The 139,750-nt window shown below is 44.4% G+C and overlaps 10 protein-coding genes and 1 pseudogene across 12 annotated transcripts; 9 read left to right on the top strand and 2 right to left on the bottom strand.

Annotated features, from left to right (window-relative positions):
• Window positions 1-4,108: 4,108 nt before the first annotated feature.
• LOC143322078 (troponin I, fast skeletal muscle-like) lies at window positions 4,109-5,837 on the top strand. Its single transcript, XM_076732978.1, has 6 exons — window positions 4,109-4,116; window positions 4,429-4,465; window positions 4,619-4,747; window positions 4,857-4,946; window positions 5,420-5,596; window positions 5,748-5,837. The coding sequence occupies exons 1-6, from the start codon at window positions 4,109-4,111 to the stop codon at window positions 5,835-5,837; spliced, it is 531 nt and encodes a 176-aa protein (XP_076589093.1).
• A 2,959-nt stretch (window positions 5,838-8,796) lies between these two features.
• On the top strand, window positions 8,797-16,670 carry LOC143322076 (troponin I, fast skeletal muscle-like). Of its 2 annotated transcripts, none has more exons than XM_076732975.1 (7): window positions 8,797-8,867; window positions 12,925-12,960; window positions 13,230-13,266; window positions 13,355-13,483; window positions 13,641-13,730; window positions 14,615-14,791; window positions 14,987-16,670. In XM_076732975.1, exons 2-7 carry the CDS (start codon window positions 12,950-12,952, stop codon window positions 15,065-15,067), a joined length of 525 nt encoding a protein of 174 aa, XP_076589090.1. In that variant the 5' UTR covers window positions 8,797-8,867; window positions 12,925-12,949; the 3' UTR covers window positions 15,068-16,670. The 2 variants fall into 2 exon arrangements, with proteins under 2 accessions (XP_076589090.1, XP_076589091.1); XM_076732976.1 differs by lacking the exon at window positions 8,797-8,867 and adding an exon at window positions 12,759-12,820.
• An 8,300-nt stretch (window positions 16,671-24,970) lies between these two features.
• On the top strand, window positions 24,971-29,818 carry LOC143322077 (troponin I, fast skeletal muscle-like). Its single transcript, XM_076732977.1, has 7 exons — window positions 24,971-25,038; window positions 26,431-26,463; window positions 26,844-26,880; window positions 27,965-28,093; window positions 28,994-29,083; window positions 29,399-29,572; window positions 29,656-29,818. The coding sequence occupies exons 2-7, from the start codon at window positions 26,456-26,458 to the stop codon at window positions 29,731-29,733; spliced, it is 516 nt and encodes a 171-aa protein (XP_076589092.1). The 5' UTR covers window positions 24,971-25,038; window positions 26,431-26,455; the 3' UTR covers window positions 29,734-29,818.
• Window positions 29,819-33,480: 3,662 nt separating this feature from the next.
• Window positions 33,481-34,932, top strand: LOC143322079 (troponin I, fast skeletal muscle-like). The gene is made up of 6 exons (XM_076732979.1): window positions 33,481-33,488; window positions 33,599-33,638; window positions 33,800-33,928; window positions 34,006-34,095; window positions 34,592-34,765; window positions 34,855-34,932. The coding sequence occupies exons 1-6, from the start codon at window positions 33,481-33,483 to the stop codon at window positions 34,930-34,932; spliced, it is 519 nt and encodes a 172-aa protein (XP_076589094.1).
• A 1,627-nt stretch (window positions 34,933-36,559) lies between these two features.
• Window positions 36,560-41,603, top strand: LOC143321993 (troponin I, fast skeletal muscle-like). Its single transcript, XM_076732815.1, has 7 exons — window positions 36,560-36,589; window positions 37,729-37,761; window positions 39,763-39,802; window positions 39,916-40,044; window positions 40,207-40,296; window positions 41,076-41,249; window positions 41,526-41,603. The coding sequence occupies exons 2-7, from the start codon at window positions 37,754-37,756 to the stop codon at window positions 41,601-41,603; spliced, it is 519 nt and encodes a 172-aa protein (XP_076588930.1). The 5' UTR covers window positions 36,560-36,589; window positions 37,729-37,753.
• A 1,507-nt stretch (window positions 41,604-43,110) lies between these two features.
• On the top strand, window positions 43,111-46,957 carry LOC143321992 (troponin I, fast skeletal muscle-like). Its single transcript, XM_076732814.1, has 7 exons — window positions 43,111-43,174; window positions 44,388-44,420; window positions 44,670-44,706; window positions 45,060-45,188; window positions 46,088-46,177; window positions 46,260-46,433; window positions 46,621-46,957. Exons 2-7 carry the CDS (start codon window positions 44,413-44,415, stop codon window positions 46,696-46,698), a joined length of 516 nt encoding a protein of 171 aa, XP_076588929.1. The 5' UTR covers window positions 43,111-43,174; window positions 44,388-44,412; the 3' UTR covers window positions 46,699-46,957.
• A 15,363-nt stretch (window positions 46,958-62,320) lies between these two features.
• lsp1a (lymphocyte specific protein 1 a) lies at window positions 62,321-92,554 on the top strand. Of its 2 annotated transcripts, none has more exons than XM_076733903.1 (14): window positions 62,321-62,387; window positions 62,605-62,706; window positions 72,702-72,848; window positions 77,026-77,425; window positions 77,686-77,822; window positions 77,922-78,162; window positions 78,713-78,850; window positions 80,362-80,405; window positions 82,250-82,331; window positions 83,707-83,838; window positions 84,007-84,102; window positions 85,298-85,384; window positions 85,702-85,810; window positions 91,750-92,554. In XM_076733903.1, exons 2-14 carry the CDS (start codon window positions 62,648-62,650, stop codon window positions 91,767-91,769), a joined length of 1,692 nt encoding a protein of 563 aa, XP_076590018.1. In that variant the 5' UTR covers window positions 62,321-62,387; window positions 62,605-62,647; the 3' UTR covers window positions 91,770-92,554. The 2 variants fall into 2 exon arrangements, with proteins under 2 accessions (XP_076590018.1, XP_076590019.1); XM_076733904.1 differs by having other exon boundaries at window positions 62,358-62,405.
• On the top strand, window positions 87,870-88,664 carry LOC143321759 (uncharacterized; annotated as a pseudogene).
• Window positions 92,555-100,804: 8,250 nt separating the features above from the next.
• tnnt3a (troponin T type 3a (skeletal, fast)) lies at window positions 100,805-109,482 on the top strand. Its single transcript, XM_076732410.1, has 12 exons — window positions 100,805-100,808; window positions 101,378-101,530; window positions 103,390-103,407; window positions 104,252-104,270; window positions 104,419-104,464; window positions 104,559-104,675; window positions 104,828-104,905; window positions 105,010-105,123; window positions 105,913-106,025; window positions 106,150-106,240; window positions 107,129-107,169; window positions 109,348-109,482. Exons 1-12 carry the CDS (start codon window positions 100,805-100,807, stop codon window positions 109,379-109,381), a joined length of 828 nt encoding a protein of 275 aa, XP_076588525.1. The 3' UTR covers window positions 109,382-109,482.
• Window positions 109,483-111,796: 2,314 nt separating this feature from the next.
• On the bottom strand, window positions 111,797-115,512 carry myod1 (myogenic differentiation 1). Its single transcript, XM_076733764.1, has 3 exons — window positions 114,724-115,512; window positions 113,720-113,801; window positions 111,797-113,136 (listed from the first exon to the last, which is right to left on the bottom strand). The coding sequence occupies exons 1-3, from the start codon at window positions 115,312-115,314 to the stop codon at window positions 112,916-112,918; spliced, it is 894 nt and encodes a 297-aa protein (XP_076589879.1). The 5' UTR covers window positions 115,315-115,512; the 3' UTR covers window positions 111,797-112,915.
• A 1,757-nt stretch (window positions 115,513-117,269) lies between these two features.
• LOC143322522 (ferritin light chain) lies at window positions 117,270-122,873 on the bottom strand. The gene is made up of 3 exons (XM_076733763.1): window positions 122,561-122,873; window positions 121,554-121,700; window positions 117,270-119,163 (listed from the first exon to the last, which is right to left on the bottom strand). The coding sequence occupies exons 1-3, from the start codon at window positions 122,726-122,728 to the stop codon at window positions 118,873-118,875; spliced, it is 606 nt and encodes a 201-aa protein (XP_076589878.1). The 5' UTR covers window positions 122,729-122,873; the 3' UTR covers window positions 117,270-118,872.
• Between the last annotated feature and the right edge of the window lie 16,877 nt (window positions 122,874-139,750).

Below are 139,750 nucleotides of genomic sequence, written 5' to 3'. Positions count from 1 at the left end.
CTGTGCTGATAGATTTTAAGTAACAGCTACAAGCAACACGACCAACACTTGTTAAATCAGCGTTAACGATTTCACATCAGACAGCTGAACGTAAATAACGTACTCTGTCTGGTTTAGAGACGATCCTCGTCTTTAGTGGTGTTTCAGTGGACCTTTGCGAACGATTAACCGAGCAAACAACTGTAACGTAAACATCAACGTTGAGCACCGCAGCGCTGAACGTTTGCTGCTGGTTAATCCTCAGGACAATAAAAGCTACGACAGTCATCCAGAGGTCGTGGACCAACCGCTAACAGAAAAGTTGTTTGCATCCAAACTTTTATCTACTTTCATTTGTTCTCCAACCTTCTTTACCTTTCAGGCCTGAATTTTAGTTCTTTTCCAAATCAGACGATGAAGCCACGTCACGCAGTGATTGGTCAGACGCTGGCAGGGCTGGAAACGAGCTCCTCTTTCTACTTCAATCTCATTTTGTGCAGAACGAGCTTCACGAATGCCTTTGAACACAGACCGTCAGTGTGTTCAGACCGACACGTAAAGAGCGGGAAACAGCCGCGGTCACATGACTTTGCAGGTGAAGGTGTTGAGTGCGGTGACGTTGGAGCAGCTGCTTGTTCGGTAAGTAAGAAAAGTTTGAACTGTGTGTTTGCACTGTGAGGCCAGCTGGTAAAAACAGGTTTTTTATTTTCATTAGACAGAGAAATTCTAACATAGTTTAAAGGATTTTTCAATGATTAATTGTTTCTGTTTCTCTTTGTTCCTTTATGGGAACAGTACCATCATGGTAAGGACTGAAAAAAGCGCAGTTTTTAGAATTAAAGTAACTTTTTTTTTTACATTTCTCGTGGACAATATTCAGCTTAAAGTTAGAAAACATTAAAAATGAGAAAGTTTGTGTGTGAACCGTCAGACTGTACCGAGTGGAGAGCGTGAACAGACTTCAGCAGACTTTCCATCATCAGGCGATGGAACCAAAGAAGAAGAAGAGAGTCAGCGTTTGACCGTTTGTTTCCTTTAAGTGCTTCTTCCTGGTTTATGTGTCTTCCACCTGCGCCTGTTCCTCCACCCAAACACACCGCCGATCAGCGCCGTCCTGACGCTCAGGTGTGCAACGGCAGTGTGACACCAGAAAGTGTCATGGAGAGACTTCCTGAAGGTGTGGCTTCACGTCAAGGCAGCATTTTCCTTCACCTGAAGACCTCGAGTGTAAATACTGACGTCCAATCAGGACGAGGAGTCCCTGACCTACCTGTCTGAGCGACGTCCCACCTGTGCTGCTGTGTTTTCTGATTTATTGTCGTGTTGCTGCTGCGTCATGTGAAGACTCAGCGATCAAATGTCCCGCAGTCATCAGATGTATTTCTGCTCTCAGTGTGTAAACAGATCTTCAGCATCTCTCCAGTCTTTTCACTTTATGACCATTTTAAGTTTCCTCCACCTCGTCGCTCCTCTCACTTTCCTTCCCCGGCCGGCCGTCTCGTCTTAGCGGCTTAAAAGCGTCCATTGGGCTTGTCTTAAATGACCGTGTTGAAACTCCACTCTGACTGTTTGTGCCCCCCCCCCACCTGCCGCCCCCCCACCTTTCATCACTGCTGCTCCTCTGAGCCCAGAGCTGCTCTGTCGTGTTCACATATTATCATAATCTGTTTGTCGAGTCATATCTGAATGATTTGTCAGCTTTCTCCACTCCACCTCCAGACATCTTGAGTACCTTCCTCGTGGGGGTGTGTGGGGGGGGGTTATAATGCAATCAGTGAAAGAATCTAGAAGGAAGGAGTTATTTATATTGGTCAGATAGGGAGGAGATTTAAGTGGCAAAGAGGGCTCAGATATAATGTTTCAGGTGCCGCTGAGCCCATTGGTCTGTGAGAAAATCGCCTTCCATAAAGAGAACGATGGGTTTCCTTTGCCTTCAGGGAATGCAATATATACCAACTAATGATGGCAAAAGTCAGCTGCTTCCAAAGCCGTCGCTCCGTCCTGTTTCCATCGTCCACTGAAAGGTGAGAAATCTTCTTTTCTCTGCTGCTGCTGATGTTTCTCTGCAGATCTTTGACTCACGAGCGTCTGCGCTCGTTCATGCTGTTCAGTCAAAGTTTGGTTGTTTTCTTTGAGCTCTTGTCAAAACAAGTCGTTTAGGCTCTTTTGGGGAAGCGAAGCGGCTCGTTAGGACTCTGTTGCTGCAGGATGATCCGAGCTGCTGCTCAGTTTGGGGTAGTTTTGGGATGACGCGGTGACGTGCAGTGTGATGAGGTGTGTTGGTGTAAATGGACTCTGGAGTTGGAAAGTGATAGTCCCAGTGTTTCACCGTGTCATCACAGACTGTTGTTGGTGAGCTGGCTGTGGTCTCGTGCTTCCTTTGATAAAATGGTCTTTGGCTTTGTGTTGGATTCAGTTCTAATCGCAACATTCTGCAGGTCTGAAGTCAAGAGATGAAGAGAGAGGGTAAAAACCGTGGAGCAGCCTGCATGATGTTCAAATACAGTTGCTTTCCAAATACATGTGTACACGGGTCATTATGCAGGTTTACTTCCACCATTTTACTGCAAACCTGTGAAACGGCTGAACAAGATTCAGTTTGAGGATTGAGGTTTATTTTCTGGAGCTTCTAGTCATTCCAGGCCCTTCACAGCACACTCAATGCGTGTATTACTGGTCATATTATCTTCAGGCCTGGTGATGCCACCGAGCTGTGAGATGCTCTTCAGAACGTCAGACGTCTGTGTGGTGGCTGTGGTCAGGACAGAACACTGAGCCTGGCTGCTGTTTGCTCTGTTATAAAAGGCCAAAGTTCAGTAAACTGATTCATTGCTCAGTTTGTTGCCATGAAAAAGTTCTCATTATGTTTATGGCCAAAGAATTGTGAGAAGATCAGCGAGATTAACACAGAGTTCAGATTTCAAGCTTTGAAAAGTTATTAAGTTAACTTGCGTTACACAAATGTTACATTTTAACAGATGACGAAGATGAAGACGTCCTGATGCCGATGATCCTAAAAACATTGTGATCAGGTGTTTAAACGTACGTGCTGCTCATTTGTTTGTCTCTACTGTTCTGAGATCTGTTTGACGTCCCGTCACGTCTTCGTTGTTTGTGACCCGTCAGCATTTTTTGTGGACGATGCAGCTTTTTGTTTCTGTTTAAAGAGCCACGCTCTGCTTTCGTCACAGGGCCCCAAATACCCCAAATTTCACTGCTCACTTTTTGAAATCATCGTGATCTTGAGTGTCAAAACGTCGACGTCATTCAGGGAGTTTTGGATTTGGATTCTTTAGTGAAATTCAGGGAGTGTTTCTTTAACTTTAAGTGTAACCGATCACATCAGATCCAGGTCTGATCCTGATCCTGTTCTGCATTCTGTTAAAACATAGATCCACTCAGAATGTTGGATCAGACTCCAGGTTGTTACTGGGACATGTGTCAAAGCTTTGGGTGGAGTTTTGGAGCAGACACCATAATCTGGACACCCCTGGTTTTTACCGACTCTTCAGTCCTTTGACCCAGTGTTGGGACATCTTTCAGATGTCTTGTCAAAGACTGCGGAGACATTAGTTCTCTGTTCTCCGTTTGGACTCAGTGGTGGTTGATGGGGATTGTTCTGCTGCTCTGCACCGTCTCTATTTTCAGAGGATGGACGTCGTCTCAGTCGTGTCAGAGATGTTTGTACCAACAGAGGACGTATCAAGTGTGTCCTGATAATCTTCCAGAAGACAGACCTTTCATAAGAGGGATGCCCGGGGTGGGGGGGGGGTGGGGGGCAACTGGACCCCAGATCCTTCTCCTAATTTAGACTTGAGGTTTTTCCTCAAGGCAAACTGCTGTTGGTCCCTGCTGGTGTCACGTTTCCTCTAAGTGGAGTCATTATTTTGGAAGGAAGCATTCCAGCCGTGCTCCTCCTCAGCCTGAACCCTCCTTCACCTCCCTCGCCTCCTTTTCACTCCCTTCTCTTTGTGTTAGCTGACACCACCCAGTTCATGACTCTTTATGTTTCACACATTCATTTCTGATTATTTTAAGAATTTGACATCCATAACGTCTGCGTGCCTCTTCATTATGTCAAACTGGAGAATTATGTTTTCTGCAGGTTTGAAGCCAAACAAACGCCACGATGTCAGAGTGAGTACTTCTGGTTCATCCACATGTTCATCTATATTTTATTTTGGACTTTAAAACACTAAAGTACCACTTCAAACTCGTACTGCTGTAACAGTAAGTCCAAGTTTAACCGTTGCTGCTGTTAGAACTGTGACCTGTGTGTTGAACAGGACTTAAAAAGAGCGACCAGGGGTTTGTTTCCCAGAAACATTCACTGATTTCAGGACTTTTCTAGAATGAAGTCACATTTCTTTGCATATTGGTTCAGTTATGAATATGAAATAAGTGTTTTTTAAAATGTCCTAACAAACCGATGTTTTCTCAACCCTTCAGGAAAAAGATGTCTTCGAGTCGGAAGCATCAGCTGAAGGTAAAAGATTTGATTTTTTTACAGTGTGAATAAAAGAAAAGGAGCTGCTCCTGCACAAAAACCTCCTCACACTCCTTCAGTCATGAGATTAAGGAGTAGAGAAAACCTTGACTGTGCGTCACCGTCTGACGTTTTCTGGCTGCTGTCTGGCAGAGTTTGATGCTGTCCATCGCCAAAGGTTTACTGGAGGAGGAGGAGAAGCAGCGAGAGGAGGACAGGAGGAGGTACATGGCTGAGAACTGTCCTCCGGTGTCCATGCCCAGGGGCATGCAGGAGCTGCAGGTACAGTCCAGTAAAAACTGTTTTTTCTTCAGATGTAGTCGACACTGTGATGAATATTTTGGGTCCTCAATCCATCATTTTGTGGCTTATTGCCGGCGTTTGTGTTCAGGAGCTGTGCAAGGAGATCCACCAAAAGATTGACAAGATCGACGAGGAGCGATACGACCTGGAGATGAAAGTCAGCAAGTGCAACAAGGAGGTAGATGATGTGAAACTACTTAACGACCCAACTCCGGCAGAACCTTCAGAGGGTCCATCGAGTGGATGTCTAGTGACATCTAGTGGAGATTCCAAAGGAACCAAAGATGTCAATCTTGAAAATGTGTCTAAAATGACTAAAAATACACTCAGCACAAGGGGAGCCCTTTGGATTTTAATTATCCCATAATATTCCTCTGCTGCCACCCTCAGGACAAACTTTTAGCCTCTTTTCTGCTCAGACATGAAGAAATGGGATATTTTTCGTTCTGTCCATTTTATAGTGTACTGAAGCCCTCAGTGGTTCCCTTCATGTGCTGAAAGTCTAAATGAGCGAACGTTTGAAACTTTAAATTCAGGACCTGAAATCAAGCTCCTGGTCTAAAGGAGGCTGAGACGCTGAAAATCTGACTTTCCTGATGACTGAAGCGTCGTGTTTAAGCTGTTTGCTGTAATTCAGACTTCATTTTCCAGATTGACGACCTGAAGATCAAAGTTCAGGACCTGATGGGCAAGTTCAAGAAACCCGTCCTCAAGAAAGTGCGTATGTCCGCTGACGCCATGCTGAAAGCTCTGCTGGGCTCCAAACACACAGTCAACCTGGACCTGAGGGCCAACCTGAAGCAGGTCAAGAAGGAGGTGAAGGAGGAGGTGAGGAGCCGCCAGCCTCGCTCGTTTTATGAACCTGTTTTTTGTCCTGACAGAAACGGCTAAAGTGAAGTCAGTCTAAACCAACAGGCTCAAACCTCCTTTGTCATTAGCTTCTCGTCCAGCTCTGACTTCGCTCCTCTTGGTGTTTCAGGAACTGCGTGACGTTGGCGACTGGCGTAAAAACATCGAAGACAAAGCCGGCATGGATGGCAGGAAGAAGATGTTTGAGGCCGAGGCTTAAATCCAAAAACTGCAGCTGCTCTGAACAAACCTGCCGGATTTGTAGTTCCTGTTTTTCACTGACTGAAAACCGCTTAGATAGCACTAATAATTTTTTAAATTACCTTCAAAGCTGTAGAAACTGTGACAGAATAAACAAGCAACACCTGCTGAAGGAGCCGTTTGTCCTGCTTGCTTGGATTTCTACATATCTGTTGTTAAAACAGCTGAAATCAGAGCCTTCAAAGGTTATGAGAGAAATAAGTGTTATTAACTTAACTCCGTGCAAACAGTCAAAAGCTGCTGCCTACAGCTCGCCTCTGTATGTCCATCAACAGCTAGCTTAACGTTAGCTCCTGTGAACAGAACCAGGACGTTCCTGGAGGAAGGCTAACCTGTGGCTAACGTTAGCCAGCTGAGATGACGCAACATGTAAATCAGACAACTTGTAGTCACTTAAAAGACATTTCTCCTCCTTTTCTGGAGGCTAACTGCCTCTGCACAGCTTTAGCTTTAGCTGTGCAGAGGCAGTTAGCTAACACGCTTACACGCAGTAAGCTAACACGTCGTGGACCAGTCTGTCCAGAGGGACTAAACTGACTTTAACCCTTCATTTAAGAGACAGCGTTCATTTTAGTTCGAAGAATTTTACATCAAAATCCTAAAATAATTATGAAAAATGACGTCATCCCTAATAACTTGCATATTTAAAGTGTGACTGTTGAAGGTGAGGACGCGTTCGACAGGTGGATGGGAGTCAGTGTGTCTTCTCTTTAGCTTGTGGGAATGTTAAAAAGCAGCAAGGTAATCAGACGCCAAGTCTTCTTCCTTCGTCGTCGCTGTTTTATGACGTGAAAAGCCTCTAATGGTGTGAGAGAGACACGCCGTCCTCAACACGTTATGGAAGGTTTAACTTTATGGTGAGAAATATGACGCCATATTTGTCCCCTCGAATGAACTCTGAGTATATTTATCTTCCTCAAACATACAAACTGCGTCACAAACAGTCAATTTTTCCACTTCAGCCACAAACTGATCTGAGGTAAGACAAGTCTCTGTTTTATTTATCGCTGTTATGGTTGATTATGGATATACAAGCCTTCTACAAACGTTGGTAACACTCGACAGATTCTGAATGCTAATATAGTAAAACACAGTTGAAATAATAGAAAATATGTCTTTGTTGGAGAAAATATGTCCCTATTTGTTGAAGTTATACCTGTTGACACATGCTGTTCATTGATGAACATTTAAAGTGTCCTCATGTTTGCTAACAGTGTGTGATAAAGCAGGTATCAAACCTTTGCTAAATGCTAAATGCTAAATCTGAGGGTCAAAATAAAATGAGCATTTATGCTCAAAGTTCAGTGACTGTCCAGATTCATGTGATTTTGATTTACACTTTTCTTTTTTTATATTCCAGGTGTTTGACTGAGTCTCCTTCAGAGCAGCAGCGACGCACCGTGAGTTCAGCTTCCTTCAATTAAAGACACAATCTGTAATCAATGCGACGCGGAGAAAAGAGGTTTCCCCATGACCAAGTCTACAAGTCTGGAATCAAATCTAAGCTCTTTTGTCCTGCTGAAGGTTTGTTTTACACCAGAAAGGACAAGAATATTCAGTTATGATCAGCTGTGATCTGTTAAAACACTGCTGTCATGTTAAAGTATCAGTAATAATATTCAAATAACACGATATGTGTAACTATAACTATCTGAAAAGTACTTTTACTGTTATCACTTTTTTACTTCAAGATCCTGTCCAGCTGCTGATTGAAGTAAAAGCTCCTCTCTGCTCATCAGAGTTACATATTTAGACGTTTATTCCATGAAAAACTCTCCTCATGCCTGACATTGGCTCAGATCTGACCTCTGATCAGCAGCGTCACTTTCTGACAAAGTGCTCTGAGGAACATTTGTTTTAACTTTCTTCATCAGCACCGTGAAGCCATATGAGATGTCCTGTCAGCGTCTGACATTAATCACGGTGTAACTTGGCAGGCTGGCGTGAGCTAACATTATCTGCAGGTCCGTTTGGCTCGTACTGGCTGTGGGTGATGAATGGACGAGCGTCGGGCTTCAGCAGCAGTTTGGCTCTGAGCTTCAGGTCCGTCGGTCAAACGTGAAGCTCAAAGTTTCTCCTTTCGCAACTTTGCAAACGGAAACAGAACACGTCTCTGCCATCATGTAAAAGTAACTTAGTATAGATTTGTAGCTGCACCTGTCTTCACCTGGTGTTAGCCCCGCCCCACAGGTTGATGGGATTGGTATCTGAGATGTTGTAAGAAAGTGTGGCCGTCCGGGTCCCTGTCGTTGGTCCACTGCAGTTCAAACATGGAAAGCTCAGCCGCGGCGTTGACGGCTCCTCATGACTTTGTCTTGCAGCACATAAAAACGTCATATGAACATGTCAGCGAGGCTAACAGCCTGATTTTCATCGCAGGGAGTCTTTAAATCAATTGAACGAACGAATCAACGAATTGAAAATAAAATCTGAAAATTCATCATCGTATTGAGACCAAACTAAAAGTGTTTACTGGGTGAAGAATCACGAACTCTGACCCTTTAAAAAGCTTGAATTAAACATTGAATCTGGTATAAAACTCTATGAAATATTCAAATTTTCTCTCCATGAATTAAACTCATTGGTTTCGGTCCAGCAGCACGTCGGTGAATGTTTTCCAACCGTAAATCAAATCTCTGAATGATTTCTGTCTATAAATATTTGAAGCGTTGACTCTCGCATGCCTCTGTGGTTTAATCACTTTGCTGCATTCTGTCTGTTAGAGGCTCAGCGACACGAGATAATACAGATAACAATCTTAAAGGGCGGTTATTTATAATGAGGCGAGCCGAGGAAGGGGGCAGATGACACTGTACTGTATTTCATGACCTTGCCAGCTCATTGGTTTGACCAGTAATCCACTTCCATAAAGAGAAAGTGGAGGATTTAGAGGGCTATCAGAGATTGCAATATATACCTTCTTAACACTTGGACCGACTGAGACTCAGTCTGCATCTCTGTGACTCCGACAAGCTGACAGCTCGGCTCGGTAAGAACTCTTTTCTGCCCGTTTGATGCTGTTTGAGGTGGAAGTCCGAGTTTTTTGCCCGTTTCGAGCAGATTCTTTGCATGACAGCAGCCGTGGAGACTCGAAGGGACGGATGTTTTGTTCAGGTCAAAGCTCGTCAGAGGAAGGTTGTCGAAAAAGGTTTCGGTCTCTTTCGAGCTTTTGCTGAATATTTGGGTCACGTGGTCGAGAGTGTGACCAGCTGCTGTTGGCTTTCAACCAAGTTTTTTTTAGCGAGGCGTGCCTCGGTTTGTAGCGGCGGTAAAATGCCAAAAGTTCACGGCTGTTTGACGCTTTTGGGGAATTCTTGAAGAAGAACGAAGTCTTACTTTAAGATACTTTCAGTGTTACGTTAGGTGAAATCTGTGGATCGTTTCTTCATTATTAAACTCTTACTCTTGTGTCCTGAGTGTTTTTTCTGGATTTCAAAGGTCAACGCGAGTCGTTTTTTGTGGAAACGCTCAGACGTGCTCGGCCTGCTGTGAGGCAAACCGGTGATGTATGGTCTGCTGATGTGGCGCGCTGAAAAGCAACACGGCTACAAGGCATGAACTTGTAAATCGATCTGTCGGTGTTTATCCTCCTGTCAGCGCCGAGGTCTTCAGAGGAAAACCTCGTCTAATCTGCCACGGCTGCCAAAGTCCGTCTCTGTCACCACTTTAATCCCCTCTCACCAAATTTAGCCTGTTTTCTTCACACGCAGTAACGTTAGAGGTTTATTTGGGGCTTTTACTTAAAGTGTTTGTTTCTGTGTTTCAGCTCAGTTTGTTGTGAAAACGAGGTTTCTGAAGAGATGAGCTTTAAAAACAGATTTCGTCGCTTTGCGTTCGTTTCCTGTGGGTCTCCTTGCGTTGGACAGAGCTGTGTTTGTGCCTCCTCGTCTGGGTTTCCTCAGCGTGAAGCAGATGAACTGTACATGCGTGTGAGGTCAGCCCGACAGCCGGTTATTTTTGTGATATGCTTTAACATCTTGTCCATCTGAGGGATGTTCTGTGGTGTTCGGTTACGGCAAACCCTTCCACCCCCCCCACCCCCCCCCTCCAGAGACAATCCCTGTACCCACAACATACACACACACTTACTACAAAAATCAGGGCCCAAATTAAACCCTGCAGATTTTATTCCATCTCTGGAGCAAAAGCAAAATGTTGTCGCGTCGAGTTTCCAGTGTCAGCCCTGGAGATGACCCTCTCACCTATTATTGGTTTACAGATGCCGGCCATTTGCTCCTGGGTCAGTTATGTGTTTAAGGATGCCTGCAGTGGTTTCAGACATCTTTTCTTTCAAGACAAGCCCGCTGTCATTTTTTTTCAGCATAATGAAGACGTTAGGAACAGCTGTGGCTCCAGGAATAGAGTCTTAATCCGCCGCTCCATCACAGCTCCTAAACAAACAGCTCCGGCAGCGACGGTCTGGACTCCGAGTACCTCTGGAAGTGGCCTCAGAGTCCTCCAGCGGGTCCTGAAACAGCCTGGTGGTGTCTATTCATCCCAATGGAAGTGGTGGAAAGTAACCAAGTACATTTACTAAGTACTGTGTGTCCATTTTATGCTACTTTATACTTCCACTCCTACGTTTTAAAGGGAATTATTGTACTTTCTACTCCAAAAATTGTCTAGTTCACATGTTTGAGTTGTTTCACCAAAGAGACCAAATGTCTTCTCTAAACTTCTCACACGGTTTCATTTAAATAACTTTCAGCCTCTAAAAGATCCAACAAGAGAAAATCTAAAAGAACGCAGTATGAACTTGTGTATCAGCACTTCGTTTTTCTCTAATTAATCATGTGACGACCCCTTAGATTGATCTGGTGACCCTTTAGAGGGGCCCGACCCTGAGGTTGGGCACCACTGGACTAAACTCGCTAACTGTACGTGACGTAGCTGAAAGTAGCTCCACCTGCAGCAGCTCCAACAGTAAAGTGCTGCTTTAACATTGACGCTCAGTCACAGGAGGCATTTTACTGAACGACTTTTACGTTGAAGTACAGTTAGCTGATAATACTTCTGTACTTTCAGCTGACATTGTTGTATTGGTACTTTTACTTCAGTGAAAGAGTGTTTCTGTCACCACAGACAGATAGTTTAGGTTTTATTTGACTCTTCGTCTCGGCTATCAGAGATTTCTGCCTGCTTCCCACTGCAGTGGTGGTGAGTGGAATTTCCTCTGCGGTGCATTCAAAGACGTATTGGACACTGAACCATAACATGAATCAGTTTTTCTTCTGCGTGTTGGAAGGTCGACCTGATTTGTTCAGGTTGGAGGACGTTTTATGAGTGAAATGCTGGTTGATGTCAGACGCACGTCTTCATTTTCTCTCAGAACTCGTAGACTCGTATTTGTGCAGCGATTGTTGCGAAGAGTGTTTCAGTGATGTGACAGAGGCTAATCTTTGCTCTCAGGAATCTGAAATGGGTATTTGTTCAGTTTTTCTTATTCAGACGTATTCACTGCTGGCTGCTGGCATGAGGACAGGACTGTGTGTGAATGACAGTTAGCCCACATCATGAACTGCTCGTCATTCGTACTACATCACTGTTTTAGAGGGATGGATGTGTCCCCACCATCCTGTTAAAACTGAAACTGAGATCTGGTTTATTTCATCCATCACAGTGAACATGTCTGCCATTTTTAAAATGATGTAATTATTGTGTGATGATGCAGCACAGACTTATAGAATCAATTAGTCAAATACCTGACAACAGTAGAAGACACAACGTTTACCTATCAAACAAGTGTCAAGTCGGAGTTTAATACTGAATACTGAAGGACATCAAAAGCTACAAGAGGCAACAAGTCAAAAATTACTCCTGTATGAAGCAGTGGAGCAATAATGCTAATTATACATCAGAACACAAGGCTCTAACAGTGCAGAGATACTAGCATTTTGCATGTTGATATGCCTTTGCTAATGTAGCATGTTAGCTTGTTAGCATGCTAAAAAGGCTAATACCAGGCTAATTTAGACTTGCTAGAATTTTCCATGCTAACACTGAAAATATTAGCATGCTAATGTTAGCATGTTTTGTTAGCATCAGGCTTAAAGTACATAAGACTGACCGGACCGTTTTAGAGGTGTCCTGTCATGTAAAATGTAAATTTTGACCTGCTAATAGCATGCTACACTGACATGCTAACATCAGCTTGCTATAATGCTATTTTTTGAGCATTTAACATCTTACTATCATTTAGCATGGTGCTAAGATTCAGGGTATATATTTATTTATTTAGTTATGCCAACGTGCAAAATTTAGCACGTGTAACATGTTTGCAAATAGCATGCTAGCATGTCACTGTTGTCATGTTACCATTAGCCTCCAAGCTCATCTTAGGCTGAAAGTTAAGTCATCAGATTCAGAAGTATCCTGTCATGAAGTGATGCCGGACACATCTAAATTGACCTGCTGGTGGCGCTAAAAGAACAGCCAGAGGATCATCAAAGCCAACATGAGGGCCGTAAATGTCTGAACTGAATTTCAAGGCACTCTGTCCGGGAGCTGTCGAGATATGTATCTGCACCGCCGTGTTGGACCACCGTCCCCAGAGCCACGCTGTTAAAAATAGTGCTGTGGTCCTTTGTGGCATTAACACGGCCTGGGTTACATGTTCAGCTCCGTGAAATTTCCTGGAATTAACATGATGTCTTAAGATAGAATTAACAGGAGGCCAAACATGAAATGTGAGAGAGGTGAGTTTCTACAGCTGGAAGGAAGTAGGAGGAGGAGGAGGAGGAGACATGACTTCAAACATGAAGTAGTTTGATGTAGAAACAGATGAGCCCAAAGTAAAGATGTGGACTTTAACTTTCACCGTTTAGACCAGATATGAACTCATCCCTGGAGGTTTTGTTTCATACGTGACCTGTGCTGATAGCAGGTCGCATTAAGCCGATGGGTCGTGTGTGTGTCTGTCACTTCGAGCTGCATCTACATTTGGTGTTTGTCAAACTTCTAAAATGCTGCAGAAACACCTGAATTTTATCACTCGTCAAAGGTCCAAAGGTAATTTTAATGCACTCTTTTCTTTTTTTTTCTACCAGGTAAAATCCGGATCCTGCAGCTAAGATGGCCACTGAGTGAGTTTTTTTAAATATACCTGCTGTATCTGCTGCTTTTTGTTCTGTTGGCAGGATGTCTCATATACTCATAAACACATTTCAGGGCCGAGGATCATTTTGAAGGATAAAATATCACACTTTTTAGACTAGATGCAAATCCAGATGCAGACTACAGTTTCAGAAGATTGGCAGATGTGTGCGCTCTTTGAGTGATGTCAGTCCTTACTGATGTTGTCCGCTAACACAACATGATGATGATGATGCATATTTTCTGTTTTCCCCTGCAGAAAAAGTCTGTCTGCGAGGCGTAAGCATACTCTGAAAGTAAGAAATGAGAACCTTTTTATTCCCTCTGAAGAAGAGCTGCTTTGACATTTCAGCTGAAAATGCTTGATGACGATGTCGTCCACAGAGCTGTATGCTGGTGGTGGCGAATAATCTGCTGGAGGCTGAATCAAACATGAAGGCCGGGGAGAGGGAGAAGTTCCTGGCGGAGAAGTGTCCTCCTCTGGAGCTGCCGTACTCCAAGGAAGAGCTCATGGTGAGACACAAACAGGACGGGCTGTCCCGCTCGGTCCAGGATGTTACATGATGGGTTCAAGAGTAGATGGAAACATTTCAGCCATATTAAGGTCAAATTAATTAACCCAAAGCTTGTAATCGCATAGCAAAGTCACCAAAAACTGCTTTCTCTTCAGGAACTTTGCCAGAAACTTCATTCGGAGATCAACATCAGTGAGGAGGAGCGATACTGCATAGAGTTCAAACTGGGCATGGTTCTGAACGAGGTGAGACACGGCTCCAGGTCTGCTCACGGTGCTGATTGGACCCGTTTGAGGGCCCAGACATTATGGACTGTTAGCGCTGTGTTAGAGCAATGCTGCAGTCAAAAAGTGCATCAGTCCACGCGGAACCCGGCATCCCAGCCTCGGTTTAAGGGATGCTGGCGCACAAACTGATTGGTCTTCCTCACCGCCAGTCAACTTATCATAACCTTCGCCGTTCAATGCAAAACGAGCCATCATGCTTGCTTGTTATTGGTTATGATGGTTTTTGGGATGGAAAGGGTTAAACAAAGGTCACCTGCACATCTGCCAGAAGTGGTTGGAGATCACACTGAGAGGAACTGTGTACTCAAATGTGTCGTATAGACTGTTGTATTGAGGACAGAATGAATAACAATAATATAATAATAATGAACTTTATTTGTAGAACACCTTTCATACAGGAACAGCAGCTCAAAGTGCTTTACAAGAAAAAAAAATCACAGGCACCACGTGAGTGTTTCACATAAAAATGACAGAATGGACGTAAAAACAGATAAAAAAAAAAATCTAAAATAAGATGGAGAATAAAACCCTGTTGATAATGATCAAAATGATGAAAATAAAGATAATGCATAAAACCACCACATTAAATAATAAAGGTGAAATAGATTAAACATAACACAAAAAACCAAGAAAAATACAACATTTTAAAATAAGTGCAGCAGTGCATCAGCGCGAGGCAAAGCTCAAAAGTTTCAGACCTGAATCAGGACGTCAGAGCTAGTTAGTTAAATGCTAACGTTTTTAGCTCATCAAGGTCACATTAGGAAAAACATGCTGCTCCTCATTCATGACTGATGATTTGACCTTTTATACGTCTGTACATGTCATTGTTCCTCCTGAAGGTCAGAGACCTCAACATAAAGATTGTGGATCTGAGGGGAAAGTTCAAGAGACCCCGACTGAAGAAAGTGCGTATGTCTGCTGACGCCATGCTGAAAGCTCTGCTGGGCTCCAAGCACACGGTCAACATGGACCTGAGGGCCAACCTGAAGCAGGTCAAGAAGGAGGTGAAAGAGGAGGTGAGCTGCCATCGATATATTTGTCTTTGTCGATGGTCACCGTGTCGGATCGAATGATCACAGACAAACTTTTCGTGTAGACGCCCGATTGTTGTTCATAAGCCGTCACGTTGCTGATAATTCATCAGCCGTATTTGTGTTTAATCATTTTCTGGTCTTTATGTAAACTGAATGAAACATTGTCTGTGTCCACAGGACAAGCAGCTGCGCGACGTTGGCGACTGGCGTAAGAACATTGAAGACAAGTCCGATAGGAAGAAGATGTTTGACAGTTAAATGTGATCTGCCGCTGATTGTTGGGCTTTTCAGGACAGAATTCAGGTCTAATGTCTTTGTGGCTGAAGAGTTTTATTCCAGAATGCTGCATATCCACCGTAAACGTACCTTTAGCTGAAGGAACAGATCCGACGTGACTGTGGTGGAGTTGTTAAGCTCATGGTGTGGTACAGTAGGTGATGAATGGCCGTAATCTTGTGATGTGCAAACATATAAACATAAATTCATATTCAGCCAATATCCTTGTTTTGTTTTGTTTTTTTTTTTAACAAATGCATCAATTGAAACGAGTTGAATTCTTCAGTGTTTATTTTCCAAATGTAGGAAATCTGTAATGTGCGCTGCGGCAGAGTTCAGGTACTTCTTGGATATCTGACTTTGGAACAAAACTCTTCAGTTGAATCTAAGCTTCCTTCTGCTTTTGCCTGTGTTGACACTGTACTGTGATGTATTTGTACTGTGTGTACTGATGTCAGTTAGTACATGAGTGATGAATCAAGCCTGCTTTTGTTCTGAAGAGGTTGACCTATGCTTCTGCATCAAAATACTGCTGTACAAGTTCAAGGCCACTGTTAACGGATCTCTATCAAAAAGTGAATTCATTCTAATGGGGTTAATGTAAAATCCATGAAAATCACCTGAATCTCACCTTCTTTTACTTTGGTGTGTTGACTGAGCAGATTTTTTTTATTATTATTAAAACTGGTACGTCCTCAGAATAGTGACATAGATTTTGATTTTTAAGTTTATATCGTAGTATTTTTATTCATATTGTACTTTTACTGCAGAAAAAACTTCATGCACGCTTGTCTTGATGAGTGTCTTACAAAACCTCGTCTCCTAGAAATGACATCTCTGTACAAACAACTTGCATTCATGATTACGTTGTGCTGACAAAATGTACATTTTAATGTACGGCGCTGGAGTCACAGGGAGGCGGTCGGGTGGATGGCAGGTGTACAAAGGGCAGGTTGGGCAAAACAAGCATCCCAGTTAAGGTTAGGGAAGGATCATGATATGAGTGCTCTCAGTGCCTAAACATAACCATTAAAAAGTCTGTAGTCACTATTAGTGGATGGTGCATTGAGAGACTGCCTATTTTGGCAGAAAACCAATGAAATACGTCAGTAAACATACGTTCAATATCAACATTTTTTCCGAATTTTGTTAAAAGAAAGCATAATTCAGTCAGCGTTACATTTCCCTCAAAACGTATTTGCTGTTGCTAATTAGTTTTATATGAATATCATTCCTAGGAGACATTACTTCTGCATTAAAAGGTATAAATAAAGCTAATATCACATGAATGTAATGTAATACTTTTTTCAGGAAGATAAAACGAATGAATAATCCCCTCTAGAGCTCTGTTGCCTACCCGACATGCAGCCACAGTGTAGCCCTGTGTTGCGTTAGCCTGGCGAGCTAATGGTCAGTAATAGATGAAATAATGCAATGCAAAGTCACGTTTCTAGCAGGAGCGACTCCTCTATCGCAGAAGTATAGTTCAGCCGAATATGCTAAACAACATCATGTTGTCTTTTCTAAACTGTTCAAATAGAAATGTGATGTACTTTTCTCCTCATGTTGGTGTCACATTAAATACAAAAAGCTTCACGCTCATCTGTTCATAGTCTTGTTGAATTTGTAAACACTTAGCTCCATAGCGCACTCAAGTTCATGCTTAAATCTTGTAAATTTGGACCTTAAATGAATCTTAAATTGTCTGTGTTCAGTCAAAGAGCTGCTCCGACCTTTTCAGCATGTGGTCCGTCCCTCAGCTGTCCGACAGAAGCAGAGGATTGTGCAGTAGGTGACATTAGCATGATGCTAAAAATGAGAAAATGAGAACTTGTCACAGCTGCAAGACATTAAACTGGCAGGTTTCTATGAGGTGACTGGTAGAGGAGATATTGTTCTGAAAAAGTTAGCTTTTCTCTCATCTGCACAACTTCAACCCCAACTGCTCAAGCGCTAATGCTACGCTCTTTATGCTAATGTTAACTTTAAGCTCATCTCTTGCTAATGAGACTTTCTATGATGAAGATTTAAAAGACTTTTCACAATGTCCTAATTCTCAGGTCACAGAATATAAAATCAAATCTGATAGGGGATTTTTTGGAAAGGTTTACATACTTGAGCTAACACTCACTGACTACAGTTAAACTGTAATCGATAACTGATCGCTAGCTAACATTGCTGGTAAAGGTTAGCATGAACAGCCGACAGCGCTGTCTAAAGACAGACATTATTTTGGTGCCAAAATTCAAGCCTTTTTCTGTTAATATCTGCTGTTGGTTCAAAGTTACAAATAGAAACATCTCAGCCTTTTTTCCAGTTGGAGCAGGTGAGTTATTGAGTTTTATTATTTGGATCTTGAAGTATTGTTGTCATTTTTTTTCTAAATAATTACTCGATTCTCTTTTTTTTCTTTTTTCCCGCAGATTGAACGTGTCTTGATGTGGTTTACTGTAGAGGTATGTTCATTCAGTTTCCTGTTGCTTCCTGATCCTGTGCTGACATTGGAGCATAAATCTGATACCCATCTTTCGGTTTGAGCATCAGTAAAATATGTGGGTCTTACGCTATGAAGACGAGCGATTTTTCAACTGAACTGAAATATTTGCTGCTGTTGAGGCAGCAGATAAAACAACTAGCTGCTCATTCAGACGTCGTACTGCTCTAGAAGCCAAATGAAAGCAGACAAGAGTCTGGAGGTAAACAACTTTTCTGTTCGCGGTTGGTCCACGAGCTCAGTACCAAAGTGCTCTGGGATGATGACTGTCGTTTTTTTTAAGGGTTCATAGGTTTTACTGTCCTGTGGGTTCACCGAGCAGCAAACGTTCAGCGTTGTGGTGCTCAGTGTTGACGTTTTTGTTACGATTGTTTGCAAGGTTAGGTCCAGTGGAACGTCACTAAAGACGAGGATCATCGCTAAACAAGACATTACGTTATTTACGTTCAGCTGTCTGATGTGAAACCGTTAACACTAATTTGTTAGTCGAGTTGCTTGTATCACTTCTGGACCTCCATCCGCAGTTAGCACCGCAATAAAAGAGTAATTTGATGCCATCTAGTGGTGAGGTTGCAGATTGCAACCAACTGAGTAGGTTGGTTGGCAATTTGCAACCTCTAAATCACACACACTGGTCCTTTAAGTCTCATGGTAATCCTGATCACGTCAGCCTCTGATCTGCACTGACATGATTTCTTGTGAAAACGAGATTCTGTTGTGGGTGGTTGAATTTTGTCAATGTGATGTTGACAATCTGCATAGTTTACTGGTCACATTCTGCACATCTCTCTAAAACCCTGCACCAACACTTGACAGCCTCAACAATGTCTTGTGTTTGGCATCTCATTCCTCAGAGTTACTGCAGGTTATATTTGACCTCAGCTGACAGCTGTATCATATCATCTAGTAACAGCTGCTTGTTCACTTAGACTTAGACACCAGCCAGAATTAGAATGGTGCAAACAGAGCAGGAGAGCTGCAACAGTTTTTGTTTTTTTTTTAACAAATATCTGTGGTGCTGACTTTGGAAGAATACTGCACTCAGTGATTCTGTTTCACAAAAACATCCTTCATCTGCTCAATGATGCCATCTTCAGATATTCTCCTTTCAGGTGAGCTGTTATCTCTGTCCTGCTCAGAGCCCTGAACATGAATGAAAACTGCCTTCAGGACTTTCAGGTAAGAACCAGCTGACAGTGGGAGGGTCCCTTTCCACAAAATAAATAATAAATAAAATAAAACTCAGAAGAGGAGAGCTTAAGTTTAAGAGGTTTAAGAACTACAGAAGTGAGTTGAGAACATCTTTGTTTAGCTCTCCAGTAGCTTTGCACAGATGCATCATGTTGGCTTATATAGTATGACACGCTGTAAGAAATAAGAAACCACACCTGCATTGCATAGTTGTTTAAGCGCAGTACATATACGTATAAGTATCAGGAAAGATTGCATCTGGCACAGCTGTCATTTCATTGGCTGTGCATTGAAAGGTCAATAACAAACAAGGTCAAAGTTCGGCTCTCCTGGTGACCGAGAGGTCCCGGGTTACGGTCTGGGGTCTTTGTTGCATGTTGTTCCCCATCTCTGTTTCCTGTCACCTTTCAACTATTGGTTCTCCAGTAAAGGCATAAGATGCCTCCAAAAAGTTCCTTTTTCTATTTGACTTTTTCTAAATGTCTCAGGACCCTTGAGCTTCCTGAGGCTCAGCTGTAATATACAGTATATGAGATTATTTTACAGTATTATATGAGCGTTGTTCATTTGTTCAGGTTCAGTCCAGCCTGCAGGTTTCTGTTTCTATCAAACTCTGCAGCGTTTCACTGATTAGTTCTTCCTCTCTAAATGAAGGTTGTTAATCAGTGAAATCAGCTGTTCTCAGTGTCTTTTAGCACTTCTAAATAAAACAAGAAGTTGCAACGAGCATTGGCGTCAAAGCGTTACATTGCAGTTATTGGATGACACTTTTGATCACAGTCAAATGTGAGACATGCTCGTCCAAGTGCTGTGTGACACTTACAGACTCTTTACCAGAGCCAATGTCACCGAGACATTATGGACACTGTTTGACCATTTTGACTGCAGACACTTCATTTCATTTATTTCCATGTCAGAAATTTGTTTCAGTGTGAATTACAGTATTTCATCCATGAATTGGATTGTAAGTTCATGCTTTTAAATCACAGCTGATGTCTGAAGGTCATGTCCATGACACTGTGTTGTTTTCACATTGAATCTTCTGCTGCAGCTTGTTGGCTGGCAGCATTAACCTTATGAAGGCCAACCTGGAGTGAGAAAAGAAGGAGGTTAAGGAGGAGGTGAGTCTCATCTATTGACGGTGGAAACTGACACCAGAAGCATGTTGAGACACTCTCACAGCATCTGCTCAGTGAATTTCTTCCCAGTCCAATCTAAGTATCATGTTTGTCTGCTGAGACGGGTGTTAGGAGGACGCTGGTGTCATTTAGTGTTACAGCTCCTGCGCGTCTATCCATCGCTTTCCCTCAGTTTGAGCTGTAAAATTTGAAAATTGTACTTTACAGAATTACGTCTGGGGATGAGCCAGCAGACAAACAGAGCAGCCAACAACGCTGAAGTGTAAACACAGCAGCAGCCATCAGAGCTGAATAAGTCAAGTGTTTGTCTTTAGCTGCAGCTCCTCAAATGGCCACTAGATGCCGCTCCAAGTTTAAACTTCACCTTTTAGAAAAACAAAGGAAAGACACAATTGTCTGTCTTTTCTAATGTGTCTTGGTGGATATTTTAAAATGAGTTATTGCTTTTAAAATGACATTGTTTCTATTATGAAAATATGATAATGTGAGCTGCTGTTTGGTAGCTTTGGTGATGTTCTTGTTACTTTACATTCAGTAGACTTTGCTGCAAATCACCTTAATTCAATTCCCATTCAGTCCTTCAGTTAGTTTTTATTTCTGAGCTTTGTCAAATGTAAAATCTAATGAGCATTAGTGTCAGAAGTTTCCACAGTATCTCGTGAACAAGACCCCGAGGTACTTGGGTCATGGTCTGATGAAACCAGCAGAACTACACCACCTTTAAGAAGCAGAGACTCAATTCTGAGGTCCCCAAACCTGAAACTCTCCTTACCCTGACTGAACCTTGAGATCATGTCCACGAATATCACAAATAGAATCAGTGAAAAGAGGCAACCCTGATGGAGGCCAACACCTGATGGAAACATGTTTAAATTTATGCTCTTACTTTGGTTATATGTGGACTGGATGGCTCATGGCAATTGCCCTGATACCCCATCCTCCCTCAGGACCATCTGCAGGACTCCCTGAACTTCATTTGGACAAAGTTGGAGTCCTTCTCCATGTCCACAAAACACCTTTAGACTGGGTGAGCAAACTCCCATGACCCCCAGCAGCACTACAAGTGTAAAGAGCTGGTCCATTGATCCACAGCCAAGATGGAATCTGCATTGCTTTTCCTGGATCTGAGGTTCGACAATTGGTCAAGCTCCTTTTTAACACCTTGAAATGAACTAGGCTGAGGACTGCCCCAATAATTGGAGCACACCCTTTGATCCCCCTGTTTAAAATGGGAACCTTTTATTTTGCCTGCAAGTCCACAGGCACTGTTCCAGATCTTCAAGTGACACTGAAGAGGCAAGTCAGCCAAGACAGCCCAACAATGTCCAGAGCCTTCAGCATCTTGGGGTGAATCTCATCTACACCTGGCCTCTTGCCACCAAAGAACTTCTTGACTACCTTAGAGACCTCTGCCAGGGATTTCAGTGAGTTTTCAAAATTTGCCAATTTCCATAGAGGACGTTTTTGAGTCCCTCAACATGCTCTTTCCACCTCACAACGATATCTCCAGTCTAGGTCAGCAGTTCTCTCTCACTGAACACAGCCAAAGCCAGGTCCTGCTTTCCCTTCCTGAGTTGTCTGACAGTTTGTCAGAACTTCCCTGAAGGAAGTCCTTCTCCATTGCCTGCCTTAACTCCCCCCACAACCAGGTTTTTGCTCACGGGCCTCACAGCCCCAAAGACCTCCTTCTTCAGCTTTTGCTTTTGTTTGAGTAATGCCAAGAGTTTTTTCTGGTTGTGATGTGTTTCGTATTGTAATATACATATTTGTACTGGGAGAACCTTAGTGATCCCTGCACAGGGGCAACACTTGACCAATCTACAAACACAGCCAGATGGTAGATGGATATAAACCAAGAACTACTACTACTACTTCAAGAGTATGAATCAAAGTCCAAGTAAACATACACATGCAGTATGGTTATTAATGCTTTCACATAGTGAGGAAAGGCCACACGCTTCTCTCGCATTTCCAGAGTCAGACCTGCTGCACAGAACATTCCTGAGGCTCGAGTTGGCTGCCGGACATTTTGGTAGAAAACACTTGCCCGTCTCTCTGTCAGAACCATGAACCTGACCCCCAGCATCACCCTCCACCGCCACATTCCCAGCATGACTCCATCATCTCCGCTGTCTGCGCTTCACTCAGACTTGTCACCGCTTCTTCCCCCCGGCTTCACTTCTATAGTCTGACCTGCTAAATGCTTATATCTCTGATGACACCCTCACCGGTCAGTGGGTCCGAGGTGATCGCTGGTCAAGATTACAAAGGATTTCAGTTTCCCCAGTGCTTCAGTTTGTTTGTTTGTTAATCCACTCACTAAAAGATGAACAGTATTAGTTTCATGACTTCAGCAGAAAATAGCATTCAATGCTTGGATGTTTTGGGCTGAGCCTTTCCTCAGCGAGCTTATTGTTAGACATCAGGCCACATGCAGTTCTAACCAGTCAGTATGACACATCTGTGATAATAAACAACCAATGGGATCAGAGAAAAACCTTTAAATTCACACCAGCAGCGCAATGAAATCAACAGTACCTACGAAAGTCAGTGAATCTTTACAAAAACACGTGAAGGACCAATCCTCATGTAAAGCAGCAGGTGTAAGAGTTATTGCTCCACCACTCGGTGTCTAATGGATGTAGGTGCTGGTGGTGTCGTCACTCTAAGTGTCAGAAAACTGCCGGATAACAGCTTCAATTTGTGCTTGCACCTCCAGAATCTTCAGAGCCTGACAGGTAATATGGTGCAATTGTGTGATGATTTATGTGCGATTTGCCACTCAAATGAAAAATTTTTGCACACCCATGTGAGGCGTGTGCATGTTCTGCCGGCTCTCAGTCAGGAACTGCTTTATAGTCACTTGAAATGTGACTTAAACAAATCACGAAATTCCAGTTGCTGAGACTTGGATGAGCGACACTTTTTGTTTGACAAAAACACCAGATGTGTTGTGATTTTAAACTCTATACAGGTCATGATTAAATCTCCTGATCCACCTGTTTAGAGCAGTTTTGGTTTGTAACCCTTTAAAATAAAATCAATCAGACGTCGTTCAATGATAACACTCCTCTGCCTGATCAAGGTTCATCAAAGCGTCACTGAAATCATTTACTCAAGTTAATACCACAGAGTAGAAATACTCTATAATCTATAGAATACTACTGGATAATAATCACTGATAGATTAATGAAAGCATCACTTTAATGTTGCAGCTGGTAAAGGTGGAGCTATTTTTAGAGAGATGAGATATTTTGTGAAACCACCTGCAGTTTGCTCTGTCAGCACTTTCACATGTTGAAGGACATTTTCTCGTTCAGGTAAATTTCCCAAGAGGAATCGGAAGCAGCTGAATGTTGAAGAATGTTTTTATGAGCGAGTCACCATGTAACGTTACCCAGATGGAAAATCGGCCTTCCCGCCTACCTGACATCACGCCCACGTATTTTTATACCACAAGTGTTAATATGAGAGGGCTTTCTGCGACCAGAGAAAGGTCTGGAAGCCTTTCTGAGGACAGATCTACAGCTCGGATCTGCAATCCAAGATGAAACGCTAACCAGGCCAGCCGGTGATTACGTGATATTTATAGACGGCAGAAATATGAGCTTGCTAAGCACTTTATTAGCAGCAATATTTAAAAGTGAGAGCAATGTTTCACTGGTGGCTTCGCTCTGTTGAACTTGTTTCTGGACATCGCAGGTTGATCACCTTTGATTTCAATGATGGGGAACATGCTGCATGACTGTGATAAATCATGTTAATTCATGTTCTGTGAAGTCATGAGTGAGGAACTTCTAGAACAGTTCAGGAGACGTTATATATGAGGGAGGTTAAGATCATCAGCTGGTGACTTCTGGAACTTTGCTTTTACTTCAGGTGATCGTCCTCCAAATTTCAGGTCGTTCTTGCTAAAATTAAACTTGTGTATTTCATGTGTGGAGTTTGGCACTCATGATTGTGGTAAGATGTCTGTTTTACTTGTTGTTGTTGTTGTTGTTGTTGTTGTTGTTGTTGTCTTGCTGTTCTTTAAGGGCCAAACATCCCTTAGAATACCTTAATCATCAACAGTTGACATTAGCATCATTTAGGACTTTATTTCAGTCTACTGAGGGTCAAATTTCATTGTTTTAAGAGTTACTAATTTCATGTGCATTAAACCTGATGAGACACCTTAACGGGTTTTACAAGTTTGTTTCCCTTCTCCTGGTTTATATATCAAATAACTTAAAGTCCGTCTTGCTCATCAGTGTTAAAATCTCGCCTCCTCGTTAGCTCGACAGCCAACCTTTCGCCTCACAGGTGTCAGGTCAGCTGTGGAGGAGGCTCTGCTGGTTATTTCCTCTGGGAAACCCTCTGAGCTGAAACTCCACAGCTGATCTCTGGAGGTGGAGGCGGCGGCGAGGACTCGCTGGGGTTTGAGTTCTTGCCAAGCTTACCGATCATGAAATGTGATGTAAATTACTGGCAGGGGTGCAAACCTGAAGCTGGCATCCCTTTTGAGAACTTTTCAAAAATGGGCTCTCTGCAGGTTTTGATCCAGATCTGCAGTCCACATCCTTTTTTGCAATGTTTTAAGGATACCCGTTTGACCATTTAAAGTGGTGTAACAACAGAGAATCGGCAGATTTTTCCCTTAAATTTCCCCTTAACTAAGCCAACTCAAGCCTGGAAAGAAAAACTCTTGATGTGCTGTGTGTTTATCCAGTTATCATCACTTTAACTCCTTCAGGTGTTCCTGACAGACGATCACAAGCCAAAAACATCCCCCAAAACTCAGAAATGACTCTGCTGTCCCCCTGCTTCCATCCCTCCCCCTTCATCTGGTTAATCGTTTGGACTCTGGGAGTTTTATAGTGCTTTTCCTCCCTTTTATAGCATCCCGATGGCACTGAGCAGAGTCCTAAAATGATATCAGGCTCCTCCTCGGTGATGCCTGATTTACAGGGTGAAGTTGGCAGGGGATGATGATATTTCAGGAGCTTGCTGGCCGATTGGTCTGAGGATCCTGCATTTCCATAAACAGGAGCTCCATATCCATATCTGAGCCCTCGTATATATACACCCCGGGATGTTTCCTGCCCACTGACCACTGCTGTCCTCCTCCTCGACTCTCCGTTTCGTCGTAGGTGAGACCAGTTTCCCTTTCTTCTTCCTCCTCGCTGCATGCCTGAACAGAGCTGGTAAATGGATACGAAGCAGCTGAATGGAGTCCGTTTTGAGGAGACCTGTTGGTGAAGTGCTAAGGTGATAGAAGCCCTGACCTCTGCGGTTTGTTAATAAGTGAAGGGAAATGTGATCCAGGGTGCAGGAGAAGGCTGAATCCTGCAGGATGATTGAAGATTGTGTGTTTGAACGGCGCTGCAGAGACTGAGCGAGCTGGAGATGTGAGATGCTGATTTGTTTGCTTTTGACTTTTGCTGCAAGTCTCATTTTTGAAGCGTTTGACCTTAAAGCTTTGACTGATTCCTGTAAACTGAAGCTTCTTGATTGTAAGATTGCCAACCGTTGGAATAATTAGTAGTTTAGAAGTTTAGAAATCTGGTCTTTGGTTGTTTGAGAGGATGAGATTGTGTCATTTTCAGGGAAGATGCTGCAAAATATTGATCAAAATGTGTCAAAATTAGCTGTCGTGACAACATCTTCCTGCACATTGACGGAGTTTGCCTTGATCCCGGCTCAGTTTCTGTTCTTGTTTTTTGGAATTTGCTTGAAATACGAGCCAGTGCTTTAAAATAGGAGATTAGAGGTGATTGATGAAACAGTAAACACAGTCTGTCTCTAAGATTTTGGCTGGTTTGAAAGTTTAGAAATGTTTCTCTGCATGTTTTTTTCCATGCAGAGAAACATTAATCACAACATGACTTCTTAAGACAGATTTTTTTTACAGTGTATTGTCATTCTAAAGCTTTGATTTGGAAAACGTTTTGCACTGAACGTTCTGGAGTCTGGACAACTGAGAGATTTCTTTGACCTGAGAACAAAATGAAAAAGATTTTATTGCTTTCAGAGCTTCAACCCTGCAAATAAAAGTCAATTTAAGTCCTTTACGAAGTCTTAAAATCTGCCTGAGTGGTGAGTTTCTGTCACGTTTGGAGCTTCTGACTTAATGAGATGGAAATGCAAACCTTGAATTATTTATAGTAAAAGTCTTGACATCTGATTCTGGCACTGAGTGACTGGTTTGTGCAGCTTGTGAAGGTCTGTCCATTGACAGCCGGCCGCTGGCGGCGGACTCGCTGCCGCAGCACATTCTGCTGGAGCGTTTCTTCTCCACCAAAGGAATTGAAGTATTAACTCCCAGAGGATATTCGGTTTGAACACCTGGAAAGGAGCTTATTGCAGGCGTCAGCGGAGACATTTGAGCCAAACTCCAAACTTAGCTCAGTCACCATTCAGCTGCTCATCAACTGTTTTCATAGATCACGTTTCATCCGGACGATGCTGTCTGATATTTACATTAAGCACCGAGCAGATGAGAACATCGTTTCTTCTTCTTCTTCTTCTCTTGTGTCAAACAGGTTGTGAAGAAACCAAACCGCCAACATGTCTGAGTAAGTGTTGCTTCTCCATCATTGATTATTGATCTTTGCTTCAAATCCTTTACTGCAGTAAAAACAGTTTTCTGTGTATTTTTGTGGAAAAATCATTTGTGTTTTAAATAATCTTAAAATGATTGATTGGAGGAGAGAAGAAGGAAAGAGGGGTGAGGGGAAGAAAGAAAGAAAGAAAGAAAGAAAGAAAGAAAGAAAGAAAGATGGAAAGAAAGAAAGAAGAGAGAAGAGGAGGGAAAGAAGGATGAGAGGAAAGAAAGATGGAAAGAAAGGAAGGATGGAAGGAAAGATGACAGAGAAATGACCTCTGACCTTTGACTGAGGAGATTACAGACTAATCAACATTACTGGACTGATGCTGTCGTTTGTGATCCTCACAGTAAGAAGATGACTTCGAGCCGCAGGCATCACCTAAAGGTACGTAGCGTGTTTGATTGACAGCTTTCCAGAGCCTGATACTGACCAATCACAGCGTTTCCCTGTTCAATACAGTATCACTGCAGACATTTGTACCCCAGCGGTTGTGATTATTGGTCGTCTGTGGCAGTGCTGCAGCCACTGACGTGCCTCTGTCCTGCAGTGCTGCTGTTTGTTTGTTTGTCTTCGTCTCAGGTGTCACACAGACACACACAGCTGGGACAGTTTAAAGCTCAGAGGCGCCACCTGCTGGTCAAACCTGTCAAACACAGAAAGCCTCGTAGTATTTAAAGCAGGCATGTCCAAACTGTTCCACAAAGGGCCGAGTGGCTGAAGGTTTTCTTTCCAACCAAGCAGCAGCGCACCAGACTTGACTCATTTCATCAGCTGATCTCAGTCTTCAGAGGGCTGATTGGTCAGACTTCGTGCTCTTGATTGGTTGGAGGAAAAACCTGCAGCCACACGGCCCTTTGTGGAACAGTTTGGACACGCCTGATTTAAAGACTTCATCATTCAGACGCAGACAGGAAGCTTCTGACCGAACGCTTCATGTTGCTTCATGTCTGACAAACGCAGCTGTCTGTCATGTTGGACCATCGTCGGCTGGTGACTTTAAACTGGAAACTTTAACTTAGTCATTCAATTACCAGTCACGTTGGCTGATAATTGAATGACTTTCATCATATTTCAGTGATTCAGTGTTTTAGCCTCTGCTGGCTCAGGACCATGTTGGCTTGAATTGAATGGGGACAAATTTTCTTTGATTTCTGTCTCATCAACCTAAAAGCAGCCAGCAGTGAGGAGGTGAAGCCGACCTGACAGACACATAAAACCAGATGAAGGACGTCTTTTTCTATAATTTAGGACTTCAAGCTTATTCAAGCTTAGATCAATATTATTTATTTATTTATTTCCAAGCCTGGAAATTCAACCACATTTTTTGGCAGTTTTGTGGACACAGAGAAAAAGTTGTTCGTTTTTGCCTTGAATTGATCTCATTTGACTGAATTCAGCCGTTCTTCAAAGGGTGTGGATGCAGGTTGATTTCGTCTTTCCTTGAACATCGACTCGATCTGTCCCACAGAGTTTGATGCTGCAGATCGCGGCGAACTGGATTCAGCAGGAGAAAAAGGACCTGGTGGTCGCCAAAGAGGCCTACATGGCCGAGCACTGCCCTCCACCGAATCTCAGCGGAGACCAGAGCGCCCTCATGGTGAGAAGCGCCGCAGCGTTCGTTTGCAGTGAAGTGCTGGAGATGAAAAGCTTCATCGTGTTCTGATCTTAGTTTACCTGCAGGCAAGCTAACATTTGCTAAGTAGCTCCAAGTGCCATTTCTTTTACACTACGTTTAATCAAAGCTCAAACCTCTGAGCTACAGAAGAAAGCCTCAATGAACAGCTTTGCATGCTTTGTTTGATTCATTAGCAGAGTTTCAGCAGCAGCAAAGTCTCTGAGGATGTCTGCTCGCTCCTCGAATCTGGACACGGCTCATTTGACATTTGTAAAATACACACAGCAGCGTCCTTCTTTACTTCAGCTTTCTTAGCTAGCAGGCGTGCTATCGTCTACGGAACCAAATTAGTTTTTTTCCCACCCACATTCTAAGAAGAAGGCAATGAGTACTAGCCAATCAGAGGGGGAGTAAGGCGGGTCTACGTTAAATTCATCGGTTTCAGCTTCACCGGGTATTGCACTTCAGAGACACTTATTGCTAGTGTGCCATTGGTTAAGATACTGCATGCTCATGGTTGCCGATGCCTGATCCTGATGAAGGTGAAGGGTTCACCAGAGTCATTGCGGTTCATCCTGAGGGAAACATGAATGTGGGAGTCAAATATCACAGCCGTCAAAGCAGGAGGAGCTGAGATGCTTCACTCAGGATCAGAAATCTGGTGGCACAAGAGGGAAAATCAGGAGATCTTTAAAGTTAGAGGGATCATCCTCTGGGAACCATGAAGGTCTGCACAGAACTGAAAGGCAATCCATCCAATAGCTGAGAGATCTTACAACTAACAATGAAGGGCAGATGTTATTAGCAGCTGTTTGAGGTGTGAAATCCATCAGTGAAGACCTGTGATCAGTAAGTAAACATCTCCTCTGTCTGTGTCTTCAGGATACCTGCAAAAAGCTGCACGCCCTCATCGACAAAGTGGATGAAGAAAGGTACGACATGGAGGCCAAAGTGACCAAGGCTGATAAAGAGGTACAGTTCAAAATATTTTCCTCACGGTCAACAAGTCCGATCCAGAGACTGAAATCAGCAAAGTGCTGTTTTCTGGCTTCTCCACCCTGTCTGTGGCTGTCAGCTGCGAGCCCATTGGTCCCTGCTGACGGCCAAAACCTTTAAAAACACCCTATGAATCAAACAAACAGGAGGAAATAGAGCGTTTGCTTGGGATCTATTTTCAGCGGCGGATGAATCCACATGTGGTGCTGTAGTGTTTGTGGCAGCAGGACAGTGTGTGTGGGACTGAGTCAGTTCATGGCGATGACCTTTAACCTGCTTGGTGGCTCTCAGATCGATGACCTGAAGATCAAAGTGGTCGACCTGGCCGGCGTGAAGAAACCCGCTCTGAAGAAAGTGCGTATGTCCGCCGACGCCATGCTGAAAGCTCTGCTGGGCTCCAAACACACCGTCAACATGGACCTGAGGGCCAACCTGAAGCAGGTCAAGAAGGAGGTGAAGGAGGAGGTGAGTCTTCGTCAGGTGCACACGGCAGGAACAGGCCGGCGGACTGTCGCACTCGCTCACTGTCAACTCTTTGTGTCTTGCAGCCAGCAGAGGCGGTCGGCGACTGGCGTAAGAACATCGAGGACAAAGCCGACAGGAAGAAGATGTTCGAGACCTCCTAAAGAATCTAACTGCGCTCCTGTAGTTGCTCTGCTCCGTTAGCACTTTTTATGGAATTTTTCATTGAAGTACCTTTGTTTCATTAAACCGTCAGTCTCAGCGTCGCCTGGTACTGTACATTTGTGAAGCGAGTGGTTTAGGTTACAAGTGACTCTTATCTAAAGTCAGACTTTTATTCTGTAGAGTGACTTCCTGTGTCCTTCTGTTCACTTTTGACAACTTCCTGCTCTTAGTGTTTTTGTAATAAACGTTTTGTTTCCTACATCTGCTGTCATGAGGTATTCTGTCTTTGACTCGGTGACGCACAACACTGCAGACGAAGCGCTCGACACGCCTCATCCAATCAAACGATCTCACCCGACAGAAGTCCGCGAGAGCGACCGTTAGCTTTCTGCTTGTTTTGTCCAACGTTAAAGAAAAACTCGCCCTGAAACAGAACCCAGAGCAGACCGAGCTCAGCGACAGTCGATGTTTGAAGTGATGTTTGCAAAATGAAATGAAGACTTTTGATTAAAATTCAAACCATCATTAACCAAAAAAAGCCTGAAAACTGTCGGAGATCGATGTCGCTGAACTGTGTGAACTGAGTTCTGTTTGAAGGTGGTTTCCAGCTTTAACGAGGTCGTGTTGTGCTCTTTGTCGTGCTGTGCATGTCAGTGGAGGATGAGACACAATATCCATGTTTCACTGTTTCTATGTGACAGTTTCTTCTGCACTTCAGAGTCCAGGCAGCTGTGAAAAGTGAACGCTGAAGTGATTTTAGCAGCTTTTCCGGAGCTTTCTACCCCACCCGACCCCCTTCTCCAGAGCCCCTCCATGGTGACCTGAGTCAGGTGTGTTCTGCTGAGGATGGGGCGGCTGCTGTAGAAAGCTCTGGAAAAAGCAAGACTTTGAGTTTAAAGATGGCGTAACAGAAACGTGTCCCCAATTCAGCATGAGCCTCCGAATCAGTCTGCATGCTGCACATGTCTGTTTTTTTATGTCATACATATGTTTATGACACATTTATAGATTATTATCTAAATCAATGCATTTAAATTTTAATTAGCGCCTTTAACAAACTTTCCCTCAAAGTTTCAAACCTTCCTGAGGTGTGGAAGTCTTCAGCCCTGCGTACAAATATGGAAAAAAAACACTTTAAACACATTTAATGATGCTTCAGAACACACAGTAAAGCAGATATAAAGACTTCTCTTTTTAACAGTCCTCACTGTGAAGACGTATGTCGTGTTATCACAGCTGTGTTTGACCATATTTGTCAGTAACTATGAGTTCAGACAGCAGCTCCACGGCTGGACTTCACAGTGACATTAATGAACACGTACACCTGCATCATAGTGTGTTATAAAGCATTTATTACACGTCTGTTTGCTGAATGGAGGGATTTAAAGTGCTGCCGCCTGCATCGACCAGCAGGTGCCAGCAGAGGACTTCCTGTCCAGCACCTGCTGTCTTCTTCCCGTCAGTGTTTTTAGATTTACAGTCGTCTGCACGCGTCTCGTCCACGTTATGTTTATGATGGACGAGAGGAGACAGAAGTGCAGTGAGAGTGATTACAGGCTGTACGATCAGTTAGACGTTCCCTGAAGGCGTCTGCGCCTTGTCCCTCCATTGATAAAAGCATGGCTGTCCTCTGATCAGCCGTATTGATCAGAGATGGACACAGTTGAGTCAAACTGAAGGTGAGCGACATCAGCTTGATGAGCAGAAAATTCTTTTTGAGGCTTAAAAGTGTTGATTTTTGTGTCTAATGTTTTATTTTTTTTATTTTTTATTTTTATCTCTGTCTCTGTTTTCAGTCATTGTGTCTGAATCCAGCAGCAGAACAGCAACAAATCAGGTGCGTTTGTAAAGGTCTTCATTTGTTTCTTTATTGTTGAGACCATTGTTGTTATTGTGATTAAATATGAAATGATCACATTTCCAGATCTTTACTTTCAGACTCTCACAGTCACACCATCATTACCCGTTTTTTAAGCATCCAAGTTGTAGCCACAGTTCACATCATTCTGAAAGCTGTAATCTGTCCCAGACTTTTAATTAAATGAAAGTGTCTGAGATAACAAACAAATATGGCTGCCGGATAATTAAACACTAATCAATATAGTGTAATGCAGAGCACGCACTGATTCGTTAGCTGTCATGTTAGCGGCTCTGCAGTCAAACACGTTGGTGTCCGTCTCTAACTTCCTGTCTCCATACAAACATAACTCCCAAAATGCACTACATTGATTAATTAATGCGGCTCACTGTGAGCGTGCCAGTGTTAGCCAGAAGGCTAATTTTCATCTGTTAGACTCTCCATAAAAACACAAGACAAAGGTCAAACCAGAGCAGATCATGCAGAGGACACGAGAGTCACTGTCTCCTGTTCATTTAATGGAAGATGCTCATAAACCGGCCGTCTGTCATTGTGTATCTAGTGAGAATGTTTCAGCTCTCAGGTTTATTGTCCAGGACCTCGAGTCGCATTAAGCTGAAGCCTTCTATTCTGACTCTTCCCCCTTCACGTCTTGTCCCCCACAGGACTGCTGACCACCACGGACAGACATCAGTAACGAAGGATTTACGAGGTGAGCAGTCAAAGGATGAAGGTATTTCAGGAGCTTGTTGGCCTGGTTGGTCTGTGGTTCCTCATGACCATACAGAGGAACCTCCGAATCCCCGTCCAAGCCCATATATACCCCCACGATTCCAGCCTTAGTCTGTGACTCCACCGTCCCTCCGTCAGTCTCTGCCGCCCTCCTCATCGTCACTTTGTGGGTGAGAAACTCTTTTACTTTGTGGCTGAAGTGAAGGTGCTGCTCAGCAGGAAAATACTTCAAATGACAGTTTTCTACCTGAATGTTTCACAGTCGGCCTTATATCAGAGTTTAGACGACGTTATTTTATTTCCTGTTTACAGTTTGATGATTTCATGATGTGACTGTTGGGAGTCGAGCGTTTACAAAAAGTGAAAAAGAGGATTTTGTCCACTTATGTCCAATGGAAGTAAAGTTCTGGTGTTTCTGAGGGTCTACGTGTGCAGAACCTCCTGTTTTCCATGTTTTGGATTATTTTGTGCCTTTCTGAAGCAGACGCTCACTAATCCTCCCATCAGAGAGTCCGACCTCGTCTGTGACCTCCTGGATTAGCTGTGGATGCTTCGTTTCATCTTTTCCAAAACGCACAGAATCAGAAAAGTTCGGCATTAACATTATTAAGAAACAAAGACTAATAAGAACAATAAGATCCAGGATGTAAAGCCTGAAAAGCTTTTTAAAATCTGACTCTTCGATTGGTGAATAAAACCTGAAGCCGTCTGATTGGTTGTTGTCCAGAAATGAGTCGGCTGAGATCAGATTAGTCAAACTCTTAATGGAGTTTGGTTTTATTATGACAGTTTCTGATGTTCCCTGACTGGTCGACACCTCCTGTCAGATGGGTGAATACTTCCCATGTTCCCATGAATGTTGTTGACCTTTGACCCTGAGCCAGGATTAGCACTGACCTGACAGGCTCAGGTCAATTACAGCAACGCTGAAGTTTCTATTTTTAAAACAGATAAATCACCAAATAGACACGAGTCCCCTGGACCCTGCAGACGGGCCCCCAGAGGCCCTCAGACCAGAGTTTGACAAATACTGAGAGTAACAATGACTTTTTAGGGATTCATTTATGACGTAGTATTTATCATAACAACCGTTTTTGTCCTCTGTCTTCTCGATTGTTCCAGTTATCAACAGAATCTCAACTAAAAAGAAGCCAAGATGTCTGAGTAAGTACCAGTTCACCCTGTTAATGTTTGTGACTCAAAGAAAACCAACTCAAGAAGAACTTCTGTCCCATTCGCTGGATGTGGTTGTTAATTTCACCTTTTCGTTAAAGGGGAAAGAGGATGACATCGAGCCGCAGGCATCACCTCAAGGTAACGTCGGACACAGTTTCCTCATGGACTTTAATGGGGGCTGCAGCGATCATGTGCTAACGTGTTAGCTTCATCGTGTGATGTGAAGTCTGCTGTCAGTCCAGCATGTCATGACTGTGTGATAAGGACAGCTTCAGAGTCTCTGCCGTCTCGCCCTGCAGAGTGTGATGCTGCAGATCGCTGCTAACTGGCTGGAGCAGGAAGCCGCTGAGATCGCAGCCGCCAAAGAGGCTTACATGGCAGAGAAATGTCCCAGCCCCGACCTGAACGCAGACCAGGCGACTCTGATGGTAACAAACACAAATAAAGCCTCATCCTGAGTCCAAACAGCAGGACAGGAGCTCAGTTTCTCTTTTCACATCAACAGGAAGTCTGCAAAAAGCTGCACCAGGCCCTGGACAAGATCGACGAGGACAGATACGACAGCGAGGCCAAAGTGGAGAAGACCGACAAAGAGGTAGAGACTCACTCACTGACGCTTTAACGTGAGCCGTGATTGGTCAGTGCTGGACTTTGATGTGAACTCAGACAGACAGAAATCTCAGCGCAGATGCAAAAAATCTATAAAAATATTAGAATTTGATCTGTAGATAACCTGATGCCAAAAAGGTCAGACAGCAACACAATTAGCACTTTTCTAACGACTGATTTAAAGCAACAAATTGCACAAGAAACAGAACAATAATACAATATTCTATGAGGAGTAAACTGCATTTATTTTCCCACATTTAATGAACTAAAGTGTATTTGTGGCAGTAAAAAAAGCAGTTCAGAGAACTCATCATCATCAGGAGGTCCAGTCTGACCTGATCCAGAGCTCTCTACTCTTTCACATGTGCTTCCTCTGCAGCAGGTGACCTCTGGACACTTTAAGGCTTAAAATGAAAAGCTGAGACTTTGGAGTTAACAGGTTGTTTTGTGCTCCATCTCTGAGCCTCCGCCTGTGCTTTCAGATCGCCGAGCTGAAGCTGAAGGTGGTGGAGCTGGCCGGAGTGAAGAAGCCCGCCCTGAAGAAAGTGCGTATGTCCGCCGACGCCATGCTGCAGGCCCTGCTGGGAGGAAAACACAAGGTGACCATGGACCTGAGGGCCAACCTGAAGCAGGTCAAGAAGGAGGTGAAAGAGGAGGTGAGTCCCTGCTGTGAATCTGCTTCAGACAGGAAGCTGCTGCCGGACGCAGGAGCTGCATCACTGAGCGGACTGTGTTTGTCCTGCAGGCTGCTGAGGGCGTCGGCGACTGGCGCAAGAACATCGAGGACAAAGCCGACAGGAAGAAGATGTTCGAGTCTTCCTGAAGACTTTCACCTCTGTCACATCTCAACCTTTTTCATGGAATTGAAAAAACTGGTGCCATTAAATGTTTTTTTGGAATAAGGAAACGCTGTCAACGCAGTTTTTTCCAGAAGATGTTTGGGAGTTTAGACGTAGTGGTGGTTCTTCTTCTGTGGGTGGGCTTCTCCTCGCGGCTCATGTCAGCTCATTTCAATCCTCTTTATATGTTCTTGCTTCTCTAAAAGATGCTGGTGTTGATCTGAACCTGCAGACATGAAGTCTTCCATAGAACGGAGACTAATTACAAACAGCTGCTTAACTGATTGTAGGTTAACGTTAACGGGGTGTTGTACTGACAGTAAACCAGCAGAGGTCAGCAGAGAGCCTCTCTCTTCTTCACATCATCCCTCCGTCGTTTCACTCGTGATTTGCAGCTTCTCGTCATTTATGTCCATCACATCACACTCTGCCTCTCCATCGCACACCGAGCTGCTCCATCATGAAGCTCTTCTGCTGGTGAGTGACTTCATGTTCCTCCTCTCACTTTTCTGTCAGTGTTTGCATGAAGTTTTCTTTGAGCTGAAAAACATCCACATTGTACAAACAAAAACACAAACAAACTCATTTTGTTCCAGCTTTTCACTGTAGATTTAGTTTCTGAACAAATATTAAAACTCGGACGTATTTGGTATCACTGACTTTTTGCCACTGGAACTTAAAATAACGTTCTGTTGGCTTGTTAATGAGGAATTCATAATTTAAGAGGTTGAGGTCACAGCTGTACGGTGGCCCTGAGAGGTCAAAGTGCTGCAGCTGAAGAAAACAGAAACACTGTAAGCAGCACAGACAGACTGTTTGCAGGTGACGCTGATGAACCAAAAACCTTAGATTTCAGCTCATTTTCCGTCATCAGCTGTGGATGTTTGCAGCCTTTCTGTCTTTGCTCCATTTTTAAATGCTGCACGTTGGTGAAGACGTTTTCTTTATTTGTTTTGTTTATTTGCTGCTGATCGGGGAACATTTCTGTGTTGTTACTCTCATGTTTGCCTTGTTTTCCATCCTTAAACTGACGTTTGTGCGAAGCCTCCGAAGCCCTGAGCGATGACACCTCCGGTTCTTCAGAGGTTCCTTCTCGCTGTGAGCTTCAGCAGCCTGAATCACACATGAAGCAGATCTTCACTTGATTTATCTTCACTCAGGCTGCTGAAGCTTCACATTAGCCGGAGCTGAACTTTAGCCTTAATGTCTCGTCGTCAATGTGACTGACGCCTTCGCACACTGTTCTCGCCGCCGGCCCGTTAAGCTGCCGGTATAAAGGAAACCGAAGCCGTGAGCATTAATCATGTCGCCCCGCGGCCGGCCTGCCCCCCTGTTGTGTAACAATTGCTTCATCCTTTCAGTGGTCTGTGTTGGGGGGAACCTGATAGCGTCCCTTCGGTCTCCAGTCCTGGGAGGCGACTTCCTGCAGAAGAAATTTACGAGGTTCCTCAGAGACTTGTGGTGGTATTTCTGGAGCCTGCCGGCCCATTGGTCTGAGGTGGCTCTGCTACCATAAAGAGGGCTGACTTTTCTGCTGAGCGAGCACTTCACACCCTATATACCCTGTTTAATCTTTACTGTTTAGGACTTGGCAGCGTCTTCCCTCTTCTTCGTCTTCCTCCTCCTCGTCACTTTCAGTAGGTGAGAGTCTCTGCGGCTCGGCGTCGTTCGCTCCGACAGGAAACAATACAGAGAGTCTGACTGAGGGGTGGTGGACAGGTGGGACCCGGCTTTGCTCTGCACAGGTGCTTTTTATGTGGTTTTTAAAGGTGCTGCTGCAGGTGTGACCTCTGACCTCTGAGGCTGCCTTCAGGTGTTCAGAGAGGACGCTGAGCTGAAACACCTGCGGACTTTCGGGCAGGTTGAAGTTTGGACCTGAAGCTGATTTGTTGTTTCGTTGTGAATCGTTGGATCTTTCGTTAAGCTCACGTGTCGTCGGTAAAATTCTGAGGTTTAATATTTAAAATAATAAAAAGGGAATATTAGTTTTTCCTGTTTCTGATTTTAAACCTTTGAAGCTCAACAGATCAGGAGCAGTTTGGTGGATTTTACCGTCGTTTTGTTCATATTCATTCTTTGAAGCTTCATTCTCTGTAAATGTTGAGTTGCTTGTTTGCAGCTGAAGCTCCACCACAGACTCACGTCGGCTCTTTGATGGATTTTGTTCTAGTTTTCTTGTTGGACGCTGGTTTAAAGCCTTTGGTGGAATATTGACTGTTAACGTTCCTGCTGATGATTTAAAACTGTAAAACGTTCAGTAATGACTGACGTTCTTTTAAACTGACGTCGGATCGCGTCGAGTCTTAAAGCGTCTCCGTTTCTGTTTTTGTGGTTTCTGGTCTCTAAATCCTGACCTGAAGCCTTTCTGGACACACCTCGGTGTCAGGCGGCGGGTCGCATGCCTGCAGGATGTTGAATCGGTGTTAACGGCTCCTCCTGCGTGCTCAGCGCCACATTGGGCCCCTCTGCTGTTGGCATTTCGTGCTCAGGTCATTGACTCCCTGTAAGAAGTTAAATTCCAGCCAGAATGTCTTCAGAGGGGCATCTGTCGAGCGCGGGGCTCGGCATTTGACCCGCCCGTCCAAAATTAGCTGGTTTGTGATCGCTGGCAGCCGGTTTTCCATGATAGTGAAGCGTGTCGTGTTTCCCGCGGCGGGTCAAAAGGTCGCTGATCGATAACGGGGCGGAGCTGAGAGCCGGCGGGCTCAGCTGTGGACGCTCGCTCGCTGAGCTTCATGTCTGCTCGTATGAACTGACCAGTGTTTTCTGTCTCTGAACAGGGTGCGAAGATCAAAACCCGCCAAAATGTCTGAGTGAGTACAAACCTCCTCCTCCTCCTCCTCCTCCTCCTCTTCTTCTTCTTCTTCTTCTTCTTCTTCCTCCTCTTGTTTGACTGCATTACTTTGGTGTCATTAAGCTGCTGTAACAGGTCTCCATTTGTAATCGTTTCATGAGTGAATCCATAGATTTAAAGACTTCTCAGACTCAGCTTGTCAGCCTTTGAGGAAGCACTTTGTGTATTTACACGTCTGTGAATCCTGATAATCTCCAGGGAAGTTTTGGATTTAAACACCTGATCGTGTGTCACAACATGGCGTCTGAACTGATCGTCACATCACAGGGATTAATATCACGTGTTCCAGTGCGGCCCTGAATCTCGCCTGTCAGGAAAAAGCAGCCAATGAGTGAACGACTTTGAATAAAATGTTCAAAGAGCGGTTTTGAGGGTTGTGATCCGTTACCTCGCTCACGCCACAATAGAAAGAAAAAAATGTAATTATTTGGAAAATAGAGATAAAGCTCTGAAACAGTGACTTTAATTCAAATCTGTCTTGTTCAGTTTCGTTTACAAGCAGACGTTGGTTGAAAAAAACAAATAAATCTTCACCAATTACTAATTTATTCATTTATTAATCAACTGGCTGATGATTGTTTCATGCAGTGACTGTTCACACAAGCAGAATCAGAGTTGACTGACTGTTCAGAGTCCAGAGTGTCGTTTCCTTTCTGGGAAACCTCCTGTTAATCTGACTAAACTGTGTTCAGCTGTGGGACCAAACACTTAATTATCCACATCTACCATGTGCAATTTAATCATTTTCCATTAGCAGTATTATTCTTTACACTCATTTTGTACTGAATGTACATATATAAAGTTGATTTTTTCATGTTTTATTTTATATTTTTATTCTCTTCTGCATTTCGTTTTTATTCCTGCTACTATTTCTCTCCGTCTGTGACACCTTAATTTCCCCAGTGAGGAATTCCTAAAGTTTTATCTTATCTTATCTTATCTTATCTTATCTTATCTTATCTTATCTTATCTTATCTCTGGCTCTGATGTTGCTCACAGTTCACAGCCTTGATGAAGGTGGAGGGAGGTGTTCAGTGGCCGAAAAGAGGAGCTAAAATAATCAGCCAAAGAGGAAATAGCAGTTAGCATGTTAGCATGACGTGTTAGCATTAATCTCTCATGGTTGTGGACATGTTTCCCTGTGGACGGACTGAGCATCTGAAATGTGTCTAAACTGATCTGAACACATGTGAAGGCACCGGTTCAGTCTGAAGGTCAACCTTCAGCTTCAGATGACGACAGCTGTACATGTTCGAAACATGTTGAAGCAGGCGGACGCTCTCCACAGACACCGTTAAAAAGTCTTAAAGTGATATTAATACATGATTTATACCTCACATCCCCTGACTGTGAGCGGAGAAATGTCTAAAAATAACAAGTACAATGACAATAATAATTAGCATCCTTAAATCGGAAAATAATTTGCAGAATGAGTTTAAGTCATTTAATTTTCTATATGAATGTCTGGAAACTTAGCCGTATGTAGCTACTAGCAGCAGCTGGTTAGCCTAGCTTAGCATAAAGACTGGAAACAGGGGGAAACAGCTAGCCTGGCTGTGCCCAAAGGCCTCTAAAACTCACTAATTGACATGTTAGACCTCGTTTATTTCAAACAAACAGAAAACAAAGGTTATAAGAAATAGAAACTTTGGTCAATTGTCATTTTTAATGAGATATAACGTGTTAATTAGCGAGCTTAGAGGTGCTGGACAGAGCCAGGCTAGCTGTTTCCCCCTGTTTCTGGTCTTTATGCTATGCTAAGCTAAGCTAACCAGCTGCTGTCTGTAGCTTCATATGGACATGAAAGTGACTTCAGTCTTTTCTCAGATTTGTAGGACTCAGTAATGAAAACATGAGACTTTATCAAACCAGCCAAGATATTAACATAATAAAAAGGTTGATAATGATGATGATGGTGATGATGATGATTGTGTGATTAAGTCTGATCTCTGCCTCTCAGGGGAAAGAAGATGACGTCCAGCCGCCGGCATCATCTGAAGGTGAGATGAAAACCTTTCACTGACTTCCTGTTTGTGGTGTTTATGCATTCGTGGAGCGTCATTTCTGACCTTTTTATTTGAATTTACATGTTCATCTGTTCACCTCCCTGCAGAGTTTGATGCTTCAGATCGCTGCCAACTGGATCGAGCAGGAGAAGAAGGAAATTGAGGAGGCGAAGGAGGCCTACATGGCTGAGAACTGCCCCGAACCCGACCTCAGCGGAGACCAGGCCGTCCTCATGGTGAGACGCCGGCGTCTCTGCGCCGATGCTGCCGTCACTGTTTGTAACGTGGTTCCATGTCACGGTGGAACTGATGACAGCTCGTCATTAAAATCACAGCAGGACACGTAGAAACATGGTCAACGTGATCATGAGAGGTTTGTTTGTTTTACGCACCAACAGGAAGTCTGCAAGAAGCTCCAAGCCGCCATCGACAAGATCGACGAGGCGAGGTACGACGCCGAGGCCAAAGTGCAGAAGGCCGACAAAGAGGTGAGAGAGTCAACGAGCTGAGCTGAGGTCCTCAGGTCCACTCTCAGTTCAACGATTATTGATTATTGATTATTGATTGATGCTTATTCTAAGAAGACAACGCGATTCCAGCAGAAATGCAGATAATTCTGTTCATGTACAGTTAATGAAGAAGTCAAAAATGTCTCAAAAATCACCCAACAGAGGACTCACCTGTCTCACCTGTCTCACCTGTCTCACCTCATTACGCAGCCTGAGCTCTATCATTGTTCACCTCTCCCGCTACCTGTCACCTGTGACGTCTTTGTTTTTAACCACTGGGAGCTTTGCAGATGGTTTCCTGTCATCATTTGTCTGTATTGATCTGTTGTGGCAGGAACGTTTGGACCAGATTCAGATATAATACATTTCAAATGCAGCTTTCAACCAACAGCAGCACATAAAATGTGTCTGAGTGACGCCTCTGCTGTCAGAGCAGTTACACTCACGACTAAACTGAACCGCATTCCTTATAATTCTGCTGGTCTGGGGTCTGTGCCCGTAGATTCATTTTTTTTACTAAAACTATGAAACCAGAAAAGACAGAAGCTCCAGATTCTCAGAGAGGTTGAGATGGAGGATCATCGCTGATTTGATAAGATTTCACTTGTTTGAGGTAGAAGTCTTCCCAGGTCCACTTGATTCCCAGTAACCAGACCTGGGTCAGACCGGGTCCAGATATAATATATGTGGAGCCGACCTCTGTCCAGGTGGTTCCACAGCGTCTGGACTAACGCATCTTGATGCTTCTGGGCCTCCAGATTGAGGATCTGAAGCTGAAGGTGGTGGAGCTGGCCGGAGTGAAGAAGCCCGCCCTGAAGAAAGTGCGTATGTCTGCCGACGCCATGCTGCAGGCCCTGCTGGGAGGAAAACACAAGGTGACCATGGACCTGAGAGCCAACCTGAAGCAGGTCAAGAAGGAGGTGAAAGAGGAGGTGAGGAAAGCATGTCGGTGTCAACATCTGGAGACGAGCTCAGTAAACATCTGCTCGAAGTGTGTCGAGGCCGAATCACACAGCTTGATTTACAGATTATCACATCTGATCAGTGATGGAAGAAGAACTCAGTCCGACTTGAGTAGAAGTACAGTAGTGCTGTCAGCCGCATGCAGTAAAAGTACCGTCTGTGCAGTAAAATGTAGATCCGGGTAGAATCGTTCCTGCGTGATGTTTGATCAGACGAGTTTTTGTCCGTGTCCTTGTTCTCTGCAGTCGACGGAGGCGGTCGGCGACTGGCGTAAGAACATTGAGGATAAGGCCGACAGGAAGAAGATGTTCGAGACGTCCTAAAACCTCGGTGACGAGGCGAGGACGGCGGCGGGGGGACGATTCCGCCGAGGTCTGAGTGACTGAATGTGTCTCTGTGCTCCAGCAGGACGCACAGGGACGAGAGTTTAGACACTTTTTTGTTGTTTTTTGGTTATTTTTGTGATACCGTGGACAGAGACTGAGACAAGTTACGCCATCATGTTCGCAGTCAGCAACATTCACCATGTACAGGCTTTCATGGAATCCAGAGAAATAAATGTTTTGAAATAAGGATTAATTGGTTTGTTACATTTATCTGCATTTTAATCATTCTTCATTCGCTTGTTCCCAAATCAAACAGTTTCCAAAAACTGAACTTTCACTTCTTTTAATTAACCTCAGAGTCTGACGCAGAAACGTTTTCAGCCTGATAAACGAGCTGAATGAGAACGTTTGGCTGTGAGATGTGGCTGAAGTCCTCAGAGAAGCTCGAGAGGAGCTTGAGTTAAGTCTTTTTTTTATTGTTTCCAACAGCAAGACTGAACTGAATGACCTTTTACATCAGCAGGTCCAAATAAAACACGAACAGCTGATCAACTAATCAAACAGTCGAAATCTGCCTGTTAGCCAAACACACAAAAAAAGAAGCAACACACGTAAACATAGGAATTAATTTGGTTACTGAGTAATTAAATGCGATGTAATTAAAAAACGAGAGAAAAAATCAGCAACTTCCTGAGAGTCAGATGAGAAGCTTAGTTTCATGTCTGCTTAGCTTAGCATGAGGACTGGAAGCAGCTAGCCTGAAAAATAGCTGCCAAGACCATTCTTTGTTTCGACTGTCCACAAACTGAAGTGTTTTTGAGAGATTTTTTGGCAAAATACTTCCAACCAAAGGATTGGTTTGTGTTTTTTTTTTAACTGTGGACACAGCCTGGCTAGCTGTTTCCCCTTGTTTCCAGTCTTTATGCTAAGCTAGGCTAATCACACCCTGAATCCAACTGTGCATTTAACACACAAACTCTCTCTCTCTCTTCTCATCTTTCTCTCTGTTTCCCAAAAATGCTGAACTGTTGATGTTAAAAATGAGGAAAACAATCTTTTAAACAGTTGATTTGAGTTCATATCTGGAACATGTGAAATGAAACTTGTGTGAACGAGTTTAATCGTTAAATTCTCTTTCAGAAACAGAACTTTAGAAGTTTTCAGACATATGAAATGTATAATAACGACTGAACGTTTCCATTTGACGTCTTTAAAATCAACACTAACGCCACTTAAGGGATATTTTAAGGGAAAAATGAGAAAGAAGAGATTATTTCAAAGCTGTTTAAGACCTCGAAGATGTCCGTTTTAGCCTTCAGATCAGCTGGAGGTGCTCTCACAGGGAGGGCGGCTGGCAGAGCGGGGCTGGGCCGGGTGTATTTCAGGAGCTCGTCGACCCATTGGTCTGCCTGGGATCCATTTCCATAAAGAGGATCTGGGCATTTTGCTGAGGCATCGCAACCCACCATATATACCCTATTTCATTTTTCACTGTCTGTGGCTTTGGCAGTGTCTCCTTTTCTTCCACCAAGTGTGTCTTGTCCTCCTCTTCTTCCTCCTCTCAATAGGTGAGAAACCTTCTTCATTTTGTCTTTTTTTTGCAGCCTCTTTGAGCCTCTCTGAGAGCAGCATCTTTTATTTCACCACAGACAAAATCGATGTTCAGAGCAACAAATATCAGACAGACAGTTTCTGCAAACCCGAGTGGGGGTCCGAGCCGTTTGTTTGTCCACCTCTGACCCATCCCGACAACCTGAACTCGCTTTCTGCATGTTTGTTGCTGACATTTGACCTTTTTCTGACAGACCTGAATTTATGAGACCCGTTCAGCTGCACTCTGCTGCGTTTTATGGTCCTGAAGCTGTTTGCAGCTCAGTGTCAGAGTTTGACACTCAAAACTCAAAACTGCTGCTCAGACTTTGAAAATGCCATCGAGTCACGATGTTACCCGAAGATTCACGACGCTTTAAGGGTTTGAAGTCAGGGAAAATCATCATGAATCAATCATGATTCTGCATCTGATTTGACAAAACAACTAAATTTTATTCATATTCATCCTTAAATTCGCTTTTTACAGATGTGAAAGTGTTATTTGTTTAAAGCTTATTGGTTATTTTTAACAGTAATTAGAAAGTTAATGACATTTAAGTTCTTGTTATTAGTTTCATAAATATGGATATTATTATTGATTAATGTGTGAGTTTATTTAAATGTCAGCAGGATTCATGTCTTGGCTATTTCTCTTATTTTAGCATCACGGTTTCTAAATTTGTCTTTGTTGTTAAAAGAAACATCTTCTAAAGGTGGTAAATTTGGGTCTGACAGGTCCGACACACCACTGAAACTTTAGCATGAAAACAACTTAAAGAAGCATTAAATGAAATCAAAAAGCTCATGTGGATTTTACTTGATTAAGAGATCATTTCTCCTGATTTGGACCTGCTGTTTTAACACCCAGCTTAATTCAACAGTATCAGCGATCAGCTCTATTTAATGATGTTCCACTGGAGAATTTTTCAGATTAACCCTTCAGCCATAAACGGTCGAGAGGCGACACTCGATCCCGACCGTCCCAGTTTAGTTCGTTCGACGTTGCTGCTCTTCAGCTGTGGCCTCAGATCACGTTACGGCTCAAATATTCACATCCATCCATCTCCACCAGAGCGGCAGGACATGCTGAGCTCAGAGAAGCTCACACTCGCATCCTGATCGTTCAGCAGAGGTCAAAAATACTCAAACGTTTCCTCCCCTCACTGTGTTTTTATGTGTGTCTTCATGCAGGTTGTGAACCGCAAAAACCGCCAACATGTCTGAGTAAGTGTGAACGCATCCTCTCTGATTACATCCATCAGGTCTACACACGGACATCAAAATTTAGACTCTGACATGGTGCTCTTCTGAAAAAAAGTGCTTTAAACGAGCATGGCTGCATTGGAAATAATTATCTTTCATCAAGAGGAAAAGCGTGATCTTCAGAGTGAAGATGACCTTAAGTAGTAAATATTAATATGCCTTCTGGTTTGTCGTTACATGATGCTCTGATACGACTTTCCTCCCAAACAGGAAAAAGCTGACTTCCAGCCGCAGGCATCACCTGAAGGTAAACCAACCGCTCAAAAAATCCTTTGTTTTTAATTATAGGGGCATTTCTTACAGTCCTGGATAAAAATTCAAAGCTTTTTGAGGCCGTTTCTGGAAATATAAGCTGTAAAAATGTTAACATTCATTTCATCTGACCAGTTTTTAGTGTAAGTTACTCTACATTTTTGTTATTGTCATCAAAAATCCATAAAAAGAAGAAAATCTATTATATGTTAGTCTGTGGATGCTCTCTGACTTCCTGTCTGTGGCTGAGTTGAGTTCACAGCATCAAACCTGAGTGTGCTTTAATGGAAAACAGCTAAAAAAAAGGGAGTTTGCTGACATGACATTTCCCCGCTGCCTGTCCTGCAGAGTCTGATCCTCCAGATCGCCTTGAACTGGATCGAGCAGGAGAAAAAGGAAAACATCGCGGCGAAGGAGGCCTACATGGCGGAGCACTGTCCTGCCCCGGAGATGAGCGGAGACCAGAACGCCCTGATGGTGAGACGAGCTTCAGCGTCACAGGGGTTCAGGAACAGCCTCCGAAACAGCAGCGAGACCCTCAGAGTCAAAGAGCGACGGCTTGTTTCTGAAGAACATTCAGTCGTCATACAGAACTGAATCTTGGAAGAGTTGACAGGCAGTGTGGGAAATGTAGGAATGTGGCTCAAGTCAAAAGATGGACAAAAAGAAAAAGAAATTCAAATTCTAAAAATACTCAATGCCATAAAATACTACTGCCCATAAAAATACTATTGCCAATATTGTTATGAGAAAACTTCCAGTGGCTTATGTTTGAACTGCTGTACACGTTTAGCCTAGCTTATCACACACACTGGAAACAGGGGGAAACTGTTAGCCTAGCTCCATCAAAAGTGAAAAAAAAAAAAAAAAAATAGACCTCAAAAACTTCCACAAAGCTGTTTGATTCAAACTTTTGGTAGAAAATAAACATGTAAATTCTGTTTATGGCTAATAATAACAACTATTCCACTAATATTCAAGCAAACCTGAAAGCAGGACTTTAGCTACCGGGGCTATCTAGCAAAACGTGCTAGCTCACTCAGTGAAGCTAATGAGCTATAAGTGCTAGCAACACTCCTCCTGTAGCATTTAGGCATGATGATTAGCATTGTTAGCGCTGCTCTTCATTGCATGACATGAATCTGGATCTCATCACATTTGTTTAGACGTGAAATTAACATAATTTATTCATCACTGTTTTCATTATTTTGACACTTTCACATGTACAAAGCTGCACAGGGTGAAATTCATCGTACAAACCTGACTGTAGTTTTCTCTTTTCAGCTCATTTAAAGCTGATAGTTGACACATTTTTGCACCTGTTGCACGTACATATACGTAACTTGAGGTCTGTGTGTGTGTTTGCACTTGGACAGGAATACTGCAAGAAGCTCCACGCCCTCATTGACAAGATCGATGAGGAGAGGTACGACATCGAGGCCAAAGTGCAGAAGGCCGACAAAGAGGTAAACCCCCTCCGACAGAGAGGCATGAGGAAGGACCTTCTGAACCACAGAAACCTGAAAAGAACCTTTTCTCCTCTCGTAGATTGAAGACCTGAAGATCAAAGTGGTGGATCTGAGGGGCGTGAAGAAACCCGCCCTGAAGAAAGTACGTATGTCCGCTGACACCATGCTGAAAGCTCTGCTGGGCTCCAAGCACACAGTCAACATGGACCTGAGGTCCAACCTGAAGCAGGTGAAGAAGGAGGTGAAAGAGGAGGTGAGTCCACGGTATTTTTATTCACTTTTAATCAATTCCCCGACGTAGGCCACAGATGGGACCAACACTGTGTCTCAAAGAAAAACACAAAACTCGTTTTTCGTTCAGGTTTCAGTCACTTCGCTCGCTCGGCTGCTTCCTGTCACACGAGGCTTTGAAATAAACGTTTGTCTTTTCTCCTCTGCAGCCAACAGAAGCCGTGGGCGACTGGCGTAAGAACATTGAGGACAAGGCCGACAGGAAGAAGATGTTCGAGAGCTCCTAAACGCATCGCCGCTCGCTGTCTGTTTATATGAACTGCACGTGTCTTATCTGTGTGGTCTGAACCAGGCGCTTGTTTTATGTTTGGTGAAGCCACACGGGGCTGAACAGCATGTCTGACGGGAAATTTAAGGTGTTTGAGGGTTTTTTCTCTTGTTTTTTGGCACTTTGTCTGGGGGAGGAGGATCGAAGAGAGTTTCTGCAGGTTCGCACACAACAACCGAGTCTTAAACTCCACACATTCAGAAAACATTCACACAAACTGAGCGATGAAGAATAGAAACAATAAAGTCAAAGTGGAAGAAAAGATGTGTGGATTTGTTTCTTGTGTCTTTATTTGACTCATTTCTAGATACAGGACTGCAGCCATGATTTCATAAACACACAAAATTTAAAATAATGCCTCTGAAATGTTTAGTTATGTCAAATAATATGTAATATTTTCAATAATTTTTTTTCCAAACATGAAAGCATAAATCCTGTTTTTCATGGAAAAATCAGAAAAAAGTAGTTTGACAAAAGTCTATTTTGCTGGAAATTGTTTAAAATATCATTATTCTGTATGTATTTATCATTATTCTATGTGAGAGGTATGAATTTTGTCACAATCAGTCCTGTGATTGATAAATTAGTATTTTAAAGAAGTAACTCAGCAAATAAACAACAGCATCATTTATTAATTTGGATTTCATTTCCATAATATTAGAAACTGAAAAACTGACCTGACATGAAGATCAATTCACCAGCTATCAATAATAATAATAATAATAATAATAATAATAATAATAATAATAATAATAATAATAATAATGTTTAGTTTAATAGTAAAATTACATGAGTGAATGTTTTCATATTCCACATGTGGTCCTGCAGTTTGATGGTGTTTGAGTGTCTCGATCACTGAGACCAGGACTCAGCGTGTACCTCCACATACTTTAATAGCAGGTAAATGAATGATGGCGTTCAGGTTTAATACCAGTCTGTTCATTCCTGCAGATACACACCTGAAAAGACCATCACACCTCCAGTTACTCATCTTCACCTCTTATGTTTTTAATTATGGCTCCCTGCACATGATTTGTCGTCGTGTTTGGATCTCAGATGTTTTGTTTGTGTGCCTGTGTGTTTGTGTGTGTGTGTGTGTGTGTGTGTGTGTGTGTGATGTTTTGTCCTGATGGTGGTGCTGAAGAGAAGGCCACGGTGGGACTAAAATAATTAGCAGTCATCCTGATGATAATGAGTCTGAACTGGAGAAAAATATATTTTGATGATATAATGATCGGACTCCCTGCTGGTTTCAGATGTGCCCCGCCCTCCACACACACACACACACACACACACACACGCTGATGCTCTCACACTCCTTGTATGGTGCTCGGAGCTCTGCCCCTGGCCTGCTGGGGCTCCGGGGCTCCGGGGCCTCTAAGGTTTCCTCAGCAGCTAACTTTATCCCGTCGGCCTCTGGGGGAATGCGAGGAGACGCCTCAGGGTTATATTTGGATCATGTGACTTCACCCTTTAAAAAACACTGTGGGCACACGTTTTGTCTCTAAATTAGTCTCTGACATGGACAATGAGCATAATGAATGTGATTTGTTGTTTTAGAAAGTCTAATTGGACACTTCAGAGGACGCCCAGGTGGACCTGGACTGAGGCTCTCTGGAGACTCCTGTCTTTGCGTCGGGTATGTTGCCTTCAGGTGCACGCCAAACATGGGCGCTTCAGAACCCAAAATTAGCCAGAGCTCTTGATACCTGCTCTGTATTTTTACAGTGAAATTCAAGTCAAGTTAAACTTTGTTGAACTGTGCTGTTGACATTTTCAAGTTTTAAGTCCAGCTGCCCGTTGGTTCAACCCTCCTTGGGTGACCGTGAGCTGGATGACTGAGAACATTCAGACATTAGGCGCAGACTTAAGATGTCTGCCCTGGTAATTTGAGGCATTATTTGTGTGGGCAGACGGTCAAAATGACTTCATGATGTGACCTCAGCTCCAGCAGAGATGCTGTCCACCCAGAGTCTGGTTCTGCTCCATGTTTCTGCCTGTCAAAAGGGACATTTTCCTCAGCACTTTCGCTACGTGCTAGCGCCGCGTTGTGTAACACAGTTAGCCCCTCGAGTAGCCTGCGAACAAATGTTTATCATAAAAACATGATCTGATAACTGGAATTAAATGTGAAACGGAATAAAAACCTTTTGTTGTCTGCTTAAAGGTTGAGAGTCATCTAGCTTGTAGTCTACTTTTCCCAGCTATCGTTACGTTAGCTAGCTAGCGAGCTAACAATGACTAACAAAACGCAATGCATGAAGTTGATTTTCACACAGATAATTCAGCATTTAAAGATAAATAAAGCACTGGCTGATGAAATCAAATGCACATTGGCAACATTTTAGCTAAGCTGTTGTTTAGCGACGTGTAAAGACTTCAGCACCTTTAATAACATGAAGCTAATCCCCGTTTAGGTCAGACTGTCCCTCCAATGTTCAAACAGCATCAGATTTGAATCTGAAAGTAAACCTTGAAGAGATGTTTGTGTCCAGCTCTGGAGATGCTACGTGTTCGCTGCGTTCACCAGCTGTCTCACTGGTCATACAGCTACGAGGGACAGGAAATGACCCGTGAAAACAGTAAATATCGAAAGCATCAGCAAACAGATCCAAAACAACAACAAGGTCCTGATGGTGTTTGACTGGGCTGGTGTTCATTTTGATGTTTGGTTGATGATGTCATGGCGTCCCGACCATGGGAGCAGCTGGCTGACAGACGAGATTTTAATAACCTCGATGACGGCCATTAAGACTGAGCGTCAGCACATTAAGAAGGATCGTAAAACAGGGACGTTTTCACAGGTACAGGTGGATGGCAGGTCACATGGGTGGAGTCTGATCTACGCTGATTTACGAGTCCATCGTGGAGCAAAGGATTAATTGTTATGGAAGCAAAAGTAAAAGTAAAAGCATTGAAACTAAAACTAAATGTCTGTGATAGATTCTCCTTCGCTGCAGTGATGAGCTCAGCACTTAAAACACGTTCGGATGAAGATGAAGAGGATAATCTTTAAAAACACCACCAGAGACTATGAGCTCTGAGAGGACATGTTCTACTAAAATATCAAAAACTGACGAAGATGAAAGAAAAACATCAGAAAATTAAGATTGTGATCAAGTTGATGTAAAGAAAAAACTGAAATCTGCATTTTTGATCTGCATTTTCATGACAGCTGAGCAGATTCCTGCTGCTGCTGAAGCTCCAGAACGAGGACTGAACGGATGCTGCGTTGACAATTAAAATGTTATGATTTTCCATCCTCAGTTCTGGGTTTAAAACAAAACAGCATTTGTAACACAAAACCAGAGAAACCAAAGAAAAGTGGGATTCACAGAGAAGCTTTGAACTCTGAATATCAGCTCCTGCTGCTGCTTAATTAGGTACTAATTTACAGTCAGGTGGAAGCGGTTAGCTTTAAGTAGCAGGACTGTAAAGCAGCAGGTCGTAAAGTTTGATCACTGGATGTTGAGTGATTTTCCACAGCTGGACAGGAGAACTCAAAGGACGGCCGGCAGAGAAGACAAACGTTGACTTTTTTCTTTTCTGGTTGGCCGACATCGTCACGCAGAGTGATTTATAATGAGCTGGATTAGAGCCACACAGGCAGGCAGAGGAGCTGCAGGCTGACTCAAGGCTTGGCTCTCACAGAGGTCGGAGGTCGGAGGTCAGGGGTCAGAGGACAGAGGACAGAGGACAGAGGTGTCCTCCTGGACCAGCTTGCTTCTCTGAAAACTGATACTGGTTATCTTTGGATGAAGCTGCTGGACGATGATGTTTTGTGCTGGTGGTCAGTGTAAATCACACAGAACTGAATATTTCACACTACAGTTCGGAGACTTTCAGACCCCCTGAAACAGTTCAGAGGTCAAAGGTCACGTCTCCATCAAATGGTGAATATGAAAACACTTAAACACAAAGGTTCATTCCAATAACACAAAAGTTTAAAGTCTCACTGGAGGAGCATTTACATGACGTTCACATGTTCCTGCCCAGCATGGAACAGACCTCAGATCAGCTGTTTGAAGTCATCCTGCTGGCGTGGATGAAGGCTCACGGCCAGTAGGGGGCGCGTTTGTCCTGCTTTTCACTTTGCAGTATCAGTATCTGTGTGTAGTGTTAAGAATCAGGTCAGGCTGGGTTGAGCTGATTAGACGGAGTAGAAATAAATAGATAAATGAAAATAAGTGTGAAGAGTGAAAATAGATAATTCATTGTCTCACTCTCTCTGTTTTCAGACACCACTTGACCTGAAAAACATCTCAGGACTTTGTCACAGGATGGCGTTTTGCTGCAGATCCACTTCCTGAGGCTGATTTTTAGAAAGGAATCTAAAACATTTCCATTATTAAAGAGCAGATGTAGGAGGAGGATTGTCCAGCCTTTTTTTTTTATTGTTTTCTACTTTTCATTTATTTCATTTTCATGCTCCAAAGCCCCTCTGGACCCTCTATCTTCCATCCACCGCCTCATGATGACCTCTCCTCTGGCGTCCCTGCAGCAGTCAGTCCTACATGGTCGTTTTCCATCTCCTCACTCTGCTGAATCAGATAGAAATCGGCCTGCAGTCTTTCCCTCCGTCACGCCGGCTCCCTGCAGACCTCATGACTGTAACCCAAGCACATCTAATAACTGACCCAGGCTGTAAAGTCATTTAGGGTTATCACGTCCAGCCTGCCGGAGGTCGTCCTAAAGGTTCAAGGAGTGGCGTTACATTTAGTGGCTGCTCAAAACCTCATTAACTCGCCCCTGTTTGTCCCGAGTTCCATATGGTTTCACTTTCAGCACCCGCAGCTCGCAGGTGGAGGTTCTTTGTTTCCTCAGCGGCTGGAGGATCATTGAATCACACTCTGCTCGCTGTCGCCTCTGGACGGATGTGCAGCTCCTGTGTTTGTAGAGGACGGACAGGAGAGGACGGCTGTTCTCCATTCAGAGCACGCAAGCAGCCAATCACAATCAGCCGTAGCCTTCATGTGGTTTGAGGATGCACTCATCAGCTTCACACATCGCTGCTGTGGGTGTAACCCCACAACACAGATTTACTGATCCAGCTCCAGCAGAACGGCACCAAGACCAGGACCTGGACAAGCAGCCAAAGCTGAAATCAATGGCTGCAGAGAGAAATGTGTTATCATCGAAACAGCACATCATCACAAACTCCTGAGGTCCTTTAAAAAGTGGCTTTCTTGAGTCTTTACAGTCTTCTACATTCATTCAGTAACAGGAAATGTTGTGTGTTCGGACTCAAGTCTGCACATTGTCAGTGATCTTCGTCTGTTAGAGGCTGATCCGGTTACCTGCTAAATGATTCTAACCTTCCACCACTAATGACGCCTCTAATCCACCAAAATGCCTGCTGAGCCTCTCCAGACCACAGACAGCAGCTTGAAGCCGGTGCTCTGGCTGTACAAAGACCTTTAAGTCACTGCGGCTCCACAGGATGAGTCTGTTCGTGGAACACGAAGCAGACAGTCAACATCTGTCACATCTGTGACCTCGGCTTCAGGCTCTTTCTTCCATTAGCGTCTCGTCTTCGTCGGGTTTTGGGACTCGATCTGCTGTTTCTAACAGAATAAAACTCAGATTCTCTTTGAGTTACTTGGATTCTTTCAGTCTGTGAATGATGCGACTGCGTTGACCTCTGAGAACAAAAGTCAGAGAATCAAAGGAGCTGAACGAGAATCCAGCTCTCCAAAACAAATGTTCAAGTCTATAAATATATTAAAGTCGCACAGGAGAGGCGAGCAAATATTCAGAAGGATCTTTGGATTGGAATGTGTCCTTTGACATTTGGGAGAGAGAGTTGGCAAGGGATTCTGGGATTTCATCACAGCTGCACCACCGCTTGGCTGCAATCAGATCAAACCTGTTTGTTTCAGGATCCGTCTCTGATGCTTGTGACGAAGATGGACGAGCGTCTGTGAAACACTTCAGCGGACGTCTCTTTGTGATGCCACGTCCATGTTTTCTGTCTCAGATTTATGTAACGTTCACTGACTTCACGTCTTCCGTGTTCGAATGCTAGCATGTTAATGTCCTAATATTTGCTAATGAGCACCGAACACAAAGCTGAGGCTAATGAGGACGTCAGGTTCGTATTCGGTCATTTATCTGACATGTGATCAGCTGGTGGCGCTGCAGGAAAGACAGGAAGTCACATGACTCATTGTCGGGGATCTGCGACAGTTTGTGGCAAATCTCATGTTAGTCCGTCCGGTTGTCGTTGGGATGTTTCAGTCTGGAACAAAGTGTTGAGGGACTGATGAGGTCGGAGGACTTGTCTGTCAGCGTGCTGCTTCCTGTGATGTGACCGTCTCTTGGCCGTCCTGCTGTCTTTGTGTTCTGATAAGTAGACTTGAAATTGATATTTTTGTCCAGACTTTGTACAGTTTTTTAGATATTTCATAATCGACATGTACAGCCTGATAAACTCCAATCAAACAGCCGTCCTTCGAACCTTCAGTTTTCCAGGTTTGTGAGGAATCTCCTCTGGTTCTCCTTCCTGGTTTACCTCACTCAGCAAGAATGCGTCGTTCCTGCTTTAATAGGGCCGCATTCCTCCATCTGAAGGCGGAATCACCGCCGCATTACTCCGTCAGTAAACTCAACACGTCTCCTGCACGCCGTAAAGCTCCTGGTGGGGGCTGCAGAATAACGACGGCGCCATAAAAGCCATCCTGACTGAAGCTCATAAAACCAGGAGGAGGCTGGAGGTTGAGCGGCGAGCCAAGCTGAACACAGGTTGAGTGTACTGCAGGAAGGTGGACGCTCCCCGGAGCCAGCCAGGCTCTCTGAAACACCATCATCAATTCCAAGAAAGACGTTGATTCTTGCGGTGGCGGAGGAAATCTTTTCATGATGACAGTTCATTTCTGAAGGCCAGAACACGAGAAGGACGCGATGTGTTTGGTGGAATGACGAACAGGACATCTTCAGGTCGAGAGTGAACGAAATGAAGTATTCAGAGATACAAACCAGGACGAAATGAAGTACATTTTATTCACAAATACCTGCTTTTTCACGTTATTCCACATCATTTTGCAGGCTAATCCAGCGATGAAGTGCCGTCGGCTTTGGCCTCATCTCCGCTTCTCATTTCAAAAATTTAAAGTGTTTAAAGATAAAATCCAGATTCACGTGTCTCCATTTGCAGCCTGTCCTGGTTTTCATTGGCTACGTGTAAACCGAGGTCGACTTCACTCCGGTCCAGAGGGAGGTGGGTGGTGATGCACCTGAGGCTGTTTGGTAGCTGCTGAAAAGACACCAGAAGAAGAACGACGCCTCATGGACCAAAATGACACGTGTGAAACCTCGATCTGGATCAGACCGAACGCTGGTTTGGTCATTTCTATTGTGAAAACATGTGACACAGACACTTTCTGCGGGTGAAAATGACTGAAAATGAGCCTGAATGTTAACGACAGAAATAAGACTCGACTCACTTTTTAAAACTCTGCTTATTTATCTCATATATTTGGCACCACAGGCTGTTTTTCGTGGATTCATGAGCTGCTCTGTGAAGAAGTCTGAGGCCAACTGATTTAACACTGTTTATATCAGTTTTAAATTCATTTACAAGGACTGTGACATAAAATTCGTTTTCCTCTTTTCCACAATGAAAAACAAGAGAAAAACATTCGCATTGAGAATGAAGACTAAAGTTAAACGCATGAAAACGACTGACAGTGACGTCTGACACCTGCATGAATCTGCAGAAATCACCGAGCGCTCAATAAAAGCTGATTTAGCTGCTTCACCTGTTGGAGCTTCGCTGTCTCTCTCAGTAACTTGCTGACACAGCAGCTCTTCAGGGTGTAAACAGCCCTCGGGGGTCTTGCTCATTTGAACTGAATCAAAGCAGGTACATACAAGTTCATTTTGAGCTGATCTTTTACATGAAATATAAGTATTGTTGTAAAAATCACCTGTATTAACATTATGTGTCCACAAGAATCTCATGTGATTATGCGCACGGTGTAAGAAATACTTGAGTTTCCTCAGAGAAAAAGCTTTTATTATGAGCCGGGTGTCAGCAGATCCGTGCTGGCCTGGAGACGCGTCTTTATTTACCACAACAAACAGACAGGAAAGTGATCGTGTTCTGGAAGAAAAGCCCCGGAGGGCCGTCAGCGGCTTGAAATAAGCTCATGTCGCTGTGCTGAGGGCGGAGCGGCGTTACCCTTCGCACAGACTGTTTACTGTAAGCAGGCGGGTGAAGCAGCCGCAGACGTCCACTCCATCTTCACCTCAGATCTTTCCCTTCGGATCATCTTTCCCCTCGTCAGCTCAAATCATCTGGAGAATCTGGAAGTCGATCCCTCTGCGTGTTCACAGCCGCACAAAGAGGCCCTGTGGCTGCTGGATGAGCCGCTCGCTGGAGGAGGGACCTTCCTCCGCCGGGGTCGGGGTTCAGTTCCCACTGAAGACGCCGAGTTCAGGCTGCACGATGTTTCTGTCCGTTACGACGGTCACTGAGTCAGATGAGCCGATTAGAGAGTCAGACTACACGTTGGTCCCCGTCCAATCACAGCTTGCCGTCTTAAATGATGTCCATGATGTCACAGGGAAGTAGGAGCTGGAGACCAACTTCCAGCGACTACATGGAAACAAACAATGGTGCAAAACCCTCATTCATCTTTGGTTTCCCAACATTTATAGTCATCACAGAGCGGAAGGTCATGAGATGGTCAATATTACAGAATGATCCCAAATAAACGCTCCAGTTTTTGTATTTGTTCGTCGTCAGGGAACGATTTCGACCACACTCAGGATGTTCTCAGAGGGCCATTTCTGGAGCAACTGAAGAAGAACTTAGATCATTTTTTTAAGTAAAACGATCAACAGATAGATGTCAAACAGTGTCTCCATCTGACAAAGCCAAACGTCCCATGACTTTTAAAGCGGTGGTCAAAGAGATGTGATGAGAGGACACGTTCCATCAAAGCTGATGTTAGATTAACGGAGGACGTCCCCCCTGGACAGAGACCTACATTAAGACCCTGAGGAAGGATGAGTCTTTTAAACAGCTGAATTACAGAAACTGTCGCGTCATGTCGGTCACATTGGACAGATCAACTGAACAGAGCTTTCGTTTTCCATTTACCTGTTCACGTCAGCTCTGCTGCTCGTGGCTCAGGTGAGGTCTTCTCTTCACTGAGTGCTTCTCACCACGCTCAGGTCGATCCGGGCCGAGCTGAGCCAGGTTTTCTCTTTGTGGGAACTTACCTGGTATCTTAAAGATCTTCCTCCACCCTCTCCTCTTCACGGGACTGTCAGCTCAAACGTCATGATGCTCCTCGTGCTTTCATGTTTTTTTTCTGAAAGGCAAACTGCGTCAGACCAGTTGGTGAAATTCTCAACGTGAGAAAAGTGACAAATGTTTGTGGACGTTTTCTCAGCTTCACAGTCGGAGAAAACTCTCCAACCCGACCAATGTGACATCTTTCTCATGTCACCTCCAAAGCTCCTGCTGATGCGTTAATTCCTGCTCTCGAATAACTTGTGCCGGATTCCAGCGTGTAAAGTCATCCGAGGCAGGGGGGTCGGTGCCGGTGTCAGGCGAGGAGATCTCTGGCTGCAGAGCCGCCGTTGAGCCCTGAGAGGAGCCTCTCTGAGTGGGAGGTGATGAGAGCAGCTCTGGCATCGAATGGAGGGGAGGCAGGAACACATTCTGGGTTGTAGGTCAGCACTCCCTGAGCCCTCTAATGGATCAGCGGCGCTCCTCGCCCTGACCGAGGCGATCGGCAGGAATGAGCTGCTCTTTGTCCCACAGGACCTGGAGCTTTAATCCGGCTTTAGCCAAACAGGCAGGCAAACTTTTGGGGGTTTTTTAAACCCGGAAAACTATTGAAAACAAGCTGCAATAAAGTGCAGCTGTCCAGATTTCTGTAGTAATCACTGAAACAGGATTTTCTGTTACACTGATTAACAAATGCTGTACTGTAATACCAGGGTTAAGCAGCTCTTTGGCGACTTCTCACCTGGAACATTTAGCTTCATCTTCAGTCGTTTAGCTCAGTATCAAGTGTGCGGCCATCGAGGCGAGATTTAAGACCCTTTCACAGCGTTACCCCCCTAAAACAAGCCGTCTGTAAGAAGTCGGGCAGTTTTGAACCAACTCATGTAGATATGAACGTCTACTTGTCTCTGAAGTTAAAGATCTGCTGTTTCAAGAAATACTGTGAATTTTGATGATCTGTGATCATTATGTCATTGATGCTAGAGAGGAAAACGTTAACAGTTATTTAAGTAAAACAATAAGAGAAAATGTCGCTAACATCTGAAAAATGGCAAAGAGATCTAAATAAATTCAGCTTTAAAATATGAGGAACCTGGTCTGGTTTATGTGCAGCATTAATACCAAAAGCAATCAGTAACTATAGCTGCAGATTCCCTCTGACATCCAGGAGAGTAGAAGCAGAAAGCAGCAGGAAATGGAAATACTCAAGCACAGTACAAGTACCTCAAAACTGTACTGAGCTACTCTCCATCCCTGTTGCAGTCTGAGGCTTTTATTAGTTTGTGATTTTATTTTGTAATCTCCCATTAAGATTACAAACAACTCATGGAATCATAACAATGAGACGTGCTGATTGTTTCTGTTTCTGTTATTCAGATTTCTTTGTGCCGTAAAATCTAAAAGGTTTTCTGGGTGAATAAGCCGAGTTAACTCAGTAAATACAGCTGTGAAAACACCTCCTGACACTGAAAGACATCAGAAAGGAACACTTCGCCTCTTAAATCTTACACCGCGGTGGACTGATGGTGGCTGGAGGGTGTTTTCCATCCATATCTGGCGTCAGCAGATAACCTCCAGCGGCAGAAAACCAAACACGGGAGCGAAGGCTGTTTGCTTTGAGCTGAGAGTGAAGCAGCAGACGGAGGGTGTTTGTTTCCCAGCTGATGGATGGACGTGTTTGTTTCCCGGCAGGTAAAACAGTGATGTCTGTCCTGGACGAGGGTTGTTCAGTGCAGGGCAGCAAAAACCATTAATGATCAGACATTTAATTCAAAATCATTACCATGAGAATAAATCAATAATTCTATGAGGAAAAAAATGGAAAAAACTCTAATAATCTCGTTACATTTTAATTGTAGCATGTTTTTACTGAAATGTGTGATTTTTTTAAATCTGAAAATAATAATAATAAATAAGAGTTTATTGATCCCACACACAGCTGCAGAATAAAAAAGGAGGTAGAAAACAGAACAAGTAGAACAAATAAACAACAACAACAACAACAACAACAAAAATAAGTAAAATAAAACCAACAATAGATAAAAACATAAAAAATAAAAGTAGTAGTAGGCTATGGACATTATGCACAAAGAGTATAATATCATGCTGCACAGGATGTATGAAATTAGCATAATCTGACATTAATGTTGGATTTTGCCTTTTTTAGTTAATTCAGTTCTCATGATGTGAAGCTTTTTCCTGAAATTAGGACTTTATTCTCACAACGTTTTTGTTCACGAGTGTTTGTCTCTTTAAACGATCATTGTCACGAGCGACCACCACGAGCAGCTGAGAGCTCAGACGACGGGAGACGAATCCACTGAATGCCAAAGAAATGTCTGATAATGGATGTTGTAACGTCTCTGTGATGCCTTCAGGGCCCCACAGGAACCATCACCACATTGATCTCAGTCCTCCTTAGCTCGAGCTTTTCTTCTGTGCTTCAGTGTGAATCATATCCTGCAGACCCTGATGCTGCTTTCAACAGCTGAATATTTCACATCAGCGCTTGACTTGTATTTGCGGTGGTTTATTCGACCTCACTCGGCTTCAATCGCAGCACGACTTGGAGAATAAATGTCTGCGTCACGGCTGGGTGTCTACGGGGGTGTAAATCACCCGGACGAGCAGCTTTTACACATACAGAAACCACATGAGCTCGGCCAAAACGTCCTGCTGTGAGGCGGAACGCATCCAGGCTGTCTTTTCTCAGCCTGTGGACTAACGTGCTTCTCCGCCGTGGGGAGAGTTAAACTGCAGCCCAGAACACGAGACCCCGTCACCCTGCGGTCCAACACCAACACACAGGCACAGGGAACGCAAGTGGAAATCCACTGCGTCATGTTGAAACACTTGGACAGGGCAGTGAACGCCACACTGCACTTTATTAATGCCTCCTGCTCTTCCAGAAAGCCTGAGCTGACCAATCAGACACAGTAAACAGATAAATGTACTTCATTGATCCCAAATTGGGAAATTCATGTGCTACAGCAGCAGGTTAGCATGTGGGTGCAAACCCCCCCGGACAGGCTTCAGAAGCAGAGCGTCTCACCTGCCTTAATTGGTTCAGTTTTAACTGCATTTAGTGTTTTATTTTTAAAATTCACAGGATTCACAACACGATCCTGCGTCTGACTTCCTGTCTCACTTGATCTGCTCGGTGCAGGATTGACGCATCATGCGTCAAAAATGGACTCCTGCTGGAGCAGATTGTGTCTCTGAGCTGTGAAACTAGTTTCTAAAAGTATGGAAATCTGTACTGTTAGTAGTCAGTAGTAGAGGAAGTATTCAGATCCTTTACTGAAGTACAGATAGAAAGAGAAACACTGGAATACACTAGCTGACTGTATATAAAAAAGGTAAAAACTAGCTTGACCTCGAGCAGCTACAACAGTAAAAAGCTGTTCTAATAATAATAATAATAATAATAATAATAATAATAATAATAATAATAATACAGAATAACATGCTGGTCATCATTTTGCAGTAGAAACAGAACTTTCACTTTTGATACTTCATGTACATGTTGCGAACAATACTTCTGTGTATTTAAGTAGGATCTTGACTGCAGGACTTTTACTCATAACGGAGTATTTTTGCTGTGTGGTATTAGTGAGTTAAGGATCTGAATTCTTCTTCACCACTGATTTAATGCTCCTGAAGGTCATGAATGAAGGTCGACGCTCAGTTTCAGGCTTCGTCATTCAGCGCAGGTGTGTTGTGTTTCCCCTCATCAAATCACTGGACGTCAGTTTTTTTTAAAGACGAACAATTATTGTGAGTGTGTGTCGATGTGACGGAAATCGGTGTGTGTTTCTGTGAGTGCGTAGCTGGAAAAAGACGCTCAGCCTCAACTTTTTTTGTTCTGTTTGTTTTAGAGCGTCGGAGTGTCGAGGTTGTGTTCAGGTCAGCCAGCGTTCGTTGGAAACCACAGCTCTGCTTTATGAGCACGAGCATGCGGTGGGTGGGTGGGTGGGTGGGGGGGGGTGGGGGGGTACCCAAGCCATGAATTCGCTTCCCAGAATGCCCTTTTGTCTGACGTGCCACCGAGCAAGACTTACCGACACTCCAGGGGTGAATGGTGATGAGCGGGTAACCATAGCAGCAGCGGTGTGTTGAATGTGTGTGTGAGGGTTTGGGGAAGGGGCCGGGCGGAGACAAAGACCAAGAGTTTGTTTGTTGAGGTGTGAAAGGCAAAGAGATTTCATGACCTGCGAGCGCTCAGCAAACAGCAGACTCAGCCGGGCTGGATGTCACGTGGTAGACAGAACAGTTAAACAGGATTTTTACTATTTCAAAAAAAAGTCAAAAATTTGTTTCCAAAATCAGGAATTTTTACAGTTTTTCAGCCTTTTAAAAGGGTTAAAGGCAGAATTGTGAAGTAAAAAAGAAAAGATGAAGTCTTCCAGGAGGGAAAGAAACCAAGGCTCCATGTTTTTATAGTTTCACCATCCTGTCACTTATTTTACTCAGCATGTCTGGGCCTAATTTTACACACTTGTCCACAAAATTCATCCTGACATATTTGGTACTTTTGCAAACTTAATTTTCCTCAATAAAATTCAAATGAAGTTCTGCGGGTTTGAGCAACATTTGGCTGCACAGCATGAGTTTATGACGACGGACCCACCGGTGGGTTGTTGGGGTTTAAGAGAGTCTCAGTGCTTCTTCTTTCACTGTTCAGCTGTAAGTTAAACTCTTTGGTCCAGATGGAACGACACACAGCGGAAAACAGCCGTAAAGATCGGTAAAGATGCACTTCCATTTCAGTAGATACAGCTAATACGTTTCCTCAAATATAGACTCAAATCATAGACAGGGCCGAGGTGGACACACACAAATGAAAGCTGGGTCTCTAATAGAGGCCGGGGGGAAAAACAAGGATGGATAAATTCCCAGTGTGAATGTCAACAGAGCATAATGTTTAATTATCGCTTTCATTTGATAAATTAATATAATCACTCTACTTTCAACACCTTGATGTTCTGAATTACTCATCTTGAGTGTTATTGTCTGATTTCACTGCCGATGTTTGTGTGTTCATGTCTCAGCCAAACCATATTTTATAGTAACATACCGAACCACAGATGGCAGCGTCATGCGACGTGCCGTGTGGAAGGTCTGACGTTTCCTCAGCACGTTCCTGCAGATGATTCACAGTAAAAGCCTGTTAAGAAAGCAGGGTTCTGTCCACGGAGACGCTCCAGGGCTTTTAGTTTGAAAAGGATACAGGAAGTGTAGGATTAGTTTGTATCAAAGGGTTAATGCAGTAACTCCAACAGGGCAAACTAGAGCAGATAAAAACCAGACTTTGTCCTATGACCAATTATACCGATCAGAGGGAATTAGAAATAAAGGCCTGCCTCTAATACAGGTCTGCTTCAAATACAGGCCTGTCACAGTTTGAGACGAAAGGTATTTAGCTTCTGTCAGTTATAGTATGGTATTATGTAGTATTTATAATTACTTCTGACAGTGGAGTATGAATTTGTGTACCAAATTGAATTCATCCAGTAGTTCTTGAGATACTTCACTGGTTTAGATATGAAGTGAATGTAAACAAATATTGCATTTCTATACATTAAGAAGTTGCTCTGTATAAAACATACAGCTCATGGGAAGATAGCGGCCACCCCCCCTGCTTCCAGTCTTTATGCTAAGCTAGGCTAACCACCGCCTCCCTCCCTTCCGCCTAACACACAGGCATGAGACTGATATCATCTGAACTCCAAAAGAAATGGAAAGAGAAAGAAAAATAAATCCCAAAATGTTGAAAATACTCACTTCAAAGTGAAACTCTTTCTTTTACTTTTGATACTTAAATACATTTTACTGCCAATGTTTCTTTACTTGTTGCATAAAGTAAGCTTTGCTGCAGGACTCTTACTTGTACTGCAGTGTTTGACATTTTGACGTTGGTACTTTTACTTCAGTGAAGGACTCAGTGATTCTCCACACAGATAAGAAACAACCTCCTGTCACCTTGTTTTCCTCCTGCTGCTTTGTGCTAATCTATTGGAGGCAGATTGAAATGTTGGGTAGGGGTGGTTCAGTAGTGGATTTTTTTTTTTTTTTTTTTCGGGGGGGGGGGGGGGGGTATCGTCTTTCATTCTCCCTCAGGGAAGACCACATGACCCGGCATAACAGAGAGAGGCAGCACAGAAAGAGAAAAGAGAGAGAGATGTTGGGCCCCGCCGCTCTGAGCTCTTCAATGAAAACCACATGTAGGACAGAGGGAGGGGGTGAGGTGTGTGTGTGCGTGTGTGTGTGTGTGTGTGTGTTTGGGGGGGGTTAGTGTAATGACTAAAAACCCAGCCTCCAAGACCGAGAGGAGGGAGTCACTCCGAGCTGCGCTGATATTCCCAACAAGCATTGCAGGGGAGAAGACTGTGACATACAACTAAAGACGAGTGAGTGATTGTGTGTGCGTGAGCGTGTGTGTGTGTGTGTGTGTGTGTATGAAACCACCAGAAGAGGTTTTGACAGTGCAACACACACACACATAATTCTGGGCTTCGGTGCGGCTGCTGGACAGACAGAAAGTTGCCTTCAGTGTCGAGGTGGAAACTGAAAAGAAGAAGAGGAGGAGAGATTTGTGCTCAGTGTGATCTGTTTTGTTTCTACCAGAAGAAGAAGAAGAAGAAGAAGAAGAAGAAGAAAAGAGGCCAACATGTCCAACGGTCTGCTGAGGAGAAACTCCAGCAAACAGGGTTTACAAAACCTGATGAGGTATGTGATCGATCCTGGTCTGCTGCTGGTTTCTGTGTGTTTCTGCTGCGTTCACAAACAGAAAGAAGCAGCTCAGGTTAATATTTAAACACACACACACACACACACACACACACACACACACACTGACTCAGCTCAGTTAGAGGTTAGAAATAAAATCCTAATCTTTGCCTCAGAGGAGAATTCAGGAACCTGTTTTCATATTTCCAGTGTCTCTGCCATAAACACGTCTGTCTAATGGGAACAGTGGGATTACTGGTGTTTTGGGTCACGCAGGGTTTTGGGGGGATTTGAATCGACTTACCCCCACTCACATGGATGAATCATAACAAAGGGGCAGTATTAAAAATCCATTTTGCTCAGTGATCTTTATTATTTTCCCTTTAAAGCACAGTTACGAGCACGTTCAATTAGAGGTAAATCAGCTGAATGACGGCAGGAAACGCTGGTTTTCTGTGGCGTCGCCTGCGTCTGTGAGTCCAGACTAACTGGGAGGTTTGAGGCGACCTGGACGCCCGAGGCTTCTCTGTTTCACAGAGAGGGGAAGTCATGTCGCCGACCTGTGTCAGAGGTGAAAGGTCACCTGAGTCAGTCTTTTGTTTTCTGGGTGCCTTCGGGTGGCGGCGCGTCCTGTCTTTGGGGAACATATTCTCTTCCATCCTGTGTCAGCTTCCAGTTTGACTCCTCAGTGGTTTCACTGGACTCAGCAGTACGACAGCAGGCTTCGCTCTTTGGTCTTTGTGTCAGATGAGATGATCATAGAGAGTCTCGATCAGTGATCTGTTCGTGAGGCGGAAAAATTCTTCTATTAGTCTTTTGTACTTGTGGTCTTCATCAGAAGCTGGTTTCTTCCACTATGACACACTTCAGCGGATCAAACCAGAAACCGTATGAATGTGAAGATTTTCTCACTTTAAAGTCTGACAGAGTCTTAGATAAGATGATCAATACCGCTCTCAAGCTGTCCTTAAGATATGAAGCTACAGGTAGCAGCTGGTTAGCTTAGCTTAGCTTAGCTTAGCACAGAGAGTGGAAACTCTTCGCATTGCTTCTTCCAAAAGTCACAAAATCTGCAACCAGCACCTCTAAACCTCTAAAAGACTTGAGTGTATGAAGACAAGCTGTCCCCTTCTGTTTCCAGGCTTTGTGCTAAGCTAAGCTAACCAACTGCCGGCTGCAGCCTTATATTTAATGGGCAGATATGAGTAGTATTGACCTTCTAATCTTCTGATCTGTAGACTTGTAATCAGTTCCAGTCAGGGTGATTCATCAGATGCTTGGTGAGTGTGTGAATCTCTGTGGACTGGGATGTCAAAGCAGTAACTGGTGACTGTCCGTCCCCTCCAGAGGTCTCCTATAGAAAGCTGAGGCATGGATTTGTCACTGACTGTATGAAAGTCTTGCAGTTGTTGCCTTCAGGGCGTCTCAGGGAGTGCGGCGACGTTATAATCAGCGAGCTCGGTGTAAACCTCTGACTCACAGCGAGATCTGAGGTCAGGTTGTATGTTTATGAAGCAGATAACAGCTGGAGGAGGCGGCGTCTCGCCGTGATTCAGTCCACGCAGCAGATGGCATCGGTCTGGCTGACGGCAGCGGTGACATCACTCAGAAAACCAACTCCTTAACCAGCACGACGTGGACGCTAGCTGAGCTGTTTTACATCCATCATCCACATCTGACAGCGTGATTCATGCTGCATTTTTAGGCTTTGAGCTGTTGAGTTGCCTCACACACTGATTCCAGTTTATTAGCTGGGACTCAGAAATGCTCACATGGTTTAAAGGTTCAGACTGAAAGTTCCTTCTTGACGTTCTCACTACAAGGTCCATTTAAAGCAGTTCTGGAGCTTTTGGTCGTATCACATGGTCTTCTTCAGCACATGGAGTCCAGTCATCATGGAATTGAAGCACTGTTAGAAATTAATGCTCAGCCTTTATATGAGTACTACATCTGTATATTTATATGTGGTTTTGATACTTTTTGACAGCTTTCCAGTATATAATTTAAAGTTAAGGTGAGATGAATGCTCTGTCTTCTTTTTCAGGCCTTTTACTGAAAACATATTTGTGTTTTTAGTGTATTTTCTGATGTGGTAGACAGATGTACATGACAGTTAATGACTCTGAATCCAGCTGTGGTTTACAGAAAAACAGTGGTGGAGACAAACAAAGTACTCTTGTTTCACTGTCAGATTAAGATCTTCCACATCAGACGTGTGATCTAGTTATTAAATACGACCTGTATATAAACGGTTTCTGTTAAAATGCTGCAAGGTTGAATCTGTCTGAACATGTCGTCCCTGCTGTCACTCTTACCTTGTTAATAAAATAAGAGATGAGTGAAGTGGAAGCAGTCGAGCTCCACTTGAGGGGCGTTTGGTTTTCACACCCTTGTAGTTTTACGGCTTGTCACACTTCCTTTGTTTGTCACTGTGCACCACCCATCTGTTGATTTACATCTGTTTTCTCTCTTATGTCATTAAATGGCTTGTTATCTTTTTCTAGAACTGCATCACCTTTGTTGCTCCACCTGCCTTTATTTTGAAAATATTTTTGTCCGTGAAGTCACCTGGAACAGTTTTGGTGCTGAACATTGTCTGTTGACGCTGTCGTATTTCCATATTTACCTCGCAGACTGGCTGCGTGTCATTGTGCTGCAGTATCTGATCATCACAAAGTGAGCCCAACATGGAACCCTAACCCTACCCTAACCCTAACCCTAACCCTGACCCTGACCCCTAAACCTAACCCTTCTATCAGTGTATCTGCAGCTCTAATCAGGACATCCTCTGTCTGTGCAATCAATGCAGTTCTTAAGTTATTTTGCTATTATTTGTTAACCACTGAGAACGAGTCTCCACTTTCCACTGAGCAGGACACAACCTCACACACATCATACATACAGACAGTCGTCATGCTCACATTGTTCTGAATTGGAGACGAGTGGTCATAAACACATTAATTCAAACTGTTTGATTAGAGTTAATATGATAAATTAGCCGGATGGCCGCTTATGGAAAGCTCAGCGTGGTCAGAAAGTGTCGGCGTCTTGAGCCCAGAACTCGCCGTTATCAGATTTATCGCAGCAGGTCACGGCAGGCGAGCTGCAGGCCTGTTTTCAATCAGCTCTTTCTGGAGACAAACACCCCCCGGCCCGGCCGGGATCGACCCTCAGCGGTGTGATGTCATCCAGGAGGCATACCTGCTTCAAAACAAGCTGACTGCTGCGACCTCTGACCCCTGAATCCCCCACATGTGGGTGGGTGTCCTCAGTGTTTACGGTCCGGGCAGATAAGAGGCAGAGGAATGTTTTTGGGGGGAGGGTGGAGTGAGCTGATGAGTGATGGGGTGCTGAGCTCTCCCTCCCTCTGCAGGTTGTCTGGATTAAAGCGATGGAGGGAAAGCAAACAGAGAGCGTTTCCTGTTTCTGCGAGAGCACATGACGAGTTTTTATCGGTCGGCTTCAGCGTGACGACGTGACGGCGGAGAGCGGCCGATTCTGTCCATCTGTGATGAAAGGACTCCTCCGTTTAAAGAAGAACAGAGCGCTCCACCGATGGTCATCGATGACTCACGATGGACAGTTTTTACAAAAAGGAACAAAATCAATGAAGCACAGTCAGAGATTTATTCCGAAACAGTTTAACGGAGCGGTGAGTCGTGAAAGTCGAGACAGTTTTTTAAAATTCAATGAATCTCCTGTTAGCTACACAAGACGATGCCAGCCAATCAGCAACAGGCGGCGTTCGTGCTCAGGATGAGGGGAGGGAGGGTGAACCTGACATTTTAATGTGTTTTTCCATCATGAAGAAGGTGAGACGGTAACATCAGCACGTACTCCACCTTCAAACGCTGTATGAAGTCGTTCAGTCTGCTCAGTCTTTTCTTCTGTTCCTCCTACGTTTGATGCTTCAGGTTCGTTTTGCTGAAGATACTTTTAGTTTGTTTTTTTTGCTGCAGACGTCATCCACTGAGTTCCAGCTCATCTTTAACGTTCTGGAGTTCCTCTTTCATGCAGAGGACAGATGAGAGAGATGGTTTACGAATTCAGAAGCAGCAACATTTAATTTGTAGGAACAAACGAAGCAGTTTCAGGGCATCGGTCACTGATGTGGGAACCATATCAAAGATTTCTGCCCCGGCATGAACCAGAATACTTTCCCAGCTTCTCTGGTCGGAGGAAGACTTTCAGGGCACTCGCCTCTTCACCTTCGCTCTCTTCTTTTCTACTGCTTATCGTTTTTGGACTAAATGCAGCTTCAGATGCAGCGTTTGTTTTCTTTGGTCTTGGTTGCATTTTTGGGGTTTTGGTTTATTTAGTTTCACATTGAGCCTTCTGTTCTCATCAACTCCTTTTATTCTGGTCCCTCGCGTTGAGCTTTGGCCGGTCAGTCTGATGTGTTTGATGTCGTCCAGTTAAAGTCTGCATGCAAACAAACCTGCAGGTCTCCCAGACTTCAAGGATCTGTAGGAAATGAGCTGCAGCCGTCGTGTGCTCTGCATGGGGGGACGGACACCCAGACATGCAGCCACAACAGGGCGATTACTGTCTGCTCGATGACTGGGGGGGTTGTTGGACTTCTGGTGGTGACAACTGGTGTCTGACTGCTTGCTGGTCATTGCTGTGTGCAGTTTACAAGCAGCTCGTGTTCAGCTCTTTACTGCGGTGTAGGAATATAAACTCAGTCCTTGTCATGGAGTATTTGTGAGACTTTAAAATCAGGATCAGCTTCATCTGCTGTCCCTGACACTGAAAACTGCTGATAATGAGAGGAACAGAGTGGCTCAAGCAGAGGCACCACAGAGGTTTTGTTCAGCCTGACAACAGCTCAGTAACACCTCTGACACGTAAATATCTGCAGTGGGTGCTGGATGATCCAGGTCCAGATCTGGGCAGGACTTGCAGTTTCCTTTAATCAAACCAAACTGACCAGGATGTCTGAAGACCCTCAACCATCCAGACAGAACGGCTAAGTGACGGCTGACTGGGCTTTCCGCAGTATTTCCAGGTGTGTTTGATTTATCAGCAGCCAGATCAGAGCAGTGTATCAACACTTGAACTGAATGTAAAAGCTTCTCTTGTCTTGTTCAATCATTCAGCAGGAAGATGTCTGATTGGTTCAGTCTGTTCAATAATCTAATTCCAGCTCACTAAATGTCCCGGGTTGAATCGCTCAAGGGGTCAAGACATTTATTGTGTCAGAGCTGTTGTTGAGGGAAACAAAACTTGGTGCCAGTCCATCCAATAGATGTTGAGATATTCCAGTCTGGACTGACCCGTCAACCCATTAGCCTGTTGGCTAAAAACACATTTTTGATGGTCAGTTGCAGTATTGTTAAACACTGAAAAGTCATTGCATCATGTGTTGCCAGAGAAGTGGAGCAATAAAAGAGAGTTTGTGTGTTCTGAAACCCCGGGCACAGTGACGGGGACGCTGCAGAAGCTGCGGCGGAGCAGGAACTGGCAGACACATTAGCAGCAGCTTGGCTCTCAGGTCTGTTCTGGGCAGGTTGAAGCCCCCCGGCTCCTTCCTCGTAACTCGTCTGGTGACTCCGGTGACTTTTTTTCTGGGAAGTGGCGTCTTTTTGTTGTTGTGTGAGTGATTCAATGCCGTCCTGACTTGTCTCAACACAACAGTGACTTCATCTCACAAACGTCTTCCCACCGTCCTCGTCTGTCCCGCGGAGCCTGGCAGGCTCTCAGGCTGAAAGGAAACCGTGTTATTATTGTGTCATTCAACCGAGTCAACCCGCCGATGACAGCATGTGTGCTTACAAAAGAGCAGCTGAGGCCTTAATACTTTTAACCTCTTTCCTCCTGACGGCGAATCCCTCTTTCACTCTTGTTCCAGTGGAACATTGCTGGACAATAAAGCTGAAGCCTGGACAAGTGCGGGCAGATAGAGAGCAACAATGTGTGGTTTAGTGGTTTGGATGGTCTGTTGGCAGGTGATGCAGCGTTTATCTGGTTTGTGTGTCGTGTTTCTGGTTGATGCGAATGTTGATGATTGCACAACTAACTTTTTTAAAGTCTTTGTGCCAAAAACCCTCCAGAAATCTGCAGTCTGTCATCAAAACGCTGGAGGATTGTTTGTTCCTTAAAGGAACAGTCAGAAATCCGGACGAGACGAGGGATCAGTTTCAGCCTGTGCGCCCTGCTAGCCTAGCTTAGCACAAAGACGGGAAGTGGGGGAAAGGTGAATCAAAGGTGAAAGAATACACCTTCCAGCAGCTCCACCCTCTCTGATTTACACTGCATGTTGTTTTTTAGTCCATTTCTGATGAACAATGCGTCCAACTGCAGCCAGACAGGAAGTCAGATACCGGTAGAGAATCCAGTAAATTTTCAAAATAAAACACCCTGTGCAGACTCCCGAACGTTCACCAACAATAAACACAATTAATACAGACAAAAACAGAAACTGTTTAACGACGAAGCCGAGGCGAAACGCTCTGCTTCAAAAATATTTTCCTGGAAAATCTGGAAAATAATTGCTGATAAAAATAATAATTTAGGAGACAGGGTGAATTTAACAGGGACGTCATCCATAGTCTTCTTCTGTCTTTTGAGCTTTCTCTTTTTGTTCATATTTTCTTCTTCTCTTGTTTTTTTTGTGTTTTTCTTCTCTTTTGCCTTTTCTTCTTTTCAGAATCGTGTTCTTTTGTCTTCCTCTTCATCCTCTACATCTTTTTTCTCTTCTTTGCGTTCTTCTTCATCTTTGTTTTCTTCCTCGTCTTTAAGGTTAAAATCTGGTTTACAACCATACAAGATCTATTTAAAATACAATAAAATATTGGGAATGTTCATGGTCACCATCATTGTCACCAGGTAGTAAAACATACTCCATAAATTCAACGCCTTCCTTCCAAAAATCCCATTTTTATCATGTTTAATCTTCTTTCCTCAGTTTTAGCAGCACCTCTCTGGTCTCTCTCGGGCTGACCTCTGAGCTCAGGTGTGTCGAGGGTCAAACCTTCTGTCAATCACACCGACCTCCGGGGCTCAAGGGCACTTTGTCAGCCTTCATCTGAGGAAACGTTGGTGGAGGCAGCGTGCTCGGTCTTGCCTGTGGAGTCAGTTTACAGAGAAACAACCACAGGCTTAGAGAAAACCTGCTCAACTGCCACTGAGGAAGTGAAAGTGTGTCCTCATGCTGCTGTGATTGTCTGGAGAGGCATCATTAGCCCGACACGGTCCAGACCAGCTCTCAGGGTTTCAGACCAGGCAGATGATTAGATGACATGAGCGAGAGCAAAAGATTTGGTTTTTATAAAACACAGGACGAGGAGGAGGAAGCAAAGCTGCCGGTAATCCCGGTACTTCAGAATCACTCTGAGGGGGATTAATCATTTAGCCTGAATCAGATGTTGGAGTCGATGCCAAGTATGACGGAATCCCACAGCGCTGATTAGAGAAAGGAGACGCAACGAGAAGGTGGAGGAGGGAGAGTCCGCTGGGTCGAAGTTCAAACTGCTGACAACGCAGAATAAACCGACCAATCAGCAGCCAGAGCCAGGTTTTATACGCCACCTACGCCCTGCTGTCAGGGCACCCACGACGCCCCTCTGTGCTGGGTGGAGGTCACAGCTAACAGGACGAGTGGAGTGTAACTAAAAATATTTACTCAGGTACTGTACTCGAGTACAAACCTGTGATTTTAGTTTGGTACAGTTAGCAGTTAGCTTTTATGTAAACACACAATATGGCTATATGATACGAAGCAGTAAACAATGACTCCCAAAAACACTGTTGGAGAGCATCAGCGACAGACACACCGGACTTTCATCATCAACGTCGTGAAACGGTCGCAGTCTGGTTACGTTTAGGCACCAGAACTACTTGGCTAGGTTGAGGAAAAGATCTTGGCTGCAGCAGTTCAGACCAAATATTGGTAATGTGTGCGAACTCGAGACAGATGCTGCTGTGTAACTGACACCTTTCAGCTCTTTTCTATTGGTGCTACTTTTACGCTACATTTAGCATTTACCACTAAGCTGTAATTACCACTTGTGGCCACAGTGGCCGCTGTTCAGCAAAAATATTGTCTGGCTTTAACGTGTTTTGAGTACCACCGATGGATTTTAAACAATAACAATAAGCTCCAGGAAGCTTTTATTTTGAAAGTCAACTGTTTCTGTCCCTGCCATCCTGTCGGACACAGTGACCGCTGCCTATCTGCTGCTCCCACCGCCTCTAAAACAAACACTGTTCGTCCTGAATGTTACCTCTTCACCACCCAGCCTCTATCTGAGAGCTTCTGACCCACATCCAGCTGTTCTCCGGCCTTTCCACCTCCCCCCCTTCATTCATTTCCTCCCAGTTCATCCTGCCTGCCCACAGGAAGGAGGAGGAGGAGGAGGAGGAAGTGATGCTGATGCTGAGTGCAGAGCTCATCAGTGTCCTGGTTGCAGACCTGTGAATCACCGCCCACATGATGTCAGATCTTTTTCAGTGATTCCAATAGTTTTTCCAGCACTTGAAGAAACAGCCGAGTCCATCAGAGGACGCAGGATTAACGGGGACGTCTCACAGACACACAGTTCAGCATGTTTTCCAGATAGAGTCAGCCACAACAAGCTTAACGCTGTTATTTAAACCTGCAGTAACAGAGTTTTTTGTCCACCAGGGGGCAGCAGAAACAAGCTGAGACCACATCACTGACACATGATGTTGAACTAACAGTTGATTTTTTACAGGCCCAGCAGTTACAGAACAACATGACATTCATTTCATAGTCATGTCTGTGTCACCTGATATCATCCCTCTCTCAGCTCTGTTTTTGGTCTCCACCATCTCCTGAGGGAACATCTGGCTCTTTAGCTCCTAAATGCTCCACTCTGTTCACCAGCTCGTCTCACTTGTCACCCTGCAGCTTGACCTGCATGCAAACTTCACCTGAGAGGTCGGAGAGATGGTCAGAGGTCACAGCCTGTCCCGCCTCCATCCATCCGTCTGTGGAAGAAAGTGGAGGGTGGAGGAACAGACGGAGCCAATAGGGATCTATTAGTGACCAGAAGCCAAATGGGGGCGTCGTAACAGGACACCAGTTCATTGAGCTGTTAGTCCTCAAAGCGTCTCCTCTGATCCTGAAACAGGACAAACAAAAACACACTGGTACCTTCATTTAGGACTTTCAGAATAAAAGCTTCTCAGACGAGCGAATACACAGAAATACTTTTTATTACATTACATTTATTTAATAAGTAAACGTGTGAGCGCTCACGTTTGGCGTGTCGTCTCCGGATCAATAAAGATTAACAGTGTTATAAATAAACACTTATTAACGATTATTAAACGCGTATAATAAACGCTGTGATGTCATGATGACTCGGGGCGAAGAGCTCGTGTGTTTACGCTGCAGATAAACATTCGCCATCGTCCCATCATCTGAGGTGTGACAGATGTTCTGAATCTGTTCTTCACGGCCGAACAGACTCTCAGTTAAAGACCTGAGGAGGACCGAGAGACAACTTTTATTAAGATTTTATTGTTCTACAGTCAATGATGAAAGACTGCGAGGAGCAGCAACACCACAGAGGAAGAACAGTCACGACATGTAAAAGTCAATAAATCATTTTCGTTGATTGATGATGGAATCGAGCTTCATTATCAAACAAGGAATAATTCAGTGTGAGGAAACATTCAACTGTCAGCGGATTTATTTGCATGTGTCTGATACATGATCAGTTTTTGCATTTGAAGAGTTGCAGAAGGTCATTTCTGATTGGCTGTTCGGTCTCCAGTCTGATCCTTAGTGGTGGAGGTGGAGAAGAACTGGGATGGAGTAGAAGTCCTGCAGTAGACACATAGATGGTGGTGGAGCAGAATTCATGTGCCTGTGATGTTTGTCTTTAAATCTGCAGTCAAAAAAAACAAAACATTTTGCTCGGAGAATTAAAATACTGCATTGAAGTACTGATACATTCGAGTCTGTAGTAAAGGTACTGTGTTTCCTCCCACCTGTACTAACTGAACTGTGTGCTCCTGCTCTGCAGGCTGACGGCTCAGAGGAGCATCGAGGATGCTGAGGAGGTGGAGCGGGAGCGTCGTCGAAGAGCCCGGGAGGCGTCACGCTGGACGAACGGAGGCTCGACACCCGAAGAGTTTTCACCGGAGAACGAGACGCCGGCAGAGGAGAAGATGTAAGCACAGAAAACTGAATCAGAACGTCATGAACCTGAAGTTTCTTCTGGGATTTAAAGGAAATGTGCATCAAACACTTCCTTCACAATAAAAGCCTGCCCATGTTTTCTCCAGTTGAACACTTTGATTGTGAAGCAGCAGGAAATGCTGAGTTAACTTTAACTTACTGTGACACAGCTGACAGAGCTGCTGTCACACGTTAGCGCTGGAGCTCATGCATGAGGACAAAGACAGTGAAAACTAAGAATTAGAACAGAAACATGGAGAGAAATCTTCTATCCGAGTCCTGTTCTGTCCTCACAAACAAGATTCATTTTGCTGAATTTCAACCTGTCTTTCACACCAGCGTGGTGCAGTTATCTCCAACATATCACCTTCATAAGCGCCTAAGAGACCAGCCTCGTTTTAGTTTGGACACGTCATCTTTAAATAATCCAGTGGGTTGCATGCTAACAGCTGGTAGGTGCAATCTGAAAATCTACGTAACCAAACATTCTTGCTCTGTCTCGCCACACAAAAATGCAAATATGACCAGAAACTGGTGAATTCCTTGTCCGTTTAATCATGGGAACAGAGGAAGTTATTAAGTGCAGAACATTATTCATTCGCTTCCATCACGTCCAACGACTTCCTGTACAAGCTGCTAAGTGTGCGCCTGTGTTATTTCTTGGGGTGATAACTGCGAGTTTACGGAGTCTGTCGTCATGTTTCCCAGCTGTGAGACTCAAAGCTCCTCGCCGCTCGTCGTGCGCTCGCTGGTTTACAGGGTTTCATGCCTGGTCACATAAAACTAATGTTTCCATTGGGAAAAGCTGCAAACAACCTCGTCCCCGCTCGTGTTGACGTGAGGACGAACACACAGCTGCCTTCTCATTACACAACCTCCAAAGAATGTTTACTACAGAGCGTCTCCAGGGAAAACCACCGCCGTGTCACAGCCTGTGGCGTCTCAGCCGACTTTTAATTTCACGCTCTTAATTACAGCCTGCGCCTCCAACACCTTCTCCTCCATCACATCACAGGCTCAGCTGGTCGGAGGCTGCAGTGACTCGTCCTGAGGTGGCTGCTGCAGTCTGTAATTGGAAGACGCAGCGGTGATGTAATGCTGTTTTGAAATCCCCTGAGTTTGCTGCGTGATTTCAGACATGTCGGATTTCAGAGGTCAAATACTGGCAGAGCTTGAGTCCACGGATGTTGGCTGAAGTAACCATCAATCTCCTGCCCGAGAGGTGTTTAAAGGTTTTGCTGCATGTATAATCAAACATCCAGTCAGAGCGAATCTGCGTCTGGTCATTGATGAACCAACCAGTCGTCTCAGGACTTCCTCACTGTAGATTCTTATCAAACAGGAGGAAACAGAGCATTTGTCAGGGACTATTTTCAGCGGCGGATGAATCCACATGTGGTGCTGTCATGAGTGTTTGTGGCAGCAGGACGGTGTGTGTGTGTGTGTGTGTGTGTGTGTGTGTGTGTGTGTGTGTGTGTGTGTGTGTGTGTTCATGGTGATGAAGGAACATGTCAGCCACAGCAGCAGTGAGGCTCACTGATGAGTCTCAATGGACCAGAGGAAGAAGATCTCTGAGGCTTGTTTGTAGAATCAGTTCCTTGTTTCTTGGTCTTTTCGTAGGATTTGCTCACAGTCTTTCAGATAATAAGAGTTGACAATAAGTTTTGCATCAAACTCTCGAGGAGGTGTTTCCTGACGGAGACCCTCGACTGACTCGTTCCTCTCAGGAATCCGTCCAGGTGTCGACTTCACAGCCGATCGGCCGACACGCAGAAACAGAACCATGGCCGCTCGTTAAGGCTGATTTGCCGCTGAGAGATCAGACTCCCATCATGCAGCGGGGGCTCCGCCGGCCTCCCGAGCGTCTTAATCATCTGGGGAATGCTGAGTGAATTCCTTTCTGCCAGCTCCTGGGAACACAAAACACACTTTGATTGCTTTCATTCAGCGGAGGGACCGGCCGGAGCTGCTGTGCTAATTGTGGTGATAAGTTCACTTAATCAACTTAATTAATATTTAACACTTAAGTTCAAACATTAAATAACAATGAATTCAGCTGTGGGCTGCAGTGATTTGGTGCAGAGCTGCAGATCTTCAGCGCTGATGGATGATTACTCCACACGTCCAGTTCAGACCAGCAGCACCGTCAACGCTGAGGAGCTGCTGAGATGATTTTTAGAATGTGTGAAGAAATTTCTCTCTTTGTCTCCATGACAGTAACTAATCCGCTGAGTTAGCCTGGTGGACTAATGGTCAGTAATGCAGCAAATCCAAGTAGTTTTGTTCCCTGAGCCTAATTAATCAGTTTGAAGTGCGACTGTTACACAACACTAAGCCCCTGTTTCTTATCTTATCGAGCTTTATTTTGAAAGTGTAACCAGACGTTGCTATGCAGGCACATATTTGTTCTTTGACTGTTAAAGGAGTACCCAGTGAAAAGGGGTCCTGACCAGGCGCCCATACGTGACGAGCTGGGATTGAGATCGTGTTGGAGAGACTGCTGTTTGTTTCCAGTCAACGCGGATTTCTTTTAACCATGTTCTCTAACTTCAGTAAAGTACTCATTATTGTGACTTCACTGTACTTATCTTAACCCAAACATGTTCTTTCACAAACTCTAACCAATAGTTTTTGTACCAAACCTTCACCGAAGTGAAGTCAGTTAGTAAAACAGATTCATTTTTCCACCAGTCATTTGGGTTTTGGGGGCTTTTTTTTGGCTTCAGGCCTCAAATCTTGAGCAGAGCCGATCCTGAAGTCACAGGACTCTGGTTTGAACGAGCAAAGCGTTGATCCATCATCTGTCTTCAACGCTGGTTTCGACTGGTGTTCGTCTGTTTACTCTGCTTCTTTTCAGTCATTGTGTCCTGCTGTATTCCACCATCACTGGATGTTATTTGTCTGATTGCTTAGAAAGTGTCACATGATAAAAAATCTTATTGTTTTTTGTCTCTGTTTTACAGTAAATGTGTTTCTGAGGACTGTTTTTCTCAGCCGACACCCTCAAATCTCCAAACAGACATTAAATAAAACTGCAGTTGTGACACAAACACATGAAAAATGAGACAACGAGAAAAACAGTCCCAGACGAATCCCAAATATCGCTGCGTGTAACATGTTTTCTGGACAGGTTTCCATTTCCTGTTTGTGCTGCTTGCTCCTGCAGCTGTGGCCGAGGTTAGCCATTGGTCAGCTGGTCGGCTGCTAATGGCTCTGTGCTTACAGAAACTAATCAGCGGAGAAACGATTTACTCTGCTGTGTTTAATCTGATGTGTTTCAGCTGTTAAACGCAGACGACAGTCAGACCGTTCTGGTCTTTCTCCAGTCAGGCAGTTCGTCCTGATGGTGGTGTTGGAGGAGCCGTCCCTCCTCTGCAGATTAATAATATCTGCAGCAGATCTGGGGAGAAGCTGTGAAGGTATCGTAGCCAAGTGTTGGACAGACCGTCCTCAGAGTATCCTGATTACAGTCATGATGAGTCCAGATTATTCTGACGTGGACGCACTGAACGCCTGAGCCTCTGTTTACTGAAGCCCTGAAGGCTCGTTACTAAAATCACTTAACGCCTTTCAGAAACTGAGCTCTGCTCCTCAGACCTGCTGTCAGCAGCCCATCCGTCACTTCTGAAGTGACTCTGAGTGAGGACCGATGACCCTTCAGCTTCTCCAGAGTAAAATCAACAAGTTAAACCTCCACCGGGAGAGACATCCCGACCAACTGCACGGTCTCTGAAACCCTTCATAGCTGCCAAATGTGTTATTCCTCAGTGTCTGAGCCTTCCTGGTGGTTTCTGATGATGTTTTATCTCCACAAAACTTCAAACATTATATTTAGCCGATTCCGCTGAGGGTGTCTGAATCCCGTCCAAACCTTCCTGTCGCATCGTATCAACACAGACTCAAAACTATGAGACATTATATAAAACATCGTAGGAAGCCATCAGGAAAGCTCAGGCTGCTCGTGATGAGTTTAAAAATAAAACGTCTCCGGGGCTAAAAGATTTTAACACAAACAACCTAAAAAATCAGCCAGTTTGGTCCAACAGACAATAAAGTTTGATATCAGCGCACCACAAGAAGCGACTGAGTGGTCAAAAACTGAAGAGGACACAGTTTATTTCAGTCTGAGGACACCTCTGGCTGAACTCTCCTTCCCGTCTCGTCCTCAGGTACGAAGGCGACCTGAAGCCGAGCAGCTCTCCGTCTCTGGAGGAGGACGAAGGCTTCAGCGACTGGACTCAACGGCGAGAGAGACGGAGGCAGCAGCGCCTGCAGGAGCTCAACCAGGGAGGCGAGGAGGATGAGGACGAAGAGGAGGTCACGGTGAACAAAGCTGTACCCGCAAAGGCCGTCCAGGCCTCGGTCACGTCCTCCAGCCGACTCCAGAGACAAGAGCGGGAGGAGCTAGACAGGACCAAGGTGGAGATGGAGAGGAGGAAAGAGCGTGAGGAGGAGGTGATTCGAGCTGAGAGGGTGAGGAGGGAGAAAGAGAGGGAGGAGGAGGACAAGAAGAAGAGAGAGGAGCTGATGAGCAGAAGGAGGGAGGAGATTCAAAGGCCGAATGCAGAAGTAAGTGCCCCCCCCACCCCCCACAATGGTTTTAATTCAACCTAGACGAGTCTGAGTCGAGTCAAGTCTCAAAGACCTTCAGAATAAGTCCAAGTCAGGACCAAGTGTAGTGATTTGAACAGGTCCAAGTCAGACTAAAGTTAACGTCGTTTGACAAAAGCAGTTTTCACAAGTCACACCCGGTCTTGGTAAGACAACTGAACTGACTGAAATCACATGACGGGTTTGAACAGCTGATCTGTTGAACTTTCCATGTTCAGGTGGAGAAAAGAAAAGAAGTTAAAATCTCCTACACGTCCAAGGTTTTCCTTCACCAAGAGCCGAAACTCAGCAACGCCAATGGAGACGCAACCAGGGAGGAAGTGACATCACACATCAAGACAAAGAGACCCACCAGGTGAGTCGAGTGCTGACAAATGTTTAACGTTAACAGAAGCGGTTCAGGTCAACAATAGCAGCAGGTCATATCTTAAACCTCCCTGGTCGGTGTGCACAGCAGAGTGATGGAGCCAGAGGAGGCGGACGCCATCCTGGAGACGGAGCAGCGTCTGGAGAAGATCCGGCAGAGCCTCCAGCAGAAGGAGAGCCAGGAGCTGGAGCAGCTGAGACACCGGCAGGCCGAGGCCGAGCAGGAGCTGGAGGAGCTGAAGAGGAGGAGGGAGGACAGACGTCGAGTCCGGGAGGAAGAGGAGCGCCGGAGGGAGGAGGAGGAGCAGCAACGGCTGACCAAAGAGGAGGTGACCATACGGCATTGAATCCTGAATGTTTTTGCAGAGGAGGTTGATTTGGGTGAAGTGGAGTTTATGAGCCACAGCGGCCTGTTAAAGTTCAGCTCCATCCAATCCCCAAATCTTCTCCAGGGGTTCTAAACATCGAGCGTGAAGTGTTTAAGGAAATCTGGACCAGGAGAAATTCAGCAGCAAAGCTCCAATGATCGATGTACTTTTATACTTTAACAAGAAAAATCAACGTTAATGTGAAAAATGTTGACTCATCTAATCATGAACACACAGAATGATCTTCATCTCTGCAGGTCCACAGAGCCTTTAGCCTCTTTATCGCAAAGATTTGAGCTTTATAACTAACAGGCAGAGATATTTTACATATTTAGTCTCAGGAGTTGGTGGAGACCGAAACCAGGGTGTGTGGCCAGAAAAGGTGATTTTAGCTTTAAAAGTAAAATCTGTCCAAATGGTTTTAAGAAGCCTTTTCTGGAGCATTGACAGCAAATCAGACCCGTGCAGGTGGTGAAGAAATGTGGAGCTGAACAGTGTTTGTGACTCCCAGGAGGAGAGGAGGCAGATGAAGAGGGACATCGAGAGGAGGAGGATGGAGGCGGCAGAGAGGATGAAGAGTCTGAGTACGTCCAGCGCGGACGGAGACGAGATGTTCAGTCCCTTCAGTCCCAAAGCTCCCACACACAAGGTGAACGTCCGTCCTGCTGTTTGGTTCGAGCTGCAGCTGATACGAGAAAGAAGGCTGCTTTGTTTTTGGTGAACTGTCCTTCGACTGCAGACAGACGTCACCTCAGTGACAAATAACTGTGTGTTACCTTCACAGCCGACGGCTTCAGGCGCAGCTTGTAAGTCGCATGTGTGTGTTGGTGTGTGTGTGTTTGATAAGCCAGCGTGTCGCGGCCGCACCGGGGGAAGCATGGAGTGTTTTCAGAGAACTCACTGATACTTTCAGTGGTTTCAGTGTGTGGGTTTGATTTGTGAACAGTGACCTCCCTCCATACCTGAGCGCACCCTGACTTCCTGCTGTTGAACACAGAACCACCAAAGTCCTGAACAACGAGGCTTTCGTATCTCGGGCAGGTTGATAACAGGTTGTCCTGTCTGGACCTGCAGTCCTGACGAATGCTTTCTAATCTGTCCAAACAACATTTAAAGAAGAAAAGCGTCTTCTGGACTTTGGGGTCTCTGTATGTGGATGTGAAATCAGTGACGTCCATGTGCATGACACTGCATGTGACTGCTGCACCTGTGCACCGTCTAGTTTCTCTTCTCACTCGTTGAACTGAGTGTTTACAGACAGAGCTGCCTCATGGGTTCACAGAACAACAGACAAACCTGATGATTCAAACTCGGAATGAATAAAAAAAGTGAGAGTTTGAGCGAAACGTCGTGCTTTAGTTGTTGTTCGGGGCCATGAGGCCTTCTTCGTCTCCACACGGTCTCGTTTTAGACCTGAGTGAAGAAACCTGGTGCTGATTGGACCCAACACAAACCCATTGATTCCACTGAATGTGACTGAGGATGGACAGATCTTTAGATCCTTCAGATGTTCTCCACGTGTGTGATCTGAACAACAAGATGTCAAGCTAACAACATCAAACTAAGTGACGCTGGGTTCTTCAGCATAATTACATTATAACAGACGTATAATAAGACATATATCCATTAAATGAGTGACTGCATTCACAGTAAATGATCAATTAAGTTTAATATACTGTAGCATCGTATACTTTATGTGTACTTTAATATGCCCCTAAAGCTGTTCCTGTAAGTGTGTGTGTGTGTGTGTGTGTGTGTGTGTGTGTGTGCGTGTGTGTGTGTATGTGTGTGTGTGTGTTTGTGTGTCCTCTGATGAAACAAAGCTTCACTAACATATGACGAACATGTGACGACTGCAGCTGCAACACGAGTCTGTTCATAGAGTCCAACAACGCAGAGAGCCTTCACATAGAGCACAGAGCCTGTGGTCAGAAAACATAAAGTTTTAACAGAAATACAAAATGCATCAGTACAACAGGACTTATTTGCTGACAACAAGCTCAGAAAATTTTCATTAGAAAACCCACAGCGTTCCTGAGTCATTTTCCCATCATGCTCTGCTCCGGTCTCCTCATTCAGTCTGATGTAGACCAGCTGACCCAACATGGAGAACTTCCTGTGCTCCTCCACAAATCTGACCTCAGACTTCTTCTTTTTCAGATCACAGAGAGGACGGAGTCACTGAACCGCTCGCTGAAGAAAAGGTGAATGTCCTCATCAGTGTCCTCATCAGTGTCCTCATCAGTGTCCTCATCAACACCATCCACAGTGATCGTTCTGTCTCTGGTTTCATGGCTGCATCAGTCTGTCAAATAGAAAAAAGCTGGATGTCATTTTAGAAACGTTTCCACCAAAGTTCAGCCTGACAACCTCGACATCTTTGGAAATTATAGGATCTAATATTAAAGTTAATTAGTTTTAAATAACCACCATAATAATCTATAATAGCTCCTGAACGTCCTGCAGCACAGCCGCTCTCACTGATCCAGCAGTTCGTCTGAGCTGTGACTGATGGCCGTTCTGATCTGCTGATTCTTCTTCTGGTCATAAGTCAGATCAGTTTACAGGGATGCGAATGAATCTTCACACCTGAGAACCACAGACTGTTTGTATTTGGACTGAAGATAAATGAAAGTGATTAGCACAATCGCTAATCTCTATCAATCGGCTGATCTTTTCAGCCGCTTGTTCCAGGTCGCTCTTTGTTCTAAACGCCGCTGAAGAGGGTCAGAGGTCACGTCTCCGCCTCTCTCAGTGCATCGCCCTCCTCAGCTGTGATTTATGGATGGGCTTAACTCGGTCCAGATGCAGGCGGCTGTGTTTTCTCTGGTGGCTGCTGAGGTATGGCGGCTCGGGCCGTCTGCAGCAGGAAGTGATCAGCTCCGAGGAGCTCTCAGCGGGGGTGAAGCCTCTGTGTGGATGCTTTTCATTGAAGAATAACTGCAGCAGGAACGGGGACAGAGTTCAGCGTTCAGAGGAGGCCTCGTGTCGGCAGGGTCAGCGCTGAGACACGCCTCCTCTCAGAGGAGTCACATCTCCGTCATTTGATCTGTGGAAGGATTGAAGATTTGGATTTATTCAGAGAGTTTGACAGAAACACGTTCATGTCAGCACAGAGGTCACGATAGCATCGACTCAGAGCGAGTGAATCAGTGTTTCTCACGTTGTACCTATAATAACTCCTCAAACAGCTCCTCCATTTCTGTCTTTGATTTTCAGAGTTTTGTAGTTTATTCTCATCGACTGACTCTCGAAAACCACAGAGACGCTGTCAGAGTCAGAGCAGCTGCTGGACGGATTCCACTTCTTTTTCAGTTATGAAGTATCTGTGCAGCTTTTGGCTGATCTGTAGCTTTCAGTGTGACTGACAGGTGTGACAGGTGGAAGGTTCACCTGCTCAGACTTTACTGAAGGTAAAAGAGTCACACCGTCCAGCCGAGGAGGAACCAGAACATCTCCATCCAAACGCGTGAGATCAGCGACGTCTGACGTCATCTCAGGTGCTGTCAGACGTCATCAGGTGTAAGAGTGGGCGTCGCCCTGCAGCAGCCCCTCAGACGTGTTGAAACAGGCGGTTCAGGTGATGAATGAATGATGGTTTCCTCCCCTGCTGTGAACGAATGAAATCATCCAGCAGCAGCTCAAAAAGGTTCATGAAAAGAGAGAAACGAAAACACAGACATTTATTAAACAATAAATAAATAAAAAACCTAATTAAATGTCAGGTTGATGTTGGATTTCACAGATTTTGTTCTGTGAGAAAAAACTGAAAATAAAGTTTTCAGAAACACATCGAGCACATCAGGCTGAATTCAGGGGAAACGACATCTTTCATGTTACTCCATTTAGTTTAATGATGAAGAGTCCCGAACGTTTCAGTCACTGTGAGCTGAAGCAAGATGAAGCTCAGCTTATCAGTAATGTAGTGACACAGGGTGGAGGCACGGCAGGTGCTGCGACCTTTGAGAAGGTGGAGCTTAAAGAGAAATTAGACTCACCTGATCCCAGATCTGCTTGAACTGTTTCATCTCCTGTTTGTGTGAATCAGTAACAGCTTTAAGAAGACGCAGACTCTCGTCCTGCTGCCCAAGATCGACGACAAGATGGAGCAGTACGTCCACGCCGTGGAGGTCAGCTCACACACTCACACACACACACACACACACACACACACACACACACACACACACACACACACACACACCTGGGACGGGTGATGGTAAAGTGTTCAGAATGAGGTGGTGAACCCGTCATTGTGCATTAATCAGCTGATTATTGAGCGTCCTGTGGACTCCCAGAGCGTTTGGACCGTGGGGCGTCTCGTGTCCACCAATCCTGAGGACGGGTTTGTCCTGCGGTGGTCAGATTGGCCGTTCGCTCCACAGACTGAAGATTTGGACGCTCGTTAGGACCAAAGCTGAAGCCAAAGTGTTTCTGCTGATGTCAACAGGCCAGCAGGCTCTCGTTACATCAGCATCAGCATCAAGTTGTTCTCATTTAGTGTCTTTGGTCGTATCAATGATGCAGATGTTTGACTTTGACAAGAAATGTGAAAAATGTGACAGAGTTCACAGACTGAGCTTTGAGATTGAACAACGTTCGATACCTTAACAGGTACTGAAATGTTTAAGAAAACCCAAAATAACTCGCCTTTCCAAAAATGGATTTAGATCAAAGTATCGAACAAAACAAAACCTTCACAGAGTCTGAGCATCGTGCAGAGAACAGAGGACTTAATGAGCTCAAACAAGCTAAGCTAAGCTAAGCTAACTGGTTTTGATGGACTAACATCAAGGGTATCGAACTCCAACATGCAGAACTTTTCCTCCACGGTGTGTGAACCCTCTCATTCAGAGGCAGCTGATGACCCTTCAGACTCTAATGGTTTAAAAGCGGCTCCGACCCTTTTTGTGCTGAGGTCACGAACCTCTGCAGCACCAGGCCGATGACACCGCACCACGTCTGTTTGTGTGTGTCGGACAGATATACGACGGGAACACCCGACGCTCAGAGCTTTATTTTCATCCTTCCGTTGGCTGTTTTCACTCGTCGCCTCGGGCGGTTCCCAGGCTGATTAACAGCTCGCTGGATGACCCGGGGTTCACTCAAGGCGCTTTCATTTATAGAGAGCATTTAAAAAACAGGTTCGACACAAAGAGCGTCGATGAACTTTTCCCTCAGCCACTTTTTCATTAAATGTCGTAGAGTCTGTAGTTGAGTCCTCAGAGTCTTGAGTGTATTTCAGCCTCTGTCCAGTTCAACGTCAGCTTCTTTCAGGTATTTTCTGAAATCACCTCTCATGCAGCATTTTTTCTACACACTGACACTCGTGATGTATTTTGAAACAGGATGAAATATTCTTGCTGCATGATGATTGTCTTTAAGTTCACTGCATCAGAAGTGTGGCACCCTTTATCCAATCAGAAGTTAGCATTTTAGTTAAATGGCAGCATTAATGTGCACTAACCCAGCGGTGTTGTTGTTGTTGTCGTTGTTGTTGTGCAGAACTCGCTGGAGGCCCGGGCAGTGAAGGCATCACCGGCCGACCTGCCCAGCTCACCTGAGGTCGTCACGTCCAAGAAAAACCTGTTTGAGGCCGGAGAAGCCTGGAGTCCCACCAAGGGAGCGAGCTGCAAGGTGAGAAAACACAAACAGGAGAGCAGACTGTGAGCGTGTGACGTTTGCTCAGACCGAATGACGTCCACCGTCACACTTTGCTGATTGTTTAGATCGTCTGTGCTGTCGGGTTGAACGTGAACGAAGACGTGAACACAGCGTCTGTTCTCTTGTGTTTTTCTGAACCAGGACACTGAAGGGCTGAAGGTGGGCGTGGCCGACCTGATCACTCAGTGGGTGAAGGGCCCGTCTGACGGCGGCAGACAGTCGTCCTGCAGGCCGACGGTGAGTCACAAAGATGAACGTGAACGTGTTTAATTCTCCTCTTTCAGCTCAGTGTCGCTCACCTTCCTTCGGTTACACTTCAGAGGGAAATATTCTGCTTTTTACTGCAATACATTTATTTCTCTTCTGACGACCCCTCACATGTATCTGGTGACCCTTCCGAGGGGCCCCGACCCCCACGTTGCACTATACTTTTACTGCTGATACTTGAAGTACATTTAGCTGACGATACTTCTGTACTTGTACTTGTACTAGGATAATGAATGCAGGACTTACTGGTAACAGAGTATTTTTACGTATTTTTACTACTCTTTACTTCACTACTGAATACTTCTGAGTACTTCTTCCCCCACTGACTGACAGTGACGTGATGCGTTCAGGTGCAGCTTTGTGATGTGAGGTTTCCCTCTTGTGGAGAAAAAAGATATAACACGGTCAAAACGGCTTCTTCCTCTGCTGCACCGGAAAAGAAGAAGAATTTCTCTCAATTCCTTTTATGTGAAAGATATTTAATGTGTGAAAATCGGTGAATGAGACACAAACGTCTGTTTTATTGTTCCAAATATTAAAAGAATATTTAGAAAGTTAAGTAAAGGTTACTTCAGGTCAGACAAATATCCTTTTTTTCATTTGAAGATTCACTGTTTTTCTCTTTTCACTGTGTCTTACATGTTGTTACTCATGTTATTTGCACTCAAAGTTAATAAAAGACCAAAGCTCTGATGGCACATACACCATGTGCTGGAACTATTTCCTGACAAACAGCGTATCCATCCGCCTGGTGCTTCTGTGCTGTGTGGGTTGCCAGATTTGGTCTGTGGGCTCAGGTGAGGCACAGTGATACCAAACCTGGCAGCAGAGTCACACGATCAGCTGTTGTTCGACATGAAGTAGTTCCAGCAGGAAACTCGCTGTGAAACCACAAACTGTGTTCTGTATTTCTGTCTGTGTGGAGAAACGCAGAGTTGATTAGTGAGTTTGAGGTGTTGGCAGGTGGATTTCTGACAGAAACAAGCTAGCGGTTTCCCTCTGTTCCCAGTCTTTATGCTAAGCTAAGCTAACCACGTCCAGACTCCAGCTTCACACACAGACATGAGACTGATGTCCACCTGAAGCGACTGAACCTCTCCTTTCTCTCTTCTGACTGCTCTTTGAATATTGATCATGTTGCATCGATTATTGATCAATTTGTCAGGATGTGAAAGCTGGAGATGTGATGCAGAAGAAGAACATGTGGGAGGTGATTGGAGACTCATCAGGGAGGACCGGACAAAGAGCCAAGGTGAGCACACACACACACACACACACACACTCAAAGCCCACACTATACACCACAAATATGCACACACAGACAAAACACCACACAAATACACTCATACACACACACAGTTTTTACCTCTGATGATCTCCTGGATGTGTTTGACGTGTTTGTCTTCACTTTGTTGCCTCTGTGAAGCAGCGTCATTGAAATTACATGAAAAAGTACAAAATGCAGTAGTAGTAGTAGTAGCAAAGAGTTTCACTGACGGGACGATGAACACGTGAAAAAGATCCTTCAGACACATCGAAGGGAACAAACGTTGACTCGTGTCTCTTCAGGTCTCAGCAGCTGGAAAAAAGTACAAATTTGTCGTCACTGGACACGGAAAATATGAGAAGATCCCTGTGGACAACGAGGACGAAGGACAGATCGCTAACGGACAGTCTGGTAAGAGGAAACGGCTCCAAGTGCATTAACACTGAAATGTTAGTTTACCTCCTGTGTGGAGTTCACAGGTTCATGTTATAATTAAAGCCTGTGTTCTTCTGCTCCGACTGATTAGAATTATTGAGTCATGTGTTCGTCACTTTCATGTTGCAGCTGGTAAATGTAGTGATATAAAAAGTGTTTTATCCTGTGAGACGTGTTGGAGTAAATGTACTCAGTTACATTACACCACTGGAGTTGTGTGATAAAATGACACATCAGTTCATCCAGTTAACTGATTTAAAAAAGAGGCCGCAGTGTTTTATCGGCCACAGCTGATCAGGTTTGTTCGTGTTCAAGCATTAGAAACAGATGAAGTCAGTGGGGAAACTCTGCGTATTTATTTTGAAAGTGAATCACAGAAAATCTGACGTCTACGTTTCACATTTTCTTTGGAAACTTTACCTGCTTCCATCAGAACCTCCAGCACACGCAGTGGAAATCATCAGAAGGAACGATAGAAAACAAACGCTCAAACAGAAAACTAGAAGAATAAAGTTCGGGGTCGCCGCCCTGCGTCGCCGTCATCCATAACCCGCCTGTGTCTCTTGACCTTTGACCCCGCTGACCTCCGTCGTGGTGGAGGCTGCTCTTCATCACTCTTTTCTGACAACTTACAGAAGCTTTTAGCTCAGCGGCCATCTTCAAATCACAATGAAATCAAGCACTTTAAGAGCAGACAATTGTTCATTTGAACTGTTTCCAGAGTGGACAAGCGAAATCACTGCCTGGACGCTTTAAGTCTGGACATTTATTCATTTCTGAGTGTGAATTTTATCCCTTTACAGTGATGTCCAGAATCCCTACGACGGAACAAAAACAGTGGAATAAACTACTTTCTGCTAACAGTCCCCGAATGCAACATGCTGCATTTTACAGATGGGAAGTTTCCCAAATCTGAATTCACTGCTCAGTGAACTACTGACTGTTGATGACACGGAGGGTGATGGATGAGTGAATGAGCTGAAAAACATCCAGCAGACAGTGACTTGCTAATGTGGTGAATCTATGTTGTTCTGCTCTCACGTTATTTCATCAGAACCAATCACAGAGCCTCCGCTGTGATTGGTGGGGATGAAAAGAGGGAACATTTTGAAGCTCTATGACGTCCAAAAGTGACTCAAACTCAAATGATTTTTCTAATATTCTGTACATCCATTTCTTCATTTTGCAGTTGCTCTTAACTGTTTTAACAATAAATGAAATTCACGTTTTTCTGTCGTCTAATCTGCGTCTTCTCCGCCTCTCTTGATGTTTCCTGTGATTGGTCCGTCGCTGAATTAAGTCCCACCACATCCCGTTTGAACAGGAAGGAGGTCGAATTAAGAGACTCTTAAAATGTCGTTTTCATTGTGACTTTAAGAAAGTTCAATCCCAAAAAATAACCATCTACTCTACTTATAGTCTACATACACATCCATTATCTTACCCTGAGGCAAGTAGCACCATTTTGAATAAAAGTGGATGTTTGAATGATCATTGAAGAAAAACATAATTTTCACACATGATTTGTCTTAAAATCATTAACTTTAAATTCTAAAACTGTCGATTATTCAGACCAGAGGTTGACTTTTCAGCCTGAATTCTAAATCTTGAGCGATCTACAGTCAATAACCAAATGTCTTCAAGTCCTTAACTTCCATCTATATTCAGTCTATGTATATTGTGAACATGTGATGAAGGAACAAATGAGAAGCTCTGAAATTACTTAAAACATAAACGCTTTAATCTGATGTGGCGTCTGAATGACTTTAAGACAAATGGAGCTCTCTCTTTGCAGCTAATCCACAGATACAAACATCCAGACATCCAGTCACACAAACGCAGCACAAAGCATTTGTCAAGTATAAAGTTCAGGCTGACTTTTCTACAACACAAACTACATTCGTTTAACACGGAGACTCCAGACCTGTACATGATTTCTGCGGCGAAGATTTCTGCACCTGTACATTAAACATAGAACTTTTTTCTTTACATTTTCCTCTTGGCGCTTTAGATTCTACATATCAGAGCAGCTTAAATGGCAGTGAAGCCCCTCGCCTTCCTGTTAAAGTCTTTTGGTTCCTCGTCTTTACCTTTGCGCCCAATCAGACCCATTTCAAAAACTGTTGAAATTTTCGTCACCGGCCTCGAGGCTGCCTCTTTAAGCTTTTTCGCGTCAAACTTTGGACTGAAGAGGAGCACGGGCAGACGGTATGCAAATGAAGGTATCTCTGTCAGCTCATCCTTCGTCGCTTCCTTCATCTCCTCCTCTTTTTTGCTTAACTCGATCTGGTGCATGATGCTCTCTTTGGTGGAAAACATTTGGAAGAGGACGGCGTCCCACATCTGCGTTGCCTTGGGAGTGTCTTTGGTTTGGTTCTCGTCCTGAGTTCCAGGCTTGTCGCCGGCCTGCTCAGCGGCCTTCTTCACCTCGTTCTGGTCCTGCTCAGCGGCCTCCTTCTGAGAGCCTGTTTCTGGAAATTTGGGCTCCTCCTGCTCCACCACCATGTGCTTCTTGAGCCGGGACCAACCGCTCACCTTGGATTTCATCCCCTTTGGCTTTTGTATGGCTGTGAGAAGGGACTCGGCTGCTGGTCGGGACTCATTGCCTTCCTTTTTCTCAGGTGCAGATTTAACTTCCGAAGCTGATTCAGATTTCTTATGTTTTCCTTTGTCTTCACTTCCTGTCGACTCAGCAGCAGCTGCCTTAACAGGGAAAGCAGGTGCTACGGTGCTTGGCTTTGAGCCTTCGGCCTTGGCTTTGGTGGCAGCTGCAGACTTCTCCGGCTCTTTTTGATCTGTGACGACAGCTTTTGTTTCAGTTCCTGACTTCTGCTCTGCAGTCTGGACTTTATCTTTGCCTAAAAGTTTTCTGACTGCCTTCAGAGGATCCTGGTCATCACCTTTGGGCAAAGGATGTTTGGCCTCAGGAGTTTTTATCTTTGGTTTGACTTCTTGAACTGGTGTTTCCACCTTCTGCTTCTCAGGAGTTTTCCCCACTCCTGTTGGAGGTTTAGCCTTTGGTGTTTCTTGAATCACAGTTTTTTCTTGTCTTACTTCCACCTGACTGGATACCGTACTTGTCTTTTGTGTTAATGCTGCTTCTGAGGTGTCAGATGCTTGTGAAACAATAATAACAGGAGCTGAGGGGGTGGTGGCAGCCTTGTCAACCCTCAGATGGGGTTTATTTGTTTCTTTGGGGGTTTCTTTGACTTTAGACACATCGGCCATAGATTGTCCCTTCACAGATGGCTCTTGGGTAGGTGTTTTACATTCTGCTGATTCCTCTTTTGTAGCTTTAACATCCTCTTCAGGTTGTACCTTAGAAATGGACATACCAAATGCTGGAGAGTAAGTTCTGATTCCCCCGTAAGCAGTATATTCTGCTGGTGTCAGTCCACGATAGTGAGACTTTGATTTTTGAGCCACTTGGGTTGGAGTTTTGGGTCTCTGAAAGGCTACAGGTGATACACCAGAAGGTGATGTCCCATATGTAGGTGTCTTTGGTCTTTTATAGCCAGGTGATGTGGTCATAAGTCGGGATGCCTCGTATGTTGGAGTCTTTGGCCTCTGATAGCCACGGGAAGTCACTGCTGGTGTTGTTGGCACAGATGACGGAGTTTCAGAAAGTCTTTGAGAGCCAACTGGAGTAGATTGGATCTTCTCTCTTGTCAGATCAGGCTCCGATTTTGACTTTTTAATACTTTGTTGGATTGGTATAGCTGCAGGTGTCATGTCTGAATGAATGTCCCCATTCAGTATTGTTCCAGTAGGCTTCAGCTCAGTAGTCTTGACACTTTGAGAAGCAGACGAACTGCTTGCAGCAGAAATTGTTTTGGGCGTTCTTGACCTCTCTGGCTCTACTGTGATGGGAGACACTGCAAACAAGAGAGGATTGGGTCTTGAGATTTCAAATACAGGCGTTGCAGCCCGAGTTACGTGGTATGCCGGGGTTTTAGGCCGTCCTACTGAAGTTCTCGATGTCTGTAGCTCATAAGTTGGTGTTTTAACTCTGATTTCAGATGTTGGAGTGGCTCTTCTGATTTCAGCTGTTGGGGTGACTCTTCTGATTTCAGCTGTTGGGGGGGCTCTTTTGATTTCAGGTGTTGGGGTGACTCTTTTGATTTCAGGTGTTGGGGTGACTCTTCTGATTTCAGCTGTTGGGGGGGCTCTTTTGATTTCAGGTGTTGGGGGGGCTCTTTTGATTTCAGGTGTTGGGGTGACTCTTTTGATTTCAGGTGTTGGGGGGGCTCTTTTGATTTCAGGTGTTGGGGTGACTCTTTTGATTTCAGCTGTTGGGGGGGCTCTTTTGATTTCAGGTGTTGGGGTGACTCTTTTGATTTCAGCTGTTGGGGTGACTCTTTTGATTTCAGACGCTGGAGTCATGATTGAGTTCTCTTCGGTTGGTGTAGTGCCTCTTTTAGTGTCTGATGTTGGTGTTCCTCTCTGGAGATCTGTGCCCAATAAAGGAGGCTGAGTCAAATCTTGTTTTGTTTCTGTTGGTGTTGTTTTTTGAGTCACTGTGCTGCCAATAGCCGTTAATCCAGCTGAGTCATACACCGGTGGAGTCCTAGATGTCTCGTAGTATGATGTGCTTGCTGTGTACATCCTAATTTGAGGGACATCAAACATCGGCTTGGGCGATCTTGAAGGTTCAGTCGCTTTGAATGTTGGACGTGGACTTCTGCATTTGAGAGGGGTTAACACAGTCAGAGGACGAATCAAAGCTTGCCCCCCTGTTGCTGGATAAGGAGTTGGACCTGGTTTTGTGTGTGGCTGAGTGGTTGCTTCAGCTTCAGCAGGTCTAAGACCAGTATGAGTTTCAGCAATTGTGCTAAAAGCTGTTTTTTTCACTTCAGCAGCTGGTACTGTTGCCTCAGGCACAGAGGAAGCCTGCAGAGATATTTTGGGTACCACCAGCTGGGGGACTGGTGCCAGAGCAGGAGAGACTCCAGAAAGGTGGGCTGGTGCAGAATATGATGAAACCGTGGTAACATGCTGCGAGTAAGAGTATGACGGCATCGCCACCGTTTGAGGTGAGAACCTTGTTGCTCTGCCATATGCTGCACGCTGAGGGTAAGGGGACGCCACATGTTGATAGAGCGGCCTGACGGTGAACCGTGGAGGCTGCTGGATGCTGGAGAGGCTGAACGGTGTCTCTGGAGTCTTGGGAGGGGTGGAGTGGTCACTGTGCTCGAGGTCAGGGCTTGCTTCATTCACAGGGGAAAGGCTGGAGCGGAAAAGCGCGGCAGGCTGCGATGCCTGAGCGGAGGCCTTTTTCTTGGCACTTCTCTTGAGGAGTTTCTGAAGTCGAACATTGTCCTTTCCGGGCTTGGGCAGCAGGGGTGGCGGGTACTGCTGGGAAAGCTGGGTGACAGCACCGTAAGCGACAGCCATGAGTGCTTCAGCACCCTGTGGAGAAAAGTTCAAAAAGAAAGGTTCAGGAAAGGCAGACTCATAGCGAGTCACGATCAAAACATTCGTCAAATGTTAAGTTCAGGCCAGTGCTCTGACTAACCAAGACTCAAAGTCTCAACCTGTGCGTCATTTTTGTCGTCAAGATTTCTGCACTTGTGCTAAATATATTTCGCAGCATTTCTTTTGGCATGTCACATTAGACATAGTTTAAGTAGAAGTGAATCATCTTTTTGTTCTATTAAAGTCTTTTAGTTCCTCGTTCATTTTCAGATTCAGTTTTAAAGTTGAATTCACTTTTTAAAGGTTTCGAAATGTTGACATGTCTTTGTCAGCTTTTCCTCTGGTGAAAAATTCAACTAGTCTTGCAGCCTTTTTAGTGCTTTCCTGTTTTCAGATCAATAAGATCAAACATCGTGTTTGTCCTAAAGGTAACAGAATAGAAATTTGGACCACTTTATAAAATCTGCATATTTAACATTTTCTCTTTGTGTCTTTTGCAGATTTATATCATGATTACTGAGGAGGTGTTGCGTCTTCAGGAGGACACCACTGGCTATAAAGACGTCGAACAGAAGCAGCAGTTACAGACTCAATATTTCATTTATTCCAATAAATCACGTTCGTCTGATTCTCTCAGCTGGACAACAAACCAACAGCTCAAGTCCAAAAGATTTGATCATGACACGTCTACAATTGTTCAGTTTCATCTCTGCTATTTTCTGACAATCTGTTTCTATTATTATGTATATATCTGCCTGTGAGCTTTAATGTTTCTGTATTCGTCTCCACTACAGTATTTAGGTGAATCGTTCCTAATCTCTGCTTGGTCCTTGTATGATGGCGTGTAGGGAAACTTAAAAATCTTTTGAATAGAAGAGGTTTAGCTTTTCCAATCATGTAAAATTAATGGATCGAGACTACTCGGCGTTCTCTGTTCTGCACTTAAACTTTGCTCACGAACAATCTGAAACATGCTCGACAAGCTCAGGAGAGACTTAAAGTACTTTGAGTTCATACTGATTGAAGTAATTACACTGAACGTATGAACACTGAGATTATCGTCTAGGTTCACTCGGTGTTGCCGGTTACCCAGAATGGAGGACACTGATTATCTGTTACATCAGAACTTTATCAAACAAACACCTGATCGATACACCTGAACTTCTTTTCCTGTGTGTGTTTTTAGCAGCTCTGTCTCAGTACAACTGCAGACATTTTTCACCTTTAATATCCATTTACTGATTTCTGATTGTTTGTGTTTATAACTCTTTTTCTTAAATAAATTAAAATCATTTTCTACCTTTGCAGTGCCCTCAATCTGTTTTCTACTCATCTTTTTTCTATTCACTGTTAAATTATCAAACAAATCTTTATATCATTTTGCACCTGAAATGTTCAAAAATCTTCGTCCATCCACTTTGGCCAATCCAAAGCGAGGTACAACAACTACCACCTACATTTTCATCAAATTATTAGAAGTAATTCTTGGTCCCTTGAGGATGATTATTAATGTAGTGCCACCATCAGGACAGAAGGTTCTTTGCGGAACAGGAAACATTATGATGTTACAAGCAGATTATAATGACATTTCTTAATAACGTTCCTGTTCCTCAGAGGATGAACCCTTTAGATTTGAGTCCATGCACAATGCTCAGGACAACTTGTAAATGCATTTTAAATAAAGTACTTTATAAAAGACCTAAAATGAAGAGTTTATATATCAAAGCAGAATGAACTAACAATTAAAAAAATACACTTTAACATTTTACGGTTACATTTTAAAAACAATCTAATGCACTTTTACTGCACTGAATAAAATATATAAATCAGTAATTTGGTTTTCATGCAGGTACAAAGTGTGTCCTGAACTCCACACACAGATGTACTGAAGCTGACTCCTCATGTCTGAGTGCTCAGAGATCAGAGATCAGTGCTGCAAGCTGACAGACCAACAGGAGAATCGAGCTGAACTCCTGGATGATGTTACCGCCTCACAGCTGATCTGGAAGCTGTTACTTGGCCTAATTTTAGTTTGAAGGCAGAGAGGAGGCCGGCCAATCAGCTGCTCCCTTTTTCAAGACTCCTGGCATTTTACAGGCATCACCTTCCCAATAACAATAAATCAGAATGCTGTGATGCAGATCAGATGGAGCCTAATCAGGGATTAACACACAAACTTCATACAACAGGAGTGCTGTGTACAAACTGAATCAACTGCAGCTGGAAAAAGTAGTATTGAGTTTATGAGTGCAGACAATATTTCCACGAGTGTTTTCTTGTCTTTTGAACTGAGTTATGAATGAGTTCAACAGAAGCTGCAATTTTTGTCACACCCAAGTTAAAACATTAACCGAACAAGCAACGTCCTGATGATTTGTCCTGAGGGTGGCGCTACAACAAAGGTCACAGGGTCATTAAAGAGTTCATCCTCTGAGGATCTGTCCATTTTTATTCTGATGGTGTTGGAGGAAAAGTTCGGAGGTCAACAGAATCACTGGGGTTGATCCTTGGGACCCTGAACATCCACAGCAAACTGATTTTTGATATTTATTACATACAAGAGCAACAATTATCCTGCTGGTGGCGCTAGAGGAAAGGTCAAAATCAGCAGACGAGATAATTCTCTGGGTTAAAGTAACCAGGTTCTCCATCCTTCACCTCAAGTTCCTACACATTCTTTATGCTTGTGTTGTGTTGTGTTGTGTTGTGTTGTGTTGTGTTGTGTGTTTTACCAAATCTTTGACATTAACCATCAGAGATCTGCACTGTGACATGAGGAGCTCTGTGAGGCTTTACAGGCTAAGCTCCAGGATCCTCTCATGCCTCTTCCCACATAAATACACACATATAGATGTGTATATATATCTGCTGGAGGGTGAAAGTGAATGCACAGCATCTGACCTCATGACATCACAGCCCAGTGACACTGGATAGGGCCTCGGATATATGTTGTCACTTAGAATACCGAATCACACCAGAGGACGAGGATTTCACATAGAAGGAGGAAGAATCGAGCTCAGAGTTTGGAGAAATTTTGTGAAACTGTTCTGTTTGCTTTTTTTATTCCTAAATCCCCAAATGTTCTTTCTTTAAAACTCTGCAAGCATCACGTAACATTAGTGCAATAAATCTGACCTTAAAATAAGAGTCAGATAAGTTTATGATCGCTGACATCATGCAGTCCGTACAAAAACAACTGTTCAATATCTTCAGTTTACTATGTGTGTCACCACAGTGAAATGTAGGCCAGAGCTGGTTGTTTTAAAGCCCCCACGCCCACATCCCTCCCTGAAGCTGCTGCCAGTCTGACACATGAGAGCTCACTCCTCCTTTTAAGGCTCTGGTAGGTTCGGTATTTGGAGCGCCTTCAGGATGCAAGTTCAAAAGAGGAAAGGGTAATAATAGCAGTGTAATAAAATCCAAGCTGGGCCACAATGGCCTCCTTAAGTAAATGAATCCACCCCAAAAAGTCAGTAACCTCCAGTGATGTTATGAAGCTTCACACACAAACAGAGCAAACAGTGAGTTTAGATGGAAAAGAAGGAACATACCAGGTAAAAACTTGTTGCTGATGTTCAAAGCGCTCCAGGCAGGTTCCCCTTGACACAACAGGAGAGAACATTCGTTCAGATTTCAGCGTAAACTATCAAATTCAACTTTATTCCCCACAATTACACAGCAGGAAGGCTGCAGCTCAAATCTAACATGTGATCATTCAGTAATGCCCCATTGCAGCCAGGACACGTAAATGACAGGGCAGAGTGTGTTTTGAAGCCGCAGGGAGTAGAATCAGTGCGAGGCTAACACTTAGCTCAGCCCTGCTGGTGCTTTCATGTTGCACTGAGGACGAGAAAAAACACCCTGAGCTCTCCAAACACGTCCGCTGTCTGGCTGCCGAGGAGGGGGGTTCTGCATTCGACAGCAGCCGCCCCCTTAACGCTGCTAACATCTTCCCTGCTCTCTATCTGGAGAATAAAAGGTGTAATTATGGCGTGTTTACCTGTGCGACTGCTGCTCGGGGGGCGGCCGGCCGGCTGCTGCCTGCTTGTCCCAGCCCGGAGTGTCAGAGCGGCAGGTTCATGTTGAGCCCAACTCGACCCCCCTTCCTACAAATGGAAGGAACAGACGCCATGGCAGTCCAAAAATAAGTCCTGAGCCCTGTGAGCTGCTCAGATTGACAGCAGCGTCGTCGTGACAGCAGAGCGAGACGCAGCGCAGAGAGGCCATAGGACTTTAGGTTTCACCACCTCAAGGCTCCAAAAGTGGGGGCTGAGGGCCACCTGGGGGTCCTCCAGGGATGTACTTGGGAGCCGGCAGGGGGCTCCACCACACGCTCAGAAAGGGTTTAATTTGAATTCTATACAAATAATCCTTGTTCAGGGGTTCTTGATGGGACTGGGGATTTTTGAGGGGTTCTTGCACCGATACAGACGAATCATGATGGTGGTCAGGGATCCTTTAAGGAGTTCCAAAGATCTTTGTGAGGGGTCTAAACATTCTTGATGGTGCTCTAAGGGACAAAGATGTGCCTGAATTAAACAGATATGGATGCTTCACATCAGCCAAAGTCCACAGTTCAGTGTAATCAAACCCAAATTTAATCATGTTACACTGTCAGTGCACAACATCTTAATCCTCAGAGAACCAAATCTGTAATGATACAACCATCCTGATGATGTGAGCACCTGTGAGGTGTTATTTGAACAAGCCTGTGATCCAAGAACCTTTATAAGATGTTTTAAAGGTGTTGGGGGATAACAGGGGTTCTTGAGGGGGATCCAGGAGTGGGTATGGCATTCCAGAAGTATTAGAGGGGTTTCCAAGAGTGTCTTTATGGGGAGTTTAAGATGAGCTTCCAGGAGTCCTTGAGAGAGTTCCAGGGCATCCTTAAAGGGATGCGTGTGGCAGACGAACCTTCAGGTGCTGGTAGTTGTAGATGATTTGATTGCACTAATGTGTTGAGGGGGTTCTTGGATTCTCTTGTGTTTTATAGGTCCTTGTAGGGGAGTCATGTGGTTAAGGGATCTATCACAATATTAAAAGGATCTTTGGGGGTTCTGACTGATCCTTTATGAGGCTACTGACCTCTGCTTAGATGGGGTTTCAGAAGTATTTCTGGGGATCCCATGAGTCCTTTCAATGGTGGGGTTTTGTGTGATTAAGGAGAGCTTTCAGGAGCCTTTGAGTGAGTTCCAGCTGTACTCAGCAGGATTTGGGGGGGTCATTCATGGGGTTAAAATTGTGGTTCTAAAGGTTTATGATGGCAGGACAGTCCTGGAAAGGACGTTCCTTAATGGAATTCCAATCGTATTTGCTTGGAATTGCTTGTGCAGTTTGGCAGAAAGATTTAATTTGACCGTCGTGTATTTCACATGAACGTAGACGATGCACTCTGTAACTGTCCTACACCCTGAAACAGTTCAGTCCAACGGTAACAGCAGGAGGTCTCTAGCCTCAGGTTTGTCTATCTGTCTTCCTGTGACATGAAAACATTTGAAACTCGCACATGTGGGTGACCAAGAGCCTCTGTTCTTTATTATGTCATTGTAGCGCCCCCTGGAGGAAAGTAGAAGACCATTCAGGATCCCAGAGGGGGCCGAGACAGACAGTAACATCACAGATCCAGCTTAGAAATCAAGCTTTGCGAGTTTGCTCAGTGATTCATGCTGCAACTCGTTCAGACTTACAGCTAAACTGAAAGACATGAGCAGCAGATCAAACTGATGCTGCAGAAGAAAATGAATAAACACAGGCCTTCATTCACAATCACTCACTTCTCATTTAATCAAATGCAACTAAATCCAATACGACTTGAATTAAAATGATTAATTATAAAAAGATCATTTCTTAATCTTCAGTTGGGCATTTAAAAGACATGGAAGGACAAACACTCATTAGCATTGACTTCACATATTACATAACTGAGAAACAGAGTTTGCATTTTAACTGATTCAAAATGTGAAGAAAGTCAAGCTGTAAAACACCTGCAGCAGAATCCACAAACAATTCTTATCTGACAGTTTGATTTCTTCTCATTCAAGCATATTTTTCCTTAAATTCAGCCTAAAATGAGGAGCTACACACGGACAGCCCGGTGGTGTTTGTGTAGCATCTCAGTTGTCGTGATGTTTTTGTGTTTTGAGGACCTGCATGGACTAAAACTGTCTGACATACATCCAGTGACTTTTCCTGATGATACTTTTGTCCTTCTGACTGATTCTTGTAGACAAGTAGTCAAAGAAGCCAAGAAGAAGATGATCAATATGTAGGATTTACAGCTCGGACAGACAAATTGTTCAGGTCTTGTCCTCCTGTGACCATGCTGTACATTATGTTTATGTGTCCCAGACACATAAGAAGTTCGGGGGAACCTGGTTCGCTCCCCTGACGTCCAACTCTCCTCTCCCACTCAGATGAAATTTGCTTGCCTAATGCAGCTGCCCCAGAATAGCAACCTGGGGGTGTCTTGGCTGCCCCCTTCTCCAAACTTGAGCCTCCCTCCTTAGCATTCAACCCTTCCATCTCCTTATTGAGTGCCAGCAGTGGGAGGGGGACCTGAGCCATGGAACCTGCCCCACCGCAGGCCCGGCCTCGCCTCCAGGACGACTCCTCAGCCAATGGGGAGGCCGAGCGGATCGTGTGTCACTATAACACAAGGACATAATCAGCGCGGTAAGTTTGCAGAACCTTACAGCCTGTCTCGGCCAGCAGGGAGCTCACTTCTTTCAGCTTTTCTGAGGTAAGGAGGAGGGGAGAGGGTGAGGGTGTGCGTGGTAGAGAGGAAGCTCAAGTGCAATGTCCCCAAACATCACCCAAACCGAGGACAGCTGAGTCCACTTGTGTTAAAATCACTGCCACCACTAAGAGGCTGCTGCCGGCTCAGGGGTGAGACGGTTGTGTTCAGATAGTGGATCACAGAGGAAACTGGCCTCCCTTTGATGCTTTAGCGTCTGAGCTCAGTGGCACTGAAATCTAGTTTATGCTGGTGTTTAATTGCAGCTGTGTGGCTGAGAGGCTGAACTGGGTTGTAACTCCAGAGCTGAGAAATGTTATTTTTGGAGTCTGTGACCATGTAAAACCTTCAGCTGAGGTTAAAACATGAAGCTCTGAAGTTCCTCAGGGCACCCGGTGTTATCTCAAAGGACTTTGTTGTTGTTTTTGTGCCGGTTTGGTCGGAGTCCAGTGACCCGGCCGAGGTTCATACCTGAGGGATTTACAGGCGGCTTAAAGCCTCTGAGGCAGCTTTCCGCTTCAGGAGACAGAAGATGATACTAATGAGTTATGTAACATGGGGCTGTTATTTGTGATACTTTAAGACAGGGACACTGCTGGAACTTGTTTTGGACTGCAGGTTTCCTTGGCTCATAGGTTATAGTTTTAATTTTGCTGTCCATGGGTGAAGCTGTAAATGGGCGTGGCATGTGTGTACATTAAAGAGCTCATAGCTTGAGGATCAACACTTTAACATCTTGAACAGGAGCCAAGAATGTCCAACCTGCATGTAAAGGAATCATCTAAATGTGGACTGTTCTCCTGACTACCAATACTACAAGCTGGTGTAAACACTCAAAACATTCACTCACACAAATTTATGTGGAATTTACGAGATTGAAAGAACAAATAGCGGGAAGCCAAACATTAGACCTTTAACCTTCACGGCTCCCTTTCTGGGTTTATTTTAATTCTTGAGCAAAGTGGCCCCAGTCAGCAGGGAACCTCAGGAAGATGATTGAAGGAACCATGTGAGAGCGAGACGTCCAGATAAGGAGATGAAGGTGGAATTAGGGGTGGTGGTCCAGGGGAAGGAACCCAATCTTCAACACTGGGTCCACTGAAACCGGATCTGGGACCTGTGCAGCTGTCTGATGAAAATAGTTGTGATGTCGTGACGCCTTCATGGTGGCCTCAAGCTAATGAGGCTAATGGGCAACTAATCCGACATCCAATCACTGATAGAACAAGTTCTGAATAAATTCAGCTTGTGTGTGTTCGTCAGTGCAGGGTTTTGATCAGATGCTGTGTCCAGTCTGGAATTTTACAACGGGACGGTACGCTGAGAATGACTTTAAATGTGAAAGAATCTGCTGCAGACTGTTCAGAGCTGAAGATATGTGTTTCTAAAGATAAAAACTCTTTAACGCCTGGGATGCCAGATGGAGGCAGAGTGATGGCAGAGGGCAGGAGGTTGACCTATACCCCCGCAGGACTCCGTTTTTTCCAACTGTAACATTAATCTTCTCTCACAGCGGCTGAAAACATTCCACTGGCATAAATCTATGTTTGGCTGCCTTCTCACTTATCATCAGAGAAGCAGATTCAGGACCGGGGCTCGAATTTCCGTCCAAAGTCGAGCACTAATTATAAACCAAAGATGTTTGGATCTGACAAATTTTGGGGGATGTTTCAAATCCAGATCCCTGTACAACATTTCAGGCGATGAGGAACTAAACCTTTCAAAGTGAAACTACATCAAAGAATTTGTTGTTTTTGGGGGTAGTGGTGAAATATGCGTAGGCAAGCAGGTGGAGTTTGGTCAGGGTGGGGCCAACAGCAGATATTTAAGACTTCTGCAACTTAATCCTGAGCTATAAATATAGAAGCCGCTCAGTCGCTCCTTACTGACTGGCTTTCTTCTCTTTTGCATCCAGGTTGCAAAGTCCACTCTCACCATGTCTGACACTGAGGAAGTGTAAGTCAATCCACATTTTCATTCAGGAATTAAAAACTCTGAACCTTCTGATGAGCAGTTTGACAGATTAATCTTAACTCACTGTCCACACACAACAAAGATTCAACAGCATCTCTGTTGAGACTTGTGTTCTTCAAATGAAAGATCTGGAAGAAGCTACCAAGTGGACCTTGAATTAGGATTATTTTGTCAAACTACTGTATTCATGGTCAAACAGGAATTTTCATGCTATATTTTGATGATTTGTTTAAAGTCTACATCAGAATTTCTCTCCCTTTCTCTTGCAGTGAACAGGGTAAGTAGCACCATTTTCCTCATTTAAAACAATAAAATCCACAGAAATTAGGTCCAGGTACAGCCCGGAGTTCCATGCTAAATCCCAGTATACTTTCTGAATCTTGCCTAACTGACTTTCCATCCCCTGTAGAGGATTATTTGCACTGGACAAATTCATACGTTTGCAGGTTTGGCTTGACTCCTCCAGATTCAAGTTGTGCAATAATGCTCTCTCTGTTAAGCAAATCTGCACATGTATTATTCTCCCCCTGTCGCATGGTTGCAGGCACCAGAGCTGGCATCAGGGCAGTGTCAAAGACACGGTGTGAAGTCAAAATTTAAACTTCTAAAATGTTAAATTGCACAAGTCTGCACTGACCTGTTGGCAACAAGTCCTGCAACTCTGCATGACCATCTGCAACTGAACAGTCCTCCTGAGCTGAACACTCAGGATAAAAGGAAAAGTGACATTCAGGAAGTTTGATGCCACTTTGACGTCACGCCTGCGAGCTCTGCTCAGCCCAGGAGGACTGTGTTGTGTATGCTTAGCATGGATCCCCAGTGTACCCACATTTTGTATTCTGTCAAAAATGGGTACAAACGGGATCTTTTGATAATGTTCTTCTGCTCCTTTCTTTCTCGGACGGACGTGAAGAATACGATGGTAAGACGCAGCCTGCAGACTCCGGATGATAAATCTCATGTCATTGATACTAATTTGTCAGTCACTTTTGAAAATGTGTGTTGTTACTTCCACATGTACTTTCTGTGGCATGCTGGTTAACACTAACATTATCTGAGGTATATGAGAAGACACAGGTTAAACAAGTAGACTGCGTCAGGATAGAGTTTGTCTCTTTCTGTCTTCCACCACACCGACTTGCAGTGCAGGTATTTCCAGGAACTGATCACATTTCATCCATCAATGACTGAACATCAATGATTGACCTTTTCCCTCCTGTAACTGCTTGCTGTCTCACCTGCTTTAGCACCATCCGGTGGCAGTTCCCCCAAACTGCCCCGTCATGAACCTCCTCATATCTCACATCTCCCCCTCTCATGCACTCACCCAACCACCTCTTTCCCCCTTTCCATTTCTCCTGCTTCCATTAACCCTCTCACTGCCCTTCCTCTCCCCTCGTGACTCGCTGCATGTTGTGTAGTTGTAGAAGAGGAGATAGTAGAGGAAGTAGAGGTGGCCCCTGAGGCGGCCCCTGAGCCAGAGGCAGAACCAGAGCCAGAGCCAGAACCAGAACCAGAACCAGAACCAGTGGTAGAACCAGAGCCAGAACCACAGCCTGAACCTGAGGTTGAAGGTATGTGGCATGGAGGGGGGAGGGGGTATTCTATCATCCTTTCCCAGGCGACAGGTGCGCTCCACGGGCTATAGCCAGCCAGACAGACCCCACTAATCCTGATCCGCACACATGTTCACCATGTCTGCTAATGCTAACGCTACCTTCCTTTCACCTCTGGACAAAGTCAAAGACGGCCCATTCATGCAGCACTCAAAGGAAGCGAGATGGGATGTGATTACTTTCAATAGAAAATAAACATATGTTGATATGTTGAGATGATCCTACCCAAAACATCTTACAGTCACTGTTTGATGGATATTTGAAAGCCAATATTTTTGCTCTGAAGTTCATGGTTTAGGCTGACATAAAGAGCCAGTGTCTGGCCCCATATCAGGGTTAGCTTTTCTGCTGTTAAAGATATTTTCAAATTTTCATTTATCAAACATTCTTTATGAAAAAGTGAGACATGTTTTTCAGGGAGGAGTCTGAGGCAAATTGGCATTTACAACTTCAATGGACAGTAAAAACTTAAATTATCTCAACAACTCCATAGATATATCTGAGCTAACACATTAGCATGTAGCACAAAACAGTAAATTAGCAGCAATACTACAGTATTAATCCAAAGTTTATATAATTTTCATTCTGAAAACTGTCGATTCACAACGCAAAATAAACAATTTATGCTTATTTAACAAATTTACAAGTACTACTTAATTAGCAACTTAGCTTGATTTGCTGCATGCTAAAATGTTAGCAATCACAGTGGACAAAGTGTTTATTTTAGGCCTTAAATTCTAAAAAATCTGGCCTCTTTTATCAGCCTAACCCTGCTTTTACTACTGTACCACATGTACTCTGTGTACTAGTATTAGTTCTAGGGCTTTGGCGTACATGGTTGCTTTTTCATTATTTTGATATCTGATGAAGGTAAACATCAGATTACATACATGTCTTAAACTGCTTCTGTAAAGCTAAGCATGAAAATACATTTTCAGTAAAAAGAAGAGAAAAAGATGGCGTCTTCATCTTTTTCAAAATTTGCGTAATGGATATCACCGTCCCATTTTATACTACGCTAACATGCTGGTGGGAAAGTCATCCAAGTCAGAGTTGCATTCACATGCTAATTGCTAAAAAATTGAAAAAGGAGCTTTGCTTTTGATTTCATGCTATTAAATTTATGATTTATGATTAATATATATCATAATGACCAAATCTGCCCTGACTCTCCAGCTTCCACGTTTTACTTTGACGTTTCTGAGATGTCCGCTGGCATGTGAATGCAGGGATAAATGTTAAAGAGGTCACACTTTGTTGAGCTGCTTGAAGCTGAAACTGCAACTTCTGCAAACCAAGAATTTATCATCGGTTCTCAAATACTGGCCTTTATTCACTGTTGTTTGTGGCCGTCTTATATTAGAGGCAGGCTTTTATTTGCTTTATTTTGACGTATTTGAGTGAGGCGCGTCCCTTTTTTTCCAAACGCTTCCAGTTTGTAGTTCATATTTTGATTTTTTAATTACTGTTAGGCCAACGTGAAGAACAAAGTGCTGTTACAGTACGTGACTGCGGCACAGAGGAACCCTGAATTTATCATGTTAGTACAGGTGATCCCTCCATGTTTTTACCTCACATCTGTCAGCGACCTGCCTTCATTTGTCCGTGCTGTCCGTAAACATTTCAGACTGGGCTGGTATTTGAGAATTCACAGTAAATAAAATTCCTCTTCATCTCTAAGTGAGTCAGTAGAAGGTTGGCTGCCATGGCTTCGTAGCTCCACTGTGTTTAGCCGATTGTTTGTACAGTTTGCTGCTTAGTTGCTTGCTAATGCTGTTGTCTATTCTGCTTTTGTTTTGGATGCTTGCTGCATGCAGAGGCCGTTGAAGAGGAAGGTATGTTGATTTAAAAACTTCTGACCAATCTGAAATTCTGGTTTTGGGAGGACCACAGTGTCCAGGTCTGACGTCTGTACTCGGGGAACGCCTGCTTTTCACAAAATGTCTGTCCAAATTTTACCTGTCGTTCAAAATCCAGGAGCGCTGCCCAATTGGCACTGAGATTGAATTCAGAAGGAAAGAAATGCTCGTTGAACGAGCTTTGAAACAAATTCTTCTAGTGGAGAAAAAGGGTGAAAGAATATGAAATGCTAACACGTGCTTCTCTGCACAGCGAACCCACCGTTACTCTCTTGCTATGTCATCCGTCATCTGCATGGCATGGAGCCGCCAGAATCTGGGTTCAAACAAAAGAAAGAAATGGAAAAAATGACTTTGTCTTGTTTGTATAAAACTGATTTTGGGGTCAAGCCAAAAAAACCAAAAGAAAACACGGCACACGTTGTACGTCCAGCACATACGAAAGGCAACGATACCAACGACTTCTCAGAGCAAAGAGAAAGAGAAGCACTGAAGCTGAAGAGACGTGACGCGACACCGTGTTAACCGTTCAGATTTACTGTAGCTGCACTCACAGCAACATGTTCTCCATAATCTCCTGCTGAAACCTGTTTGGTTCCATTTCTACTATGTGCAGTTTTCATTTGTTTGCTCTTATTCACCTGTTGTCCTAACTCTAACTTAAACACTGATAAACAAGGACGCCATCTTAATCTAATGTGTCACATAGAGCCAAAACCATACAGTTTAATCCTTGTCATGCCTGAGAGAAATGAAATAATCTGCCTTGTTTCTAACCCGATGACATGTACTTGTCCCCTCTTCATTTCCTAACCTGCAGAGGAGAAGCCAAAGTTCAAGTAAGTTTCCTTCTCATGTCATCAAACTCCAAATCATTCTGTAGACTGAATCTGAGCCGCTGGGCCGAAAAGAGAAAAGAAACACATTAAAAACACGTTACGATGAGTTACGGCAGTGAACTCAACACCCAAACGCTCTCTCCTGTAGGCCCAGCGCCCCCAAGATCCCTGATGGTGAGAAAGTGGACTTTGATGTAAGCAGACCTGACGTGACGACGTGAAGGATTTCGGCTGACGTTGAGAGTTTCTGTTTGGCTGAGCGTCGTCTTGTGTGCTTCTGCCCTGCAGGACATCCAGAAGAAACGTCAGAACAAGGATCTGATCGAGCTGCAGGCCCTGATCGATGCTCACTTTGAGTGCAGGAAGAAGGAGGAGGAAGAGCTGATCGCCCTCAAGGACAGGATTGTGAGTTAGCGCTGAGTTTCCCGCCTTTTTGCAATGCTATGCTAAGCTATCAGAGGTTCATTTTTACTGTATAGACATGAAGGAGGTCTCACCCGGTGACTTAACGTGTGTGGACTGAAGTGAGCGACGCTGCGTTTGCTGCTGTGCTGCAGGAGAAGCGTCGTGCTGAGAGGGCCGAGCAGCAGAGGGTCCGTGCTGAGAAGGAGAAGGAGCGCCAGGCCAGACGTGAGGTTGGTGCTTTAACCCTCAGTCCATCGGGAGCTCCGCTTTAACCCCGAAGCATCCTCAGTCTGCTCGGCTCGAGGTCTCACTCTGACGTGTTTGTGTGAACCAGGAGGAGAGGCGGATCAGGGAGGAGGCTGACGCCAAGAAGAAGGCGGAGGAGGAGGCCAAGAAGAAGTCGGCTCTCTCCAGCATGGGCTCCAACTACAGCAGCCACCTGCAGAGGGTCAGTGCACACTGATGCTGTCCACACCAACATTTACATTTACTTAAGTACCACACGTACAATTCTGAGGTACTTCTCTTGGAATTTCTTTAATGCTACTTTATAGCTGGACTATATTTTATGTAAATATTGTACTTTTTACTTTAGCGGTAGTTATTTGTACTTTGCAGAGTACACCTCCAAAAACCTATAATGATCCAATAACGAAGTAATAATGAGTAATGAGTATTTTTACTCTTATACTTTAAGTACATTTTGCTGATAATACCGACATACTTTTACTTGTAACAGAGTATTTTTGAATTGTTGTGTTGCCACTCAGTGGTAGAAGTACAACAGTCTGAAAATACACAATTGCAGGTAGAAACTCAGAAATCTCAAAGTAAAAGTACTCACGATGCAAACTGGCTCCTTTCACAGTGTTGTATTACTTAAGAATATTACATTATTCTGGTTTCACCACTAAATACATTTAAGGTCATTTTAATGTTGTAGTTCATCGATGCGGAGCCACTTTTACGTAGTTTGTATACTACTGGGTATATTAGTAGTACTGCTTCATAACCTATTAGCATATCATGTTTTATGTAAGTAACTAATGAGTATAAGTGCCAAATAAATGAAGTGCAGGGGGAGTAGAAGTAGTATAAAATGGAAATACTCGAGTACAACTATGTCAAAATTGTACTTAGATGCAGTACTGTGTGGTAAGTGACTGTACTTCAGTAAAGACGTGAGTACGTGTTGGTGAATATCTGTTGACTGCGTCTGTACGTCCGTCCTGAACAGGCCGACCAGAAGAGAGGAGGCAAGAAAGAGACTGAGAGAGAGAAGAAGAAGAAGATCCTGGCCGCCAGACGCAAGGCGCTGAACATCGACCACCTGAACGAGGACAAGCTGAAGTACGCCGCACACGCGCACCACGCACACACACACACACACACACACGCACACACACGCACACACACACACCTCAGGACTCCATCGCTCTGTCGTGGTGTTTGACTGACCTCGTGTTTCCTGCAGGGATAAGATCAAAGAGCTGCATGAATGGATGGTCCAGCTGGAGTCTGAGAAGTTCGACCACATGGAGAGACTGAAGAGGCAGAAGTACGAGGTGAGGCCTCCTGCTGAGACCTTCACTGTCAGAGCCTCTCAGACTTAACGTTAACGCCTCACACTCGCTGAGAAGACGGCTCCCATGTCTGATAGAAGATAAAATACGACGGGTTTAAATATATCAGATAACTTGAGTCATGGCTCAGAGAAGTCTGAAGAACTCTCTCTCTCTCTCTTCTGCTTGTTTTTATGCACTTTAACAGGTTGCAGATATTTAGTGAAACATTATGACATGAAAACAGGAGCAAATCCTCCAGATGATAAAGCTGAATTTAAGTTTTTTGTTACGATCTTTGAAATCTTCCTGGATCGATAAAACACATTTAAATGAGCTTTTTATGGGGGTTTTTACAATTGAAGCACAGGGTTACGTGAGTCGTGGAGGTTAATTGGTGGATTATTTAAGCAGAAAGGTCGTCACAACTAATAAATCAGATCCAGTTTGAATGATTAAAACCCTTTTTGATCAGTGCATTCAAACTCAATCCTCAATCAGCACAGACCCAAATCTCTTCACATTTCTGCAACCAAAACTTGAAAACTGTCGATTACAGAACTTTTACATTTCTGGTTATAATATTTATTAATTCATTCTTCAGTCAGATTGTTCCTGATTGAATAGTTTTAAAATATAGTTTATATATGATTATTAAACTCCCCTGAACATCGTAGTTCATCCTTTAGATAAATTACACCGACAACACCTTTCTCAGCCGGTACCAGCTACATGTTGTTGTTGATGATGATGATGATGATGATGATGATGATGATGATGATGATGATGATGATGATGATGATGGTGGTGGTGGTGGTGTCCTGAGGCGACGTCCAGCTGAGAGTTTCTCTGGATCTGAACCCTGGATGTGATCTTTGATTCTCTCTCTAGGTTACAACCCTGCGTAAGAGAGTTGAGGAGCTCAGTAAATTGTAAGTAGAGCTGAGCAGGTGTTTGCCTGCTGGCTTCAGGTTAGCTGCATGTTAGCATGAAGGAAGGTCAGAACCAGAGCGCCCCCCGCTGGCCGAGAGAGGAGACGACGCACCACCAGAAAATCAAAATAAGAACAAAGACAGAAGAGTTTGTTTCCAAAAGTGACAAATTCAGGATTCAGCTGTGACGTTAAAATTCAGGATCTGAATTCATTTAGTGCTTTAAAAACTAGATGTACCTCAGTCTGACAGATGTCTCACAGATGTCTCACAGATGTCTCACAGATGTCTCACTGTCTTTTATTGATAAGAGTAAGAAAATCAAATGAATGCTGAGTCAGCAGTCACAAAACTGGACATGAGCCCATTAGACCACCTTTCATCCTTTCCGGTGGTCCAATGGTGTTTTAGTAGCTGTCATTCGATTAGTCGTCATCTTTGGGATCAAACTCTTCAGCTGGAAGCAGATAAAGTGGAGATGAAGGTGGTGTTGGGTGACCGAGCTCCTCCACATCCTCTCCTGCTCTGGATGTCAGTCTGAGCATCGCAGAGCTTCGGTCAGGTGTGTGAGCGAGCGGTCCAGCAGGTAAGTCAGTGGAGGTTTCAGAGGCGGAGCCCGTTCAGGAGGGCGGAGGGAAGGCCTTCTCCTCGGAGGTAAACGTGCTCAGGTGTGTGTTAAAGCTGCCGCTGTGTCGTTTTTCAGGTGCTCACGTTCAGGAACCGCATTGACGAGTTACAGAAGCAGTAAGTACTGTCAGCGCTGCGTTCACTGACACCCCAGCTGATGTCTGTGTGATCCCTTCCCTCAGCCGGACATAACTGCTCCCGAGCCGTCGGGACAGTTCATGTCAGTTTATGGCAGAAAACAGCTGCCTCTCCTTTAATGGAAGGAGAATATGGGCAAGGCAGTGTTTTTCATGCTGGAGATTCTGGCATTACCAAATTTCAGTATGAACACTTTCTCAAATATTTTTGTCATTTTTTTGTATTTGATGAGACAAAAAAAAGCCATAAACACACCAAATCCTCACTAACACCAGCCGTGAGCCTCCAGGCCCAAACCAAAGTCAACATGGAGGGAGAGGACGGCTTCTGTCCACCTCACAGCTCAGACATGTTGTGGTCGAGTCTTTGTCCAAATATATGAGACAGCAGCAGTTTGTCTTCAGGACCGTGACGCCATCGGCTTTGGGAACAATAAGTTCCTTCAGCAGGTTGAAGTTTAATTTAGAATAAATAAATAAAAACAGACTCAAAGTTACAATAATTTACTTTTGTTTTTGGGAAAAAGCCAAAACCATTTTAAAGGCTTTACAGGCGAGCTAACCAGCTAATAGCAGCAGGCTAATTTGGCTAGATTGATCATGGAGTCAGCTAGGCTAAACAGCTCTGTTAGCCAGTCAGCTAGGCTAACTAGCTATGTTAGCCAGTCAGCTAGGCTAACTAGCTAACGTAGAAAACTTGAATTGTTTCCATTTGATGAAGAAGTCAGGAGCCAGTTTTCATGATGTTAGCATTTGTCTTTGACCTCTTCTGTTTCTCTACGTCAGTCTAACTTAACTCACCTGAATTATTTGTGTTTTCACGAGGAGGTTCTCTGATGTTCTCTGAAAAAGGATGGATGAGACATGCGCTGGCCCCACAGCCAGATTTTAATATGAACAATTCATTTTTGTCCTTCTGAAAAGTCGTTTTCAGCAAACATAGAAACCAAAGTCACGGGAACATCAGTGAAAGTTATGATGTGAAGCAGTTCATCCTTTTTCAGACTGACGGTCGTCCTCCTCAAACTGACCCGTTCACTCACTGTGTGTGAATGCGACAGTAAAGGTGTTCATGGCAGGTTAGAGGCTGTCGGACTCAGCCGTGATTGAGTCTGTGCAGGTAAGTGCTGCATGAGCTCGTGTTTGACTTCAGTCTGAACTTGCAGAGTGTCGTCTCCAGGCTGCTTTCTGCGTTCATTAGCATTTTATTGATTTATGTAATTGAGTGTTTTTCTTTTGAAAAAGAACATTTTCTGAAAGAATTTCTGACGACACGCTAACAGACGGCTTTGCCGGAGGGAAACACCTGCCTTTGAGCAAGGCACTGAACCAGACAGGCTATCGCTAGAGGAGACTCAGAAGTCCACAGCAAAGAGTTCTGACGTGTTTCTGTCCTTTTTGTTTCACATTACAGCAGCAAGAAGGGAGCCAGAAAAGTCAGGAAGTAAAGTGGCTCGACTCGCCGCCGCTCAGAAACCAAACCGCCATCGTCTCAAACGCACGCCTGATGAAACAACGCACACGGTGGCGAAGGTCATAGCTCAGAAGAATCCAGTAATGCTGAGGTTTACTTTGCAGTTATCAAACCACGTCCTGACACTTGCAACCAGGAGCCTTTAGCCGCTGTTCTATAGGAATAAAAGCTGCCGTCATGCTTCCTGACCCTCCACTGTTTGGTTCTCAGTGTTTTTGTAAATAAAGTGTGACTCTTCAAGCCATGTCTGTAGATCTGTTCTCATTCACAAGTCAATAAAGTTCAGTGTTTTTAGCCGTGTAATTTTAAAGTCCTTTGTTCAACGCTGTTCTCCACCTGCAGAGTTTAACTGACTTTTATTGACGTGGTCAGCAGGATACGGAGGCTCTGCATTTTCACCAGCGACCACAAAGTCTCAGTATGTTTTCATCCAAGCGCAGACAGAACGGAACATCTTTCTACCGTTCAAGGCATCGCCGTTCATTGATTTGTCACCGTGCAGCAGTTTGACTGTGAAGCTGAAGCTCCTTCAGGCCACGCACACACAGAACGATGGGAGACACATGTTTACACTGGAATAGAAATGAATAAAAAATAAAACTGTATAAGGCTTCTTATGTGCATGTAAGCCTGTATGTCTAAAGTTCTAAAGGACAGAAAGGACAGAAAGGCTGCTCGTGGACAGAAAAGGGGAAAATAAGGGGAAAGTTTCAGAGTATTATTACATTATTATCTTTGGAAAAATACACGTCTGGAGAAAACAAAGTGTAATGGAAGAGTTTGGTGCAGAAAGGTCCTTCATGGGCTGATGTGCCACATGTCTTCATGAAGGTTTGAACCACCTGATTGAGGGAACAGGAAACAGGTGTGGCTGTTGATTGTGATCACCTGTGTGCAGGTGCAGGTCTATAAAGCCCAGCAGAGCTCAGTGTGACAGAAACCTCTGAACACTGAGCAGTGATGCTTTCATGTGGGACCAGACTTCAGGCGTCCACGAACACAGATGCTTGATTTCTTAGTGAATGAAGCGTCTCAGTGAGGCGTCCCACAGTGATTCTCCAGAAAGGCCTTTTCCTCTGCAGACGTTCTGTCAGGTCACAGGAGGAAGAGCGTCGACAGAAATCATAAGATTAATGATTCCAGCTGGTTTCAGGGTCCTGGTGTTGTGAATATTAGCTTCCAGTCACATGAGCCAAGTTTCTGTCCAACTGGAGCTGAAATTTTAACCACAGAAAATGCTTATCAAGCCATCCATCACTGTCATTTTGGGGATTTTCAGGGTTTGTTTGGGTTTTTTTAGTTGGATGCAAACACACTTACTCTCATGGTTTACTGGGACTTTGGAAAGGATCGAGTCCTTAATGTCAGTGACACAAAATGTTTTTCCTACTGTGAAAAAGCTTTAAAAAGCTCAGATGAGAACTTCAACAGAGAATATTTATTTATGTTCCTAAAAATATTCATGTGGGTCGAGTTTAAAAATTCCTTAGAACAAGTTTTAGAATCAGTAAAAACACTGAAAGTGTGATTCAACAGGAGCCTCGTGTCCAATAAACAGGATTACATGTGAATATATGGTGAAACTGTGTTCACGTTTGGTTTCATCAGAACAGAAGCTTTGACAGACGTTGTGCACAAAAACCTGCAGTTCTCCGAGCAAACACACGATGGCGCTGCTGCTCTTTGAGGGAGCTTCCGGCTGAACGTTCTGCGTTTGTTCAGCAGCTTGTTTAATAAAAATCACACTTTTACATCCACAGTGTTCAAAGAGAAAAAGATCTGAGAGCTGAAGGTGTTTTATTAAGATTTAATGAGACGATTATCAAAATGTTAAATGAAATAATGTTAAAATTAACCTGTTCAGTTCCTTCACTCAGTTTAAATGAAGGTTTAAGCTCAAATTGCTGTTTTTAAAAGCAAGATACTAAACATATGAAAAAAAAGTCAATTAACACACATAATTTAACAATTATAATGTGTATTAAAGCAGACGGGCCTGACTTTTAAAAATGCATAGCTGCCATTAAATGTTTAGAAAGTTTCTAGTTATTAAATATCTCATGTTCAATTAAAATGAACTTTATATTTAAAAGTTTTTTGCATTTTACAAAATATTAAATGTTTCCTTCTTGTTGCTTTCCCCACAGAAATGTGTTCCCATTATCCTGAATTAAAAATAAAAGATCTTAATTATCCATTGGCCTTAAGAGCAAAATAAATCAAATCCAATTAGTTCTGAGCAAGTTTTACATCAAAGACAAAGAAATGAAAAAGCCGAGTCGTGTTTTTATGTATAAATAAGCAGGTTCATTTATTTTCATTAGACTCACTCAGTTTTCAGATGTATAAATATAAAGTTTAACATTTTCACAACAAACAAAAGCACATACAGACAGAAACATTAAATACATAATTAATACTTTCAGTTGGAACAATCGGCTCTTATTTACATCATATGTACAGAAACATAAAAGTGGTCCTCCGCTGCAGTGGATGAAAACGGCAAATGATTTTTTTTTTTTTTTTTTTTCAGTTTGATTTGGACAGGAAGGAGGTCTGAACCGAAGTCACCATGATACTCGCACAGTTGTATTTGTGTGGCTGAGCTGTTATTTATTACTTCTTTATTGGCATCTTTCTGAAATATTGCAGGATTACTGCAGTTCTGTCTGTCCTGAGGGAACCGAACAGCCGGGGCGTTTAGGACTTCAGATGGACGAACGTGGAGGAATGTAAATGGATGAGTTGTGTCGGCCTCCGTCCTTCATCAAATAGAATAAAACACCGAAAGGAAGAAAAATCCATCTGAACGACTCAGCTGAGCCTTAAAATACTTTTCCATAACTTAAAACAAAATAAAAATACAGCAAGAACTGAACTGATCTCTATTTGTCAGTAAACCTCTTAAATGTCGCAAAAACCACATTTCCCAGCATTCCCGTGGTTTTATCTAGATCTAAAATTTACTCCTCTTATTCTAACAGCAGGAAAGGGAATCTGGGGGTAAAATATGGAAGATCATTCCTGCCAGGAAGATAAATTAAATGTCTGGGAATCAACTTTTCATTCACCATCGTGCAATTCCGACTTTCTATCTGCTAATTATGATTTAGAACAATTATTATTTGTCTCTGATGCACTTTTAATTTTTTTATTGCTTATTTTAAAGCAACAGAATTAAGACTGAATTAAGATTAAGGTAGAAATTGTGATACAATATTGTTGTTATAAAAAATTCTTAACTCAAGGTTTCCAGGGCTTTCAGCTGTACCACATGGTCTTCATCAGTGCATGGATTTTGCTCAGAACCTATAAAAATCTATAAAATTTGATATAAAACATCAAATCCATCCAATGATGAAAGCGGAGCGTTCAGTAAAAAGCTTCTTTCATATTCTTTTGTTTTGTTTTTGGCAGGAATGAGCTTCCGTACTTCAGCTTCAGTGTGTGGATCTGTGATGTCTGACTGGACGCTATGACAGGGTGGTAAAGTCCCAGCTGTGAGGGTCTATAGGACTTGATAGATCAGGTTGGGGTCCTGGCTGGCAGTCGGGGAGGGGATCTGGACGGGCCCCGGTGCCGCTGCCTCGCCGGCTGGGTCCGTTGGCGGGGACCCAGGGCCGTCGGCGGCCGGCAGCAGGCTGCTGTTGTCTGTGGAGATCCGCTCCACGATGCTGGACAGACAGTCCAGACTGGAGACCACCGAGCTCCGGTCACTCTTCAGACCGCCTGCAGGACCGAAAAACAGCACAATTAACCACTGAAATATGATCGTTTCTACATGAAAGACAAGAGAGAACAAAGTCACAGCACAAAGCATCTTTATTTTCCTGCTTGTGTCTCCCATGTTTGTGGTTTTGAAGGTTTTTTTTTAATCCATTTGTTTGATTTTTATTTATAAATTGTGGATTTACTGTAAATAAAAATATGAACCTTATTATAAAAGTGCTGCGTTTATCTCCGGATTTATTTCATTTATTTCAGTAAAATGTGCCAAAAGCTGAATGAGTCCAGATTTAACAACTGACATCATTTAACATTAAAATAATACTTTCAGTGAAGTCTGGTCTTCTTCAGCACAGCGTTCATTTTAATCTTCTTAAAATGTGTTTGTTTCATCCAAACGCCTCCTCTCTCCACCTCAAATGTTTGACTTTATTGTTTTATTGGCCTCATTAGTCTGTTTTCTCCTGCTGTCTTTGTTTCACTTCCAGGTGTGAATAAAGTCATTTCTTGTCTTAATGAGCTGCCTAATTGGCCTGTTAGCAGCTAATAATCGGCGGTTTTATTAAAGTCCTGACAGGTTTCTCACCGTTTGGAGTCTCGGAGAAGTAAGAGCTGCTTTCATAACTTCCTCTTCTGTTGGACTGACAGGTCGGGCCGTTGAAGTCCGTCTGCGGGGAGGAAGAGGAGTTAAACCATGAACCTCTGAGCTTTTAGAGTTTTAGAGGAAAACAGAAGCCTGAATGTGTCAGAAAATATCCCCCAAAAAAACGGACGAAAAATGCAAACTAGGCCAACATTTACAACACAGTGAAAAATGCAGAATTACGACAGATAAAGATCATTTTCTATTTTAAATGAAATGTTTTGGACTTTTTCCTGAAATGTCTGAATCACTGCAGTTCAACGAAAATGAAATTCTGTCATCAAATAAACTGATCACAAAATTAACTGACAGAAAAAAAGTTCGTTAAAGTAAAAACCGTGTTTGATCTCAGTTCCTCTGCTCAGCCATGAATGAGGCGCTTTTACGCGTAAAAATCAGACTGACTCTCTGAACATTTCCCTTTTATATATTCAGGACAGAACTGATCAGACTAAACACGAACATTCAGTTTTCAGTAACAGCCGCTGCGCCGACAAACGACGACGAGAAACGGAAACTTTGCATTTGAACTTTGTTTTTTCATTTTTCTTTCGAGCCTAAATCACAGAATTATAAAGTCAGGATGAGGCGCAGCGCAGGTCTGAGCCTTCAGACTCAAAATCACTGAGAACCAACCGCGAAAATAAAAGAAAATAATCCATTTAGACAAAGAATTTAAAGACAAGTTTCATGACGCGTGGAGATGTTCAACTCAACATTTGAGCAGCAGTGACTGTCAACCATGAGTTCAACGCACTCTTCATGGATTCAATCTGACATAACGAATAAAAATCTAATGAAACAATTACAAAGTTTTCTGAGTGTTGAGTGGAAACATTGGTCCGCGCGTAAAGACGCACGGCAGAAGCTCAGAAGCGCAACACAGCGCGCAGACAGTCTCCTCCCACTGACCCCCCTCCTTCACACCTGTCAGGCCCTGAACTCACCATGCCGTCGGAGCAGTTGGAGCGGGGGCTGGAGGCGTCTGAGTCCCCGCTGTAGTGCTCCAGCACCGGGTAGAAGCCGTCGTCCTGCCCCCCGCGCAGCAGCGCCTGCAGGGACTCGATGTAGCTGATGGCGTTGCGCAGGATCTCCACCTTGGGCAGCCGCTGGTTGGGGTTGGCTGTCGTGCAGCGCTTCAGGGTCTCGAAGGCGTCGTTGACTTTGCTGAGCCTCCGGCGCTCCCGCAGCGTGGCCGCCTTCCGCCTGTCCGCGTTGGTGGTCTTCCTCTTGCAGGCCTTGCAGGCCCAGAGCAGGCAGCGGCCCGCCTGGTGGTGCCCGCTGGGGGCGCGGACGTGCTCGTCGTCCTCCACCTCGGCGTGGTGATGGAGGTGCAGCAGGGATGACGGAGAGGACGAGGAGGAGGAGGAAGGGGAGGGTGAGGATGAAGAGGAGGAGTCGTCCGGCTTCAGTAGGCCCACATGGACCAGCCGCGGGTCCAGGTCCTCAAAGAAGTGCATGTCGCTGGTGTTGAAGCAGGGGTCGTCGTAGAAGTCATCGGCGGCAGGGATGGGGAAAGAGATATCCGACAGCTCCATGATTCAGTCCCAAACACAGAGGAGAGGAGGAGGAGGAGAAATCCAGTGAGACAGAAACGTCTCCAGGCCAAAAACAAGAAGAAGAAGAAAGAAAGAAGGAAGGAAGAAATGAGAAGTGAGAGGAGGGAAACTCAGGAGCAGTTTCAGTGATGTGGGGGAATGTAGAGTCCTGTCACAAACTGTTCTGACCTCTCAGCTGCTGACCTGGATCCTCTTATACCTGGGACGACCGCGGGGGGGGCGGGGTCAGGGTGACGATGACCATTGAGGCCTGACCAATCACTTGGCAGCAGGAGGGGTTTACAGCTTCACGGTAATTAGTGTACAATTACCCCTAACAGAGCAGTAAGAGCAGGATAATATACTGCTGCACACACACACCGCAGAGAAGTATGAAGTTTACAAATCCTGGAATATTTCCCTCTCTCCGTTTGTCTTTTACATTTTCTTTATGTTCTTCTGTGCGTCAGGCTTTTTATTCTGATGTATTTTAATGTAAGACACACTGAGTTCTCATGCAATGAAGTGTGGCGTTTAAATAAAGTCGTCTTGCAGCCTGGAACCAGTTGATAAAAGAGTAAAAATACGAGAGAAGTGAAAAATGTAATCTAATCTGATTTAAAGGCCCAATGAATGAAGAATGAAGAGAAGAGAGGCTGAATTAAAGGCATTAAAGGCATTATATAGAATAAAACCCAAACAATAAATTCCAAATACGGCTCAAATAAAAGCCAGTCTGATGAATAAAAAAGAAGGAAACTTCTCATTTATTTAAATCTATTAATTTTTTTTATTTTTTTTTAATCAAAGCAGAAAACTGTGGAAAAAAAAGAGAAATGTGAGTCATGTTGGTTTTTATTTCAGCAGTTCAGATGATAAAAGTGATCAAAATTAATCCAAAGGAATCTGAAGACAGCTGGTCGTATTCATTTGTTTTTTCATTCAGCTGTGACTTCTGACCTTTGACCTGCTCACTACTGTTTGTTGATGTGGAGCTGAAGCGGCTTCAGGTCTGATGAGTGAAAATTAAAAAAATAAATAAATAATAATAATAATAATAATAATAATAATAATAATAATAATAACTAAAAGAAAAAAAAAAGTAGTTTTAAATTGTCTTTGTTTCATTTCGTGGAGGTGAAACTAATCGTGAGATGCGTCGCGTCCAAAAAGCGCAGAAAAGCCTCCACAGCTCACATTTCACGTCCACTGACACCGTTTTTAAAGAGTGTAAATACTGCATGAAAGTGTGAACTCAGTAATCAAGTTAAATGTCATTGAGCTTATTTATAGACGGAGATTCACTGACCTCCTCCTCCTCCTCCTCCTCCTCCTCCTCCTCTCCTCCCAGCTGTCTTCACTGCGCCGACTCCATCCACAAACACCAAAATGCACATTTATTATTTCCAGAAAACGTGCCGCGGTTTGTGGTCACTGCAGTGCACCTGAGCTGCAGCTGGAGGGCGCCGCAGAGCGCGTCCTGCAGCTCACTGTCCCTCCTGTCTGCAGCCCTGCGCGGGCCCGTTTGACCTGAGCTTAGTCTTGCAGGCTGTGAATTAACTACCCATCAACCTCTGCCAGTCAAGTGTGACAGATGGTTAGAAGCTGGACTCTGGATGCTTTAAGAGTTGGAGGAAATATTCAAACCCTCCACTCAAAGGATTATCACTATCACTCCAAAAATGATTGACAGGTCTTTTAATACAGGAACTAAGCCGCGACAACAACTAAATACAAGCTGTTAATGTTTTTTGCTGCTATTAAAGATTTGTTAAGTTTAATGTTTCTAAACTCCGGTGAAACGCTCTTAAACTTCAAAAAAACGTTCACTCGAGAAGTCAAAGTCTAGAATTATGCTCCATCTGTAAATTTACCTAAAATCTGAATGAGCCTTTAAATTGACTACATTTGACAAATCTCATTTTTCAAATATGAAACCAGACTTCTGATGCTGAAAAAAAAAATCTAACTTTATTTCAAAAGATTTAACAGGATTTTTGAACAAACCTTCAAACTTAACTTGCAGAGCTTAAAACAAAGTCTTAGATCAAAAATCTGTTGTATCTTACAAATGTTGGAAGTCATTATCTGAAGTTCCAAACTGTATTAGATAATGACAAAACAAACCAAATTTGTGTCTTAAAGAATCACAAAAAAACAACATCAGCAGTAAATATCTGCAAACAAACAATTTCATACAACTACTAAACACATCATGGCTTCTCCTTCACTGTCGAGCTTCGCCTCACGAAACAAGAACACACGATTAAATACTGAATTCACAGTGAATAAATAATAAATATAAAACTACATTTATATTTTGGAATACACAAGCTCACAAACAGAGAAGCAGAGGACTGATAGGAAACAGAAATACACACATATACACACATGTAGCAGCTGGCATCGTGTACATTTAGGAAACATTCATAGTTTTTAAAAAATATTCAGTCCACCAAAAACTACACTCCTGTAGTTCCACACAGAGCTGCTTACTGAACATCAACACTCAAAATGTGTCTGTAGATGCAAAAATTATCGGCTGGGCTCCCAAAAGATTTGTGCATTTAGAAAACTTAGTTTGAATTCCTCAAAGGACGAAAATATAAATGTGATAAATATAATATAAATGGAACTCACGACATGAGCTTTTGGATTCAGTCCAACATTTCATGCTGTACTTTGTTTATTGTACGAGATGCTAACAGCAGTTAGCGCTTGGAGCTATTTGTTAAGTCCTTTCAGTAATTGTTCGCTTTCAAGATACAAACTGTAAATGAGACGGCGTTGGCGTGTTGGATGGTGGATTTTTTTCCTTTGATGGAGAAGCTTTCAGTCTCGTGCTAAGCTACTCTAAACATGGCCTCGACAGCGTTTACCTTCTTCTCACTTCCCTGTTTATCAAAAAGTGTTTCTCCAATTACAAAAACTTTTCTATTGTTCACAAACATACTACATGAATGACCTGAACAGGTCACAACTTGATAGCTAGCGGTCAGTTTTAGATGCGACATCAATGAGGAGCAGATTAAAGTATTAAATGGATCACTTGTGGAGAAATGTAGAAGATAGCTTTGGAGTTGTTTGAGGTACTTTTTTCTTAAGGTGGAGCTCCTGGCAAAACAGAGAAAACACATGAAAACAAAAATCATACAACATGTATAGCTTTCGAGCTGTTCTAAGGTCCCTTCTTTCTCTTCGATAGAGCTAAGCTAGCAGTTTCCACTTCACTGCATTAAGTCTTTATGCTAAGCTAGCTAAGCTAAGGTAAAACACAGCCTGGATGGCATCAATCATGAAATGCAAATATAAATCAGACAACTGTGGGGCTCCTTAAAGGTCTTTTTTCTCTTTTCATGGAGCTAAGCTAGCAGTTTACTTCTTCCCATCTTTGTGCTAAGCTAGGTTGCACAGGGTATGTCCTGGACGTATCTCTGTACAGGAGGAGGAGAGATGACGCTAATGTCTATTATGAGGAAACGTAACTTTTGTTGTCAGTAGAAACATACAGAAATGTGAATCATGTCCTCATCGATCGAGACTTCTGCGACTGATCGATCATCTGGTCAGCTCTTCCTGCAGCTCGTTCAGGAGGTACTCCCCGAACCCCCCGGTTCGGTCATTGGTGCAGCCCACCCGGCCGGCGCTGGTGAGCAGGTCTCCCAACAGTTTGAGGCGGTCCATCCGCGGCGTCAGGAAGTGCCTTGTCACAACGCTGGCAGCGTGCGGGTCTCCGTTGTTGCGAGCCAGCTGGTTCAACTCAACCAGGACGCCAACTTCCTCCTTCAGCTGGAGCAGCAGGAGCTGCAGAGCCGGTGACACTGCGCAGACGCCATCGCAGCCCGGCTTCTGACAACAAAGTCATGTAAACATCATGAGAGGCAGTAATTCGTTTTCTGACCAATAAACTACAGCAAAGCCACCAACAGCAGAACTTGACCCGCTAGTGGCAGGATGGTGAGATCGCTCTGCTCCTCATTTTTACCTGGTTTTAAAATGGGATCTGTGTCCGAACGGCAGGAAGGACGCACGCTAATGGAAGGTGTAACTGTGTTCGTTGTTCCCTTCAGCACTTTCATTTAGTGGCAGCCTCTCGGGGACGATTGCAGACTTCAACTCGTGTTTTTCATTTAAGAGCTTCATCAGGAGTCAGGTGTCTCATATAACTTAGAAAACTTTTATATCACAGTGCTGATTGCCAGACTGCCTTTAAACTTGGCACTCAAATTAATTTGACCCACTTTTGAAGCTGCGTTTCTCACTGATTGAGTTTCCTCAGAATGGAAGTCCTTCATGAGGTGCTCATGGTTTTTTGTGTCCACGTTATATTTGGAGCAGTAAACATGCACTTGGCCTACTTACTTAATAAACGAGGGATAGTTCAGCCTTTTTGAAGGGGGGCTGTATGAGGTACGCTGTATTATCTACAGTGGATGGAGGTCAGAGTGCCATCAGGTGCAGGTGTAGGTGGAAGGAGGCAGCAGCAGAAGCAGGCCAACCTAAAATGATCTATCACTTCAGATATCCAACTGTGGACAAACCCTCCAGGCACTGGTCCAGACCACTGCTAAATAAGTCACATAGACACTCGCTGAAGAGCTCAACCATCAGGTGATACAGCACCGAGTCCCTCCAAATAAATGAGATGACTTAACAAACGGTCAGTAAAGAAATGCAGTTACTACAGAAGTGTCCCCTTTCTTTCTCCAACCCCCAACCCCCAACCCTGAGCCCTAACTTTCTGTAAAAGTTCTTGAGCATTTCGTTGCTCTTTTAATCACTATTTTTTTATTTTCTCATTCTTGTTGTCTCTTCCCAAACCGCTGATCTGTGGCGTGATACAGAATACAGAAGTTTTACTGTCATACACTTCAACTGGCCGTGATTGGTTAGGTAGGCCTTCTCTAGGGTTGCTGCTGACCCTGTTCATTGTAGTACATCAGTGGTACACAAACAAAATCACCCTCAACCCACAGAAACCACGTCAAACTGAAGCGAGCGCTAACGGCCTCGTCGAGGTAAACGCCACTTGAGAGGCGGATAACAAGGTCTCCCAAACTGCTGCTGACTGTTCCTCGGCCTCAGTCCTGAAACGATTTTACACGACTCGTAAACCCGGGCCTGCGGTCGGAGGCCATGCTGTGACGCGCCAACGCCACTGCCGCCGATGCCATCGGCCATCTGGAAACGCCATCAGCGCCACCGTCCCTCTGCCGCAGCATTAATCTCGCCAATTTTCCGGAACTCAGGGAGGGAAATGTACACCCCGACCGGCTTTAGGCCAGAGCCGGGGGCAGGTCTCCAGGGGTTTAACCTCCCTCCCTCCTCCTCCAGCCTCTCGGTATCTTAACCCCCCGCATGCCCCCGTGCTGCGGCTAACGGCCGCCCAAATGAAGAGCTTGGTTCCAAACGGAGATCTCTGCCATGAGGGGAAGAGAAACACAGAGAGACACCTGCTCTGACAAAATGAAGGATCGCACAGGAGGACAAATAAATCCTCTGTGGGGGGAACGCTCTGCTGGCAGAGTAAAACGAGAACGCTGTTACAGACTGAAGCTTCTCTGTCTCACAGATAAAGTTCAGATCATAAATTCAGATTCAAAATGGATCCACAAATCAAGTCTTCATACCGGATCATCCAAACGCCCCTCAGGACCCAGGAGGAGCTGCCTTCAGCCGCCCTCCCCCGCACGCTGGAGGGGCTTCGGACAACAAATGCTCTTGAACGTGACCTCTGGCTGACTTCTGCCTGACAGCCAAGGAAAGTCACAAAGTGCATCTACTCGAGTACTGCGTGTACTTCTACCTCTACTGCAGAGGGAATTATGGTACTTTTTACTTTACTCCATTCATCTGAAAGCAGGAAGTACTCGTTACTTTTCAGTGTAAGATTTTACACACAGAACATGTTAACCTTTATATATATGATACGTACATACGAGCAGTATATGAAGTACTTCAAATGAGCTCCAAGTACAATAATACAGTCAGTAAAAGGAGCCATTCTGCATAATTCTGCATGTACTTTTCATACGTAACAATCACATTTTACCAATAATATCTGTTTTTGAATGCAGGACTTTTACTTGTGACAAAGTATTTTTACATTGTGTTACTGCAACTTTGACACAAGTGAAGGATCTGAATACTGTGTTTGCAGTGTGCTTCAGCATAAAAGCGAAAAACAGTCGTAAAGAATAACAGTAAAAGATAATAAAGGTGAAAAATGTCGGTTTCACCTGCACGTCTTTGCCGCAGTAGCTGCCCCCTCTCTCGGTCAGGTAGCCCAGCATGGCCTCGGCCTCCTGCTCCTGCTTCAGCGCCTCCTGGTGGAAGAACGAAGCGACACGGGGCAGAGCGACGTCGTCCCGCTCAAACACACTGGCCTGCAGGAGATAAAACAAAGCCTGTACGCTGAAATACACTCAGGGAGGATGTCCGTGAAGAAGACCTCACCAGGACGCTGTTAAAGAGCCGGAAGAACTGAGAACTGTTGACTAAAAATCTGCTTTCATACACGTAAACCAGGGCTGGACCAAACATGGCGCCTCCTCAGACACTGTGATGACGGAACACATTAAAACAGCTTTTCTGCCCCCTGAGACAGTTTAATAAATGTAAAACCTTCTTCATTTAAAAGAATAAAACAGAAAGAATGATGATGAAGGAGGAGTTCTATCGTCTTCATCAACATCTCTTCTGTTGGTGGGAACAATGCTCTCTGTTCTGCTGCCTCACTGACAGTGATGGAAAGTACTTTTACTCAAGTACTGTTTCAAGGTACTTGATTATTTCCATTTATGCTACTATGCTCCTACATTTACACTTACCTGACAGCTTTAGTTACTTTACACGAGAGAATCTGTGAGTTGTTGAATTCTCTTCTCACATGGTTTTGTTTCTGTTTGAGGCTCAAAGACTTTAAATTATTCAACTTTGTCAGAAGTAAGTATTATCAACAGTATGCACTGAAAGTACTACATGTCAAAGTACTCAGGTAGCAGTAAAGTGTTTCCTGTCCTGTGCTTTAGTGACTAAAGCTGTCAGACAAATGTCAAGGAGTAAAAAGTACAATATTTACCTCTGAGAGTGGAGTAGAAGTATAAAGATGCATAAAATTGAAATACTCAAGTAAAAGTACAAGTAGTTGAGTAAATGAAGCTACTTCGTTACTTCCCAGCCCGTGTTCTGTCCCTGTCCAGCTCCTCTCTGTCAGCAGCAGTGGCTCCATGCTCGTGTCTCCTACCAGCGCCTGCAGCCGGTACGCTCCGTCCCACAGCAGGCTGCTCACCCCGCACAGAGCCTCCTCCACGGCGGCCTGCAGGTTGAGTCTGGCCCGGCTGCCCGCGGAGCTCCGGTGCGTCCTGCACAGCGGGAGGCTGCTCTTCAGCCTCTTTCCTGCGGGCTCAGCCATGTCTCCGCCCGGTACCAGCCTGATCCAGAGGGACGGACGGACCGCTGATGACCGCGGGCTCTTACTGGTAAACGCGTCTGGTTCCAGCCGACCTGGACCGACAACAGAGGATAAATTTAGCCTGCAAGGATCAACTGTTTCCCGGTCAGCTGCTCAAGTTCATCCGGTGCGTTTGAACTGCAGCCACGGAGACAACAGAAGTTATATAACAGAATTAAAATCATATGAACATGAGAGCAGACTGAGTGAGGAGCAGAGGTGGAGTCAGTCCACATTGAAAACATTTCCCTTCAGTGGATTTCATTCAACTTTGAACGTTTTCACACCCTCACATCCTAATTAGCCCTGAATTAATGAATTGATGGTCCACTGCAGCAGAAATGTCAGTACAGTTAGAGTAAAAGACAAGAATATAAATAAAAGTACCAAACGACAATGTAGAAGTACTCACAGAAAAGTTGTGCAGTCTGAAGGGGTTCAGGCCCCTCTGAAGGGTCACCAGATCAGTCTGAGGGGTCATCAAATGATTTCTGAGAGAGGAAAGAAGAAAAATGTTCTGATACACAAATCTGACTTTATTTTTCCCAAATGCTTCTTTTTCTATGTGAAATATTAATAATTGTAATAAGAGAACAATCCATCAAGACATCAGAAAATCAACCACAGCAGTAATGAACAAAAATAAGTTACAGCAACAACTTTGAATAAAACCATCATCAGGCCAAAAGTCAGGCCAGATTTAAAAAAAAAAAAAAAAAAAAAAAAAAAAAAAAAAAGTGTTTTCTGAGGCATTTGAAGGTGGAGACAAAGTTTTCTGAACGTCACTGCGCTGCAAAATAACGATACTCAGTACAGGATAGTGAAGGTGTGAGTGGGAGCTGTCAGCTGTGAGCAGCAGGTGAAGATGTCAAACATCACGTCAAACTACATTCGCTCATATCACAGGTTTCATTAACTTGTCTGAATCCCTGATATTAACCTGAGAAGGTCCAGTTTAAGTGATCACACTGAAGCATGCTGGGAAACAGATCGCAGGTCATGTCGTCACTGTTCAGCTGACCATCATTAGTCGTCTCCTCTCAGTGTGTCCTGGTTCACAGTCGACCCCCTGCTTCTCCCTCCTCTCCCGTTTCAGCTCGACTCCTGAGTGACGGGAGGGACTGGCGGCTCCCCGGGGGGTCAGCTGGTCTCAGTCCAGATGAGACCGGGGTCAACAGATCCCCTGAACCCCAGACACCGCAGTAATCACCTGGGCTGGACCTTCGCGTAACAGATTACAGGCACGCTGCAGGAGGTCAGGCAGCTTCACCAGGTGATGCTGCACAGCAGGAGGTCTGACCGAGGTCCAACCGAGGTCCAACACAGGTCCAACACAGGTCCAACAGAAGTCCAACAGAGGTCCAACAGAGGCCCAACAGAAGTCCAACAGAGGTCCAACAGAGGTCCAACAGAGGTCCAACAGAAGTCCAACAGAGGTCCAACAGAAGTCCAACAGAGGTCCAACAGAGGTCCAACAGAAGTCCAACAGAGGTCCAACAGAGGTCCAACAGAGGCCCAACAGAGGTCCAACAGAAGTCCAACAGAGGTCCAACAGAGGTCCAACAGAAGTCCAACAGAAGTCCAACAGAGGTCCAACAGAAGTCCAACAGAGGTCCAACAGAGGCCCAACAGAGGTCCAACAGAGGTCCAACAGAAGTCCAACAGAGGTCCAACAGAGGCCCAACAGAGGTCCAACAGAGGTCCAACAGAAGTCCAACAGAGGTCCAACAGAGGCCCAACAGAGGTCCAACAGAAGTCCAACAGAGGTCCAACAGAGGTCCAGGATTTTATGTCCAAGATATAGAAAAAGTGACACCAACTTTAACTGTCTCTGAGTAGTTCATCAGTTCCACCAAAGAGACACATCTCCTTAAACTTCTTACTTCTTAAAACTTCTTCTTCTTCTTCTTCTTCTTCTTCTTCTTCTTCTTCTTCTTCTTCTTCATGGTTTGTATCTGGTCCTACAGCTGAGCTTCAGGTTGATTCATGGTCCTGTGGAGGGCTGCCATTATTACGACCCCCACATGCTGCTACATGCTGATACACACACACACACACACACACACACACACACACACACACACACACACACACACACAGCTCTCTGTGTGTTGGACGTTGCAGCTGTCAACAGACACTCAGAGCTCCACTCAGACACTGTGTGTGTGTGTGTGTGTGTGTGTGTGCGTGTGTGCGTGTGTGCGTGTGTGCCTGCGTGTGTGTGTAACTGTTGTTGTCCAGCTGGACTCTCTGTGTGTACACAACTTCATAATGTTGGCAAAAGCTGCAGTGAAATGTCTTACTTGACACACACGGTCCAGAGAAAACACACTAAAACTAATTCACCGTCCTAAAAGAAGAGGGACAGTGTCAAACTGAAGGACAGCAGGCACTTTGAAGTGATTTCAGCCACTCATTAAGGTTTACCACATGAGTCATTAGGAAAGTCAGAAGTTTATTTCAGGATCGGTGCTTCTGTAATTGACGGCGTGTCATGTGACACCTGGTCAGGAGGCCGTGGTGCCACTTTTTAAGGCACTGGATACATTTAGCGCCATTTTTCAACATGCAAAACTCTGCAGGCAGTAATACACACACAACTGCTCTTCACTGGTTTCATTTCATCACTGGGACAGTAACACCAGTCTGGAAGTCCTGGGTTTGAAACCATCCAAGCACACACCTTCCTCCACAGGTGTGCTTTATTCTACGTCACTAAACGTGTTGGGAGAACGGACAGTCTGTGGACGCCTTCAGAGCGCCCTGCACGCTGAGAAACGACACCGAAGAGTGACGCAAGGAAGCAAATGAAGGCAGTCAAGACACACAATTCACAGTAAAGACGAGTTATGATGATGATGATGATGATGATGATGATGATGATGCAGTAAAGAGCCATAATGCTCAGTCTGGTCCCAGTCGGATATTTTCTTATATTGGGCCAAATAAAGCATTACAGTCTGCATGTAGTATGACACTGTCTAACTGAGGACACATTATGTATTTCTATGTGCACAAAGCATTAAAATCTGCTGGTAAACTTTATTATTATTACATTATTATTTATTACGGTAAAGTAACAAAGTGTTTCATATAATTTCACAGCAGTTATTTGATGTGAAAATGTGGTAAATTCACATTTTCCCCTCATGGCTGAAGATCATCAATCACATCCACAAACTAAAGAAACATAAGCTGTTAAATAAAACCAGCCTTTGTGCTGAGATACATACAAACATATCAACACACACACACACACACACACACACACACACACACACACACACATGCACACACACACACACACTCGAAGCACTTCATAAAGTGCAGACTGACAGGAGAGGTGTCGGCCTTCACACCTGCTGCCTGCTGTAAACCACCAACACTACAACGGCTGCATTGTCCTGCACTGGTGACAGATTACTTTACACACACACACACACACACACACACACACACACACACACTGTCACTGCAGCAGATTCACCTCCCTGCAGACGTCTGTTGTTGACTCCTGGAGCTTCCTGCTGACGTCTCATTGAGTTTACTGTGAAACACTGATGCTGATCAGCCTCCTCCTCCTCAACTGTCTGAAGGTTCACACTGAATTCTTTCTTTTATCGTATTTCTGGTCCACATTCTGAACATTTGGTTGGTGGATGTTTGTGTTGTGATGATTAATGCCTGGAGGTCAGAGCTCGTGTTTATGTGTCAGTGAATCTTTGATGTTGGCGTGTTTTACAGTTCGGTTTCCTCCTGGACTCTCTGGTGCTGCTCGAGGAAAAGTCACATGATCGTCAGCAGGATTCATCCTCTGGGAACCATGAATGTCTCAACCAGCAGAGGCTGAGATATTCAGTGTTTTTATATTTTTATTTATCGTCCTCTTCTTTAGGATCAGCAGGAACAGATCGAGCGTGAAGGTCGCCATTTATGACCATTATTCATTCAAAACGACGTATTTCTTCAATGTGAAGTCAGCTGAAACCAGCGCAGGACAGCAGGACGGATACACCACCTCCCTCACAAACATCAAGGTGTCACTAAAATCAGGATCTCTAAATCCTCCTGAAGCCACAGCAGAATCCAGGCTGCTTCAGGCTCGAAGTGTTCGGAAACGCAGCCCGACTCTCGGCTCTGAACGCCGCTCTGCATCGCCGCCGCTCGTTTTGAATTCCTGTCTCTCATCACATGACCCGGCTTATAAAAGCATCCCGGCTCTGGGCTCATGTCGGGCCTCATGTCTTCATGCTTCAGACGGAACAGCTGGTGCACTCAACAGAACAAAAACAGATCGTCTGACGCCTGCAGGGAAACAAAGACGCTGCCCAGGATCTGATGTTTGCTTGGTTTTATGACTGAGTTCATCCGGGCCAGGACGCCATTTCTACTCACGTCCTCCTCGACAGGTTTGACCTTCAGATGTTATAAGTTACAAATTCATCTTACTGTATTATGACGTCTTGCAGACCTTCTGGAGCTGAACTACTGAAGCATTTCAAAGCTTTGCTGCTGTTTGGAGGAACTTTCTGATGGAGCTGTTTGTCCTCCACTGATGCAGCGCTGCTCTCTGTTAGCATGACTAGCAGTGGAAAGTATCAAGCAGGACCAGAGATATCGACCTCTTTATTCTTCTTCCTACTCAAATTTGGCACCTACATTACCCACAATGCACCTTGACCACTGACAGTTCTGTTAGAGTTTCAGGTGTGTTATGCTCAACAGGACATTTATCAGCTCCCAGCTCGACATCTGGGACCTGTAGTTTACTTCAGTTGGGCCGATTAAAGATGCTCACACGTAACTTTTTCATGGGAAAACTTCGACGATAAACGATGAACAAACATGATCCTCCATTTTCAATAAGCTGATGTGAATAGATATCGTTTCACTGCTGCAGAACATGCTTGATTTTGACTGATGTTCTCACTGCTGGTTGTAAAAACTGGACCTCAAAGGTTCTGGACTCCTGAGCCTCACAGAGCCATCGACCTATCCGCCTGCACCCGTTATCACGCTGATACAGGAGGGAAAACTCTCCAGCTTGGTTGCATTTCTTTAAAGAACGTACAGAGTCCAGGATGCAGCGACGATGCTCATGCAAACTAGTGTTGGAGGGAACTTGCTTTGGTGGAATATAACAGATAAATGCCTGCAAAGGAAAAGGTAACAGCTGCTAGCTAGTTTACGTTGGTGCTGTTAGCAACCAGGCTGGGGTCAGGGTGAGTTTCATGTCGCTCTGAGGTTGTTGTTTCCAGAACCCAGATCATTGATCACGTCTTATCTCAGAATGATGACACAGAACCATGATCACTGTAACTGTCAACCTTTCCACCATCTTTATGGAAGTTCTTTGTGGACGACTGTCCACCCTGCTGGATTAAAACCTGTTTCCCGTCTCTTTTCTGAGGCCTGATCGGCGAGCAGGGCGGCGTTGGCCCGGCCTGCAGCGGGTCACAGCTGCCAAACAGATCAGCAGGACTTCTCTTTACACCACGCCAGCAGCTGTCTATTAAGAATCCTCCAGATCGTCATCAGCGGCGAACTCCTCAGCTCACAACTCGTCTCATTACCGCCCTTAATGGAGGAAAGACAGAGACAAGGTAAATACAATTACTGATCAGAGCCGGGACACCCGAGCCTGCAGCGGTGCCCCGTTTCACTGCCGGTACCCGACACCAGAGTCTGCCTCGTTACGGGCACCATAACCCCGTCACAGCGCTGCTCCTGCTTTCATGAGCGCCGGGTCACTTTTTGTTGTAAACTGCATCGGACGAGCAAACTCTGGATGTTTGAAGCGTGTCGTTGCCCTCTGAAAGGGGAGGAAAGCAAATCCGAGTTTGGCGCTGAGGCCCGGTGAGACCCCCCGGATGCCATTTGTGCCAGACGCTGTGATTACCCAGAGAGCCTCTGGAATGCCCCCTTCCTCATTAAAGAGACAAATATAGCTCGGTGTGGTCCAGAGAGGGATGGAGGGTAAACGGATGCCGCAGTGTTATGTGGCAGAAATCAAACAATGATGAATGACGAAGCTCAGAGGAGGGGGAGGTTAAAAACAGGACTATTTCCAGCCATCCAGAAACACATCCATTACACATGTGAGGCGTTTGGGGTCTGTGGGTGATCAGGCCGCTGCGATGGAGGAAACTCCAGGTTCAGACGTGTTTTTAATATTCAGTCAGTCCTGCAGGAGAGAGACAATGAGCACCATCATCATCCTAACTGTGGACATTAGCCACTGTGACTCGAGCGATGAAGGAACAAAAACATCTTTTCAGGCTGATCTGCTCACAAGTTCTCAGTCATTCTGCTCTGTTAGTTCATGTGAAAACATCTCACAGCTCAGAAACTCGTTCTTCTTGCATGTGGACACAGATTCATGCTGAAAAGTGTCAAAGCAAACAGCACTTTGGTTGTTAAAGGCTGAACGGCCGAGTTCGAGCAGTGATGAGGCTCTTTGGTGAAAGTGATTCTCCTGCAGCGAGCAGGTCGCTCCTGACAGGGTGTGTTGATCTGCAGCTCCGCACAGATTAACGTCTCCTGTTTCTCCACATTGTGGGAATAGTGACGATGACCCAGATATCATGTGTGGAGACGGTCGCTGTCGCACTGACTGAACATCATGGCTGAAACCTGCTGCCGCTACGCTCACACGTCTCTCTGCCCAGAACAGAGCAGATATCAGCTCGTCTCCGTCTCACTGATACAAACACGTCAGGAAAACTTGTTTCCACCTTCATCCCAGTTTGGTTTGTGACTGGGAGGAGTTTGACTGTCATAGATTCAGTAACTTCCATACTGGTAAAATGGGATGGAACCAGTTTGATTGTTCATCACAGAAAATTCACTGTGCAGCTGACAGAAACGATAAAACATCCAATCACATCAGAGCAGAGATGTGATTGGATGTTTTCTTAGCTCACATGCTACGATGGATGGTGTCCTGCAGTCTGTGGACAGGACCGGGGGTGAAGGGACGAGAGACAAACACTTCAGGCCTGCAGCTACAAACGCAAACGTGATAAATCTGGGACGAACCCATCATGGTGCGCAGATGAGCAGTGACCGCAGGGCATTGTGGGATTGCTCTGTGTGTGTTTGGTCCATTTAAAGGCTGGTGTGTAACTCTGAGGTCACAGCATGGAACCAAAGCTGTTTTAAAAAGACAAGTGTGTGTGTGTGCGTGTGTGTGCGTGTGTGTGCGTGTGTGTGTGTGTGTGTGTGTGCGTGTGTGTGTGTGTGTGTGTGTGTGTGTGTGTGTGTGTGTGTACTCTTCTCTGTACATGCTTGTGTGAAAAAAATGTGTGTATTGGGTTGAAGTTTTGCTGTTTGTTGTGTATTTCTGTTGATCTGATTGTTGTGTGTGTGTGTGTGTGTGTGTGTGTGTGTGTGTGTGTGTGTGTGTGTGTGTTGCAGGGACCCCTGTCTGTCTCCTGTCGTCCTCCCTGTAAACCTCCTTTGAAGACGAGCTCTGAAAACACGCTGAGCCCACCCTCACGCTGATGATACTCAAACTGTGTCGTTTTGCACCAGTGAAGAACTTTAATGGTGTTTGTTTTAGATCGATTCAGAGTTTTATAATAAGAAGTTTTGCAGCTCAAAAAAGGAAACTGGAGACAGAAAGATTGCAGAAATATTCTAGTGACAGACTCTGTGATGAACAATTATTTTAATAATAGATTAATTATACTTATTAATTCATTATTTAAATGTTTGGTTTGAAGTTTGTGTCCAGAATCCTGAGAAATGTGCAGTTTCTCCCGGAGAGGTGACGTCTTCACGCTCTGAAAGGTTTGACTTTACGCTGACGTGAAACAGAGAAAAGCAGCTGAAGTGATCGATTCGCTGATCCTTCCACACCAGAAAATACAGTAATCCGTTTTTTTTATCTCATCTTTTCAAATGAAGCAGCTGGCCACGTTACAAAGCCACATAAAGATCCCGCAGTCCGTCTACGGTGGCCTGGAGGGGACATACGCATGCAGGCGTGCCCCATGATGTTTGCTTCTATCTAAAATCGTACTTTCAGAGAGAAACAACAGGAGAGTCATAAAGTGGTGAGGCTTTAAAGGAGGCCTGAGGATGAATTCTGTAAACGTGTTCTGGGCTTCAAACGCAGCTGACGTGTGTGTAGGTGTGTTAAACACACACTGCTGGATGTGTGTTACACGGCAGTTAATGTTGTGATGAGCAGAGAGCAGATCACAGTGATCCCTCACAGACTAATGAGACTCAGATTACACTGAGGGTTTGTGAGTCTTTGTCAGTGTGTGTGTGTGTGTGTGTGTGTGTGTGTGTGTGTGTGTGTGTGTGTGTGTGTGTGTGGCCTCTCTGTGTGGTCTGCAGCCCTTTAACCTGCAGGCCTGACGAGCTTCCACAGTCTGAGTCAACACGCTGCTGCTGCTGCTGCTCTTCACACTTTAAACGTGGACGTTCACCTTTCAGTGTTTGTGATCACCGTCCAATCAGCTCTCAGCAGGGGTCCGTGCAGTCCTCCAATCTTTTACTGGAGTAAAAGTAAAAATACTCCAGTATTACAAGTAAGAGTTTTCTTTAGGAAAAGCACTCACTATGCAGAATTGTGTTTAGCTGCTGTCCACGGCCGCCTTCAGACCAAACCACCAGCGCTCGAGCAGAAGCAGCAGCACAAAGCAGACCAGCCTCTGGACTGTTTGACAGAAGATGTGTGAGGTCTGACTGACTGACTGCAGCAGTTTAGACTCCAGCAGCGACTCTGTCTCCTCGAAATGATGCTTGGATACTGAACAACCACCTGAGTCCACGAAGCTGGTTGATTTTTGCAGCTCGTTCTCTTTTGTTCTAAGTTAATTAAACGTGTCACCGTTGAGACGTTAAGCGGAGTTATCACATCGTGGTGATCGATGTTGTTTCCTGTCTGTCCGTCCTGCAGAGAGTTTTTCCTGTTGAAGGGTTTTTGGGAGTTTTTCCTGATCTGGATCGAGGGTCTCAGGACAGGTGACTATAAATACTGTGGAGGCAAATTTGTGATATTTGGCTGTGAAAATCAAACTGACTTGATTCACTGTGAAAATGTTCTCTGTGAACATCGAGCAGCCGACGATCTTCACTGTTTGTCACTACAGCACAGTTTCACTTCCAGGAGACGGGGTTGGCTGTTGGGGTGTCCGGTCTGGTCTGGTCCCCCCTCCTGCTCGGCCCTGCAGGACGTCAGCAGACCTCAGCTTAGATCACAGCGGCTCAGTGTTTACCTTCACCTCCGGCCGTTTCATCCCCTGCGTCCTCTCTGACGGGGCCGGCAGCTGAGAACAACCCCGATGCGGATCCAGGTCTGCGTCAGGCCTGGACCGGCCTCTGGACGTCCGAGCTAACGATGGTTCGGAGGTGTCCCGTCCCCTCCGTCCTGGTGGTCCACACACTTTGTTACATTCTTGTTCTGTACAAATGGTGGAACATCGACGCCTCCGCAGGACCATTTGATGAGCTGAGCGTCGACAGTTGGACAAAACATTCCTGAAGAGCTTAGAAAAACTTTTCGTCCTCCAAACTTCAGCAGAGATGTTTGGGACTGAGGGTGATGGCTGACAGCTGGAGCATGATAATAAATAATAAATAATGTAACACTGTAAAATGATCAATTATTAATTACAGCGTGATGAAAGGTGAATCCTGACAGAGCAGGTGAGTTTATCACATTCATCACCTGGTTTTCACATATTTCACTGCTGACTGTGGAGCCTTCTGTCCCACCTGCATTCATCGTTTCTCTGGTTTTTCCTTCAGTTTATCAAACGACCGACCAATCAATAACCGACGAGGCCTGCGTTGGAGCAGTGTTTCCCTGCTGAGCGTCTGACAGGAGTCAAACTGTCTAACTGCCTCTGAATTGCTGCAGTTCGGACTCTTCTCACCTCCAAACCTCCCAGGCTGCTTTCCTGTCTGACACTTCGATGTCACATCGTCACGTCCATCCAACGTGAGCGTCAAAGAGGCCACCATGATTCACACCTCTGCTCCACTGTGTGGGCTGCTGCTCGCCACCATTAATCTGTGACACAAACCAAAATATGCTGAAAAAGGAAGAAAAGAAAAGAGGAAAAGTTAAGATTGTTAAGAAGTTTTTGTTCATCCATAAATCCTTAATTTCCTACAGGTGCTGCTGCTGACTCTCATGTCAGAAAATATCTGACATGATAACATGCAGTGCCAACACTTCAGTACTGCACAGACACAGTATTTATTCTGCATCTGAGCGTCTGTGTCACATACTGAATCAAACAGACAGACACGCCAGTGTCCACACATTATTTTAAACACTTATTGATCTCCTCTGGAGGATTAAACACTGTTCTGTGGGTTTAAGTGTCGCCTGGCTGCACAACACGCCGCTGATCATAACGACGGCTGTACGAGTGAAAACGTGATCGTCTGCAGGCCGACGCGTTCCTCAGCGCTCACAGCGAGCTGGACCTGCGAGTCAGCAGAGCTGTTTATAATCTCCAACACGGCTGAGGAATGTCCTCAGTCATGGAAACTGAAGCCGAGTCTGATCCAGCTCCTGACATCCTCCAGCTTCCTGCCTTCTTCTTCTTCTTCTGTTTCCTCCGTCAGCGTGCAGCTCGGCTGTGACAAAAGCGGAGGAATTCTGGGGCTGACTGCAGTAAAGAGCGCTCTCGCCTCGCCTCGGCCTCGGCACTGTAACCGTAGCACAACGGCCATAAACGCTGAGCGGGGAGGCCGAGGGAGGCCCCCAGGAACGAGCGGCGATCGGGTTTCAGCATGTGCACCATGAAGAATCCTGTATCCCGAGGTCCACGAACGGAGACGCAAACTGCAGTTAACAGCAAATAAAGCAGCAGCAGAGGGAGGAGGAATGGACAGAACTCAGAGAAGAAGACTGGACGTACTTCAGCTGCTGTGGACACAAAGAGAAACCAAGCCGTGACTACAGAAGACCTTCAAGACGGGAGCTGCATTTTCAAGATTCCCTTCATGCTTTTATTCAAGTAGAAGACAGAATTATTTCTGTGCTGCAGAGCATGCTGGGAAAAATGCTAAGCTCAGGTCTTCTACACATCGAAACAGGGAATCTGTCATTCTTAGAGATGATTAGACGACCCGCCTGAGAGATGGGACGGTTAAATGTCCAGAGACATCAGAGAAACAGTGGAATTAGTCTGAGTTTCTTTAACATCAGCGACACTCCAGGTCGTATCAGAACAAACGAGGCTGTAGCAGAAAAACCAGAGTGTGTAGACTTGACCACGGGGACTTCATTCATTTTGAATTCTGAGTACGTGGAAGAGAAGGAACGTCTTATTTCTGATGACTCACATTCGTACTTGCATGAATCTCTTGCTAATGTTACACAGCAGAGGTGATGGAGAATGAGAGGACGGAGGACGTAAATTCAGCCACAACGTTCAACCTCTGCACACCAGCAAAGGTTCACTTTTTAGGTGTCTTGATGGCGTTTCCTCAAACTCCCATTGTTACAGGCAGCAAAGAATTAAAGAGGAACATAGCAAAGATCAAAAGACTATAAAAAGGATACAGGATAAAAATGCACATTAGCAGAGTATAAGAACACTGTTGCCACTCATTCACTGTCCGCTGTACTGTGTCTGATTGATATGTCAATAAAACTTGATCTTGATTTGACTTTAAGCTAAAATAGTTGCTTTAGAGACCCCGAAGGAGGAGCAGAATCAGCTGACAGTTTAATGAGGTGTCTGTAGGATCAGGGCCTCCATGCTGCAGTTACCACTTGTGGCCACAGGGGCCGCCGTTCAGCAGGTTGCCACAGGTCACTGTTTGCTTTTGAGGGACGATAAAATAGCTTCTTCATTTTTGGAGATGACTAACGCGTTTAATTTATGACCCAAATGTCCCAGTTATATTTGTCTTCATAACTAATATATAACCCGGGTTCTCTGACGATGTTGAGTGCAGTGAAAGCTGATATGACACGCAGTAATAACAGCCCTCTGACACTGTAATGCTTCATTATTCTGGTTTTAACCTGTGACTGCTGTCCAGAGAGGAAACCTCCTCCCAGATGAGCTCATCACTCTTCTGAGGAGCAGCAGCATCCAGATGATATTTTCCACTGGCAGACTCTCCAGAGCCGACGCTCAAACACACTCTGTTCCTCTTTTTTTCAGCTGCCATTAGCCTCTTGGCACACAGTTCACTCTGCGTTATGGAGTTTGTCCCTATCAGCACCTGCCTGCCTGCCAAAATCTGCCCTCGGCCAAACAAAGGTCTTTAAGTAGCGGAGGGTCGAGGAAGGACGGACACATGAAAGTTGCAGAGCGCTGGTGGCTCTCAGAGAGACGAAACACGAGCTCGTGTTTTTCCAAAACAAAATTATGGAAAGAGAAAAAAAAACAGAGAATGGAAGCGCGAGAGATTTGATGTGATGAGTGTGTGTGTGTGTGTGTGTGTGTGTGTGTGTGTGTGTGTGTGTGTGTGTGTGTGTGTGCATGGAGGAAGTCAAACCAGTTGCCTGTCAGCTCCATTTGGCTTCTGTCACACACTCTCCATTTCTCATAGAGAGCCATAAGGAAGGCCTCAGCGTGACCAGTTCCCAGAATGCCCCTCTGCAGTTCCCAATGGCAGCCATTCATCGCCTCCCCCCCCCACCACCACACCCCTCCAACCCCCCACCACCACTCCCCTGAGCCCTCATTTAAACCCATTTAAACCCTCCGATATGACTGGGATCAAGTGTCCTGTGCAGCCCGACGGGCAGAGCAAGGCACTCCGCCTGCCGAGGTCGACGGTTTGATTCCCTCTGGGGCGACAAGCACTGTAAATATCTGCACTTAAACTGTCGCAGGGTGCTTCACACAGGAAACGTCAGACGACATGTACTGAAGCTGCACATCTTGTGTTACAGGGACAATCCTCCGTCTCATTTTAAACACGTTCTGAGCAGCCGTGCTAACAGCGCTTTGAGGCTATTCTTAGGCTAGCATCAGTCTGCCAACAGGCTCAAAATAAAAATGCTAACATGCCGATGCTCTGAAGTTAATGTTTACCATGCTAGCATGCTAACATTTGCTAATTAGCACCGAACAAAGTGCAGCGGAGGCTGATGGGATGTAATGAATGACATCAGTGTTCAGGTGTTCAGTCACAACTCAAAGTATTGGACAACTGGACATTTGATCATTTGGTGGCGCTAGATAAAAACTTCAGTCGGTAGGATTCGTCGTTTGGGAGCTATGAATTTCTTGGCAATGCGTCAAGTAGCTTTTGAAACATTTGACTAAAATCCTCACACGTCGAGCTCAAAGCAGCGCTGGAGCAGAATCCTCTGAGCAACATGAACGTCTGCATGACACCTCATGACAGTCGATCTGGGACGGGCTGACGGACCAACGTTAGCATCCTGTGCTTCATTGGTGCTAAATTCCATACAGGCAACAACTGCTTACTTCCTGTTGCTGCTGCTGGGCAACCCCAAAATCAGCTGTCCATCACTTCACTGCTGAAGCTGATGATCAGCATCATCTGTCTGAACTAGACGCTTGTCCGTTACAGAGGAAACATGAGAAGTCTGATGTCGATCGACAATATTTTCTCTGCTCAACATACAAACACACAGCACCAGTGGTGGAAAGTGGCTCAGTACGTGTACTCAAGTACAAGTACAATGTTAAGATACTTTACTTAAGTACTTTAATTTTCCGCAACTTTGTACTTCTACTTCACTACAGTTCAGAGCAAATACTGTAGCCTAATATGTTAACATCCTCAGTATTTTAAAGGTTTAAATGCTAATGGCTCACATGTTGAACACTGTGGGTGAATATTTAGCACCTTTAATTAGTTTCTCCTTTAATGTTTTCAATGAAATCTTCATGAAAACAGCGTCAGATTTCAGTTGGCTGGTGCATTGAACTGTTTATATCATTAAAATGTTTGAGTTTCAGCCTCATAAAGCTCCACCTGCTGCAGTCAGTGCCCGTCGCTCTGCTCTCTGGCAGCTGAATACCTCAAATGTTCTGTAATGGTGTTTCGGGCTCTTAATCAGGCATCAGCCTCAGAAAACAGCAGTGAGAGCTTTTCTTTTCCCCGGGTCAGTGGATTTAGACAAACCGCAGGATATAATCCCATTTTCCACTCACAGACGAAGCTGTGAACCCGGCGAATTTCTCCCTCTAAGTAGTGGAGGCGCCATCCTGCCCTCTGCAGCCCGGCACTCAGCCAGGCCAGGGTGGGGGGTCCCCGGCTCGAACCGACCAGGAACAGCAGGAACAGACGCATCAGGCTATCTGAGAGTGAGGGTGAGTGTGTGTTAGAGAGGGCGAGCAGTGTGGGGTCCAAATGATGAAAGAGAAGAAGAAGAAGGTGTGAGAAGTGGCCCGACTGCTGGAGGACAGAATTTTTTTTGAATATTTGGATCCAAAACCTCCCAAATGCCACTTAAAGATTGTAGATCAAGTGCTCCGTGCTGCATTTTTATCATCCACGGCTCATAGCCAAAAGTATGTGGACAGCTGAACACGACATCCTCAAAAGCCTTTAATGTGCAGCTCTAACAGCCTCCACTCTGCTGCTTTCAGGCACCAGACCCTGCTGCAGAGATCTGATCACTTCTGGCTCACATCCACAGGGGCTGGATGTGGTGGAGGTCAAGGGTCTGTGTAGGCCAGTCAGGCTCCTCCACACCAAGCCAGGAAACCAGTTCTATGGAGCTGGCTTTGTGCATGTGTCCGTCAACTGTCTCATTGTCTCATAGTCTGAAATAACTGATGAAAATATGTCTCATTCTGGATTTTGTATGAAGCAGGTTGATCTAGTAAACATGAACACTGGCACCAATTTTCAACAGAAGTTTCAATCAAGGCTTAATCAAAGATAAATTAGATTAATAATAGCGGTAGGTTGAATTTTTGGAAATGTGTCTTCTGTCCTGGTTTTGGGTTCTTGATGTTCAGTACCTCCTAGCTTCTCTCCCTCTCTTCATGTTTCTTCTCTCAGTTAAAGTTTGAACTGGTCCATCGGACATAATTTGCAGAAAGTTTGGTGAAGTCACAAAAGGAAGAAGGAAAGCTGAAGTGTATTCAGTGTCCAGCGTGCAGACCTCCAAACAAAGCTGTTCACATAAAGATAAACTCTGGACTGACAGAGGGAAATCTTCTGCGACAGATGAGCCTGAGCTGCAGCAGCCTGAGCCGAGAGCTTGATGTCTTTCGCAGCCTCAGTTTCTGCTGGTAGTTTTATATAAACACTGGACGTTAACGAGCGCCAGCCGGTATCAGGTTTAATATCAAGCTTGCTGAAGCTCATGCTGGCCGCAGCTCGGGGAGTCGGGTGGGGCTGCAGGGTACGTGGGGCGATGGGGTAACCTGAGTGGGCATGGAGAATCAGGCTGCATGCTCAGGTGTGTTTAGACTGGAGCAAAGCTGCGATGATTCAGGTTCCTCCAGGTTTCCACCAAAATCTTCCTCCTCAGTGCAGACAGCTGGTGACAAGACAGAGTTTTACCTTCAGACAGGAAGGTTAACACTCACTAATGTGATAATGAAGAGCAGTTTGTGAAGCCACAGAAAGAGAAATCAACTTGATCCTGCAAGAATTAGTTTTGACCCGTCGGACAGAAGCAGCTGAGAGGATCGTCAGTCGTTTGCCAGAGGAAACCATCGTGACCCTGACTGATGAGTCAGCAGAAGCGCCGAGTCCTGCTGCATAGTGTATCATATTCTATAAGATCATCATGTGTTTGCAGCGTGGCCGTCCTGTGAGAACCACGTATCTCCAAAAAGCTTGATGAGCTCAGAAAAACAGGCTGTTTTCAGCTTTGTGACGATGCATTTTCAGCTGATCCGAGAGGCTTTTTTACGAGTTTATGTGGCTGAAGAAGGAGGCAGTAAAGCTTGTAGTAGTAGTAAACCTGCAGACTAAAAACAGGGAAAAGAACTTCCTGATGGGCCTTTGAACAGAGTTTCATGTAAATGACATATACATGTTTGTTTGTACATGTTTGTTTTTACGACACGGTCAGACGAGTCGATGATGGTTTGATGTGGCTGCAGGTTCTGTTTTCAGGCTCTAAGTTGCTTTAATACAGGAAGAGAGAAGCCGTGATGCATCGTTCATCCAGTCTCTTCATGGATCTGTATCTCTCCCAGATGTTCCATCATTATTTTAACTGCTTTATAATCATTAGCTCTTTTAACTTAAGATTTTGCTGACTGTGCTTCACTTTTGTCTTAATGTGATGTTGAATTGGAGCTTTTCTACAGTTTTCCGGTTGTTTCCATCCAGACTTTCCCCCGTACTTCACCACTGTTTTGGGTTCCCAGGGCGGCTGTGGAGAGATTGGTCTACCACATTGAGTCTGATGTAGAAAACAAGACTTCCAGGTCGCGGCGTCCCGTTCGGTAACATGGCAGGATCGTTTGTCCTCTGTGGGATTTTCTCCCCCAGACGCTTCCCTCAGGTCCCCAGGCTGGCTGCTGTCCCCTCCAGGTCCTCCACCCTGTAGTCTGCAGGGGGTGGAGGGTGGAAACCGTGTCAGAGGTGGAAGTGGATGAAGTTTCCAGATGCTCCACCAGTGTTTGGACTGCTGACACTGCAGCTCTGCTCTGTATGTGTGCACTTAGGTCCAAGATTTACGGTTTGTTGTGCTGGTTTGACTTCAGGACGTTCTGCAGTCACCTTTCCTCATCTGGACTTCTTAGATTCTCTGATATTGTTTGATTATCAGTTTAGAGCTGACATATTGATTAATGTCTTGATTATTTTTTCAATCAAGCAATCAATCAAAGGGGCTTAGGGAGTGACCATGAACCATAATGTTGGTGTATCACTCCTTCCCTTGTTTTCTGTAATATCTCTCCTATTTCTATCTATTAAAAGCCACAAATAACCCCAAAAATGATCAATTATTATGAATTATTATTATTATTATTATTATTATTATTATTATTATTATTACCTTTATTTAACGAGGAAGTCCCATTGAGATTCAAAATCTCTTTTACAAGAGAG

Source organism: Chaetodon auriga, chromosome 6 (genome assembly GCF_051107435.1).
Source record: "Chaetodon auriga isolate fChaAug3 chromosome 6, fChaAug3.hap1, whole genome shotgun sequence".
NCBI classification, from domain to species: domain Eukaryota; kingdom Metazoa; phylum Chordata; class Actinopteri; order Chaetodontiformes; family Chaetodontidae; genus Chaetodon; species Chaetodon auriga.
Note: the sequence above shows the minus strand (reverse complement) of the source record. Positions and strands in the feature narration are given on the sequence as shown.

What these genes read in the sequence shown, in the direction of transcription:
- LOC143322078 (XM_076732978.1), top strand. An exon ending in GTCGGAAGCATCAGCTGAAG is followed by an intron (nt 4,466 to 4,618) that starts GTAAAAGATTTG and finishes GCTGTCTGGCAG; the next exon opens with AGTTTGATGCTGTCCATCGC. An exon ending in GGGGCATGCAGGAGCTGCAG is followed by an intron (nt 4,748 to 4,856) that starts GTACAGTCCAGT and finishes GTTTGTGTTCAG; the next exon opens with GAGCTGTGCAAGGAGATCCA.
- LOC143322076 (XM_076732975.1), top strand. An exon ending in ACTCCAAGGAAGAGCTCATG is followed by an intron (nt 13,484 to 13,640) that starts GTGAGACACAAA and finishes CTTTCTCTTCAG; the next exon opens with GAACTTTGCCAGAAACTTCA. An exon ending in AGAAGGAGGTGAAAGAGGAG is followed by an intron (nt 14,792 to 14,986) that starts GTGAGCTGCCAT and finishes CTGTGTCCACAG; the next exon opens with GACAAGCAGCTGCGCGACGT.
- LOC143322077 (XM_076732977.1), top strand. An exon ending in GCCGCAGGCATCACCTAAAG is followed by an intron (nt 26,881 to 27,964) that starts GTACGTAGCGTG and finishes TCTGTCCCACAG; the next exon opens with AGTTTGATGCTGCAGATCGC. An exon ending in GAGACCAGAGCGCCCTCATG is followed by an intron (nt 28,094 to 28,993) that starts GTGAGAAGCGCC and finishes CTGTGTCTTCAG; the next exon opens with GATACCTGCAAAAAGCTGCA.
- LOC143322079 (XM_076732979.1), top strand. An exon ending in CAGACCAGGCGACTCTGATG is followed by an intron (nt 33,929 to 34,005) that starts GTAACAAACACA and finishes TCACATCAACAG; the next exon opens with GAAGTCTGCAAAAAGCTGCA. An exon ending in TGGAGAAGACCGACAAAGAG is followed by an intron (nt 34,096 to 34,591) that starts GTAGAGACTCAC and finishes CTGTGCTTTCAG; the next exon opens with ATCGCCGAGCTGAAGCTGAA.
- LOC143321993 (XM_076732815.1), top strand. An exon ending in GCCGCCGGCATCATCTGAAG is followed by an intron (nt 39,803 to 39,915) that starts GTGAGATGAAAA and finishes ACCTCCCTGCAG; the next exon opens with AGTTTGATGCTTCAGATCGC. An exon ending in GAGACCAGGCCGTCCTCATG is followed by an intron (nt 40,045 to 40,206) that starts GTGAGACGCCGG and finishes ACGCACCAACAG; the next exon opens with GAAGTCTGCAAGAAGCTCCA.
- LOC143321992 (XM_076732814.1), top strand. An exon ending in GCCGCAGGCATCACCTGAAG is followed by an intron (nt 44,707 to 45,059) that starts GTAAACCAACCG and finishes CCTGTCCTGCAG; the next exon opens with AGTCTGATCCTCCAGATCGC. An exon ending in TGCAGAAGGCCGACAAAGAG is followed by an intron (nt 46,178 to 46,259) that starts GTAAACCCCCTC and finishes CTCCTCTCGTAG; the next exon opens with ATTGAAGACCTGAAGATCAA.
- lsp1a (XM_076733903.1), top strand. Translation starts at nt 62,648, where the DNA reads ATGTCCAACGGTCTGCTGAGGAGAAACTCCAGCAAACAGGGTTTACAA. An exon ending in GGTTTACAAAACCTGATGAG is followed by an intron (nt 62,707 to 72,701) that starts GTATGTGATCGA and finishes CCTGCTCTGCAG; the next exon opens with GCTGACGGCTCAGAGGAGCA. An exon ending in AACCGCTCGCTGAAGAAAAG is followed by an intron (nt 80,406 to 82,249) that starts GTGAATGTCCTC and finishes TGTGTGAATCAG; the next exon opens with TAACAGCTTTAAGAAGACGC.
- tnnt3a (XM_076732410.1), top strand. An exon ending in TGAAGAGGCAGAAGTACGAG is followed by an intron (nt 106,241 to 107,128) that starts GTGAGGCCTCCT and finishes TTCTCTCTCTAG; the next exon opens with GTTACAACCCTGCGTAAGAG. An exon ending in GTTGAGGAGCTCAGTAAATT is followed by an intron (nt 107,170 to 109,347) that starts GTAAGTAGAGCT and finishes TTCACATTACAG; the next exon opens with CAGCAAGAAGGGAGCCAGAA.
- myod1 (XM_076733764.1), bottom strand. Translation starts at nt 115,314, where the DNA reads ATGGAGCTGTCGGATATCTCTTTCCCCATCCCTGCCGCCGATGACTTC. An exon ending in CCAACTGCTCCGACGGCATG is followed by an intron (nt 113,802 to 114,723) that starts GTGAGTTCAGGG and finishes TCCTCCCCGCAG; the next exon opens with ACGGACTTCAACGGCCCGAC. An exon ending in CTTCTCCGAGACTCCAAACG is followed by an intron (nt 113,137 to 113,719) that starts GTGAGAAACCTG and finishes TCGGTCCTGCAG; the next exon opens with GCGGTCTGAAGAGTGACCGG.
- LOC143322522 (XM_076733763.1), bottom strand. Translation starts at nt 122,728, where the DNA reads ATGGCTGAGCCCGCAGGAAAGAGGCTGAAGAGCAGCCTCCCGCTGTGC. An exon ending in CGTACCGGCTGCAGGCGCTG is followed by an intron (nt 121,701 to 122,560) that starts GTAGGAGACACG and finishes TATCTCCTGCAG; the next exon opens with GCCAGTGTGTTTGAGCGGGA. An exon ending in ACTGCGGCAAAGACGTGCAG is followed by an intron (nt 119,164 to 121,553) that starts GTGAAACCGACA and finishes CTTTGTTGTCAG; the next exon opens with AAGCCGGGCTGCGATGGCGT.